At 44.5% G+C, this 144,179-nt stretch overlaps 7 protein-coding genes and 1 pseudogene across 16 annotated transcripts; 5 read left to right on the top strand and 3 right to left on the bottom strand.

Annotated features, from left to right (window-relative positions):
- On the bottom strand, positions 24,798-28,269 carry LOC110436245. Of its 3 annotated transcripts, none has more exons than XM_021462758.1 (3): positions 28,174-28,269; positions 27,951-28,092; positions 24,798-27,683 (listed from the first exon to the last, which is right to left on the bottom strand). In XM_021462758.1, exon 3 carries the CDS (start codon positions 26,385-26,387, stop codon positions 25,185-25,187), a length of 1,203 nt encoding a protein of 400 aa, XP_021318433.1. In that variant the 5' UTR covers positions 26,388-27,683; positions 27,951-28,092; positions 28,174-28,269; the 3' UTR covers positions 24,798-25,184. The 3 variants fall into 3 exon arrangements, with proteins under 3 accessions (XP_021318433.1, XP_021318434.1, XP_021318431.1); XM_021462759.1 differs by having other exon boundaries at positions 24,798-26,414; XM_021462756.1 differs by having other exon boundaries at positions 24,798-28,092.
- Positions 56,141-57,666, top strand: LOC8075228 (protein PYRICULARIA ORYZAE RESISTANCE 21). Of its 2 annotated transcripts, XM_021464135.1 has the most exons (3): positions 56,141-56,260; positions 56,430-56,519; positions 56,814-57,666. In XM_021464135.1, the coding sequence occupies exons 2-3, from the start codon at positions 56,432-56,434 to the stop codon at positions 57,353-57,355; spliced, it is 630 nt and encodes a 209-aa protein (XP_021319810.1). In that variant the 5' UTR covers positions 56,141-56,260; positions 56,430-56,431; the 3' UTR covers positions 57,356-57,666. The 2 variants fall into 2 exon arrangements, with proteins under 2 accessions (XP_021319810.1, XP_021319811.1); XM_021464136.1 differs by lacking the exon at positions 56,141-56,260 and having other exon boundaries at positions 56,343-56,519.
- Positions 63,859-65,910, top strand: LOC110436138 (protein PYRICULARIA ORYZAE RESISTANCE 21-like). Its single transcript, XM_021462393.1, has 3 exons — positions 63,859-64,204; positions 64,445-64,526; positions 65,002-65,910. The coding sequence occupies exons 2-3, from the start codon at positions 64,445-64,447 to the stop codon at positions 65,619-65,621; spliced, it is 702 nt and encodes a 233-aa protein (XP_021318068.1). The 5' UTR covers positions 63,859-64,204; the 3' UTR covers positions 65,622-65,910.
- On the bottom strand, positions 66,044-68,941 carry LOC110436462 (annotated as a pseudogene).
- Positions 74,869-76,493, top strand: LOC8072045 (protein PYRICULARIA ORYZAE RESISTANCE 21). Of its 2 annotated transcripts, none has more exons than XM_002447696.2 (3): positions 74,869-75,027; positions 75,361-75,442; positions 75,571-76,493. In XM_002447696.2, exons 2-3 carry the CDS (start codon positions 75,361-75,363, stop codon positions 76,194-76,196), a joined length of 708 nt encoding a protein of 235 aa, XP_002447741.1. In that variant the 5' UTR covers positions 74,869-75,027; the 3' UTR covers positions 76,197-76,493. The 2 variants fall into 2 exon arrangements, with proteins under 2 accessions (XP_002447741.1, XP_021318067.1); XM_021462392.1 differs by having other exon boundaries at positions 75,016-75,176.
- Positions 83,892-89,756, bottom strand: LOC8075227. Of its 3 annotated transcripts, none has more exons than XM_021462452.1 (12): positions 89,379-89,756; positions 87,547-87,962; positions 87,378-87,458; positions 87,168-87,284; positions 86,821-87,065; positions 86,529-86,735; positions 86,336-86,428; positions 86,155-86,256; positions 85,649-86,053; positions 84,780-84,878; positions 84,415-84,693; positions 83,892-84,147 (listed from the first exon to the last, which is right to left on the bottom strand). In XM_021462452.1, exons 2-9 carry the CDS (start codon positions 87,569-87,571, stop codon positions 85,805-85,807), a joined length of 1,119 nt encoding a protein of 372 aa, XP_021318127.1. In that variant the 5' UTR covers positions 87,572-87,962; positions 89,379-89,756; the 3' UTR covers positions 83,892-84,147; positions 84,415-84,693; positions 84,780-84,878; positions 85,649-85,804. The 3 variants fall into 3 exon arrangements, with proteins under 3 accessions (XP_021318127.1, XP_021318128.1, XP_021318129.1); XM_021462453.1 differs by having other exon boundaries at positions 84,419-84,693; XM_021462454.1 differs by having other exon boundaries at positions 87,547-87,957.
- On the top strand, positions 108,440-110,001 carry LOC8072044 (protein PYRICULARIA ORYZAE RESISTANCE 21). 4 transcript variants are annotated; one of them, XM_021462728.1, is made up of 3 exons: positions 108,440-108,775; positions 108,844-109,034; positions 109,161-110,001. In XM_021462728.1, exons 1-3 carry the CDS (start codon positions 108,651-108,653, stop codon positions 109,637-109,639), a joined length of 795 nt encoding a protein of 264 aa, XP_021318403.1. In that variant the 5' UTR covers positions 108,440-108,650; the 3' UTR covers positions 109,640-110,001. The 4 variants fall into 4 exon arrangements, with proteins under 4 accessions (XP_021318403.1, XP_021318402.1, XP_021318404.1 ...); XM_021462727.1 differs by having other exon boundaries at positions 108,474-108,775; positions 109,158-110,001; XM_021462729.1 differs by having other exon boundaries at positions 108,515-108,775; positions 108,940-109,034.
- On the top strand, positions 113,987-116,331 carry LOC110436461. Its single transcript, XM_021463563.1, has 3 exons — positions 113,987-114,199; positions 115,196-115,386; positions 115,476-116,331. Exons 1-3 carry the CDS (start codon positions 113,987-113,989, stop codon positions 116,329-116,331), a joined length of 1,260 nt encoding a protein of 419 aa, XP_021319238.1.

The raw sequence follows: 144,179 nt of genomic DNA, 5'->3' as shown, positions 1-144,179 counted from the left end.
ACATAAATCTTTTCTTCTTTTAATCTGCTCAAGTTGAAAGTATCATTATCTATTATCTAGGTTTGCTCCTGTGCTATTACAAGCAAGTATGAGACTATGATAGTACCTCATCACAGCAGTCATAAACCCGTTTCATTATAACCCGAGTGTTCCATAGTCCTTACTACGAGGACAGGGCTCATGTCAAGTGCTCACTATCCAGGAGCGATGGCGATTCGAATCGATTTCTAACCAGCTGGCGAGGTATTCCCCACACAAACCGCACTCACTGATCAAGTGAGCTACAGATCACCGTATTACACTATCCAGGACCAATTCGCGGGTTCGGCAGGCACTGCCAGTACCCGAGGACCGTTCCGGCGACCGAGGTATCCAAGGTATACCAAGGTTGCGCGCCGCGTCCTCGTCGTTCTCCTCAACCACCACCAATACAGCGCATGGCGGCTCGATTCCCGGCCCGGATAGTGTTCAGGCTTCGCGGTCGGAACGACTTATCCTTCCAGCTAAGTGTGGGGCATGCGTTCAACATGACAAGAGGGCCGTCAACGATCGGTCCTTAATCGACACAGGCAGGGGCACCATGGTCAACCCACCATAAGACCCTGCCCGGTCTCCAATTACATTCCACACTTGGTTATTTCTTTCCCCAGCAACCACTGCTTAATCAAGCAGGTATCCACCTATATCTCGCAGGTGACAGGACATCACCCGACTTCTACCGGACTAAGCAAGCTAAGCATAGACTCCGCGCCTATCTACATAGGACAAGGTAGATAACGAGTAGGGATAACAAGGAGTACATATGCAGCAACGGTATCAGGCAACTCCTATCACTTAATATGCAATACAGTAGAATAAGTATAGCACTTTATATAAGTTAGCGAGAATAGGGAGACTTAGAATGCTCCGGGGCTTGTCTTTCTCAAACGTGCTGGGTCTGTGATCCGGACACTCCTGCAGTTCCTCTCCGGGCTCTTGTGCTTCCGGAGGTTCCTGCTCCTGAAGCTCCTCGGGTTCCTCGGTTCCCACCTCGTTCTCCTGCGAGCCTGTATGATGCATATATGCTCATGAGTGGAGTGCGGGATGCCCGAGTGGATGCTTATATGAGAGAGTACCAAAGGAGTCATGTTATGATGCATAGGTAATGCACTTGGTCATGCTTATTACAAGGTAGTCAACATCATCCAAGAATAAACAATTGAATCAAGCACCTATTACATTCTCTTCTATAATTATTTTTCAAATGACATCAGCAACCTACATGATGCTTCAAAGATACACCCAACCCAACTTAGTCCATTCAACCCACATACACAACCATTCAAAATTTTCTTTATTCATTTCTAAGCTCATTAAAAATCACATGCAATTCTGTTCATCAATAAATTCCAGAAAAATTACAGGAGACTACTAGTTAATCACAAAGTCCACTGTAAATTTTTCATAATTTTTGGTTACTTATTTTGAACCACAAAAATCACAAGATTAAGTAATGAAGTAAGTATAATCACCCTACTGAGGTATAAGTGTCAAACAACAGATTTCATATTTTTACAATTTGTCTAATATCATAAGAAACATCCACAAAATTTTCCAGATTTATTGCATGACTCAATTAATTATTAAAAATCATAAAGTACTGCCATGCAAGCATTTAAATTACCATAAATTCATTTATACACCAAATAATATGTAACAATATTTTCTCAGTGAGTAAACACACATGCAGAGCCAGCAAAACAAGTTTCACATTTTTCTGAGCCATATTTCATTTACTATGCATTTTCCAAGTTTAACAAAAACATGGATTAATTATACTTACACAGAAAAGTTATTCAAACATGACATGCAATCATACTAGGATATAGATCTGGAAATAAGGAACACACCAAAATTTATTTCACCATTTTTGGAGCTATATTCATCAAGATATGGATTTTTGAACATTTAAATCATTTTCTGGAAAAACTTTTAAAACGGAAAACCACCTAAAACACTAAACGCACCCGGATCCATTCCCTCGGAGTCACTGACAGGCGGGACACGCGAGTCAGAGGACCCCACCTGTCATCCACCCCGTGACCCCGCGGCCAAAGATCGGCCGGAATCTCGCCGCCGGTGAGGTTTCCGGCGACACCGTGAGCACCTACGGCTTCGCGCGAACGAGACGAGTCCAGCCGTACCCTCTTTGGCACCGGACGAGCACCGGAACTACCTCGCCGTCGTGAATGGCGGACGCGGCGGCGCTGCTCGCCGTGGTCCGGCCGTTTCACGGCAGTAGAGCGTGAGCCACTAACGGGAAAAGGTGCGCGAGGTTAAGGCGGACCCAAAGCACCTACGAGTGCAAGCAGAGACAGAGAGAAGAGGGAGAACCGCGCGAGCTGAGAGGTCGCCGGAGCTCCGACTTACTCCGGTGAGCTCTAGCGGACACGCAGGGCTTACCAAGCGCGGAAGAGCGCAAGCACGCGACGCGGAAGGACGAGGCGGAGCCGGTGGTGGTCGCGAAGGGGAAGGAGAGGGCCGGAGCTGGCCGGGAGAGGAGCTCCGAGCCGTCGGCGGCTATGGCGTGCGGCGGAGCGGCGAGCGCTGCGCGAGAGCGAGAGAGCGAGAGAGAGAGAGCTGAGGGGCGCAAATGGAAGCGGGGGCGGAGGCGAGCGCGACCGGGGGCACCTGGTGGCCGACCAGGGCGTCTCCACGCCGTCGCATGCCCGCCACGCGGCGGCCGAGTCCTGCCGGCGCGCCACGGCGTCGCGGCGAGGCCGTCCGCGCGCGGACGCGGGCGTGAGCGCGGGGAAGGGGGAGGGGAGAGCGCGGGCGGGCCGAGCCGGCTTCGGCCAGTGGGCCAGAAGCGAGGCCGCGGCCTGCTAGCGCCCCCTTTTCCCTTTTCCATTTTTTTTTTGAATTTCTTTTCTCAAATCCTCTTCCAAAAGCATTTTGACCAATTTCAAATCATTTTCACCATTTTCACCCAAAAGCAAAGTTGTTCCAAAACAAAAACGCTACCACTTTGCTTTAACAAGTAAGACCAAATTCCAAACAGAATTTGAATTACAAGTTAAAACTCAGTTCTAGGTTTTAATTAAATCCTTTTTGGATATTTTTGTAAAAATTTCATTTCTCAAATTCCATAGCTCCAAAAATTGTACAAAAATATTCTAAATTCTTCTCACACATAAATCAACCTAATTTGAATTTTTCACAATTTTAGAAGCAAGTATCATATTTTTAACATATTTAAAACACATGAAATGAAGCACATAAAATCATAATTTGAAAAGAGTGTCATGCTCATGATGCTTATGCTTGATGGAAATGCTTATGCATGACTTTGGTGAGACTAAGTGCATGCTTAACACCTAGGGTGTTACAATTTTCCTTTACCTTTCATAGATGAGATGCTAGAGCGATTAGCGAACCATTCGTTCTTCTGTTTCTTAGATGGATATTCAGGGTATCACCAGATCCCAATCCATCCTGATGATCAAAGCAAAACCACTTTTACATGCCTATACGGAACTTATGCTTATCGTAGAATGTCTTTTGGGTTATGTAACGCACCAGCTTCTTTTCAAAGATGCATGATGTCTATATTTTCTGATATGATTGAAGAGATTATGGAAGTTTTCATGGATGATTTCTCTGTATATGGAAAAACTTTTGATAGTTGTCTTGAAAACTTAGACAAGGTTTTGCAAAGATGTGAAGAAAAACACTTAGTCTTTAATTGGAAAAATGTCATTTTATGGTTAGGGAAGGAATAGTGCTGGGACACCTAGTGTCTGAAAGAGGTATTGAGGTAGACAAAGCTAAAATTGAAGTAATTAAACAACTACCTCCACCTGTGAATATAAAAGGAATTCGAAGCTTTCTTGGCCATGCTGGTTTTTATCGCAGATTTATAAAATATTTTTCATTTATTGCTAGACCACTTACTCTTTTGCTAGCCAAGGATGCTCCTTTCGAATTTGATGATGCATGCTTAACATCTTTCAATTTATTGAAGAATGCACTCATCTCTGCACCAATCATTCAACCCCCTGATTGGTCGTTGCCTTTTGAAATTATGTGTGATGCTAGTGATTATGCTGTGGGGGCAGTTTTGGGACAAACTACAAATAGGAAGCATCATGCAATTGCTTATGCCACTAAAACTTTGACAGGAGCTCAACTTAATTATGCAACCACTGAAAAAGAGCTTCTGGCTGTTGTCTTTGCCATTGATAAATTTAGATCTTATTTAGTTGGAGCTAAAATAATTGTTTACACTGATCATGCTGCACTAAAATATCTGCTCACTAAAAAAAGATGCTAAACCTTGCCTGATTAGATGGATCTTATTACTTCAAGAATTTGACTTGGAAATAAAAGATAAAAAGGGAGTAGAAAATTTTGTCGCTGATCACTTGTCTAGAATGTATTTTAAGAATCCACAGGAAACCCCCATCAATGATTCACTCTGGGACGACATGCTCTACGGGATTAACAGGTCTGACCCCAGGTATGCAGATATTGTTAATTTTATGGTTTCAGGGTATGTACCACCAGGAGCGAACAAAAAGAAGCTTATTCAAGAAAGTCGTTCACATATATGGGATGAGCCATACCTCTTCCGAGTATGCTCTGATGGCTTACTCAGGAGGTGTGTGACCACTGAGGAAGGATGGAAGATCATCGACAGATGTCATTCATCACCATATGGAGGTCATTATGGAGCATTCCGTACACATTCAAAGATCTGGCAGTGTGGATTCTACTGGCCTACAATGTATGAAGACACGAAGCAATATATCAGAAGTTGTGGGCCATGTCAAAGGCACGGAAACATAAACACAAGAGATGCCATGCCACTCACTAACAACCTTCAGATTGAGCTCTTTGATGTCTGGGGAATAGATTACATGGGACCATTTCCCCCATCAAAGAAGTGTGAGTTCATCTTGGTGGCAGTTGACTATGTCTCCAAGTGGGTAGAGGCACTACCTTGCAAACATGCCGACAACATCAGTTCAAAGAGGATGTTTGAAGAAGTTATATTTCCAAGATTTGGAGTTCCCAGAGTAGTGATAAGTGATGGAGGAGCACACTTCATCGACAAACGCTTCAAGCAATATCTATCAAAACATGGAATCCGTCACAACGTCGCTACCCCCTACCATCCTCAGACAAGTGGCCAAGCAGAGACTTCCAACAAACAAATCAAGAATATTCTTCAGAAAACAGTCAATGAGATGGGAACAACATGGAAGGACAAGTTACCTGATGCACTCTGGGCATACCGGACAACATACAAGACCCCAATTGGAATGTCCCCATACCAATTGGTGTACGGGAAGACTTGCCACCTACCTGTTGAACTATAATTCAAAGCACACTGGGCCATAAGGAGATGGAATATGAACCTAGATGTTGCTAGAGATCATAGAAGAATGCAACTATCAGAATTGGAAGAATGGCGAGAGAAAGCATATCATATCTCGAAGATCTACAAAGAAAGAGTCAAAAGGTGGCATGACAAGAGAATCAAGAAGAAGGAGTTCACACACGGAGATAAGGTATTACTTTTTAATTCCAGGGCGAAGCTTTTCGAGCATGGAAAACTCCAGAGTAAATGGGAAGGACCATTCAAGGTAATCAATTCATCATCCCACGGAGCTATCACACTTCGAAATGACGAAGGTACGTTATTCAAGGTAAATGGTCAACGTCTTAAATTATTTTTAGAGCCCAATATAGAATTAGAAGAAATAGACGTGATCCATTTTTACCTTCCCATGGAGAATTAGAGCCCAACCTTTTTAATCTGACGTTTTTGGGCCATGTATATATTTTTCGAATAAGTTTTGCATCTAGAAGCACGCTCAAGGAAGCGGGCCCATAGAGGGGCCAGGCACAGGGCGGGCGCCCAGCCCCGATCCCCTCTCAGTCCTGATTTCCTCCGTCGCGGTGAACACATTTATGGTAAACTAAATAATCATACAGATGGAAAGTTTCGCACGCACGGCGGCGGGAGTAGGCCCAGCAAACCCTAGAGGCACTTTTTGACCCCTATATAAATAGACCCCTGACGTCAGTTTTCAAACACCAATTCATACAAGCCTTCTCTCTTTCTTCAACTAGAGCTTGTTGAGTCCCTCGCTGCTCCAATGGCCGAAGAGTTCCACGATGATTGGGAAGTCGTCCCGTTCGACCTCAACAAGAAGCCCAAGGAAGACCCCGACGCCTGCGCTCTTGTCCCAACCAACACAGAGCGACACCTAGAAGCCATGCCATTACGTCAGCACAGCTCTGCCCAATCCTACCATGCTCAACCAGTTCTCACCACACCGCCACAGCCCCTACTTCTCAAGGGACCGTCAGCCAAGAAGGAGGCCACCGTCAAGGTGCCAGCCGGCACGAGGATCCTGCCACCCAGACCCAATGAGAGGGTCGTTGGAGTCAAGACCAACCAGAGCGGTGAGATCAGCAGCATCCGCTACGCTACGGAGGAGGAGAGGCCTTACTTTGAGGGGATTAGAGCAGCCAAAGTCCGTTTCATCCCTCCAAAGGCAGCCCCAAAGCACGCTCTCAATGCTCTTGAGACACCTCCTAAGCGTCGCAAGACTATGTTAGATATTGATGAGGACGTTCGTCGGCTAGACAGGGTCATCATAGAGCTCCATTCCTCGGTTAACTCTATCACTAGGCAGCTCTCTAACCAGAACACCGTTATACTAGGTCTTAGGCACGATCTTGCTAGTGCCAATAAGAAGATCAGGGAGTTAGAGCGCCGCTAAGTTATCAAGATTAGATCTTGAGGCAGTGCATCTTAGTTATTTATCTTTAAATTCGGTTTAGATCTATTATTAGCTTCAGTTTATTACTAGTCATTTATAATAAATGCCTCAAGATTAATAAAGATTACTATTACTATTATTATGTCTTTGTGTCTCTACTTAATTTTTTTATGCAAGAAAGCAGAAAACAAGTATGGGGGAGATCCCTCGACATGCCAAACACACTTCGACTACACCACTCCACGATTCAGGTACATACTCTGCACACTTTACACATACACATATATCTTGGTTCATATAGAATATTGTCTCCGACATGATAAATTAAAAAGATTAAAATGTTTCTGATCATGATTAATCTCACTCTGTGATATTTCCTTGCAATTATTATAAAATTATTTAAAACCCTGTGTTACTTAAGTCACTGTGGAATGTAAGATGGTAGAGTATGAGTACCTTATTCTTGATATCAATGTTGCTTGAAGAATTTATTTCAAAATCTTCAAAAATTCTAGCTACCATCCTCAGTGTTTTATATGCGTGATAAACCTGAAAATATTAATATGATAATTATAAAAGCTATCTACTCTGTATTGAGTTTGCTCAAAACAAGTTAGATCCTTGTTGAGAGATTTATCATGCTCCTAAGATCAAGACATTTATTCAGAAAGATTCACTCTTCCGAAGTATTATTGCATTAGAGGCATGGGCTATGCAAAAATATAAATATTTCGAGGAAATAAAAAGGAGCAAGTGCTCGACAACCTCGCAGAAAAAATGGACAAGTGTCCGGCAGTAGAATTAAGGATACCTCGGTATCCACTTAAAAAAAGAGAGAGAAAGAAAAAAATGATAGCCCATGGTCCCTATAATAAGTAGTATGCCAGTAAGAGTTGACAAGTTTTTAATTTTCAAAGTCTTTGATCTAAGAGTATGGCATTCTTCTCCTCGGATCCCGTTTTGATCAGGCAATAAATACAAGATAAGTATGCTCAAGAATTTCTGCAAATTAAAACAGCCTCAGTGAGATATATAAAAGATAATGAGTGACCTGAGAACCTATGAGGATAAAGGTATGCTAAATTTCTTTTCAAAAATATACAAAAACTCCAAGCAACAGGATTGAGAAGAAAGGACCTCTACTCTTGACCATATATTTCCCTTACTACGGTACACAGTGGATTTTTACAACACCCTACAGGTATGTAGAAAATGTTTTACAATGTTTTAACCCCAGATATTTTTCTTAACCATCATTTTCTCGAGGATGAGTAAAAGCCTAAGTATGGGGGTGTTTGTTGACGGTTCTTAAGTATCAATTTTAATTATCAAATAAACAAGGGAAAGGACTAATATACAAACAACACCTAGAATTAGGGTTTGATCTGACAGAATTCCACGAGTATTGTTGTTTATCTGTTTCTGTAGGAGGTTATCAGGGAATAAGGAAGAAAGGCCCACATGTCGGGATTACATACAGATATTAACGTACCGCGTAATTTTCTACCATCTAGAAGACTCCAGAAGCCACGGAAACGAACGGGAAGGCGATCGGGCCCGGGGGCAGGGCGCCTGCCCTCCCCCCTAGGGCGCCTGCCCTGGTGTTTCGACCAATCACGGTGAATCTCACGGATTACGGTCCACTGACCTAAAGGATCAAGGATAACCGTTCAATCAATGTCGGTTTGATCCGACGGCCCACGTTTACCTGAGGGGACTATATAAGCAGACTCCTGGCCCCTGGAGAAAGGGAAGTTCATCATAGAGTTGAGAGGTGCCCTCGAAGGATAACCTTTCCTCTACATAGACTTAGGGCTTAGCATCCAATGTGAGAGTAGACTAGTTCTACTAGATTGAGAGAGATAGAGTCGAGGTGTAGATCGGAGGAAGCCCGGCCTGTCGGTGTCTACTGCGAGGTTGTACCTGCGGGATCAAGTCTTCTAACCCGAGGCTTGCTATTAGGATTCTTCAGTATTTCGACTTCTAAATTCTAGTAAGTTCTTGTTTTATTATTCTTTGGTTTATGAGTTTACTTTGATCTCTTCGCGTAGAGTTTAGAGTAATCATCTCTAGCGTAAACGTGGTGTTTAGGCTAGGATACTCATAGATATCCCCTGACTAGCTGGACCGTGGTAGTAGCGAGGAACGTTACATTTCCTATTTACCTTTGCAGCCCATATCCCGTTAGTAGGATCGATAGGGTTTATAGGTGCGGGTCGAACATCCTCTGTGGTGTCTAGATTCCGTGAGCTTCCCCAACAGAACAGTAGATCATCCTTACCAAGGTTAGAACGAGATTACGGTTGTAGTCTTCTCTATACATCACTCACATCAAGTCACATTCTTTGTAGCCTAAAGGTTAGTAGTAATAGACCGGGTTAGTCAAATGCACTCTTTCTCCTAGTGGTAAAAATATAAATACGATACTCTGGATAACATCCCGGGTGAAGTGCTCACCGATATCTGTGCGCTTGCGGATCATTTTCCTGATTGCGTTACGAAATATCAACAGTGAGCAATACGTTGGTGAGCAAGACCAAGCTTTTGACCAGCAGGCTAAGGAGAGCTTTGATCGAGGCAAGTATGAAAGCCCAAGTTTGGTTTTGGTAATTAATGACACCAAGTTGCTAATGCCTTGTGTTTAAGTGTTTGAGTTAGGCATAGCAACACATGTGATGAAGGTGCATGGTGGCATGAAAAGGTGGCCACTTAATCACAAAGGGATGAAGCATAAAGTGAAGATCGTGGTGATAGACGAGGAGCAAAGTTATCAAGGCAAAGGTATAAACATAGGGTTTTACTTTTGCCGGTCTAAGATGAGTAGAGAAGTGATTGACCGGGTTTAGGATGGATAGCCGACTATCAAGAGGGGAAATCACGGTCATCTCTCGAATCAAGTGCTACAAGGTCTATATCTTGAGCATATGCATTAGGATCTAGTAAAGTGCTAACTTAACTCCTTTGGGAAAATGTTTGTGAAAAGCTAACACACATGCACTTTGATGGTGGACACTTATTGGTGTTAGCACATTTGCAAAGGTGGAGTTCCTAGGGTTGAGAGGGGTTTGGATTCCTCTCTCCCTCCCGCTGAGCTTGCTCGGCGGGATTCGGCGCTTTTGAGAAAAATAGGTGTATGTTTTCTATTGCACCGGTGGGAAATTTGGAGAAGTCGCGGGAGTGTTTTCTCACTGAGAAACACTCACCGGACGCTGGCCTCAGAGTCCGGCGTGCTTGACCCTGCTAGGGTTGAGCACCGGACGCACTCTGAGAGCGTCTGATGGTGTGCGTCCGGTGTGAAGAGGTTTTGCAAACCTCTCTGCGCATGAATCCGGTGAGCACCAGACGCTACCGATGCTTAGCGTCCGGTGACCCGCAGGTTTGCGGAACTCTCTGCGCATGAGTCCGGTGTGCACCGGACGCGTCCGGTGTGGACCTGCAGAGCGTCTGGTGATCCGCAGGTGACCATTAGGATCTGACACGTGAGATTCAGGATGGACACGTGGCCAACTCCAGTGCACCGAACGCAGGGAGTCGAGCGTCCGGTGCTCACTTAGTAGCGTCCGGTGCCCCCGTTTTCAGCCCAGTGAAAATAGCCAACGACTAGTTTCTTTGAGGGGGCTTATAAATAGTTGGTGGCTGGCTTTGGGAGGCTCTCTCTTGCACATTTGATTACTTGAGACATACATTGAGCTAGAGAACACTCCCTCCACTCATCTCCTTGCTTGATTGCTCATCCTAGTGAGATTGAGTGAGATTCAAGTGCTTTCCTTTGAGAGTTGCATTTAGTGGCACTTGATTCTTGAGTTTGCTACGGATTTCTTGTTTTTCTTGGGTGTTTCCCGACGCCCTAGACGGCTTGGAGCAGCGGTGGTGTTGAGCTCGTGATTGGAGATTGTTTCGAGCCTCACCAAGTGATTTGTGAGGGGTTCTTGAGCCTTCCCCGCGGGAGATCGCAATTGGCTACTCTAGTGGATTGCACGTGGCTTGAAGGATCCCCATCTTGTGAGTGGATGTGCGGCACCCACTGAGGGTTTGGCTTTGGATTGCCAATTAGCTCGTGATCCATCAAGTGGGTGTATCGCCACAACGAGGAGTAGCTTGCCGGGAAGCAAGTGAACCTTGATAAAAAATCTTGTGTCATCTCTTGCCGAGGTTTATATATTGTGATTGTGAGTGATTGGTTGGATATATCTCGACTCTACAACGTTGGTATACCAATCACTCTCCACTCCTTTACTTACTTGTTTACCTTGCTAGTTGTTTAGCTTGTTTAGTTTAATCTTGTTGTTTAGGAGTGTAGCTAACCTTCTCTTGTTGTTGTGCTTTAGTGTTTAGCCTTGTACTAGTTTGTATAGGTGGCTTGCATAGCTTAGTTGAGCTAGTACTAGAATTGCTCCGCCTTTTGTTTTACTAACTCACTTGCTTAGTGAAGTTTGTAGAAAGTTCAAATAGGCTATTCACCCCCCTCTAGCCATTTGGACCTTACAAGTGGTATCAGAGCCGAGGCACCGTTTATTTGAGGCTTAACAACCTACGGTGAAGAAATGGCTCTTAGTTTGCATATCAACAACACTAAGAAGGCACCTTACTTTGATGGCACAAATTATGCTTATTGGAAGGTCAAGATGACCGCCCATCTCAAGTCTATCAACAGAGAAGTTTGGAAGGTGGCCGAAACAAAGTTTGAGGTTGCAAATGAGAATGCACCAACACTAGTTGAAGAAAAGAAGCTTCAATGTAATGACATCGCAATTAGTGCTCTTCATGAAGCTCTTGATGACAAGACCTTTGAGCAAATCAAGAACATTGAGGTTGCTCATGATGCATGGGCAAAATTAGAAGAAACATTTGAAGGCACCAAAGGTACTAAGACCGCCAAAGCTTACATCCTCCAAGAGAAGTTCTCAAGCTTCGAGATGCAAGAAGATGAAAGTGTGCCAGAGATGTTTCACCGGTTGCAAGTCATTGTGAATGAGCTAAAGACACTTGGGGAAGAAGTGAAGGATAGTCAATTCTGTATGAAGTTCTTGAGAAGCTTGCCCAAGAGATTTGACACATTGATCACTGTGCTAGTCAAGACAACTCTTAGTGAATCAACTCCCCAACAAGTCTTTCAAGAGGTGATGACCGATGATGCCTATAGAGAATATGATGAAAAAGATGAATTGATCAAGAAGAAGAAGGATGGTGAGAAGAAAGATGAAGAAAAGAAGAAAAGTGTGGCATTCAAGGCTTCCACATCCAAGGGCAAAGCCAAGCAAGAATCATCAAGTGAAGAAGAAGCAAGCTCTTGTGATAGTGATGAAGATGAGGAGATGGCTCTTCTTGTCAAGAGATTTGGCAAGTTTATGAAGAAGAAAGGCTATCGGGCAAGAAGGAAGAAGAGTTCCTCAAAGAAAAATGACCATTCCATGAGGTGTTTTAGATGCCATAGCAAGGACCATCTCATTGCCAAATGTCCTTATGATAGTGATGATGAAGATGCTATCAAGAAGGAAAGAAAGAAGCAAAATAAGAAGCAAGAAAAGAAGGAAGACTCAAACAAGAAGAAGGGTGATGCCCATGTTGCAACTTGGGATAGTGATGACTCCTCAAGTGATGATGAGAGCAACAAGAAGAAGGGACATGCTAGCATTGCAATTCAAGGAAAGAGCTCTGTCTTTGACACTCCATCATGCTTCATGGCTAAGGCCAGTAAGGTATCATTCGATGATGAGAGTGACCATGATAGTGATAGTGATGATGATGAACCAACTAAAGATGAACTAATCACTATGCTAGAAGATTGCACTCATCACTATAAAGAAACTAGAAAGGAGTGCAAGGCCTTGCTTAAGGATAAGAAAACCCTTGAGCAAGAACTTGATGAGCTTAGAGCATCTTATGAGAGTCTAAAGGAAGACCATAAGAAGCTTAGAAAGGCTCACACTAAGCTTGAAGAAGCTCATTCCTCTCTAGTTAACAAATGTGAAAGTGAGCCAACTAAAATGGAGAAAGCTAAAACTTGCAACATAGGCCTAACATGTGATATCTTAAGTAAGCCTATTGTTATTGCTTCTACTAACCCTTCATGTAGCACATCTACATCATCCTCATCTAGTAGTGATGGTTTCACTTGTGACACCACACTAAAAGTTGAGAATGAAATTCTCAAGAAGGAGGTAAAAGAGCTCAATCACACCTTAGCCAAGGCTTATGGTGGTGAAGACCGCTTGCTTATGTGATTGGGTAGCCAACGAGCTTCTCTCTATAAAGAGGGATTAGGCTATAATCCCAAGAAAGGCAAGGCCGCTTTTGCTCCTCACAAGACTAGTTTTGTAAAGAACAATGGCCGGTATTGCAAAGCTTGCAAGCAAGTTGGTCACTTAGAGCAACAATGCATGAACAAGAAACCCAAAGCTCATGTATCCTCAATTAAGCTTAATTCTTTCTATGTGCTTACCAAGGACACAAAAGGTGTTCATGCTAAGTTCATTGGTGCACCATGGATGGGCTCAAAGAAGAAAGCCATTTGGGTACCAAAAAGCTTAGTTTCTAACCTTGGAGGACCCAATCAAGTTTGGGTACCTAAAAAGAATTGATCTTGTCTTGTAGGTCAATTCCAAAGCCGGAGGAAGGCATTGGGTGATTGATAGTGGGTGCACTCAACATATGTCCAGAGAGTCTTGTATGTTCAAATCAATTGATACAAGTCAAAATGGTGGTTTTGATTCTATCACTTTCGGCAACAACAAGAAAGGCAAGGTCAAAGGGTTTGGTAAAATTGCTATCTCAAATGACATGAGCATATCAAATGTGTTGCTAGTTGAGAGCCTTGATTTCAATCTCTTGTCAATTGCACAACTTTGTGACCTTGGTTTCAAGTGCATCTTTGGTAGTGATAATGTTGAAGTGGTTAGCGTTGATGGATCAAACTTAATATTCAAAGGATTTAGGCATGGTAGCTTATACTTGGTTGATTTCAATGATAGTGACACTCAATTGACATCTTGCCTAATGAGCAAATCAAGTTTGGGTTGGTTGTGGCATAGAAGGCTTGGTCATGTTGGAATGAAACAATTGAACAAACTATTGAGGCATAACTTAGTTAGAGGTTTGAAGGATGTCACCTTTGAGAAAGATAAACCATGTAGTGCTTGTCAAGCCAGAAAGCAAGTTGGAAATGCACATCCTAAGAAAAGTGAAATGAGCACATCAAAGGCATTTGAGCTATTGCACATGGATTTATTTGGGCCAACAACATACACTAGCATTGGTGGCAACAAGTATGGCTTTGTGATAGTTGATGACTACACTAGATAAACTTGGGTGTTCTTCCTCTATGACAAGAGTGATGTTTGTGATCTATTCAAGTCTTTTGTCAAGAGGGTGCAAAATGAGTTTGAAACCACTATCAAGAAGATTAGAATTGACAATGGTAGTGAATTCAAGAACACAAGAATTGAGGAATTGTGTGATGATCTTGGCATTGGACATCAATTCTCTCCATCATACACTCCTCAATCCAATGGTGTAGTTGAAAGAAAGAATAGAACTTTGATTGATATGGCTAGATCAATTCTTAGTGAATACAATGTTAGCCATTCATTTTGGAGTGAAGCTATCAACACGGCTTGCTATTGTAGCAACCGTCTCTATTGCCATAGGAAGCTTGGGAAGACACCATATGAGCTATTGAATGGAAGAAAGCCCAACATTGCATACTTTAGAGTGTTTGGTTGCAAATGCTACATTCTCAAGAAAGGCACTAGATTGAGCAAGTTTGAGAGTAAATGTGATAAAGGGTTCTTACTTGGTTATTCCACCACAAGCAAGGCATATAGAGTTTGGAACTTGACAAATGGCACATTGGAAGAAGTCCATGATGTTGAGTTTGATGAAACCGAAGGATCTCAAAATGAAGCTCAAAATCTTGATGATGTGAGAGGAGATCAATTGGAAAATGCAATGAAGAACATAGATGTAGGTGACATAAGGCCAAGGCAAGTTGATGATGATAATGACATTCACATGATCAATCAAGAAGTGCAAATTGATACAAATCAAGCTAGTACTAGTGGCTCTCATGATGATGATCAAAATCAAAGTCATGCAAGTGGAAGGAATCAACTCCCAATACTCCAACCTACAAGCATAGCAAGGGATCATCCATTGGATCAAGTCATTGGTGGTATTCAAAGTGGTGTGCAAACAAGATCAAGGCTAGCATCCTTTTGTGAGCACTACTCATTTGTCTCATTTGAGGAACCAAAGAAGATAGAAGATGCATTAAAGGATTCCGATTGGGTAAATGCCATGCATGAAGAATTGAACAACTTCACAAGAAATCAAGTGTGGGAGCTTGTTGAGAGGCCAAAGAACCACAATGTCATTGGAACCAAGTGGGTCTTTAGAAACAAGCAAGATCAAGATGGTGTAGTTGTGAGAAACAAAGCAAGATTAGTAGCACAAGGCTACACTCAAGTTGAAGGTCTTGACTTTGGAGAAACATATGCACCGGTTGCAAGATTAGAGGCAATTAGAATATTATTAGCCTATGCTTGTGCCCACAACATCAAGCTCTATCAAATGGATGTGAAGAGTGCATTTCTCGATGGATACATCAATGAGTTGGTATATGTTGAACAACCTCCCGGTTTTGAAGATGACAAGAAACCCAACCATGTTTACAAGCTCAAGAAGGCATTGTATGGTTTGAAGCAAGCACCTAGAGCATGGTATGAGAGATTGAGAGATTTCCTTCTCTCTAAAGGGTTCAAGATGGGAAAGGTTGACACTACCCTCTTCACCAAGAAGCTAGGCAAGGACTTGTTTGTGTTGCAAATCTATGTTGATGATATCATCTTTGGATCAACCAATCAAGACTTTTGTGAAGAGTTTGGAAGAATGATGGCAAATGAGTTTGAGATGTCCATGATTGGAGAGCTTAGTTACTTCCTTGGTCTTCAAATCAAGCAAATGAAGGAGGGCACTTTTGTGAGTCAAGGAAAGTACATCAAGGACATGATCAAGAAGTTTGGGTTGCAACAAGCTAAACCAATGAGCACACCTATGGGCACAAATGATCAACTAGGTAGTGATGCATGTGGCAACATGGTAGATCAAAAGCTATATCGGTCCATGATTGGAAGTTTGCTCTATGTTACTGCATCAAGGACGGATGTGATGTTTAGTGTGTGCAAATGTGCAAGATATCAAGCTTCACCAAGGGAGAGTCACTTGAAGGCAACCAAAAGAATATTGAGGTATCTTAAGGGCACTCATGATGTTGGATTATGGTATCCCAAGGGGTCTAACTTTGAATTGATTGGATATTCGGACTCCGACTATGGTGGATGCAAGATTGACAGAATGAGCACAAGTGGCACTTGTCAATTGCTAGGAAGGTCTCTAGTTTCATGGTCATCAAAGAAACAAAATAGTGTTGCACTATCAACCGCCGAGGCCGAATACATTAGTGCCGGTAGTTGTTGTGCACAATTTCTTTGGATGAAAGCTACCTTGAATGACTTTGGAATCAAATTCAAAAATGTGCCTTTGCTATGTGACAATGAGAGTGCAATCAAGATGACACAAAATCCGGTTCAACATTTAAGAACCAAGCACATTGACATAAGGCACCATTTCATAAGAGACCATCAACAAAAGGGTGATATTAGCATTGAAAGCATTGACACCGAACATCAACTAGCCGACATCTTCACAAAGCCACTTGATGAGAAGAGATTTTGCAAGTTGAGGAATGAATTGAACATACTTGACTTATCCAACTTGAGGTGAGTGCACCCCCACATTTCTATATGACATGCCTCTCCTCCAACAAAGCAAGGTAAAGTTGGTTGACATAGCATTCATACTTGCTAAGGACATGATTAGAACATATAGACATGTTTGCATGACAATAGGCTCATTCATGAAAATCAAAAGATTTTGATGTATGTATGGTACCACTATTGCTTCTATGTTTGACTGATCTAGTAATAGCATATGACATGTTTGTGAGCTTGTGAGCCTAGTGTTGAATCTAGAATATGAGCTTATGTTGCGTAATTCAACATGGTCAAGATAACCCTTATACTTTATGAGGTGTGAAAAAGCTTGTCCTTGGATCAAACCGAATTACATATTCTAGGCAAGTGATCTAGATTGAACCATAATTTGACCCTCACATTGATTGATTTAATTCTCACTAAAATTTGAACCTTTGTGGTCATTGATGACTAAGGGGAAGAGAAACAAAGATAAAGTCAAAAAGGGGGGAAGAAACAAAGATAGGGCGAGAAAAGAAGAGAAAACTTTTTAAACTTGAGCACACAAATAGGGGGAGCAAACTCATGAACCATTTGTTGCATTTGAATGTGCACTAACATAATGTGGTGTTGCATTGCAAGTTTAAGTTCACCACTCTTGTTTGGTTGGTGCTTGCTAGAAATAGAATTTGAATTCTAGCATAGAGTTTTATTTTCATGTGGTATCTAGACATATAATGTGATCTCACGAGGTATCTTGAGTTTTTGATGTATGTCTAGCTAAATTGGTGCTAAGGATGGTATATTGGCAACTCCGATTGGTATCACGCTTCAAAGGTCCATTCTATATACCTTAGCATCATTTTGGTAGTAATAAATCTCCCAAAATTCCAATTCATGCATATGTGCAAACTTGAACCAAACTCATGGAAGCACATATGTAGGGGGAGCTAGTACTACCAAAACCGAAATTGAAATGTTTGTCCAATCTTGTCTCATGATTAAAATGCTTTGGACAAGCAATTCAAGTTCATTATGATTTCATTTCATATCATTGTGTTGGTTGTCATCAATTACCAAAAAGGGGGAGATTGAAAGCCTAAGTTTGGTTTTGGTAATTAATGACACCAAGTTGCTAATGCCTTGTGTTTAAGTGTTTGAGTTAGGCATAGCAACACATGTGATGAAGGTGCATGGTGGCATGGAAAGGTAGCCACTTAATCACAAAGGGATGAAGCATGAAGTGAAGATCATGGTGATAGACGAGGAGCAAAGTTATCAAGGCAAAGGTATAAACATAGGGTTTCACTTTTGCCAGTCTAAGATGAGTAGAGAAGTGATTGATCGGGTTTAGGATAGATAGCCGACTATAAAGAGGAGAAATCACGGTCGTCTCTCGAATCAAGTGCTACTAGGTCTATATCTTGAGCATATGCATTAGGATCTAGTAAAGTGCTAACTTAACTCCTTTGGGAAAATGTTTGTGAAAAGCATTTGAGAAAAATAAGTGTATGTTTTCTATTGCGCTGGTGGGAAATTTGGAGAAGTCGCGGGAGTGTTTTCTCACTGAGAAACACTCACCGGACGCTGAGTGCGGAGGCACCGGACGCTGGCCTCAGAGTCCGGTGTGCTAGACCCTGCTAGGGTTGAGCACCGGACGCACTCTGAGAGCATCCAGTGGTGTGCGTCCGGTGTGAAGAGGTTTTTCAAACCTCTCTGCGCATGAATCCGGTGAGCACCGGACGCTACCGGTGCTTAGCGTCCGGTGACCCGCTGGTTTGCGAAACTCTCTGCGCATGAGTCCGGTGTGGACCTGCATAGCGTCCGGTGGTCCGCAGGTGACCGTTATGATCTGACACGCGAGATTCAGGACGGACATGTGGCCAACTCTAGTGCACCGGACGTAGGGAGTCGAGCGTCCGGTGCTCACTTAGTAGCGTCCGGTGCCCCTGTTTTTAGCCCAGTGAAAACAACCAACGGATAGTTTCTTTGAGGGGGCTTATAAATAGTTGGTGGCCGGCTTTGGGAGGCTCTCTCTTGCACATTTGATTACTTGAGACATACATTGAGCTAGAGAACACTCCCTCCACTCATCTCCTTGCTTGATTGCTCATCCTAGTGAGATTGAGTGAGATTCAAGTGCTTTGCTTTGAGAGTTGCATTTAGTGGCACTTGATTCTTGAGTTTGCTGCGGATTTCTTGTTACTCTTGGGTGTTTCCCGATGCCCTAGACGGCTTGGAGCAGCGGTGGTGTTGAGCTCGTGATTGGAGATTGTTTTGAGCCTCACCAAGTGATTTGTGAGGGGTTCTTGAGCCTTCCTCGCGGGAGATCGCAATTGGCTACTCTAGTGGATTGCACGTGGCTTGGAGGATCCCCATCTTGTGAGTGGATGTGCGGCACCCGCTGAGGGTTTGGCTTTGGATTGTCAATTAGCTCGTGATCCATCAAGTGGGTGTATCGCCACAACGAGGAGTAGCTTGCCGGGAAGCAAGTGAACCTCGGTAAAAAATCTTGTGTCATCTCTTGCCGAGGTTTATCTATTGTGATTGTGAGTGATTGGTTGGATATATCTCTACTCTACAACGTTGGTATAACAATCACTCTCCACTCCTTTACTTACTTGTTTACCTTGCTAGTTGTTTAGCTTGTTTAGTTTAATCTTGTTGTTTAGGAGTGTAGCTAACCTTCTCTTGTTGTTGTGCTTTAGTGTTTAGCCTTGTACTAGTTTGTATAGGTGGCTTGCATAGCTTAGTTGAGCTAGTGCTAGAATTGCTTCGCCTTTTGTTTTACTAACTCACTTGCTTAGTGAAGTTTGTAGAAAGTTTAAATAGGCTATTCACCCCCCTCTAGCCATTTGGACCATACAAAGTATAACTTGGAATTATCCTTGTTACCTACACACAATTAATACAATAATTATCATATGCATGTGTCCACCTTGATGACCTTAGTAAAATCATAGTTGATTGTTACCTTGAATTTCTTGATACCTATTTGGATATGCATTTGGATAGTTCTTGCTAGTGCTTGATTATAATCCATGATCTTGTAACATGAATATTTGAATATGCAATAAACAATAAAATAAGCTTTCTAGCTACTTGAACTTAAAGGGTGGAAAGAACTCTGGCTTTTGCTAGATTGATCTTGACCCTCCATAAGGACTTATCCCTTGGCAAAAGCTGGGACAACTCATACAACCATGAGGGCTACATGGCTCTGGTTTTAGCTCAGTATGAGGATCTTTTTCTAGCTTGTTAGTGGTTACCTTAAATGGCGTAAGAATGGCTAGACACGTTGGGTATAGTGCGGCCTCAGTCCATGTGTATAGGTTGCGTGTTATGTGCCATGGAAGGGGGGCTCTATATCTGCCTGCCGAGTGAATCTAATGGCCCTAACTTGTTAGACGAAACCTTTGAAAGGCTTCATAGTGATCCCTGCCGACCTCCTTTGGAAGGGGGTTTAGAGACTCATGACCTCGGGCAAAAGGATAAATCACGACTCATGGGTAAAGACGTACAACCTCTGCAGAGTGTTAAATCTGGTATACTAGCCGTGCCCACGGATACGGACGGCCCGAAAAACTGACGAAATAGATGGACACTGATGAACATGATTAATGATGATAAATGATGGTTTATTATGTTGTTTATATGTGTTATTCTTAATTCTTGTATACATTGATCATGTGGTTATGGGATTTAATTATGCTACCTTGATATTTGCTATCTAAATATAAACATGCTATCTACCTATAAAAGCTAAATACAGTTAAACCAGTGTCAGCTATTTGAGCCTCATGAACCTCTGGTTATACTTGTTGTGTACGATATGTGCTCACTCTTGCAATTTCCCAACACCCCAGGTTATGCAAATGATGATGTTCGGAATGAGGACTATTGTTATGAGTACTAGGCTTGGAGTCAACCAGTCAACAGTGTCCCTGTGTGGTGGTTTTGTCGAGAGCGTTGTTTATTTCTATTATCATTATTGTATAAGACTATGTGATTTATTATCGTTTCGCTATGTAATAAACACTGCAATGGTACATTTGAGATTTGTCTACTTATATGTGCGACTGTTCCTGGAGCACATATGAGTCTTTTATGCATCCTATTTTGTTCTTAAAATATGGGTGTGACAATTATGAGCGACACATAGTGAGAATACGTGTCACTAATAAGGAGGTATGAGCGACACATACTGACAGTAAACACGTCACTGATAATTAGATATCAGTGACTCATATCAACCTACCATGTCATTGGTAGCATCTAACAAGTGACACATTTACTTTTTAAGGTCACTCATATTTTTTTATCAGAGCCACATAACACAATGTTCACAACACATATATGAGAATCCATCAATATATCACTACACAATCACAACTGAAGCTCTTCAAATAGATATCAAGTTCAACAAATTCACATTTATATCAAATTCATTGATAGATTCACAACAGGTTCATAACTTGTTCGAAATCCATCACAACATTGGACTTAACTTATATATTCAGTCACATAATACATCACTAGACCCATATAATGGCAATCACACATCACTGGCAGTTAACTGGGATGATAGAACTCTCCCTTCTTGTTGATGACCTGTGCCACTAAGAACATGGCCAACTTTTCTCTAATCGAGTATGCATCGATGGGGGTTGTCAACACTTCAAATGCCCGTGTCAAGACAGAACTTTGGTTAAAACCACATAATACATCACTAGACCCATATAATGGCAATCACACATCACTGGCAGTTAACTGGGATGATAGAACTCTCCCTTCTTGTTGATGACCTGTGCCACTAAGAACATGGCCAACTTTTCTCTAATCGAGTATGCATCGATGGGGGTTGTCAACACTTCAAATGTCCGTGTCAAGACAGAACTTTGGTTAAAAAACATGGCACAGTACAATGTACTGTACAATATAGAAGATCAATGTAAAGATGAAATTTCAGTCATGTGAATATTAGATGATAAAACTCCTATAGAATGATGTTAGTGACAATTAATTCAATTGCCTCCTAAAAAATGGTGATAATAGTTCAGGAAGATCTATTCAAGTAATTCAGTGCTGATTGGAAAAATAGAAATCCTATTAGCTAGATCAGTAGGAAATGAATCCGGAAGCTCTCCATCTACCAATGCCACGAAAAGGAAAAAACAAATGAATGTTCAAAGTGCTTGTAGAAATCAGAGGCGCGTAGGGAAGCACCAACGCCCAAAACTCAGGCGAGCGGTGACTGCATTTTAATCTATTTTTAGTACATTGAAACAACCTCAATCGGGGTGTACAATATATAGAAGGGAGTCCCACAAATTAGGAACTCTAGCCTTGACCGTATCAAACCCGTATCACAACTAACCTCACGTACACCCCTTATATGACTACAATTGACATCTTCTAACACTCCCCTCAATCATAACTTTATCAAGTTAAGATTGTTCTTGAAATTCTTGAACAGTCTCACAGACAAAGCTTTGGTGAGACCATCTGCCACTTGATCTCCTGACGAGATAAACTCAATGTCTAACAGCCCTTGTGCAACTCGCTCTCTGACAAAATGATAGTCAACTTCAATATGTTTAGTTCTAGCATGAAATACTGGATTGGCTGATAAATACTTAACACCCATATTATCACACCACAACTTTGCTGCTCTTGGGCTATTGACATTTAACTCTCGAAGTAGAGTCTGTAGCCACATGACCTCAGCAGTCGCATCAGCTATTGCTTTGTATTCTGATTCTGTGCTAGACCTGTACATAGTGCTCTGCTTTCTTGCATTCCAGGATACAAGATTGGACCCCAAAAATACAGCAAAACCACTAGTAGACTTGCGGTCATCACTACTACCTGCCCAGTCTGCATCTGAAAAAGCACTTACTAGAGTAGAGGATGATTTTTGAATTTTCAAACCCAGTGAAGTACACAACTTTATATATCTTAATATCCTTTTTACTGCTGACCAGTGAGCTATTGTTGGTGCATGAAGAAACTGACATACCTTATTGACATACCTTATTAACAGAATATGAAATGTCAGGTCTGGTCAAAGTCAAATATTGTAGTGCACCAACAACACTCCTGTAATGTGTGGTATCCTTTGGACCCAAGGGCGTACCTTCATTTAGTGTAAGCTTCTCACTTGCACTGAGTGGAGCCGAGACTGGCTTACAACTTGACATTCCTACGCTCTTCAAAAGATCCGATGCATATTTATCTTGCGACAGTACAATACCGCACAATACCATCACGTACCTTGGAGACCTCAATACCAAGAAAATAATGTAAGTCACCGAGATCCTTTAGTGCAAATTATTTCTGCAAATTTTTGAGGAGCAAATCTGTAGCTTGCTTGACCGAGCTGACCACAATGATATCATCTACATACACAAGAACAAACATAACTAAGTCCTTTTGATTGAGAAAGAACAATGATGTATCTGCCGTAGACGCCTGAAACCCAAGGCTGATCAACTTAGAACTGAGCCTTGCATGCCAGGCCCTGGGTGCCTGTTTAAGACCATAAAGTGCCTTATCAAGTTTGCAAACATATCCTGGTTTAGTAAGATCTTCATACCTTGGCGGTTGTTGCATATATACCTCTTCCTTTAAATAACCATGAAGAAAAGCATTTTGTACATCAAGTTGTCGCAGATTCCATCCCTTAGATATTGCTAATGACAAAATAATGTGAATGGTAGAATGTTTCACAACAGGACTAAAGGTATCTTCATAATCAATACCATACCTTTGCTTAAATCCCTTTGCTACCAATCTCGCTTTATATCTGTCAAGTGTTCCATCCTGTTTTTCTTTTGATCTTATACACCCATTTACAGCCTATAACGTTCCTACCTTTCTGAGGTGGAACTAGGCGCCAAGTCTTGTTTCCTATCAAAGCTTCATACTCTACGTCCATTGCCTTTTTCCAATTTTCATCAGACAAATGCCTCTTCTGTATTCCAAGGTTCACCAGAAGTTGTAAGGAAGGAATATCTAACTGTGCCGTCAGTATATACCTTCTCTTTGCGGATGCCGCTTTGAAAACGTGTACCGTGTTGGTACTGTGGAACTGCTGCTGCTTGAACCACGGTAGTGCTTGGTACAGAGGATTCGGCCATCTCCTGTTGTTCGGATTCTTTGTGTCCCGTACTCTCAGCTGAAGTGCTAGTGCGAGGAACACCTATTACAGAAGATCCCGTAGCTGCTGTCGGGGCCGATGGAGCCTGTTGCTGTGTTGCTGTCCGCTGCTGCTGCACAGACGACATCACCTCCTCTCCCCCGTTGGCTCCTGACAGCCCAATGATTGGGGCTAATCCCGAGGAAGATTGGCCGCCAGACTGTGCAGGAGAGGACGGAGGATCTTCCTTGTGTTCCATGTCGCTTGAGCTGGTTATTTCATGCACTGGTGCAACATCCTCGTCATCATTTTGAACAGAATTTGTGTCATCTGCTGAACCTGAGACATCATCACCACTTAAACAGGGAATATTAGTAGCATTAGTATGTTGATCATGTACTGTTTCTCCCCCTAGATTTAACAAAGTTGGATGAAGGAGGTTGATTTCTGAACGAAGACGTGCACCTGCGTTCGGATGAAGTTCAGAAAAGGGAAACACATTCTCATCAAAGATGACATCTCGAGAAATATAAACGCGACCTGTGGATATGTCTAGACATTTGTAACCCTTATGAAGGGGACTATAGCCAAGAAAGGCACACCGTTTTGACCGGAATTCAAGCTTATGAGCATTATACGGGCGTAAATTGGGCCAACATGCACAACCAAACACACGAAGAAAATTATAGTCAGGCTCACGACCAAACAAGTATTTGAGAGGTGTAGAGCGATCAAGAACCCGACTAGGGTGCGATTGATAAGATACACCGCAGAGAAGAAAGCTTCATCCCAAAACTTCAAGGGCATGGAAGCATGGGATAGAAGAGAAAGACCCACTTCTACTATGTGGCGGTGCTTGCGCTCGGCAGGACCGTTCTGTTGATGTGCATGAGGACAGGATACAAGATGGGAGATGCTGACTGTAGCAAAAAAGAATTGAGTTTTTGATACTCTCCTCCCCAATTAGTTTGGACAGCTAGTATTTTTCTGTCAAACAATCGTTCCACTAAAGCTTGAAATTCTTGGAATTTTTGGAAGACGTCAGATATATACCTCAGAAGATAAATCCAAGTAAATTTGCTAAAGTCATCAATGAAACTAACATAATACCTCTTTCTACCAACAGATTCAGGAGCAGGGCCCCAGACATCAGAAAAAACATGCTCCAATGGAGCAGTAGAAATACTATCTGAATTTTTATAAGGCAATTGATGACTCTTGGCCTGTTGACAGGCATCACACACAGACTCTTTTGAGGACTCAACGGAAACATGAAGCTTATTATGACTAATGACATGTTTGACAATACTAGTTGACGGGTGTCCTAGACGACTATGCTACCTGGACATTGGAACTCGAGACACACCATGAGCTTGCTTTATTGGTGGAGCAGGAAGAGGATAAAGACCCTTGTGGCATCATCCCTCTAGAATTGTTTTCTTCATTGCCTGATCCTTGATGGCAAAAAATCAGGGTGAAATTCTAGAAAGGCTGAATTATCACAAGCTAATTTATGGACAGACACTAAATTTTTTGGGATTGTGGAACATGTAAGACATTGTTTAGATGAATATCACGATATGGGGTATGAAAAGTAGCATGACCAACATGACTAATGTTCATACCTGTACTGTTAGCGGTATGGATCTGATCTCCTCCATGATACTTGTTTCTGAAGGCCAACTTGTCTAGATCACTCGTGATGTGGTCAGTGGCGACCGTGTCAGCGTACCAATTGGTGTCAACACTGTAGGATTTTGTTGCAGCGGCTACATGCTTGGGATCTGGCACGTAATCTTCGTCATACCTGTGCCAGCACCTATCTGCAGTGTGTCCAAGTTTGAAGCAAACTTGGCATAGGGGGCGATCATCTTCTTCACTTGGAGAAGTACGGCTCCTATTGTAGGAGCCACGTCCACCGCCTCTGGGAAAATTGGAGTTGCCGCGACCGCGTGATGAAGATCCACCACGGCCACGACCTTGCTGCCCTCCTTGACTACCTTGGGTGCGGCCACCTCCCCTTGAGAAGCCGCCACGTCCTCTGTTGACGGCATTTGCTGAACCAGCGCTACCTCCATAGGTAAGATCCATACGATTCTCAAAATTGAGGAGTTGAGAGTATAACTCCCCAACTAAGATCTTTTCAACCCTAGCAGTAAGGGCTGTGACCAGGGAGGTGTAGTCTTCACCAAGGCCTGTGAGTATATACTCAACCAGTTCTTCATCATCAAGATTGCGGCCAGCTGCAATCATCTCATCACCAAGCGCTTTCATCTTATTGAAGTAATCGGTGATGTTGGAATTTCCTTTCTTTGTATTGGCCAGCGCGATGCGCAGATGGACCGTGCGTGCACGGGTTTGGGAGGCGAACATCTCTTCAATCGCCGCCCAGACATCTCCTGCTGTTTCTCGTGTGGCGACTTGGGTTGCCACATCTTTGGAGATTGAGGACAACAAGAAATTCAGAACCTGCTGATCACGAACTTCCCACTCTTCAAAGGCTGGATTGGGGCTTCTCTTTTTGCCTTCCTTCTCCTTGCCTTCTTCGGTGGTGATGATCTCTTTGTTGGGTGCCTTGGCATCACCGGAGAGATGACCCTGGAGACGAGCGCCACGTATAGCAGATCGGACGAACGCCTTCCATAGAGGGTAGTTGCTTTTCCCAAGCTTTTTTGGGACCTTGAGGCCAGAGTGGGGATTTGATGATGATGAGCTCGAGCTCGACATGGCGATGGGGATAGATTGATTTAGGCTCTGGATACCATGTAGAAATCAGAGGCGCGTAGGGAAGCACCAACGCCCAAACTCAGGCGAGCGGTGACTGCATGTTAATCTATTTTTAGTAGATTGAAACAACCTCAATCGGGGTGTACAATATATAGAAGGGAGAGTCCCACAAATTAGGAACTCTAGCCTTGACCGTATCAAACTCGTATCACAACTAACCTCACGTACGCCCCTTATATGACTACAATTGACATTTCTAACAGTGCTATCAGAGAATGTTACAGGCCTGCATTACTCCATACCTAAGGACGATATCACTAGAAGGGTTTGTCAGTAAGATACATGGTAAGGTTCTAATGATATTTACTATTGTATAAAGCTGCAAACTATGACAGGTGGTGGGTAGCAGCAATCCTGATCTTCCTTCAGGCCATAGATACAGCGAGAAGTTGCACCGGTTGCTATTTCTGAGCTAGTAATTTACTGGAGATTCACTAATAAATTTCACTTTTGTAGATAGGTTTCACATGTGAGCGTGTTTGCTTTTGTACTAGGGACAAACTTGATGTAAGGATTTGATTTCTTGGCAGATCAACTACACAAAAGATTACAACTGGATAACCAGGGAATAGGTCTTGACATTTAAAAGGCCACTAGGAAGTAGGAACTATTACCACCTACCAAAATCCCAGCTTGGGCCTGGGGGTCAGATTTATAATAAAATTTCCTGAAAGATATGTCACCATACAGAGCAGTGAGTGACCTACTAACATTAGTGGAATGGGTTTTTGACGAAACACTTTTAGTATTTGTACATTTTCCTCTTACAGTCTAATCACTTCAAATCAACACACATGGGTCCTCAATGATTTATTTACATGTAAGTGTTTTCTTATGCAATATATGTATTGTTGGTAATATATTTCATACAAAATAGATGGTGATAACTAAACATAGGCCAAGGTAAAACCTGCAGTTTTTCATCTAGCTCTTGGCAAGAAAGTTACAGATAGTTCTAGACATATGTCAGATTGACATATTAAAAAATATTTTAAGTTACAGATAGTTCTAGACATTGTGCTGATCAGGAAATACTTTTAGAAATTATATTCCAAGATACAACTACTGTAGGCCTAGCAATTGAAGTAGGTCAGTAGGCATCGCACTAAATTAAAATGTAGATCAGATTGGTACTCCAACAAATTGAGGTCAAAATGGGGACAAAGAATTGGAGCAACTATGGCTAAGTACTACCTAGCTACTGAAAAGCCTCTGCAACCACCATAGTTTATTGGCCTGTCCATATTCATGCTGCGTGAGTTCAGCTACCATCCAAACTTGAACAAATTAATTACATAACTATATTCTATAGCAGATGAGGAGCAGTCGTGGATCTAGGAATAGTCTAATAGCATCAATTTACAAAAGGTACACAATAGTAATTAGACTTTACTAGATCAAATAGGGCAAGGAATCAAAAATGCATCATCAAGGTAAACCAGTAGGCCTTTATCTCACAATTTACTGATGTATATGTACATATTATGATGAGCAGAGACATACCGATCTTAGAGCACTACTCCAGTAGCCCAGAGATGAGGACGTTGGAGCGGAAGAGGTGCCTCATGGTCTCGAAGAGGACTCGCCCAGTGTCCCAACTCTGCCCACCGCCGATGAAGCCCCTGCGTCTGCCCTCCGCCTCCTCCTACAACCAGTGCCAAAACGAAGTATTCCAACCCAACCCTATGTTGGGCAAAACGAATCAGTGCAAAGGAGCATCTCTTACCTACGTCTTGCTCGCGAATGGCTACACTGGCTGCTGGAGAGTCAAGGTCGGGAGAGACTGCGGCGCATGCGATAGGGCTGCGGGAGAGAGGCAGCTGCCGAGAGACTTAGGGTTACAGACAGGAGAGGGAGGAGGGATGCGGGTACATGTTAATTTGGGCCGGCCTGCAGGTTTCTGGCCCAGTTTCCTTTGGTCTGGGTACTACAACCCCGTTTCAGAGGATATGTTGCCTACACGACTCTTGTAAATAGGTCCTAATAAGCACTATCATTGAGTAGCAACATCAGTCTTGGTTGTCGTCAAGGAGGAGCAGGAGTGCAATCTTCAATTCCATCAGAGAAAGTACACGAAAACTGTTGATGAGTTTTTTTTTGTCAATTTGCCAAAAAAATCAAGAATGGAGAGGAGAGATATAGTAAACTGTTGGAGTTGCTTGATATATATTGCCCACCACTTTGGAGACTGTCAGGTAGTCAGTGACGGGGCTCAACAAGAGTCACTGATATGTATAAATAGCAGTGACGTGTCTGGACAATACACATCACTTTTAATACTAGTGACGCGTTTTGTTCGTACGAGTCACTAATATCTCTCCATATCAGTGACGTGTCTACGTAAAATGCGTCACGCTTATTAATAGTGACACGTTTTGTTGGGAAGAGTCACTAATATGTATCTATAACAGTGACGTGCCAAATTAAAACACGTCAATTCTATTATCAGTGACGCGTTTTCTTAGAACGAGTCACTAATAACATGCCATTAGTGACGTGTCTTGTTCATGGGGCATGGTCAACAACTTAGCAGCGACACGTGTTGTTTACCCGCGTCACTAATGTGCTTATTAGTGACGAATTTCAGTTCCGAGTCACTAGTTGAGGTGTCTCCTTTGTGCTGTTTTGGCATAGCGAAAGCACACTACTCTTTTTGTAATGTTTACTAATTTCAGGGCCTATTGCCTGGTGGTGTTCAAGTAGCAGTCAAACGACTTGAAGCATATGGATGCTACTCTGAATCATATAAATGACATATTGTAATACCCGATTTTAAGGACAAAACCAGATATGCATCATATGCGAGTTTTAAAAGGCAAATCTCACATATAGCTACAAATAAGGGGTAATATCAAAAGACAATGCATAAATATATAACGTACTTAGTATAAAAGAGATAACCTTCAGTATCAAACAACGGATAGACAACTCCAAACTTCGGGTATTAACTCCTCTCCACAGGATCAAACTGACTGGTTGCTCACAAGCCTAAACTTCTCCTGAGGTTTGGGGAAAATTGCAAGAGTGAGCACATATCGTACTCAACAAGTATAACCAGGGGTTCATGAGGCTCAAAAAGCTGACACTGGTTTGACAGCATTTAGCTTTTAATAGTGAATAGCTTGTTTAATCATTGGATAGCAAATATCAAGGTAGCATATTAAATCCCATAACCACATGATCAATTTATACAAGAATTAAGAATAACACATATAAACAACATAATAAACCATCATTTATCATCATTAATCATGTTCATCAGTGTCCATCTATTCCGTCAGTTTTTCGGTCCGCCCGTATCCGTGGGCACGGCTAGTATACCAGATTTAACACTCTGCAGAGGTTGTACATCTTTACCCATGAGTCATGATTTACCCTTTCGCCCGAGGTAGCTAGTCTCTTAACCCCCTTCCTAGGGAGGTCGGCAGGGATCACTATGAAGTCTTTCAAAGGTTCGTCTAACAAGTTAGGGCCGCTTGGTTTCATTAGTCAGTCCATGTGATTCACCCGCAGAAATCCACGGTCTGCTATTCCCCAATTGCGCCACACGGGTAACCGCTAACGAGCTAGAAAAATTACTCATAGTTGACTAAAGCCAGAGCCATATAGCCCTCATGGTTGTACGAGTTGTCCTAGCTTTTGCCAAGGGATAAGTCCTTATGGAGGGTCAAGATCAATCTAGCAAAAGCCAGAGTTCTTTCCACCCTTTATATTCAAGTTGCTAGAAAGCTTATTTTATTATTTATTGTATATCCAAACATTCATGTTACAAGATCATGTATTATATTCAAGCACTAGCAAGAACTACCCAATTTGGTAACAAGGAATTCAGGATAATAAATATCTATGATTTTGCTAAGGTCATCAAGGTGGACACATGCATATGATATCTGTATTAAAAGCATGTAGGTAGCAAGGATGATCCCAAGTTATACTTGCCTTGATCAAAGCTCTCGTGAAACTGCTGCTGCTGGTCAAAAGATTGGTCTTGATCACCAACGTATCGCTCACCGTCTATACCCGATCATCAATCAACAACACGCAATCCAATGTAGACAATCATACACGAATCAAACAAGCTATAATTAGAACAATACACCAACAGTGAGAAATCAAAGATAAAAGTTTATGAAAATATTCTACGCAGCGCTACAATCACATAAACGTAAAGTTCACGAAAATCAGAATTAAAACGTAGAAGATATGAATTTTCTAAGATTTCCTATAGTTAAATAATTAATTAAATGTTACTACAAAAATAAAAAGTTTCAAAATAGAGAAATAATACTTCTAACATGTAGAGCTCGCGAATACGGATCTAACGAAATTTGAATGGACAAAAACGGAGTTAAAATGAGCATTTTATGGCCAAAAGAAAATTAGTGGCAAACTTGTAAATACTGAAAAACGTATTTTAATTCAAACTGTGGCGGTTTATGTTTTCAAAACAGCAAAACGTAATTTCTCAAAGGCGCCAGGGACCGCGGGTTTATTTCGAGAAAACACAGGGCTCTTTAAGATAAAAACCAGTGAAGGGGTACGTTCTGTTTTCATCCGTTGGATCCTGATCCGAGGGTTCAGAACGCATCCAGGGGATGGGTGGGTTTCGGCCGGCGGCGCCCAGGAGCTTCATGGCGGCTCCATGGCCGGAAGTTCGCCGACGCTCGTCATCTATCGTTTCAGCGCATGATTCAACAATCTAAAAGCATGGAAAGACGTAGAAGCTCGCCGCGAACTCACCTAGGGTACCGATCGGAGGCTAGAAGGGCTTGGAGAGGTGCACCACGAAGAAAGGCGGACAGCTTCTCCCTGTGCATGTTCGGCGAAGTTTTAGGAGCGATAGATCGCGCTAGAGAGTAAAATGAAGGGCTCGGCGTATTCGTCACCTCAACCCGAAGCTCGGCGCAGCGTTGATTTTCGTTGACACGGTCTTAGGTAGGAAATTCCACGGCGGCGGCGCTCTCTGCTTCTCGGCGAGATCCGAAAGCAAGGTTGGCAACGGTTTGGGGCTCACGGCTCTTCTGGATGAGGAAAAGGAAAACGCAGGAGAGGTCGTGGAGTTTTGTAGAGGCTCGGTTTCGCAACTTGGCAAGGAAATCCCGGGAAATCGGGTGGATTCCATTGGAGCAGAGTCCAAGCCGGTCACGGCTTGAGGTTGAAGAAGCCGGCTGACAGGTGGGCCCAAAGTGTCGGCGAGATAGGGAGTGGGGGGCTGTCTGTGAGAGAGAAAAGGGGGAGGAATGGGCCGCGGCGCTGCTGAGCTGGGCCGCTGCGGGAGCTTGGGCCGAGGCCGAGAGAGGAGGGGAGGGGAAAGTTGTTTTCCTTTTTCTTTTGTTTGTTTTTTTCTTTTATTTCCAAACCATTTTCAAATCAGTTTGAACAGTTTTGAACTTTGGTCAAAGTCACACAGTATAAAAATATAAATGCTCCAGCATGAGTGCACATACATGTTACTAAATTCTATGATAAGTTTTATTTTAATGACAAATATTATTTTCCTATGTTTCATGAGCACAACCATACAAAAATTAAATTAATTTAGCTTTATTTCCTAAAGGCAAATTTTAGGGTGTTACAAATCTACCCCTTAAAATGAATCTCGTCCTCGAGATTCGGAAGAGGCACGGATTCCGAAAGAGAAACAGGAAAAAGATCTTGATAACTATTTCAACTTCACAATTTGCATTCCAAAAGCAAACACTCATGTCTCGAGATTACAACTTGTGAACAAAACTTCCATAAAATGTCTATTATTCGTAATTGTTCAAGGTCCACCTTGACTAATAACTTTTTGACTTATACAACTCGAGGACATGATAACTTAGCATGGATATGCCTCCTCCGGTAGAAGTGGACCACCTTGATACTCAATTATTTTCCCTGATGGTGCGGTTAAGAAAATTTTCCAATGGGTAGCATAGATCACTGCCTTGTGTGCACATAACCATCCATTGCCAAGAACTAAAGGAATGTTGAGTGACTCTAGCACAATGAGGTTTGCTGTGAAGTTCTCCTTGCTTATGACCAGATTAATATTTGAGCAAACCTGGTCTGCCTGTATTACTCCCTTTGGAGTTTGAACTAACAAAGGCTTCCTGGTTGGACACTTCACCTGCTCAATTGTCTTTACCAAGTTGGCAGAAATGAAAGAATGGGAAGCACTTCGGTCAAACAGAGCAAAAACTAACACTGAGTCCACTTGAATATATCCACCCACCACTTTGGTGGCTCCTTGAATGTTATTCATATCCACATTGTTCAGTCTTCCATTGATAAAATTTTGTTGTACTTTATTTCCATGAGCAGGCTTCTTACGGGCTTTCCTTTTACGCTTCCGTCGTTGTGGATTCTGATTTGATTCAATGTCAACTTGCTCTTCCGTATTATTATTTTGATAACACTCAACTTTGTCATACTCATAGCATCTTTCTTCAAAGGCAAGATGATTATATTCTTCCCACCTATCCATGAGAGGCGTCATATTGTGCTCCGGATTCATGGGACACTACACTCCCTGTCATCAAGTGACCAACGTCAATAACACGGCAAGGATAGAAGATCATATCCATAGAATATCTCTGAAGACAATTATCACTCCAAGATAGTTTTAAAATGCATAAGCTCGTGACTTCAAGGTACTACCCTCCTTAAGAAAAGTCAACTAGGGGACACAAGAAAGGTAGCTTGCATGTTTTCCAAACAAGTTAACTAACATTGAGAACTTCTGACATCTCAAAGATCTTATGTGCAAGAGAATAAACAGGTATCCTGAAATTTTCTCGTGATATGAAAACACCAGCGTAGTAGAATAGACATAACTCTTATTCTATTAATCTAATAGAGTTGTATCTTATACCGTTAGAATACTTATGAAATTCCCTATAACTTCCATATAGAAGCCTTTCTTAGATTCTGTCTTTAAGCTTAGTTAAAACAACCAAACATATTATATTATTATCCATCCTGACAATGTCTCAGCAAGGTGCAGTAAATTCCAAAAGTTATATCCCGAGCTTCTTAACTCATCTGGAGACAATCCTTACATATTTGAAAAGCTTAGAAAATCCTCTACAACTTTGGTATACAACTTTTTCCCAGATTCTGAAGTTAATTTAGCTGAAACTGGGAATTACCAAGTCTGTCCAGATTTTGAAACAGAACACATCCAAGTGTAAATATCATATCTCAGGTTCTACTCATCCAAATCAGTTCCAGCTTATACTGTTAGAAATCTTAGAAAATTGTCTACAACTTTTCTATAGATCACTTTTCCAAATTCTATAGTATATTTGTCTCAAACAGTAAGCAACCAAAACTGGTCCAGGTTCTTGACAGCACAGTTGTATCATCTTGTGATTTTTGTAACTTCCAAACCATAACAGCTATGAGAGTAATCCTTATGGTCAGAGAAAGATCATGAAGTCTAGTTGTTCCCAGAAAAATTTGATAAACTTTGCACGATCAGATCTTGAGATACACCAGAACTATTGCAGACTGCTCCAGAAAACAACAAAGGATAGAAACAAGAGATAGCCAAACCCAACTACTTATTTCATTAATCCTTATACCTTATATCTATAAACTAAATGAAATTGTGAAGAAACTCACAAAATCATTACACTCATTACAAAGTCCAAATCAAACATAAACATAATAACAAGCAATTAAGCATTAAAGGTTCACAAGGCACACAAACTCAACTTTCGCTACTAGCATTTTTTTATTACACAAGGGGACACAACTCCTAAATTTTAGGCTCGGTGAGGCTACTTTCATGATGCATTGGTTGCTTCTTTTGTGGACAAGAGCTTATATAATGTCCTTGTTGACAGTGAAAACATCTTCTCTTAGCTGGATCCTTTGTGATGTTACTTTCCACTGAAGTGTTGCTCGGTGTGTTATCAACTTGCAGACTCTGATGGTTTATCTTTGCCTGGTTAGATTTCTTTCTACATTGCTTGATCCTCCGAGGTTGAAATTCTCTATAAGTAATTGTCCATCCATCTATGCATACCTCATGAGCAGTGGGGTTAGCCTGAGAAGTTTCTTTATCTCCAAGGTTTGAATTTTCCCGATAAGAATTTGAAGCTACATGTGACACCTTAGGATTTGGGTGTTGATCACTTCCCAATCTCGGCTCTAGTGCTTTTGCCTTCCTCTTCTTATCCTCATTAGTCACACAAGTTGGTTTTGTCTTAACTTCCTTTTTAGATGACATATTCCGAAGACAAGGAAGACCATAATGCTCACAACAGTGGCATTGATCCTGATATCCTGATGTATTACTCCCAACACTTTCATGATTTCTCATATTTTCCAAGCTTCTGCTACTTGTCTCCTCACGGGTCCTGAGATGCGTTGTTGAGAGTTCTTATTCTGAGTTATTCCTTCCACTACTTGTGTTTGCATGGCTAGAAGCTTCTCCTTGTCGAATGCTTTTACAGTTGGCATATCTGGGTGCTTTTGTTCCTTATTGCCAAAGGTCTCCTCGTTATGATCCATCTAAAGAGACAAAGAGGGAGGATTTAGAATAGAGACAAGATTTTATAAAAGAACTGGGCAAGAAGTAAGCATAACTTTTAGCAACTATCAAGGTCAAGGTGAAACACTCCAAATAAGGGAGACACAATTAGTTTCTGCTTAGAAGAAATTCTGAAGATCTCCTAGACTGTTTCAAGCTTCCCATGTCAAGAGTAGCATATAATGAGTTCCTCCAGCTGCAAAATAAACTTGACCTCATGACTCCCATCAGACAGGAAGGCAAGGACAAATGGGTTTTCATTTGGGGTCAGCAGGAATATGCTTCCAGTAGGTATTACCAGTACAGTTTCAAATATATACGGCCTCACCGAACTATTCTTTGGATCTGGAAAACAAAGTGTGTGCCGAAGATAAAAGTGTTTGCTTGGCTGCTCCTGAATGATAGGCTAAATACAAGAAATATTCTGAGAAGGAGGAAAAAGTTTCTGCAATCTGGATATAATTGTGTTCTCTGCCAGAATGGTGTTGAAGAAACCTCTGAGCATCTATTCTTTGACTGCCCCTCAGCATCTAGCAGATGGTTTTCACTTGGCATTACTTGGGAAGAAAATGCTAACATCCACCAGAAATTGCATATTGCTAAGCAAGCTTTTAGTGGGCCTTTCTTCATGGAGATCTTCCTGATAGGAGCGTGGTGTCTTTGGAATGAGAGAAATAATCTTATTTTCAACAGTAAGATTCCAAGCCTGGGAACTTGGAAGAGAAACTTCAAAGATGAAGTCATGGAGCATCTTATCAGAATTAAACCAAGCCTGCATCAATCCATTTTGTCATGGCTATACGCCCTGTAATTTTGTTTCTTCTCCTCTTTAGTTTTTGTTTTCTGTCCTGTCTTTTTCTAGCTCCTAGTTTAGTTTTTTTTTTCTCTAACCTCTGGTTAGATTTTAGCTCTCTCTCTCTCTCTTTTCTCTGTAAACAGTTTGTTTGTGTTTATTATTCCCTGTTGTCGGGGGGCTTTGCCCCACGGTTCTTGCTCAAAAAAGGTCAAGGTGAAAGCAAGAGGTAAACAAAGATAGAAGCATGCTAAAACGTCCAGTTCTAACTAGGCTTGCGTCCTACAGTCAGCATTGCTCTGATACCACTTTGGAATACCCGATTTTAAGGACAAAACCAGATATGCACCATATGCGAGTTTTAAAAGGCAAATCTCACATATAGCTACAAATAAGGGGTAATATCAAAAGACAATGCATAAATATATAACGTACTTAGTATAAAAGAGATAACCTTCAGTATCAAACAACGGATAGACAACTCCAAACTTCGGGTATTAACTCCTCTCCACAGGATCAAACTGACTGGTTGCTCACAAGCCTAAACTTCTCCTAAGGTTTGGGGAAAATTGCAAGAGTGAGCACATATCGTACTCAACAAGTATAACCAGGGGTTCATGAGGCTCAAAAAGCTGACACTGGTTTGACAGCATTTAGCTTTTAATAGTGAATAGCTTGTTTAATCATTGGATAGCAAATATCAAGGTAGCATATTAAATCCCATAACCACATGATCAATTTATACAAGAATTAAGAATAACACATATAAACAACATAATAAACCATCATTTATCATCATTAATCATGTTCATCAGTGTCCATCTATTCCGTCAGTTTTTCGGTCCGCCCGTATCCGTGGGCACGGCTAGTATACCAGATTTAACACTCTGCAGAGGTTGTACATCTTTACCCATGAGTCATGATTTACCCTTTCGCCCGAGGTAGCTAGTCTCTTAACCCCCTTCCTAGGGAGGTCGGCAGGGATCACTATGAAGTCTTTCAAAGGTTCGTCTAACAAGTTAGGGCCGCTTGGTTTCATTAGTCAGTCCATGTGATTCACCCGCAGAAATCCACGGTCTGCTATTCCCCAATTGCGCCACACGGGTAACCGCTAACGAGCTAGAAAAATTACTCATACTTGACTAAAGCCAGAGCCATATAGCCCTCATGGTTGTACGAGTTGTCCTAGCTTTTGCCAAGGGATAAGTCCTTATGGAGGGTCAAGATCAATCTAGCAAAAGCCAGAGTTCTTTCCACCCTTTATATTCAAGTTGCTAGAAAGCTTATTTTATTATTTATTGTATATCCAAACATTCATGTTACAAGATCATGTATTATATTCAAGCACTAGCAAGAACTACCCAATTTGGTAACAAGGAATTCAGGATAACAAATATCTATGATTTTGCTAAGGTCATCAAGGTGGACACATGCATATGATATCTGTATTAAAAGCATGTAGGTAGCAAGGATGATCCCAAGTTATACTTGCCTTGATCAAAGCTCTCGTGAAACTGCTGCTGCTGGTCAAAAGATTGGTCTTGATCACCAACGTATCGCTCACCGTCTATACCCGATCATCAATCAACAACACGCAATCCAATGTAGACAATCATACACGAATCAAACAAGCTATAATTAGAACAATACACCAACAGTGAGAAATCAAAGATAAAATTTTATGAAAATATTCTACGCAGCGCTACGATCACATAAACGTAAAGTTCACGAAAATCAGAATTAAAACGTAGAAGATATGAATTTTCTAAGATTTCCTATAGTTAAATAATTAATTAAATGTTACTACAAAAATAAAAAGTTTCAAAATAGAGAAATAATACTTCTAACATGTAGAGCTCGCGAATACGGATCTAACGAAATTTGAATGGACAAAAACGGAGTTAAAATGAGCATTTTATGGCCAAAAGAAAATTAGTGGCAAACTTGTAAATACTGAAAACGTATTTTAATTCAAACTGTGGCGGTTTATGTTTTCAAAACAGCAAAACGTAATTTCTCAAAGGCGCCAGGGACCGCGGGTTTATTTCGAGAAAACACAGGGCTCTTTAAGATAAAAACCAGTGAAGGGGTACGTTCTGTTTTCATCCTGATCCGAGGGTTCAGAACGCATCCAGGGGATGGGTGGGTTTCGGCCAGCGGCGCCCAGGAGCTTCATGGCGGCTCCATGGCCGGAAGTTCGCCGACACTCGTCATCTATCGTTTCAGCGCATGATTCAACAATCTAAAAGCATGGAAAGACGTAGAAGCTCGCCGCGAACTCACCTAGGGTACCGATCGGAGGCTAGAAGGGCTTGGAGAGGTGCACCACGAAGAAAGGCGGACAGCTTCTCCCTGTGCATGTTCGGCGAAGTTTTAGGAGCGATAGATCGCGCTAGAGAGTAAAATGAAGGGCTCGGCGTATTCGTCACCTCAACCCGAAGCTCGGCGCAGCGTTGATTTTCGTTGACACGGTCTTAGGTAGGAAATTCCACGGCGGCGGCGCTCTCTGCTTCTCGGCGAGATCCGAAAGCAAGGTTGGCAACGGTTTGGGGCTCACGGCTCTTCTGGATGAGGAAAAGGAAAACGCAGGAGAGGTCGTGGAGTTTTGTAGAGGCTCGGTTTCGCAACTTGGCAAGGAAATCCCAGGAAATCGGGTGGATTCCATTGGAGCAGAGTCCAAGCCGGTCACGGCTTGAGGTTGAAGAAGCCGGCTGACAGGTGGGCCCAAAGTGTCGGCGAGATAGGGAGTGGGGGGCTGTCTGTGAGAGAGAAAAGGGGGAGGAATGGGCCGCGGCGCTGCTGAGCTGGGCCGCTGCGGGAGCTTGGGCCGAGGCCGAGAGAGGAGGGGAGGGGAAAGTTGTTTTCCTTTTTCTTTTGTTTGTTTTTTCTTTTATTTCCAAACCATTTTCAAATCAGTTTGAACAGTTTTGAACTTTGGTCAAAGTCACACAGTATAAAAATATAAATGCTCCAGCATGAGTGCACATACATGTTACTAAATTCTATGATAAGTTTTATTTTAATGACAAATATTATTTTCCTATGTTTCATGAGCACAACCATACAAAAATTAAATTAATTTAGCTTTATTTCCAAAAGGCAAATTTTAAGGTGTTACATATTCACATCTCACAAAAGAAAGCGCTCTATCTGTAAAAAGCAACGGACAACAAAGACAGAGAACTACGATGTTAATTTAGTATAATTTTGCCAAATCGCCAATCAAAACCAGCTAGTGGGAGATAATAAAGTGTATCCTGATGGCAGCATGTAATCGCACGAGGAACCATCATAAGAATAAATAGTCATAAATAAGGACTTCACTTGTGCAAGTTCGACACTCAAATCTAAGTGGATAAGATCAATCAAGGGCTGTACAATATTCACATCTGACAAAAAAAAGTGTCCTGCATCAAAATGGGAGGTACAGCTTGGATGAAATTGTGGTCATGTCCATGTACCGTGTTGATATCCAGTAACTCGTGGGCTGTAGTACTCTAAGGCCCCAATTAAAATAGTTATGGTTATATTACATTATCTTACATGCATTCAACAAATAACTGGCTCATCCAATTTTGTGATGAATACGTTCTGCTAAACTCACTTGTAAAAGATAGTAGATTGTTTATAAGGAACAAGTAACTGAAGCCTAACAAATTCTTGAGCCAGCAGGGTAACACTCAGAGACCATTGCATGCAATTTGGCACAATGCAAACAGCTTTCGAAGGTGATTTTTTTTTTTTTTGGAAAAAATAACGTTGTAACCTTTGCCACTTGCGCCATGGTCTCGATTCAACGTGCAGGTGCAGTAACTGAAAGGGGAAAAAAATAAAACTCTACTTACGGCGGAGCAGTACTAAGAATGCAGATCACTAGAAGACAATGCTAAAACTGTGGGTTCATCTTCTTCAGATCTTAAGGGAAGCGAGCTTGTGGAGAGAGATGACTTTTCCTCTTGTTCTCCCGTCTCTTTTCTTCTCCCATATAAACAACCTTCAACAATATTTTCAGCTCAAACTGGAGTAGGATAGATCGACGCCCACTTCTAACCCCCACAAACTAATCATCATCACCACCACCATCCTACTACTTGGACTCTCAACTAGAACTAGAGATCCAAGAACCCTAGAGGAGGGACAGAGGACGAGGACGAAGGGGAGAGCGAGGGGATCATTGTATCGACGAGAAGGACGAAGGGGAAGGGTGCTACCCCGTAGTTGCCCCACGCCGCTCCATGGTCGCCCCGCGCTGCCCTGCGCTGCCTCTTCTTGCCTCTGCTGCTCGAGTCGTCCGCCTCTTCTTGCCTTTGCTGCTCGAGTTGTCCGCCTCTTTTTGCCTTGGCTGCTCGGCGTGTTCTAGGAGCCGGAATCAATACGGAGGGTAAGAGGTCCGGTTCCATTCCGTGCCGTGGATAGAGTAAAAAAGCAAAGCCGGTTTTTTGTTTCGGTCCAATTTTAATTCCACGTTAGGCCAAAATGAACGCATATTTCCAGTTACATCCAGATTAGAAACGGGCCGCAACATTCCACCTGAAATAGGCCCGGGAACAGGCCAATCCGCCAGAAACGAACAAGGCCTTAGTTGGAACCAGACTTTTCCATCCGCTTGCCTTGTTCCGCTGGCCAGCTGTTCCATCCTTTGTAGCTCCTGGAGTCTGACCATTGGAGCCTGGGGATCTGGAGCATCACCGTCATATGTCGCAGGCCGAGAAAGACCGCAGATGCCCTGACGGGATGCGCCCCAATAGCCATCACGGGCTGGACCTCGACGTTGCTGTTCACTCTAGTTGTGAGCACTATCGGTCGGATCAATGTCGTTGCAACCTGCTTCTATACGCCACCGCGCCGCACAGCATGCCCCGGGGCGGCCCCAGCAGGTTGTTTAGCGGCCGTGTGCATCTAGAGATGCTCGTGGTCAAATTGCAGCAGCACCTCTCTATGCCGATGAAAGGATGGAGGGTGACTGCTAGCAGAGTGGTGTACATGGGAGGAGGAGCACAGAAATTCTCTACCAGAATGGGGCACGAGCGCAGAAGAGAAGCACGGAAGAAGATTGGGGGCATGCCGTTAGTCTAAACATATGAGGGGCGCGGGCTCAATTTTTAAGAGCGAGCAAATCTTGGGGAAAGATTTGGAGAGCTGTTGGATCCACTGGTTTTTCTCCTTTAGTTTTGGAAGTATTATTAGCCTTCTCTTGGAGATGCTCTAATAACTCTACTTTTTCATACCATTGGTTGGAGGTGCATCGTGGTTCCATGCTCAACTCATATATGTATCCCCGATTTCACAATGCATTCAACCACCAATTATGTTATTGTTATTTTCGAATACGTATTGTTTGCTGGTAGTTTATAGAACGCACACCTATATAATTTATATAATTTAAAGAATTACATATAAATATACCATAAAACACTATATATATAAATAATTATATCTATAGGTCTATAATAAAATATTTACACATATGCTTCACGGACAAAGTATTTACAACACAATTTTTCTCCACCACTCAAGCATCGTACAAATGATCATCGTTATTTGGTTTCATCTGCTCCTGAGGGTTGAAGTAGCACTCGCCGCCAGAATCCAGGACTTGGTCATTAAGAAATCCTGCGATTGTCTCCTTAATTCCTTTTAGGCGCACCGCATCCAACACCTGCTCCTTCAGCCACATCTCCTTTAATAGACATTAAAGAAAAAAGTTAGAGGTATGAATAGGATTTATTAAATAGCAACAAATAAATGAAATATACTTATTATATATACATGTTACATACTTTTAGGTGCTCAAGATTAGTTCTTTTGGCATACACCGTCATAAACTCGCACACATAGTAGCCACACAAATTGTTGCCCGGTGTCTGCCGTAGAACCCACTGAAGTAAGATGGGCTTTGAAAGTGCTGCATTCAACTCTGGACGGTGTTTCTGCACGAACCCAGCCCAAACCCTAGCAATAAAACGATCATTATTAATTATCCATTACCAAGTTAAAAGAGCAGAATTTAATATATAGAGATCGGAGTTACCCTGGATAATATCTATCATTTCTTGGTAATCATCCTGTGGTTTTCTCAATGAGTCATAGATTACCAATTGACATTGCGAGAGATCAATGACAATTAGTATCCAATGAAAGCTGCATTTGTGTGCATATGTAGGCAAAATTAGTATATATCTTCATATTGATCTGATTAATTAGTTAAATAGAATGTACACACGATAACCACACTTACTTAAAGTTGTAGAGAAAGAGTATATATCTTTTATCTTTTTGGTTGATCAAGAACCTCCGTAGATTTCTCTCTATTTGAGTTCTCCATAAAACATACGGGGTCTTGTGGTCTTTGAATACAATATTTGGATCCACAAATCCAATCTCCTTGTCATTTCTAACTCTGAGGTCCCTCATCATGTTTCTGCATATGTATAGCGGGTTTCTGTAATTAGTTATATATATACATGATAAGTTACAGAGACATTATTGAAAGGAAGAATCACTTACAGACAGAAGCAACTCATTAGAGATTCGTCAAGAGCGTCCATATGGCATAGTTGGTGTAGCTCATTAAATTGAACATAAATAATATCATCACCACGGAAGTAATGATAGTTTCTAATTCGGACACAAATATAGTCATCTGCTTTTCTGACACACGCTTCCATGTACCATTTGTTTAGCATGTACATTTGCGTTCCAAGCTTGTTGAGGGCTGCAGGGTTGTATAAACTCTTGCCATATGTATATTCCTTCTGCCAATGATCAATTTGTGGAGCACTTTCAATTGGTGCCCCCGCTATCATTTGGGCTAAGCTAAGACCAGTTTCCGCAAAAAAAATTTCAAGCTCTTCAAATTTTAAATCTGCCGGTATCTGCTGGTCTAGCACGTCAATGTTTGAACCATATTCATTTCCAATGACTAGCGGGGGCACTGGTTGCTTTGATTGTTCCCCGAGCTGTGCTACACCCTTGCGTGCTCTTTTCTCTTTCTTCTTCTCTTCTTCTATGGATTTTCTTAAAGTGCGATCATAGTCCGATAAAGACGATGATTCTTTATGAGCTTCACGCCTCTTTTTTTGTTCAGCCTCAACCCTTTGTCGTAGATCTTCTGGCCGTAGTAAGAGGTACGGCTTCTCAGGGTTTCGCTTGGCTTCTCTTTCAGTCTTAAGTTTCTTGAAGAAACTATCCACATCTGATTTTACTGAAGCATTTATTTCTGCATCAGTCATCTCATAGGACAGCTTCTTAGGAATGATAGCTTGTTTCTTTTCGGAGGCTTTCTTTTTTGGCGGCGGGGCGGCCGACACATTTGATTTTGTGGCCGGCCTCTTCTTTCGTGCTGGAGCCACGTGTGGAGGCGATGGGGCGGCCGGTGGCGGTGTTGGAGCCCGAGGAGGCGGCATTGGAGCCCTAGGTGGCGGTGTTGGAGCCTGAGGTGGCGGTGTTGGAGCCCTAGGTGGCGGTGTTGGAGCCCTAGGTGGTGGCATTGGAGACCGAGGCGATGCAGCCGTGTCTTGCACTCCCTCGTCATCACCCGCAGCACTATGACATGTCGGTGACCACCTGTGAAAATAAAAGGTATATGAGTAAACCGCTAACTAAGAGAATGCAAAATAAATTTAGTGAACAAATGTATAGTCAATTTTCATCCGCACCTAGGATTAGATTCATGACGAGGATGTGGTGGTAGACTACTAGGTGATGCCCCAGGAATAATGATGTAGCGCCTGCGCCAACAAATAAAAGTCTTCTCTGCTTCTCCTAGAGTCTTCTCTCCATCACCTCCTTCTATCTCAAGCTGCACATTACTGAAGCCTTTGACAACTCTATCCACCGAGACACTAGCATATCCAGGTGGAATTATCGCCCCATGGATTCTTGGTGTCCTTGTAGGGTCGACAGGAGTTACAACAGCGACAGCAACCATGACTGTGGCAGTCCCCTGTGGAATGTGCAGCTCACATGTTGTCAGAGGCTCAGTGATGTCATCCACCGGAAATTGCAGCCCCACGTCGTCTTGAATAGTTGGCATCTCTGTGGAAGCGCAACTACTTTTCAACTGACCGGGGGGGGGCTAATGTTGACTCTAGGCTGTGATGCAGTTTGCCCTTGTATAGAACTTACTGCAATCTGCACTTGTCTTTTGATCTCCTCGTTCATTCTCTCTTCAAGCGCTTTCTCTCGTGCTATCGCTTCACGAGCCGCTTCGCGTTACTCAATCACCATTGCCTCCAACCTATGCAACCGCTCTGCTTCCTCTTCCTTCTTTCGTTGGCGGCTTCTATAAGTCGGTCTATCTTTAGGGAAGCCATGCTCCCATGATATCTCCCCATAGCCTCTGGTTCGCCCACCGTGTTCAGCAGTCTCCAGGGCGTATGTCAGCTCATCCTTTTCTCTATTTGGCTGCCAGGTGCCGCTTTCAACTAATCCTCTAGCATAGGCCATTCTCTGTCCTACTCTCTCGAGCTTTTCGCCGTACACTATCTTTCCGGTCTCTAGGTCTATGGTTCCCCCATGACCAAAGAACCAATACTTGGCGCGCTCGGGCCAGTGCATTGATTCTGGTTCGATCCCTCTCCCAAGAATCTCCTGTTCCAGCTTTTGCCACTTAGGAATAGCAGTCCTGTAGCCACCTGAACCCAAGTGATGGTGGTATTGCTTTTGTTTAGCATTTTCTTGATTCTTGATCATCCGTGCCTGACCCTCTTCTGAGTTCTTAAACTCTACGAACTCATCCCAAAAAGGCCTCAACTTGACGTAGGCCTTGTTGGTGAAATCTGGTGTCCGGCCTTGTGCAACAAAAGTCTTGTATAATGTCTTCTTCCAAGCCTGAAATTGTTTGGCCATCTTCTGCATAGCCCAGATTTTAACCTTCTCCTTCAAAGCTTCATCCTGTGTATCGAGCGTGAAATGTTGAAGGATATCTTGCCAAATCAATTCCTTGTCACGATCTGAGACAAAACTAATATTAGGGTTATCTTTCCGTTGCCTCCATTCACGAGCACTGACCGGGAGCCTGTCCCTTACAAGGTAGCCACAGTGCACAATAAATTTTTTAGAATTAGCTCCAAGTACTTGTCCTGTACCCTCATCGAATTCCGATAGAATGTACCGACCCTCCAACGGCTTCTTCGGGCCGCGCACTTTTCTACTCTTCTCAGAAGTTGTCGCCGATTTAGAGGGCTACACAAACAAGTATAAATATATTAGTATAAATGTCATTGATTTTAATTTCATATATATATATACATATATACTAGATTGTAGATAGACCTGATCAGGATTGTCTCCCACAAGTTCTTCATAATCAACAAAGTACTGACTCCCATCATCTTCGCCTTGGGGATTTGGATTGGCCCCGCTGTTGATTAGGTCCATCATTGCATCATCCATGTTGTCATTCGGATTGGCCATTTCTGCAAATTTAATCAAGTGTTAAAAGTTTTTGACGCGATCAACAAAAATTATTTGGATAGGCTAAACTTAGACAATATTCGATACAACAACTAAGATAAATTATATCATATAAATTATATAATACAAAAGATAAATTATAAAATACAAATTATACATCTCATCTCAATATCTATCCCCACTAACTAATTACAACACATGATAAATTATATCATATAAATTATATAATACAAAATATAAACTATAAAATAGAAATTATACATCTCATCTCAATATCTATCCCCACTAACTAATTACAACACATGATAAATTATATCATATAAATTATATAATACAAAAGATAAACTATAAAATAGAAATTATACAACATCTCAATATCTATCCCCACAAACTAATTACAACACATGATAAATTATATCATATAAATTATATAATACAAAAGATAAACTATAAAATAGAAATTATACAACATCTCAATATCTATCCCCACAAACTAATTACAACGCATGATAAATTATATCATATAAATTATATAATACAAAAGATAAATTATAAAATACAAATTATACATCTCATCTCAATATCTATCCCCACTAACTAATTACAACACATGATAAATTATATCATATAAATTATATAATACAAAAGATAAACTATAAAATAGAAATTATACATCTCATCTCAATATCTATCCCCACAAACTAATTACAACACATGATAAATTATATCATATAAATTATATAATACAAAAGATAAACTATAAAATAGAAATTATACATCTCATCTCAATATCTATCCCCACAAACTAATTACAACACATGATAAATTATATCATATAAATTATATAATACAAAAGATAAATTATAAAATAGAAATTATACATCTCATCTCAATATCTATCCCTACTAACTAATTACAACACATGATAAATTATATCATATAAATTATATAATACAAAAGATAAATTAGAAAATAGAAATTATACATCTCATCTCAATATCTATCCCTACAAACTAATTACAACACATGATAAATTATATCATATAAATTATATAATACAAATGATAAATTATAAAATAGAAATTATACATCTCTTCGTCCATTTTATTATTTTTGGCAAAAGACTTTATGTATATCAATTTTGGGAATATATTATAAATATATAATATAATATACTCTCTTCGTCCATAAAAGAATGCAATTATGTGATTTGTGTCGATGAAACTAATTCAAATTTAACCAAGTTAATAGTATTTTGGAAACGAAAGTGCCTTTATCATAACAATTTGTAACTTCGCTTAACAATATTTATCAAACAAACGAAAGTGCGACGATTGTGCCTTTAAATTGGGACTAAGGTCTTGTTTACTTCCCCAAATATTTTGGAAAATATTTCAAATTCCATATCACATCGAATCTTGCGGCACATGCATAAAGTATTAAATATAGGTAAAAAAATAACTAATTACACAGTTTGTATATATGTAATTCGCGAGACGAAAAAATAAACATGTCACACTGTTCACATTTTGCATGTAGAAAAAAACAAACAATTTGTATATAGGTAAAAAATAACTAATCACACTTTTCATATTTTGTATAATTTTTTGCAAGTAAACATGGCTAGGAACGACAATAACTGCTAGCTCGGTGCTGGCCGGAGAAGATCGAAGCTCGGCGCGGCGCAAGGAGGTCCTCGGCTCGGCCTGCAGGGACGAGGGTCGGTGCAGGAGCTCGGCGGCGGCGGCGCTCCGTACGTCCTGGGCTCGGGCCGAGGACGAGGGTCGTCGGTGCCGCGCGCGCGTAGAAGAAGAAGGGTCGTCGGAGCTCGACGCGTCGCTCCGTACGGTCCTCGGCTCGGGCCGGGGACGAGAGGTGGCGGCGTTAGCGGCGGCGGCGATCCTTGGCTCGAGATGACGGCGGCACTCGGCCGCGGACAAGGGGGCGACGGCGGGGAGCGGCGCGAGGCGACGGCGGGGAGCGGCGCGCGGCGGAGGAAGAAATTAGGGCAACATCGAACTGAATCGAGGAGGAAGACGACTGTTCGGTTAAATACACGCGGGACCTTTAGTCCCGGTGCGTAGCACCAACCGGGACTAAAGACCCTTTAGTCCCGGTTGGTGCTACGCACCGGGACAAAAGGTCCACCCTTTAGTCCCGGTTCCTAGCTAGAATCGGGACTAAAGGTTGCCTTTAGTCCTGATTCTAGCCAGGAACCGGGACTAATTGTATTTTTCAGTTTCTTATTTATTTATGCATACAATAATTAGATTAATGTTGTTAACTGCATAATAAATAGAATAATAGGTATTAATTTGTTAAAAAATAATAGTTCCATTTCTTTTTGTCTAATTGGTTACATAATAAATTTGGAAACATAGAATCTTTTCATCACTTATATTGACAAACTTAAATATGAAAAATAATTAGTATTTTGTTAATGCAAAAATGTATTATTTAATTTTAATATCTTAAAGCAGATGTTTTTGATAGAAAAATTTGTTTGTGCAATATTTAAACGTAAATTTTGTTTATTTATCATCATTTATCTCCAAAATCATGATATACGTGATATTCACCATTACATCGAATTATTTTTTAAAAACTTTTCTCTATTTCTTATTTATTTATGCTTACAACAATATTCACCATTACATCAGATTATCTCTAACAACTTTGTATTCAAATTTTTTTCATTTCAAGTCATCAAATGGGTCATTTGACCAAGTTTGACCAAAGTCAAAGCATTGGTTTTTAGAAACACACACTTTGACCGAACTCTATATGGTCCCAAATGGAAAAGTAATGAATACAAAGTTTGTTGCACTCATCAAGTTCTACATTTTGTCTAATGGTCAACTTTTCTTTTGGAAAAGTTTGAACCACTCAATTTTGAATTTTGATAGAATTCATAGCCACGCATCGGTTTTCGGAACCCTAGATGGTCTCGAACGGAAAAGTCATGAATACCAATATTGTTCCACTCATCAAAATCTACATTTAATATATAGACCATTTTTGCATTTGACAAAGTGTTGCGAAGGTGTAGTTCAAAATCCACAATTGACACATGTAGCTTCATATAGTTTGTGTGAGATTCAAGAATTGGTGGGTATTGTGAACTTAAACTTTCTCAAATAGAAAAGTTGTCTATATAAAAGTTTAGATCTTGATGATATCTAACAAATTGGTATTTAAAATTTTTTCATTTTAAGTAATTTAGTTTGTCATTTGACCAAGTTTAACCAATACCCGTCTTAGATTTTGAACAAATGTGCTTAGGATTGGCTCAAATTTATCCAAATGGAAAAATGGACAATATATCAAATGTAGATCTTGATTATCTCTAACAACTTTGTATTCAAATTTTTTCATTTCAAGTCATCAAATGGGTCATTTGACCAAGTTTGACCAAAGTCAAAGCATTGGTTTTTAGAAACACACACTTTGACCGAACCCTATATGGTCCCAAATGGAAAAGTAATGACTACAAAGTTTGTTGCACTCATCAAGTTCTACATTTTGTCTAATGGTCAACTTTTCTTTTGGAAAAGTTTGAACCACTCAATTTTGAATTTTGATAGAATTCATAGCCACGCATCGGTTTTCGGAACCCTAGATGGTCTCGAACGGAAAAGTCATGAATACCAATATTGTTCCACTCATCAAAATCTACATTTAATATATAGACCATTTTTGCATTTGACAAAGTGTTGCGAAGGTGTAGTTCAAAATCCACAATTGACACATGTAGTTTCATATAGTTTATGTGAGATTCAAGAATTGGTGGGTATTATGAACTTAAACTTTCTCAAATAGAAAAGTTGTCTATATAAAAAGTTTAGATCTTGATGATATCTAACAAACTGGTATTCAAAATCATTTTAAGTAATTTAGTTTGTCATTTGACCAAGTTTGACTATTTTTGCATTTGACAAATAATTGACACATCTCTTATAATAGCAAACTTAAATGTCATTTCATTATTTGAAATGATATAAAATAAGAAAAATTAATATAAACATCTTAAGTTACAATTGTCACATACACATACTATATTGCAATCTATTTATTAGGCGGGCACAATAGTGATCTTCTTTTTGACGTATGTTCCTTGGTCATGATCTTGACGTAACCATGGACTGTCCTCAGCATTTATCAGTATGCTCGGATCTTTGGTCACATTGAAAGGCGTGATTCGGTCATCCCTTTCATAATCTTCTGAAATATCTGACTTGTCCTCAATTCCCACAATGTTTCTTTTCCCTGAGAGAACTATATGGCGTTTTGGCTCGTTTGTTGATTTGTTGTCATTTTTCCCTCTCTTCTGTTTTGTAGACATGTCTTTCACATAGAACACCTGATTCACATCAGCAGCAAGGACGAATGGTTCATCTTTGTAACCAACATTGTTGAGGTCCACTGTTGTCATTCCATAGTCTTTGTCAACTGTCACCCCGCCTCCGGTAACCTTCACCCATTGGCACCGGAACAAAGGGATTTTAAAATTAGGTGCGTAGTCTAGTTCCCAAATCTCCTCTATACGACCATAATATGTTTGTCTATTTCCATTCGGGTCTATGGTGTCTACGCGAACTCCACTATTTTGGTTCGTGCTTCTTTTATCTTGCCCTAAGGTGTAAAATGTATTTCCATTTATCTCGTACCCTTTGTACGTGAGGATGTGCCATGATGGTTGCCTAGCCAACAAATACGGTTGCTCATCAATCTGGTCATTACCCTGTCATTCTTTTCGTAACCAATCACTGAAAGTGTCTATGTGCTGACGCATAAGCCAACCTTCATTCTTCTCTGGGAATTGCGATCGTAGGAAGTCCTTGTGTTTCGTGACATACGGCTCCACCACGGATGAGTTTTGAAGAACTGTGTAGTGTGCTTTATTGAAAGAATCGTCCCCCGTACCGATGTATGTTTTCTTTCCTAGTGTTCCCTTTCCACTCAGTCTCCCCTCGTGGCGCGATTCAGGAACACCAATTGGGTCAAGTTCAGGAATGAATTCAACACAGAACTCAATGACCTCCTCTGTCCCATAGCCCTCGGCGATGCTTCCTTCTGACCGAGCACATTGGTGAACATATTTCTTCAGAACTCCCATAAACCTCTCAAAGGGAAACATATTATGTAGGAACACAGGACCCAGAATATTGATCTCCTTGACCAAATGAACTAGGAGGTGTGTCATGATATCAAAGAAGGATGGTGGGAACACTAACTCAAAGCTGACAAGACATTGAACCACATCATTCTGTAGAGCAGCTAGTTCTAGTGGATTGATTTCCTTCTGAGAAATTGCATTGAGGAATGCACATAGCTTTACGGTGGCTAGACGTACATGTGGAGGTAGAATTCCTCTTAATGTAACTAGAAGCAATTGCATCATAAGCACATGGTAGTCATGCGACTTTAAGTTCAGAAATTTCTTCTCAGGCACATTAATTATACCTTTTATATTAGAGGAGAATCCAGATGGGACCTTGATGCTGCTTAAGCATTCAAACATGATTTCTTTCTCTTCATTGCTAAGAGTGTAGCTAGCAGGTCTTAAATATTGGCGTCCATCATCTGTCTTCTCTGGATGCAGGTTGTCTCGTTCTTCCATGCGTTGCAAGTCTTGTCGTGCTTCAAGTGAATCCTTAGGCTTACTATATACACCCATGAATCCTAGAAGGTTCACACAAAGATTCTTTGTTAGGTGCATGACGTCAATCGCATTCCGGACCTCTAGGACTTGCCAATAGGGTAGCTCCCAAAATATTGACTTCTTCTTCCACATGGGTGCATGACCCGCTGCATCTTTTGGAACTGGTTGGCTGCCTTGTCCCTTACCAAAAACTACTTTCACATCCTTAACCATCTCAAATACATCTTCTCCAGTTCTATTGCGAGGCTTGCATCGGTGGTCTGCCTTACCTTTAAAATGCTTTCCTTTCTTTCTAACTGGGTGATTCATAGAAAGAAATCGACGATACCCAAGGTACACGACCTTTCTGCATTTTTTCAAATATATACTATCAAGGTCATCAAAATAATGTGTGCATGCATTATATCCCTTGTTTGTCTGCCCTGAAAGATTACTTAGAGCAGGCCAATCATTGATTGTCACAAACAACAGTGCTCGTAGGTCGAAGTGTTCCTGTTTGTACTCATCCCACACACGAACATCTGTTTCACTCCATAAAAGGAGTTCTTCAATTAATGGCCTTAGATAGCATCAATGTCATTGCCCGGTTGCTTCGGGCCTTGGATGAGCACCGACATCATAATGAATTTTCGCTTCATGCATAACCATGGAGGAAGGTTGTAGATACATAGTGTAACAGGCCAAGTGCTATGACTACTGTTTTGCTCACCAAAAGGATTCATACCGTCCGTACTTAAAGCGAACCTTAAGTTTCTTGCGTCTTTTGCAAACTCTGGAAATTCCCTGTCTATTGCTCTCCACTGGTACCCATCAGCAGGGTGTCTCAACATGTTGTCTACTTTACGGTCTTCTTTGTGCCACCGCAACAATTTTGCATGGTTCTTATTTCTAAAAAGACGTTTCAGACGTGGTATTATAGGAGCATACCACATAACCTTTGCAGGGATTTTTTTCTGGGACGTTCTTCCCCCTCAACATCGCCAGGGTCATCTCGCCTGATCTTATACCGTGATGCTTTACATACGGGGCGTTCATCTAAATTCTCGTAGTCCTTGCCACGGTATAGGATGCAGTCGTTAGGACATGCATGTATCTTCTTGATTTCTAATCCCAAAGGACAGACGATCTGTTTTGCTTCGTACGTAGTAGTGGGCAGTTCATTAGGCTTTGGCAGCATTTTTTTTTGGATCTTCAGTAATTGCCCAAATGCCTTATCGGATACACCATTCTGTGCCTTCCATTTTAACAGTTCTAGTGTTGTACCCAGTTTTTTTTGCCCATCCTGGGCAGATGGGTATAATAATTTCTTGTGATCTTCTAACATGTGGTCAAACTTTGTCTTCTCTTTTTCACTTTCGCAATCTTTTTGTGCCTCACGAATGACATCACCAAGAGCATCATCTTCAACAGGTGCGCCTTCTGCATCTGCCTCATCTTCAGCTTCTTCCATTGCTGTATCACCGAAGTCACCGTATTGAGCAATAATGCCGTCAGGCTCCAACTGTTCTCCTTCACCTTCTTCCATTATTATCCCGTTTTCTCCATGCTTGGTCCAACAAATATAGTTTGGCATAAAACCCGACTTCAACAAATGTGAGTGAATATTCCTTCAAATTCTGACACAAGGCACATGGGCAACATATGAATCCATCACGCTTGTTTTCCTCGGCCACTCTTAAGAAATAATGCACACCATCAATGAATTCTTTGGAGCGGCGATCGGCATTGTACATCCAATGACGTGTCATTGTCTGCATTGCAATGTAAAGTATTATAAGTTTTTAATTTTTTATAAAGAAATTAAAGTAACAAATAACCTAAAATTCTCTATTTCTGGTTTTTCTAACTAATCATGAAATGTGGCATGCATACTAGTTATAATTAACTAATTAACCATGTCATAAAGTGCAAATTAAAGTATTATAAGTTTCTAATTTTTAATAGAGAAATTAAAGTAACAAAAAACCTAAAATTCTCTATTTCTAATTTTTCTAAACAAGCTAAATTAAAAAAGCACAAAAATTCTCTAGTTTCCTAAATAATCATGAAATGTGGTATGTATACTAGTTATAATTAACTAACTAAATCGGTCAAAAATTGCAAATTAAAGTATTATATGTTTTTATTTTTAATAGAGAAATTAAAGTAAAAAAAACCTAAAATTCTATATTTCTAATTTTTCTAAACAAGCTAAATTAAAAAAGCACAAAAATTCTCTTTTTTCTTAAATAATCATGAAATGTGGTATGTATACTAGTTATAATTAACTAACTAAATCGGTCAAAAATTGCAAATTAAAGTATTATATGTTTTTATTTTTTTCTAAACTAATTAAAATAAAAAACATATTACCACTATTTCTCTAAAAAAACACGTCGCTTTTGAAATGGCGATGAAGCTTATAACCTCTTAAAAAACCATAAAATAAAAAATAATATACATAACACTAGGAAATGACATACGCCGCTTCTAAATGTTGAGAAGATGAAACTAATGACCTCTTAACAAGTCGATGACGGTGTAGAAACGATGAAATGAATCAATAGCCGGAGATGAGAGCAAGCTAGAACAAGCAACTCCAAATGAAGAACACAGCAAAAGAGTGAAGATCGATGGGCTCGGCCACGGGAAGAAGAGTTCAAATATGGGGAGGGACATTTAGTCTCGGTTCCTTTTAAAAATCTGGACTAAATTCCAACACTAGTCCCGGCCGGTGGGACGGACCGGGACAAAAGATTTTAATCTCAGTTGGTGGTACCAACCGGGACTAAAGGCTAAGCTTTTGTCCCGGTTGGTGAGACCAACCGTGACTAAAAGTCCTCTCTGCCGATGTCTGACATAATAGCCGTTGGGCAGGGGACTTTTAGTCCCGGTTAGACTCACCAACCGGGACTAAATATGTTTTTGTCCTGGACTCTGCTTTGGCCGAGATTATTGTTCATTTTGGACAAGTGACCAAAGGCCTCTTATGTAGTAGTGTTTGTGGTACTTAGAGGGTCTAGAGCTGCCCGGTCTTCCTCACGCCACCAGGTTGCTGCAACTCCCGCCTGGTCTGCGTACGCCTGCGCAAGGGCACTCCACGAGTGACGCGCCCGTGTGCGCGAGGCCGGCCAGCTTCCATGACCATGAGCAAGCGTGCTGCGTGTCATCCACCAAATGTTTGCCGGCCTAGCTTCTTTAGTTTGCACCATCGCCTGTGGCTGCGTGCCGCAGGAACGCCAGAGCCACGGATATACACGAGGTGGAGCCGTGGAGGCTGGAGACGAGAGGAGGACATGACATGAGATGCACGATGAACACAAGGATATATACTTATTACGGGTATGCCCTCAATAACAAAAATGAAATTTTATAAATAATCCCTTCATCATTAATGAAAATAAAAAAATAAAAGTACCTGGAAGTATACTAACTGTACTTTTCCATCTATTGTAAAAGAGATCAAATAAGAGACCACTTGCACACGCATATAGACGGACATTATATATGCCACTGTGCCATAGGAGGGGCTTAGCGATTTTCTTGCTGATCGAGATCTTCTACCAACCTAAAGTGTCACAGTCCTAAATACTAGTACTAGGAAGCGTGGAGCCACTTTATGTCCTTAGGTTAAATTAACATATAACACTCTGTGGACAGGGCACCTAGCTTACAGTACCAAACAGTGACACTATCTAGTCTAGTCCTAAATAAAGCAATAATAACCCAGAAAAATGACCAAGGCAGTGTAAAGTGATCCTTACTTCTCAAGGATAAGCAAACAAAGTTCGAATGATGAGCTGCCTTTTGGTGCAAGTTGAAGTGCCTCGCTCTCGCACTAGCTGTGAGTTTATAATTCGCAGGACCTATACCACTACCGTACCAGCAGCTAGCTAGCAGCAAGTTCTCCTTGCCCTCGCTCGCGCTAATAATGCATGCACGAGACAAATATGTGGCGGCTACTGACTTGACATGATTAATGAACCTGCTGGACTGTGAATCATTGTTCTCGTACGTGGCCGTCAACAAAAATCACGAACAAAGCTAGATATACATATATATTTGCCTTCCTCTCGCGCCTTTGGCTTTCAGTTAGCCGACTCTGAGTTTATATTGATCGCTGCGCCAAATGCAACGCATGCACTGTCGACAGATTTTACGTGGTCAAATCTATTAGGTTTTTTAAGATGCAATCTAGGAGACAGTTGTAGCATAAATAATCCTAAAGCACAATCAAACGTATACAAATCTGACTGATGATTTAGTAAAAAAAAAATCTACCAACAAATAAATAGCAAAAAATCTATGTGTATATATCCATCATCGGATCTTGGCGTACACCTTTATTATTTTACATTTTTTATTGTAGTCCACAAACCAAACAACCTTGCAGCTTGATGCTGTTGATGTTAATTAGCGGGAAGAAGGGTGGTTTCCAACTGGGCGGCGCTAGCTATTGCATGCCGAAACATATGGAATCATCCAAACCTATATCTGAGAGACTGACTCACAGAGAGTCGACAGTCGACACTCATCCATACACTACTGGAATCGTCTTGACAGAATGCACTTGGCAAACCCGTGGACACTCTGGCATTTAAGGAGATTCCGGTAGTGATTCCACCGGCACGCTAAAATCATGGACCGATTTGTTCCCTCAGAAACGTTGGACGGATACATCTCTGATCCCATCAGGAGATGGATGTGTTGATGACGGATAGGATCAATCCCTAAACCAAACAGCCCATTAATTTGCAGCTTAATGCTGGTGATGTTAGCTGGAAGAAGGGGTGGTTTCCAACTCGACGGCCCTAGCTATTGCTTGCCCATTGGAAATGTTAATTATACCTGCGTTTCAGATGGACTTTCTTTGTGAAAGCAGATCGAGCAGAACAAAATGATTGCCAGCTTATTGATGAGCCCACCATCCAAGGGACAAGAGAGGAGGATCATGAGGGTGCAACATAAAGAGATGACGTCGGGATGATGTGGGTTGGATTGTGCATGCTGTGCACAAGAATGACGACTCAATCCACCATATATATTTGCACACAATTTTACAAGAGCAAACGTGGTGTGTAGTCTCCATCAAGAGTCAGTGAAAAATACCAATGCCCTTGCTGCTCTAGCTAGGCAGGGCCCGGCCCTTTTAGCCTGCAACTTGATTGAGTGCCTGTTTCACCCGAATGCATTGCATATATACATCTTTCCAGCCTGGAGAAGGCTACCAATCGTCGTCTAAATCTTGGGCGTGCCGCCGCCTATATATATTAGCACACACACGGTCACATGGCCATCAAACGAACACAACACACCTCTGTGCTCCATCTATTTGTCTGATGATGAGATCATCACCCCGTTTTTATTTGCTTTAGTGGTCATGAGCTCCATTTATTAGTGCTCAACAACCTGCATTTCTTGAATATTTCCTTGAGAAAACGGTGAGCACGCATTAGATTTAGTTTCGACCCTTTTTTTCACACAGTTGGTTCTCTACCTAGCACGAATAACACAAATATAATAAGCTAGCAAGGCATAGCAGGTTATATATCTTTGTTCATGAATCTGTCATACAGAGATCATATGTATAGAGATCAATCAATCTTGCAGAGATGCCGACGTCGACGGTGGCCATTACGTTGAACCTGGGATGCAGCCGCTGCAGAACCAAGATCCAGAAGATCCTCTGCTGCCTCCAAGGTGCGTGTAGTAACTGACGTTGACGTCGATCGATCCTTGCTAAGGGCCCGTTCGTTTAGCCTGATTTCCAGCCCGAACTTTTCCTTATGATCTTTGGCTATGTAAAATACAACACCGATCCTGGCCGGATCGGTTTCGGTACTAGGTTCCGTTGGAACCGCGGTACTAGGTTCCGTTGGAACCGAACGTGCCCTAACTGATCACATGCATGCATACATGTACGTCATATATATGTTCTTCCCACGAGATAATTTTTGATCATAGACATGCAAATGTGTGTACTCATGCATGCAGAACGATGCGGGTTCGTCTTTGACAAGGTGGAGTACGACAAGGACAAGGTGCTCATTTCCGGGACCTTCGACGCCATAGACCTCTGCTGCAAGCTCCGGTGCAAGGCCGGATGTTTCGCAACCAAAATTGAGATTGTGCCCCCGCCAAAGAAGGAGAAAACACCACCACCACCGCCTCCGCCTCCGCCTCCGCCCACCGAGCCAGAACTGTGCAAAAAGCTAATCCCATACCCATGTCCATACCCATACCCATGTCCATACCCATATCCTTGTCCGTGCCCGTCCCCATGCCCAAACCCGCAGCCAACGTGTCCACCCAGTTGCGCCACGCCGCGCTCCTGCCGGTGCCACTCCTGCAGGCCGCCGCCACCGCCGCCATGTCCGACACCACCACCACGGCCGCCATGTCCGGCACCACCACGGCCATGTACGCCTCCGGTGTGCAACAAGTGCCCGACATGGACGCCGTGCCAGTGCCGCGGCTACCCGTGGGTCGTCTGCTGCGAGGAGAATCTACCACCCGACCCCTGCGTTATCATGTAATTGCAAACTGCGCTGCCGCTGCATGCAGGCGGGCGGCAACTGCAACCTCATCACCCTGCCATTCCTACGCAATTGTGAAGCATGTGCCGGTGCATAAAAGATCAGTGAAAAGGCCTCTCAAAGAAATAAAAGAAAGTCAGTGATGAAAGTGTTCCGTAAGATTGACATATGGGTTGATTTCTTTGTACCAAGAATCACGGCTGCTTCTGCAGTCATCATTCATCTATCAGCTGCAAACTTGACTCGAGTATGTGTGTGTCTTCGTTATTGTTGTACATGAAAAAGAATAAATTTATGCTTCTTATTTGTCACTAGGTCCTGCCAAGTTCTAATTCAGTTCTTATCATAATATAATTAAAGCCCAACAAAAAACCATCCATAATCCAAGTTGGTGCTGATTTGTTGGGTTTTCTGTCTTTCGATCGAATGTTGTACATTTATCAACAACAACATAGAAAAAAAAGGAAGTTATATATCATTTTGAAGCTACCTACACTTTGCATACTCCCTCCACATTCTTAAATACTAGGGTGAAACCCCGTTGCTGTAGGATTTATAAAATGCATTTTATTTATGTGGGTGATTAAATAAAAGGAACATATCATAGGTTCAAACTGTGTAGCTATTTCTTCCTAAAAAACTCTGTAGCTTTAAACGGAACTATTTGAGTGCTCATGATCTCATACTATTAAGGTGCCCACTATTTGAGTGCTCATGCTCTCATGATAATATTTGCACTGGCAGTAGTGTTGGGATCAAAGCATCCTAAAACAATGAGATTACGGAGAACATAGGGTTGCTAAAATAGCATAAGACTGCTCAATCAAGTTAAGTAATACCCACCAGTAACCTGTTTGGATCTCTCCTATTTTTACCTGGATGGAATCCAAACAAGCCAGTTTTTGCCAGATTCTTAAAAACCAAGAAGCTGTTAATACCTAGCTTTTGTTGTTAGTTCTCTGTGATCGTCTAGAGTGTAGATCTAGCGGGTACTTTACTTCTATTCGGGATAAACAACTTGGAATCTCATAGATCCAGGGAGGAAGAGAGTGAATTATACCTTCGTGGTTGTCACACCAGCTCGTGGTCGAGGCGGTGGCGGCGGGGAACACCAGCCAGTAGAAGGCTGAACGTCCTCGATCAGGATGGGTCAAAGGGTCCGGCCCAGTCTTTGGACTTGGGCCGGTGGAGATCAATCTAACATTTGTCAGTTTCTTGTGATCCAGTGAGCAATAAATAAAATCATATTTTTAGAAACTAGGAGGATCCAAACACCCTACCAGTTTTTGCTTAGAATCCAGATTTTAGAAACTAGAGGTAAAAACTAGTTTTTGAGAATCCAAAACTTATCCAAATGATCCCTAAGGAGCTCATCCCAACAGAAACTAAAAGCAAAGCCAACCAAAAAGAATTATTTCTTCATACCCATAGGCTCTATCGCTTTGCAACATCTTCATTGCTGCTCTTACTGTATGTCTTGGATCCTCAATAATGATAGAAGAACTAGCACTCAGATCCCAAATGAAGCGAGAACAATGGCAACATGCATCGGTCCTTGAAAGAACAGCCGGATGACACATGCCACTTCTTCATTTTATATGTGCAAGCTGATGAGGTATGTGAGTGTTCATTTCATGGCGGTGGAGCAGTTTTCACTTGTGAAATAATTTTAATCGAACTTTGCGGAACAGTTACTGAAGGGCTAGTGCTAGAGGAAGGAAGAGTAGTAGATAGGCACTCGCTCAGCCTGTTCGGCTACCGGCGCAGCGATGTATGGACGGTTAGATCGAGGAATTAAGTGGCGATCCAATGGCTGTAGTATTTTGACGACGTGGCTCACCATGGATTCAACTTTATAGCAATAATGTACATGTGCGGATATATAGAGGGGCTAGTGCTAGATGGAAGGGAGAGTAACACACTAGTAGAAAAAAACTCTTTGCTGGCGGTAGATTTTTTTACAGGCGGATTCAATTAAAAAACACCTATAAAAAGAAATTGGTGGGCCTGACTCAAGAACCGCCGGTACAAAACCATTTTCACTGGAAAACCGCTAGAAGAAATGATGCATTTTCACAGGCGGTTCTTTTAAGAAAACAGCCGGTGAAAATCCATTTTTACTGGCGGTTTTCCAAATAGAACCGTACATGCGGTTTTCTTAAGGAACCGCCACTAAAAATAGGATTTCTAGTGGCGGTTTGTTAAGAAAACCAAATGTAGAAATAATTTGAAATTGATTTTTGAGTTTTTCAAATGACCTTACATAAAAAAACCGCTAAAATAAAAGTTGTAGATCTCGAAAAGTTATGAAACTTTGTAGTTGATTTTTTTTTCATTTGAAATCATCTTGTCATCGAAAACTATGTTCGAATTTGTCAAATTTGAAATTCAAATTTTATAAATTACCTTGGATGGAGAAACTACCAATATAAAAGTTGTAGATCTTGAAAAGTTATATAACTTTATAGTTGACAACTTTTTCATTTGAATCCGTTTAGGGTCTCAAACAATCAATGTTTGCTCGGTTTAGGATAATACGTGGGGAACCAAACTTTAATATAGAAACAATTAAGTAATGGGTGGAGTGGTAGAGGAGGCTACACATGAGGCAGAGGTTGCGTCTTTGAATCCTATTGGCTAATGGGTCATCCCTATGATTAAAATCTTTGTTCAAAACCACCAGTAGAAATCGATTTCTACAGACGATTCTCAATTAACCACCAGTGGAACGCTGACGGGTCTAAGAAACGCTTGTAGAAATAGGTTTGGAACCTCTTGTATAGAGGTTCATTGTACTAGTGATATCCCGGTTTGGAACCGCTTGTATAGAGATTCATTATACTAGTGACATCCCGGGTTTTTTAGTAAACCAAATTTACGAGTTTTTTAAATTTTTTTCTGTAATTATGTGAAACATATGTAGATCCTAGGTCTTACCCGCTAATAAAATGTTGCATACATATAGAAATATTTATAGGTGAGTGCTTATGTTTGTGAGTCGGTTTTGAGTTTCATTGGGAATGCACAAATTCACAGCAACATCCTCTCATCTCTCCTTGAATTATTCTAAATCTTGAGTATGTCTCAAAGTCTCCTTTGAATTCTCCTCATATCAGGCCTTGTTTAGTTGGGGAAAATTTTTAGCTTTGGCTACTGTAGCACTTTCGTTTATATTTGATGATTATTGTCCAATCATTGACTAACTAGGCTCAAAAAATTCATGTCGTAAATTACACACAAACTGTGCAATTAGTTACTCCCTTCGTCCAAGAAAAACCAAATTCTAGAGTTGTCCTAAGTCAAAATTTTTAAACTTTAACCAAATTTGTAGAAAAAATGCTAAAATTTATGGTATCAAATTAGTATCATTAGATTTATCATAGAATATATTTTCATATGATACGCATTTTATATTATAGATGTTGTTACTCTTTTCTATAAAGTTAATCAAACTTAAAAAAGTTTGACTTGCACGGATTCTAAGAATTGATTATTTCGTAGACGGAAGGAGTATTTCTTTTATTTATATTTAATGGTTTATACATGCGTTTAAAGATTCGATATGATAGAGAATCTTGAAATTTATTAGAAACTAAACAAGGCCTTAATTAACAAGATGGAGAATCCTTCTCCATTCTCTTCGGCTAAACCCTTCTCCACCTCTCTCTCTCTTCTTTCCGCTAGCCTAGAACTATGGATGAAAACGGATCGGATGTGGACGGATATCACTGATATTACATATTTCTAATTGGATTTGGATTCGAATATGGATAATGTCAAATGTCAGATAAGTACGATTAGATGTCGATATCATAAATATACGATTTAAGTATTCGAATATGGATACTGTATCAGATGTTGAATATTCGAACTCAGATATAGACAGATTTAAACATCTTTAAATGAATTCGATCTCAAATACAATTAAAAAAATATGCCTACAGTTTTGATCCGTCATCCGTCGAGCATCGAGCCATGTGGCCTCCTCCCTCCTTCCCTCACGTGGCCCCCACGCGACCAACCGACCTAGAAAAGCCCCTAGCGCAGCATGGACTCGCTACCGTCGCACCCCGAGCAGTCCCAACGCGCGGTCGAAGCCCAGCAGGACTAGCCTAGCCCGCCTTGCACTGCCAAAGGCCCGAGTCGCCACCTCCCCGGCCCCTCGCGGTCCCAGCAGCCAACTGCGTAGGCCCCGGCCGCTTGCCCTACCCCTTTGCCTAGCGTAGCCCATCCCGTGCCGATCGAAGGCCCAAGACGCGGCCCTAGCTAGCTGGTCCAAGCCGCGGCTGCACGTACCTGCACTGCACCGGAACCCCGGAACCAATTTCATGTAATGTAAATCTCACCCCTCTTTGAATCCCTTGGTCAGCAAGGCTGATGTAGGCGTGCATACCTAATCAGTTGGTAAGGTGCACGCAAGTATAGGCAACCACATCTCTGTGTGAACAGGAGAATAATGCAGCCACGTACGTACGTACGTACCATGCAATGCATGCAAAAGGCTTGATGTATACGTGTGCATGTACTTATGCACTGTCAATTACGTGAGCCCCCTGAGTTCTCCACAGCCGAAGCCTGCTGACAGCATACTAACTAAGCCATACCCTCTGTTAGCCTTACCTCACGTACGTGTGCAGCGGATCCACGACGGGTGGGCCTTGCAATGGTTGCCAGCGTCGGATATGATCCAGCGAGGGGGCCAAGAGAGCTCCACACGGTAGCGGGTCCAGCCTTTGCAAACAACGACGACATGGGGTGGTGGTGGGCTCTACTACGGCGAGCAACGTGGTGGCGGCTCCTTTGACGGTTCGTTCCGACTTATGGTGTTTCCTTAATCGAATAATCGAGTAGAGTAGGACAACCGCCGCCTCATGATTAACCGTGACATGTTAACTAAGCAGTTGCAAAAAACCGTTTCGATCGGTTAAGGCGCAACAATTAAGATTTTTGTACTAGTGCCACTCACCCTCGCTACCATGTCTCTACTGTACTACATGAAAATTGTTGTTTTGTGCTACGAAATTAAAATGTTGTTTAGGAGACATTGACACATTCGTACACACCATTTATATCTATTTGAGAAATAATGATGAATGAGTAGGTGACACATCCACACCAGAAATAGATGCTATGTGTGGATGTGGCCATGGTTGCTTGCCGAGAATTTTTTTTTTCCTTCCTATTATTTTCTTGTATGTATATGTTGATTATTACAAGGCGTAAAGTATCATACTATCATCTGTGTTTTCCTGTTTCCTGCAAATTCAGTAATTCCTATATATATTACCCGGAGAGAGTACGTAATATTAAGCAGCTATATATTTGACTATGATTGTGCACCCATCTACAAAGCCTTGATGAAAGATACCGTTCCACGCATATAATTTGAAAAGAAGGTATCATGATAGTATAAGTTGAGAAATGCGAGCAAATAGACGGGAGAGAGAGTAGGAGTAGCTAACTAGACATGTTGTTGAGGAGTAGAAGTCTACGCAGCTCTGGCGGTCCTTTCCCCATCTCGTCAATCGTCATGCATGTACAGTAGAACAGTAGATATATCCATCCGCGCACCCCTACTCACTCTGAAAATAGTGCCCCTCTCCAAACAACACCAGAAATAGATGCTATGCGGTTTGTTCCCGCTAATTTTTCTTCCTATTCTTGCATGTAGTATGTATATTACAGTCTGAAAAGTACCACACACCAACGTACGAGAGAGTGTGTTCCGCAGCAGGATTAGGGCATATCTGTGTTTTCCTGCCCCAGCAAATTCAGTAATTCCTATGTAGTAATAAGCAGCTATATATGACCCGATCATCTCTACAAACTCTTGATGAAAGATACCGTTCCATGTTTGAAAGATATCATGTCGAGTTTGGGTGCGAAAAAGCGAGCAGATGACGGGAGAGATCGAGTAGCTAGCTAGCTACCCCATCTCGTCATGTACAGCAGATAATCCGGCCCCCTACTCACTCTTCTGAAGTGTAGTGCTGCACCAACAAGAGTATTATCGAGATGTGATCCAACGGATGGATTGCTGTGCCAAGTTGCAAAATCATCACTAATGGAACATCTACAGTACATAACCTTTTATTTAATAGATATTTAATTGTAACACTTATCTAAAACTGGAAACCAAGCCGAGAGTGTTTTTTCTCGTCTAAGTAAAACTCTCTCTTTTTCTTTTCCAGTTCTTCTTCAACACGTGGGTTGTCATGTTATTTAAAAAAGATGCTACGTATCTGCGATCGAGGTCGGTCAACGGAAGAGAGAATCATGCCACGCCGTCGTGGTCAGAGCTCGCCGTCCTCCTCGCCGTCGTCGTCAGAGCTCGCTGTCCTCCTCAGGACCATGCGGACCTTGGGCCTGGCCACTACGTCGGCGTTGCTTCCATTGGTGGAACTCCTCGAGGAGGGGGAGAGAGAGACGGCCATTTGTATCGTACCCCCACTACAAACTCTTGAAAGATATACCGTTCCATATTCGAAGCTTCGTTAAAAAATGACGGGAGAGGGAGGGAGAGTAGCTAGCCACTTAGCCAGACATGTCGTTGAGGACAACCAGCCAGCCAAACTATACTGTACATCAGCTTCAGTCCTCTCGCCATCTCGTCAGGGATCGGAGTGGATACAGGATACCGGAAGATACAATCTCCCTACTCATTATGCTCAAGTGCTGTACGTAGGAGCACCAATTATCAAGATATGATCGAACAGGCATCACACAAGACAAGACGACTTGACTCTGCCTCGCTCGTCATATTGTATATATAACCGTCCCCCATCCCTGGCAGAGGCACTCACTCACTCATCTCTTGCATGCTCATCGGCAACTCCCGTAGTTGAAAGGGTGAGCTCAGAATCCTTCAGCTTTCCTTCCTGCTGCTGCTGCTCTATAGTTTGATGCGTACAACGTATACTGTAGCACCCGTGTTTGTTAGTTACCCAGAAAAAGAAGCATTTCGTTTCAGATCGTTACCAAAGCATAGATTTTCACTTGAAAGGATGGCAGGAGCTGTGCTGATGCTCTGCTACTTTCTGTTCGGCAATTCGCCAATACTATTTGTTTCACATGCATGTTTGTTTGCAGATGGGTATACTGGTGATTACGGTGGACCTAGACTGCTGTCGCTGTAGAGCCAAGATCACCAAAGTCCTCGACTGTCTCAAAGGTACATTTTTGTTACTATCTATATAAAGATGGGAATACTTCCATGATGCAATTGTAGACAGATACAATACAGCCATTCATATGGACCTAGAATGAAAGCAGAGTACGACCACGAACAATCCTTGCTCCAAGAAACTGATATCATTCAAGCTGTAGTGCAACGTATTTTCACAAAATAAAGAAAGAAACAAATAAAGGTAAGACGTTGGGGCTTCCCAGTTTTGCAGAGGAAAGTATGAACAATCTTGCTTTGCAAGATTCTTCTGAAACCAAATGATCAATCTGAATCTGAAAACGTTTTAGCACACACAGTCTAGGCATAATATGAAACGTGAAGATTACCGAACAATCCTGCGTTTAATTAAATAACCATAATTAAGACTGTAACTACTAGCTTACGAGGCAGAATTCTGATCTGTGCTTGCAACAACAAATCGGGCAGTCAAATTATCTTTTGTTTTCCAATTGATGTGCAGAGGAATTCTGCATCGAGAAGGTGGAGTTCGAGGACAAGAAGGAGAAGAAGGTGGTGGTGGTGCGCGGGAAATTCGACGCCGAGAAGCTCTGCAAGAAGGTCTGGTGCAAGGCCGGGAGTAAGGTCGTGAAGGAGATCATCATCGTGGACGTCTGGCCGATTCCACCCAAGCCACCCAAGCCATGCGATCCTTGCAATCCCAAGCCTGAGAAATGCTGTGTCTGTGACCACTGCAAGCCCAAGCCTGAGAAATGCTGTGTCTGTGATCACTGCAAGCCCAAGCCTAAGCAGGAGCAAAAGCCTAAGCCTGAGGAAAAGCCTAAGGCGGCGACGCCCAAAACGGAGTACAAGTTCGTGCCGTACCCGTACCTGGTGCCGAACCCTGGGATGTGCCAGAGCTGGCCGTGGCAGTGCCCTCCTCACCAGCAGTGCCAGTGCTGCCAGAAGCCTCCTTCGCCGCCGCCGGCACCGCCGCAGCGGCCACCGTGCACCTGTTCGAGCCACGGTAGCTGTGGCTGCGGCCAGACACTGCCGGTCTGGCCACCGCAGCCGCCGGTCTGGCCTCCACCGTGGGCAGGCTGCAATGTTGTCGCCGACGAGAACTCGTGCTCTGTCATGTGATCCATGGCTACCTGCTTAACGTCACCTGTCGCTGTTGCTGTGCTGTGATGGGTACTGGACCTCCGATATCTGAATAATCCGACACTATGTTCTGTATAGTGAAGTTACTGTGCGTGTGCAGATGTGTTTGCGTCCTGCAGTGTGTTATACGAACGTGTTATGCCAGAATGCCCTTGTTTTATAGTACTGGTGTACTACCTTCCAAAACTAAACTGTAATTTGCACTTTGTAATGTGATATTCATGTCTTTGTACGAGTATTTCGTAATTATGCCTGCAATAATCCTTTACTTCTCCTTGCGCTCAATCTGCAACTGTAACCGGTGCCGCCATGAAAGTCCTAGAGCAGCGAGCGAGACAAAGGGAGGAGGAAGAAGAGCCACCAATCGGTTATACGCTAGTCCAGTAGTTCGTGGGCCAAGTGTCATGACTGACATGTTGAGCCTATGGCGGAGTGTCAGTTTGTCAGAAGAGGATGATAGTGTACTTGGAAATTAGAGAAGTCAGGAAAGTTTTTCACTAGAAGCCTGTACGGATATATCACCTTTAGTGGAGTGGTTGATGTTAGAATGATGGAGATCTGGAAATCCAAAATCCTTCTGAAGGTTCAAACATTTTTTATGGAGGCTTAGCATGATAGAATCCGAACTGCTTGACAACAGAAGAGAAGGAACTGGGATGGAACAACAGTATGTAAGTTTTGTGGGAAGGAGTCGTCTGTGGATCACTTGTTTCGGTGTCCCATTTGTTGGGGATACTGTAATTTTTTATTTGCTCTACCGGGGGGTGTACTACAAAAAAAAAATAGTGTCCCATAACAAAAAAAAAATATTTCAGTACCCTACAGCCAATTTCACATAAGTGGAGTGTCCCACAACAAAATTTTTCTTGTTTATTTGGGTATGGGACATCTGATGGCTATTCACTTCTAAATGGAATCAACAAGGTCAACACCACCAGATGATCTCTGACAAATTTTGAGATTTGTTGATTCAGGTGGGATTCAGAGAGAGAGAGAGAGAGAGAGAGAGGAGAGACCGAGAGTGGGATGATACTTGATGGGCACCACTCAACCAAGGCAGTGCCATGTACGAGGTGTAGAGGGAGGGATTGATCTGGCAGGATATTTTTTGAGCCAGCGGATCATCTAATGTTCTTAGCCTCCCAACTTTTTTCAACAGTTAGTAGCCTCTCTACCCTCAATATAAGAATTACACTAGCTTATTAGGGTTGTTCTTTGACCCATTGTACCCAACAATTGAAGAGAGGTTAGTGAAGCATTTGGAGAGCTACCCAAATTAAGAAGTGAGATTCAAGTGTTTGACTAGAGTAGGCCTGCTAATGGGGCAGTTTTTTATTTAAAATTATCTAGACGGGTACAAATGGGTTCTTCAAGCTCATGGAGTGGGGGTGAGTTGGGTGTAGAACAAGGATAAATAGGTTGGGTGGCACGTGTTGTCCCGCATTTACCTAACACATGTGTAACACGACTGTCCGCCACAAAAACAAAAAATGAAACATGTCCGTCGGGTGACGCCCTCACTGAGATCTGACTCAATGGCCTTGCAACCAAGGTCGAGGAAGATTCTACTAGCTCCTCAGCCCATCTCTCCTCCCATCATCACCGTTAATTAAGGTGTGGTCAGGATCTAACACCTGTAGGAGCCCATCCATGGCATCTCCTATCGACGAAGATGGCGGAGGCCATAGCCAATACATATCCCTCTCCGCTAAACTCACAGTGTGGGGCCATCCCATTGTGCCACCATCAGTCTTGGACCCCTATTTGGCTTTCCTCTCAGAAATCTTTGTTACCACATGGGATCTTGATCTCCTCCGCGCCTTCCTTCTGTTCACTAACTCCAGCAACAACATGGTCGCCCTCATCACTACATGGGTCAAGAGTCCTACAATACAATCTTTGAGCTAGAGGATCTGACATGGACGAGTGCTACTACCTCTCTAGTGGTCTGGCCACAACCATGCATGAGACTGGGTCAATGTCAGGGTTTGGTTCGCCCTCTAGAATCAAGTGTGCAGAGGCTGGGAGAAGCTTTCCGATTGTCCGCTGGCATCCACCCCACCAATAGATAAAGATTGACTCCACAGGCTATTGCATTTTCCCCACGCCCGTGGAGGCAATCCTTGTCCGTTGGTAGGATTGTCTGGTTCACCGACGAGCTACTGCACCTTACCCACACCTTCAACCTCACCGGAATCAAGGAGGACCTCCCCAAGAACCTTCTTCAACCTTAAGCCATAGAGCAAGCCCGAAGCCGATCTCCCTCCACAAAGCGTCTCTGACCAAACCGTTCTAGATGGATATTCCCCAAGACATGGTGACACTTTCCTCGAAGCCCATCTTCATCATCCCCTCCCACCGAATCACCATTACCCATGAGCTTCACCTCTCATCCATTGTAGGGTTATCAATTTCATTATCTTGAATGAACCAACATGCAACCTTGCGGTCTCTTTCAACATCATCTATGGTTTACTCGCCACCCAAGTTTGCATCCACAAGGCTTCGAATGCCTCCATTGAGAAGCTTGTCCATGACTTGCACATGAAAACAGTTAGCATGGTCATCATCAGCAAATGCTTCCTTACCCAAGTTCCTCCTTCATGATGTGATCTCCATCAAAACCATCCCGTAGCTCTAGACATCAACTTCCGATGTAATAGTTGTTCCACTAATACATAGGAGCAATGCACCCAATAGTTCCTCATCGTTGTAGTTAGAACACAACTAAAACTTAGTCATTCCAAAATCTGCTATTTTTGGAATAAAATATGCATCAAGAAGTATGTTTTGTGGTTTGATTTCACAATGTATTATGCAGTCTTAACAGCTGTGATGCAAGTATGCTATCTCTCTAGCAACACCAAGAGCTATCAGATATCTAATGTTCCAACCCAAAATGGTACCATGGCTCTGGAACAGATGGACGTTAAGGGAACGGTTTGTCGTGTGCACATACACATGTAGCCTCCTATCACCTTCACAACAAAACCCGACAAGTTTAACCAAAGTAGCATGCTAAATGATGGCTATCGAGCTCACCTCAGACCTGAACTGCTTCTCTTCCTGGTGGGCAACCGACTCACTTAGGCACCACTTAAATACAGAACCCAAACCACCTGGACCTAACTTCTCTGAGAAATTGTTACTTGCACGTTTTATATCAACATACCTTATTGCTTCTCCAGATCACAATTAGGAAGATGAACGCTAAGGTGATGACAGTGCTTACACCCACAACTACACTAACACTGATGATCATCCCATGTTTATGGTCTTTCCCACTTTGCACCTTCCATTGACTTGATGTTAGTTAGCTAAACTTGTGCATGATATCTTGTAATCTTTATTTCAGTTGAATCAGTCAGGTTAGGGGCAGACGTGATCTTAGGCATTCAAGATCACGGTTAGCCCGGGTCGGTATAGGACTCTCGCCATGGTATGCCGAGTGCACGCGACACACATCGAGTTGTAACGATGCGGGCACTTTGTACGACATGGCGTGGGGGGCTTGGATTCTGCAAGCCTGTGTCTGCTATAAAAGCAAGGAATAAACGACCAAATGCACTGTGGCTGTGGCAGCAACTAAATCTGATCGTCATCTCATTAAGTTGTCTTCGTGTTCGTTCTCACCGTGGTGACCACACACTTGTCGGCGTTCATTCCTAGCGCGTTGGAGACACCTTATTCCAACACAGGGTATCAGAGCCATGGAAAGCTGGGGAAGGTGGTGTTTGGTGGCGGAGAGAACTTGAATAGAAGGCCAGGTGATCTAGATCACCGGGATCGAGAAGGAGGAGGCGTGAACATCTACAATCGTCGTCATGTGAAGCAACAGTGACATGGAGAAGATGGAGCGGGCATGAAACCAGGTCGCAGGCAATCTGATCTAGCCGACCCTGTCCCAGTCGAACTATCAAGAGTGGTCTTCTCATGTTCAGTGCAATCTCAAAGCCATGTACCTATGGGATGCGATCGAATCTGACAAGGTGGAGCGAAGACATGATCGGCTCGCCTTGGGAGCCATCTTGCATGGCGTACCCCCCGATATGCACTCTATGCTACTAAACAAGAAGTCAGCGAAGGAGGCATGTGAGGCTATCAAATCGATGCGTTTGGGTGTGGAGAGGGTGAAAGAGGTAAACGCACAAAAGCTGCTTTCTGAGTTTGAGTCAATTTCGTTCAAACCTGGTGAAACTATCGATGAGTTTGTGGTGAGGATATCCAAGTTGGCAACACACTTGCGCAGTCTCGGTGAGAAATCAGTCGATGATGCACGAGTTGTCAAGAAGTTCCTCAGGGTGGTGCCATCCAAATATGATCAAGTGGCGGTGTAAATGGAGATGTTTCATGACCTAAAGGAATTATCACTTGAAAATCTAGTAGGTTGTCTTCGGGTGGCTGAAGATCGGTTTGAATCTACTGGTGAAAGGGTCACCGATAAGGCTGGTCGTTTGTTGCCCACGGAAGAAGAGTGAGCGTCGAGAAACAAGAGCCGCATGGTGTCAGCCGAGTCATTTGGCTCGAGAAATAGGAAGGGAGGATAGTATGTCAAGAAAGAGCGATCTAGTGTGCGTGGTGGTGCTGGCAAGACTGAGCGTGATAGACGTGATCATGGCGATGGTCATGGCTCAACAAGACTACCACGTCGTAAAGGGAAGTGCAGGAAGTGTGGTGTATATGGGCATTGGGGCAAGGAGTGCCCAAACAAGAAGAAGGCGAAGGAATATCAGGGGGAGGTAGCTAATACTAAAACTGATGCTGTGTCGGCGCTTCTTGTGGCTTAGGTCTGCAATATTGTTCGCACAACGAATGTAGAAGCACCTCGGCTGTTCCTAAACCAGGAACATGTGTTTCCCTTCAAGTACGAGCAAGGTGCTTGGGTACTCGACACGGGCGCCACGAATCATATTATAGGCTGTGACTCACTGGCAAGTCTAGACGAGTCCGTGCGAGGAGAAGTGAGATTCGGGGATGGCTCTACGGTGGAAATCTGCAGGATTGGTGCTGTAACAATCTTAGGGAGGAATGTTGAACACCGGGTACTGACAGAGGTTTATTGTATTCCATCTCTCAGATGCAACATTGTGAGTATAGGGCAACTGGAAGAAGGAGGTTGTCGTGTTGAAATCGATAAAGGTGTAATAGAGGTGTTCGATCGAGAGCAGGCGGGAGTGCGGAGGACTATGCTGATATGGGCAGAGCGCAAGAATCGTCTGTATGTCATGAAGGTGAAGTTGACTTCACCTGTGTGTCTATTAACAAAGATGGACGGGGTAGCTTGGCGCTGGCACGCGTGTTTCAGACATCTCAACTTCAGGTCACTGCGAGAGCTTGGGGTAAAGGGGATGGTGGAAGGTATACCGATCATTAAAAAGTCAGAGCAGGTGTGTAATGGATCGTGTTGGGTAAACAACATCAGACACCGTTTCCATAGGTCTCGGCCTACCGTGCATCAGCAGGACTTGAGCTGGTTCACACTGATTTGTGTGGGCAGATTACACCGACCACACCAGGAGGGAAGTCATATTTCCTCCTTATTGTCGATGACTACAGCCATTATATGTGGCTTGAACTTTTGGCAACAAAGGACGAAGCTCTAGGCTACCTGAAGAAGTTCAAAGCAGTGGCGGAGTTGGAATCTGGCCATCGTCTGAGGGCAGTCAGGACAGACCGAGGTGGGGAGTTCAACTCAGGAGCCTTTATGGTTTTCTGCAGTGAGCATGGGATAAGACACAACACCACTACTCCATATTCTCCACAACAAAATGGCATCGTAGAAAGGAGGAATCAAACGGTGGTGGAAATGGTGAGGTGTCTACTCAAGAGCATGGATGTGTCGTCGCTGTTCTGGGGTGAAGCAGTCAAAACTGTGGTTTATATACTAAACAGATCCCCAACCAAGAGTCTGAGTGGGAAGACTCCTTTTGAGGCCTAGTTTGGTAAGAGACTAGGGGTTAAGCACCTTCAAACTTTCGACTGTACAACATATGCGAAGCATGTTGGACCCGGGGTGAGCAAGTTGACTAACAGGGCGATTCTAGGTGTCTTTCTTGGGTATGAGCCTAGGACAAAAGGGTATCGTATTTATGATCCTGTGAACAAGCAACTGATGGTTTCACATGATGTTATCTTCGATGAAGAGAGACCATGGAATTGGGGAGGAAAAGCAGGCAGCACAAATGAGGGAACAAAGGTAGCAGCAGTGCCTAATACGTTTACAGTTTAGGGGTATGCTGAAGATGCTACTATTCATGGTCCGGCAATAGGACTTGACGTTGATGATGAGCCTGTTTTGCCTGCTGTTACAATTCCAGTGGTGGGGGTGATGCTCGAGGGTCACCACACACCCCGATCTCAAGTCATGGAGGACCGATGATTCAATGGGCGACCCCACCTACAGACGGATCAGTTCACTCTGATGGCGCGCCACTAAGGAACCAAACGATTCCTAATCTACTTGACAGCACAGAAGAAATACAGGAGTTCGAGTACAGCGGGATTTGTCTAGGTACGGTAGAAGAACCGAGGATAGTCGGGGAGGCTATGTCGGAAGAATGTTGGCGGCAAGCAATGCGGTCAGAGATGCAGGCTATAAAGGCAAATCGCACTTGGGATGTCAGTGTGTTGCCACCGAAGCACAAAGCAATTGGCCTGAAATGGGTTTTCAAGGTTAAGAAAGATCCAAGCGGTAAAGTTGTCAAGCATAAAGCACATCTGGTAGCGAAAGGTTATGCACAACGACATGGAGTGGATTTTGATGAAGTTTTTGTGCCGGTAGCCAGGTTAGAGACTGTAAGAGTGTTGTTGCCATTAGCAGCTCAAGGTGGTTGGGAAGTTCACCATATGGATGTGAAATCGACTTTCGTGAATGGTGATCTCATTGAGACTGTGTACGTGCAACAGCCTCCAGGTTTCATAGTGGGTGATGGTACAAAAGTTCTCAAGCTCAGAAAAGCACTCTATGGGTTAAAGCAAGCACCGAGGGTGTGGAATTCAAAACTTGACAGTGAACTGGTTGCTCTGGGTTTTGTCAGAAGCAAGTTGGATCATGTTGTTTATAGACAAAATAGCAAGAGCTCTTTTCTACTTGTGGGAGTGTACGTGGATGATTTGATCATCTCGGGGCATAGGGTGAGTGATATCAGAAGTTTCAAGTTAGAGATGAAGAAGAATTTTAGTATGAGTGACTTGAGCCTGTTAACTTACTATCTAGGTATTGAGGTAACACAAGGAGAGGGTGGAGTCACTCTCTGTCAGAGCTCATATGCCGCTAGGATCCTTGGAGTAGCAGGTATGAGTGGTTGTAATCCATGTGAGACACCTATGGAGTGTTGGGTGAAGCTCAACAAGCAAAAGGAGGGAGAAGCCGTGGATGCAACGGCGTATAGAAGCCTGATTGGGAGTTTGAGGTATTTGGTAAACACCCGGCCAGATTTGGCATATGCAGTGGGTGTGGTTAGTCGATACATGGAGGCTCCCGGTAAGCAACATTGGGCGGTAGTCAAGCATATCCTAAGGTACTTGAAGGGGACTTTGGGGTATGGCTGCAAGTACGAGAGAGGAACTGAGCTGAAGCCTGTTCTAGTGGGCTATAGCGACAGTGACTTCGCAGGTGATGTGGTGGACAGGAAGAGCACTTCGGGTGTTGGCTACTTTCTAGGTGAGAGCTTGGTCACCTAGACTTCACAGAAGCAGAAGATCGTGGCGCTATCCTCCTGTGAAGTCGAGTACGTGACAGGAGCAGCAGCAGCGTGCCAAGGGATATAGTTATGCCGATTGATCTCAGATATACTGGGAACAAAGGAGACGATGGTGAAGCTACTCATGGATAATATGTCTGCAATCGCGCTTAGCAGGAATCCGGTGCATCACGATCGCAGCAAGCACATTGATAAGAGGTATCACTTCTTGCGTGAATGCATTGAGGATGGAAAGGTGGAAGTTGATCACGTCCGGACTGCGGAGCAGCTGGCCGACATCTTGACGAAGGCGCTGGGGCGGGTCAAGTTTGTAGAACTCAGGAGTGCTCTAGGGGTCGTAGATGTGCATCAAGTTTAGGGAGTGATTTGTTAGTTAGCTAAACTTGTGCACGATATCTTGAAATCTTTGTTTCAGTTGAGTCAGTCAGGTTAGGGGCAGACATGATCTTAGGCGTGCAAGATCACGGTCAGCCCGGGTCGGTATAGGACTCTCGCCATGGCGTACCGAGCGCACGTGGCACGCATCGGAGTTGTAACGATGCATGGCACTTTGTACGACATGGTGTGGGGGGCTTGGATTGTGCAAGCCTGTGTCTGCTATAAAAGCAAGGAATAAACGACCAAATGCGCTGCGGTTGTGGCAGCAACTAAGTCTGATCGTCATCTCGTTAAGTTGTCTTCGTGTTCGTTCTCGCCGCGGTGACCACGCACTCGCCGGCGTTCGTTCCTGGCGCGTTGGAGACACCTTGTTCCAACACCAGAGACATCTAACACAACCTGAAATATTGTGCTCTCGTTCACCAAGGTGTAGGAGAAGTAGAACTCTTGGTCATTGTTAACAAACATATAATTGCAGTAAGCGGGATCCGACATCTCGATCGGGTATTGCAATGAACGAAGTATCTCCCATTCCACTCTCCAGAATACCAATACTCTGTAGATGATTTCCATGACAGCCTCATGGTCTCATCAAGGCCAGGAGCTAGGCCAGTGGAATAAACACCAGGAGCTTGGGGTCATTCAAATTCCTCCTTGAAATAAACAAAACGGCGGTTCAGACCGGTGACCTTTGTTTCCGCCCAATTTTGCACCAGGTAGCAGAGTGTCAGTTGGGTACGTAGTCGATCAAAGCTCTGCCAAAATACGTCCGAGGAGTTGGTTCAAGTGTTTAGCCTGGACTGTCTCGTGGCCGCGCGCGCCGTCGTCAGAGGCAGAGCTCGCCGACCTCCTCGACTGCTTGCGGACCTTGGCCACGGTGACCCCTGTCACTGCGCGCGTCGGTGGAATTCGAGGAGGGAGCAGCACCGCAGCACTTGAGCCTTGCACGAGAGTTGCAGCGGGATTGTATTGTACATTTGTACCCCCACTCCAAAGTCTTGAAAGAGACCGTTCCATATTCGAAGTTTCGCTAGAAAATGACGGGAGAGAGGGAGAGTAGCTAGACACATTTCGTGAAGGACCAGTCCCAGCCAAACAGCAGGTCCAGGAGCCCTTTCCCCGTCTCATCAGCATTATCAAGATGTGATCCAATCCAACATGCGTCACACAAGGCTTAGCTCTGCCTCTGCTTCAGTATATTGTATAAAATATATATATATATATATATATAACCGTCCCCCAAACCCATCCACCTTAAGAAGTACTCCTCTCTTGCTCATCGGGCAACTCCCATAGCTCAAAAGGTAAGCTCAAATCTTTCAACTGTCCTTTCACTGCTGCATTCGCCGCATATTACTGGATTGGACGTATGTTGTAGCACTCGTGTTTGTTACCCAGGAAAAGAAGCATAATTTCGTTTCAGCTAGCTCCTTACCAAACTACTCAGAGTAAAGTAAGGATGACTAAGAGCAAGAGATTCATGGCACATGTTTTTTTTTTTGGGGTTCTTTTTCACTTGAATGGATTGCAGGAGATGTGCCGATGCTCTGCTACTTCTTTTGAATTTCATGCTCTGCTACTTTCTGTTCGGCAATTCGCCAATACTATTTGTTTCACATGCATATGTTTGTTTGCAGATGGGTATACTGGTGATTACGGTGGACCTAGACTGCTGTCGCTGCAGAGCCAAGATCACCAAGGTCCTGGACAGCCTCAAAGGTACATTTTAGCATGTATATTAACAAGACTACAAGTACAACTACTAGCTTACGAGTCTGAATTCTGATCTGTGCTTGCAACAACAAATCGGCCAGTCAATTATCTTTTGTTTTCCAATTGATATGCAGAGGAGTTCTGCATCGAGAAGGTGGAGTTCGAGGACAAGAAGGAGAAGAAGGTGGTGGTGGTGCGCGGGAAATTCGACCCCGAGAAGCTCTGCAAGAAGGTCTGGTGCAAGGCCGGGAATAAGGTCGTGAAGGAGATCATCATCGTGGACGTCTGGCCGATTCCACCCAAGCCACCCAAGCCTGAGGATCCCAAGCCTGAGAAATGTTGCTGCTGTGAGCACTGCAAGCCCAAGCCTGACAAATGCTGTGACTGCGAGCACTGCAAGCCCAAGCCTAAGCCTGAGGAACCAAAGCCTAAGCCGCCTGAGGATAAGCCTAAGCCGCCGCCGGCGCCGAAAACACAGTACAAGTTTGTGCCGTACCCGTACCCGCTGCCGCCGAACGCCGGGATGTGCCAGAGCTGGCCATGGCAGTGCCCGCCTCAGCTGCAGTGCCAGTGCTGCGAGAAGCCGCAGCCTCCGCCACCGCCACCACCACCACCACCGTGCACCTGTTGGAGCCACGGCAGCCACTGTGGCGGCTGTGGCCAGACACCGCCGTTCTGGCCACCGCAGCCGCCTGTCTGGCCGCCTCCGTGGGCCGGCTGCAATGTCGTCGCCGATGAGAACTCGTGCTCTGTCATGTGATCCATGGCAGGCTATACATGCATGATTATCATCTGTTCGCCATGCATTGGCCTGTTGCTGCTGTGCTGCGATTAGTGCTGGACCTCGCAGACCTGAATAATAATCTGACACTAAGTTCGGTCGTCGGTGCCATTCGTGTGCAGATGTGCTTGCTTCCTGCAGTGTGTGTTATACGAATTAAACATTTTGTCATGCCTTGTTTTGTACACGTAGTCATTGTGTGCTAGCTTCCAACTACGTACAATTAATTTGCCCTTTGTAATGTGATATTCATGTCTTCGTACGAGTTTTTCGTAATTGTGCCTGCAAGAATCCTTTACATCTCCTTGCGCTCAATCTGTAAGACTGTAACTGTAACCGGGCCGCCATGAAAGTCCTAGAGCGCAACGAGGGAGACATCAAACGGACGAGGAAGAAGATCGACTAGCTAATGGTGGGTTAATGGGTTATACGCTAGTCCAGTAGTTCGTGGTCCAGTATCATGACTGACATGTCGAGCCTATCTCACCATGATGTTGAGCACAACGAGACTCCGTCGGTGGACATGAACGGGAGGACAGGGAATCGCCACACGGCCGACAGATGCAAGCAAAGAAAGCAACGGCGCATCCATAATTTTGGACTTGGGTATTTTCGGACCTAGCTTTGGAGCCTTTGGTCCTCAACGATGTAGCCTGTATCGTCGCTGCTTGCCGGCCGGATTGGGATTGCTGCACGCTTGGTCACCTGTGGGCAGTGTGGGTTGCCCTTCTTGCCTTGCGCTGGTGTGCCTGTCCCCATTGACCGTGGGCCAGCTGCACGGCGTAGCTGGTGGCATATTGCAAAGAGTTTCAATTTGAGGGAGAAAAGATTGGAGCTTTTTTGAATTATTGGGTGGGATTGAGATATAGATAAAGTGAGAGGAGAGAGAGAGAGAGACCGAAACAGGGGTGATACTACAATGGGCACCGCACGGCCAAGGGAGTGCCAACTACTAAGTGTAGAGTGAGGGATTGATCTGGCAGGCTTTTTTTTTAAGCCGGAGAATCATCTGGTGTTCTCTGTGTTCGCAAACTTTTTTTCAACGATTAGCAGTTTCTTCACCCTCTACATAGTGTTACCTTAGCTTATTTAGAGCTGTTCGACACCGTTATACCTAGCACTTGAAGAGAGGTTAGTGAAGCATTTGGAGAGCTACCCAAACTAAGAAATGAGATTATATTTAAGTGTTTGACTAGAGTAAGCTTGCTAATTGGGCGGGTTGAAGAAGTGTTTATGGGGTGGGTTTTGATTTTGAATTCATTCTGTTCGCTTGAACTTATGTGTTAAATCTGTCAATTATTCAGCAATATTTTTCTCTCACAATAAATCAGCGAACAGTACTTTCAACCATGACTTTTTCAGACAAGCAAAGTCTTAAAACTCACGGGATGGAGCAAGTTAGGTGTAGAGAAACAACAGGTTGGGCCGTGGGAGGGGGCGGGGGTTGGGTTAACACTGCAGATCATGTCCCTTGTCTCCCTAACACATGCGTGTTGTCACTCCACCATAAAAAAAAGGGAAAAAAGAAACACGCACCAAAAACATTTTTAGTACACAACTAGTTTTATTAACGGAGAAGGTCACATAATTTAGATGACTCATAAAATACCTGATGATTTTGAGAGGCGGTCATCTTATCTACAGATGCACCCCAAAATTGTTCATCTCTGAAATTTGAGTTACGGTGGCGGTCATTCTATTTATGGAGACACCAAAAATACCCGTCTCTCAAAATCGATTTACGACAATGAGCCTCTTAAGAAGTCAGCCTCTAAATAAGCCGACAGCCTAGACCGACCCATTGCTATAGTCCCATATATAAGCCAGACTTAGTGTTTCTTCTCGTCTCTCAATTCTCTCTCTCACCTACACAATGTAAGTCGACGACGCGCTCTCCTCTACTATCTCTCTCCCTCTCCCTGCCTCCCTCTCTCTACTGTCTCCCTTCAATGTGCGGTCGGCAGTTGTCGACAAAAGCTAGTCGGCAGTCCACCTTGGGGTATACCCACGGTAGTAGTTTATCGGTAGACGGTGCGCAAGCTACGAACTTGATGGTGACGCAAGACACAGACAAGGTTTTTATCCAGGTTCGGCCGCCGTGTGGGCGTAATACCTACGTCCTACGTCTGATTGTATTGGATTGTGTTGAGATGAATTGATCTAGGGGGTCCCTTGCCTCTCCTTATATAGTCCGGAGGGCAGGGTTACAGATCTAGAAACTAATCCTAGTCGGTTACAATTGCCATAGATAACACGATATCAATTCCTACTCTAACCGACTAGAATCCTCTTCGATCTCCACATCTTGTTTCCTTTCGTGAGACTCCGAGCAGTTGGATCAAGCCCCGAGTCTGCCTCATGATGGACCAAGTTTCCTGGCCCAAGTCTAGCCGTAAGGGTATAGGGGTTTATCCCTCCACAGCTAGTCCCCGAGCACCATGTATTGTGATGTAACACGCCATCTTGAACTTCTTCGAGCAGCAAGTCTTGACATCTTCGATCAACATGAAAGTCGCCCAAACAGTTGCATCGGTATTTTGACCAACTCGAAAGACAGTTGATCAACATCAACATCGAAGAAGCAGGTTGTTTAAAGAATGCATGGTGCTCTTAATCAAAAAAGATTTCTTTCCTGATGAAGTGTGCCCACTTTACTTTTCTTGAAAAGTATAGTCTTTCCGAAAGCAAGCATATTCACCGCAAGGTGAAGTGTGCCCACTTAGTCCCCGAGCCTGGTAGTAGGTGACATAGTCACGTGGTGCCAGGGTCTAAAGAGAATTATCTTAAAATTTTTGATACTATCATGCATCGCTAGATGCATCGTACCGATGTAGTCCCCGAGCTTGCTGGAAGGGGAAGTATGAGCCTTGTAGCAAGGTCTAAAAAATTAAAATTAACGAGCTGAAGTTATACGATTGAATTTACCAGTCCTCGAGCATATCATGCTCATATATGGTAAAGCAACCTGGTCGACCAGTCCCCAGCATATCCGATGAGCGGACTAGTCGACCAGTCCTCGAGCGTGTCATGCTCGGTGGTCGGTAGGTAATCGAAATGTCGAATGAACAGACTGGTCGACCAGTCCCCGAGCATGTCGTACGCGGTGGTCGGTGCAGTCAATCAAAATGGCGAAAGAACAGACTGGTCGACCAGTCCCCGAGCAGAGCATGCTCGGTGGTCGGTGCAGTCAACAAGTATGTCATGTTCGTTCCTCCAGCAGCCCCACTCCTTTTTGAAAAAGCATATCTTCGCATTAATGCGCGATGTGACAGAACATCCTGGCACATTGTCAGTCTGTTGCGTAAAAAGGTGTGCCTGGTAACTGTGCAGCCGCTCTTTGCGCGGTCCAAGAAAAGGAAACCGTCAATTATGCAGAAAAGCCACCATATTAACTGCGATAATTATGAAGAACCGAAGCGCCACGGCCGCCGCAGGATCCGCCCACTTCCCCAGAATGCGGGAAGTGGAAGAGGCGGGGCTGTTGTTATAAAAGCCTAAGATCGTTTCCTTGTTTTTTACCCCGCAGTCGCATTCTATTGCCCAGCCTTCATCTTTCTCAGCACCTTCAAGCCTCAAAACCAAGCACGAGATTTTCCAAGAGTTGAAATGGCGAAGAGCGATGCCAAGAAGAGGGCTGAGATGATGGCCAAGGAGTGGAAGAAATCCAGTAGAAACACGAGGTCCCTCAACGACCTCGTCGAAAAGGGACTCCTGCACAGTCAGGAGCTCGGAGGATGGAGGGCACCGGAGGGGGAGAGCTACCCCGACCCCCACGCCGGTGAGATTGTAGTCTTCAAAGATTTCTTTAAAAGGGGTTTTGGGATTCCTATCCATCCTTTTCTCCAGGGTCTTCTTCTCTACTATGAGATCAGGATTTGCAATCTGCACCCGAACTCTATTCTTCTGATCTCCACATTCATCCATCTATGCGAGGCCTATGTTGGAATAGAGCCGCACTTCGATCTCTTTCGCTATCTTTTTTGTTTGAGGAAGAAAGGAGCAGTTGGAGGCTCCAAGATTGCAGGTGGAGTATACCTCAATCTGCGCGACGGGATGAAGAACCGGTACCTCAGCTGCCCCTGGAACACTTCTCTCACCGAATGGTACAAGAAGTGGTTCTACATCAGGGAAGAGCCGGGCAGCACCACGTTCTGCGACGTGGGCTACATTCCCGAGAAGAGGGTCAGCTGGACAGACCGTCCAGAACACACTGGGCAAGTGTCAGATCTGATGAGCCTGATCGACTGGTCCCGCTTAGACGGGCCAGGAGTGGTCGGGAACTTTCTTGTGCGTCGGGTGATGCCATGCCAGAGGAGGGTACACTCGGCGTATGAGTACGCGAGGAGCCAAGACTCAACCAGGATGTGCCCAGATGGTCTGGAGAAGGCAGAGGTCCAGCAGCTGATGAACGAGTTATTCAACTTATCTAATGATAATTTCGTTCGAAGTGATGATCGAATGCACGCCTTCAAGTTGGGACGACCAGCTCCTAAGGTAAACGAGTACCTTCATTAATTTGTATTGCTATGTGAATACTGTAGTTTCATGGTTGATGACTTGTCGTTTGTTCTATTGCAGATTGGAGACATTGATCGGTGCTCGGTGTATGTATCACTGGCACCCGGAATGGACCAGCCTGCTGGGATGGACCCAGCAGTGGACGATGCTGCTCGGTATACCAGCAGCGAGGAAGACCAACACCGACCGACGCCGACCACCGAGGACAGGATCGCAGGGAAGAGGCCAATGGCCGCGGAACCATCCCCTACGAAGGCATTGCCAGCGGAGACCAGCCAGGCACCAAAGCATCGCCGGCTCGTGAGGATCACCGACGATGACGACGAAGAGGAGGAAGCTGCGCCCTCTTTGGTCTGGAGACCGCGCAGTCGGCCTGACGTTGCGGCGATCACCGCTGGTCAGGTGACCGGCGACCCTCCTGCCCCGCACACCGAGCCAACGCGGCTTGGGGGGGCAGAGGCAGCAGTGGCGACTGGTAGGACCAGGAGGAGGTTCTTCGCAGCGACACACAGGCGCTCTGATCTGTAAGATCTTTCAATTTGTTTTCTACACTTCCTTCCTTCTTGTTGTTTCCTGTATTTTTACGTCAAAATGATGTCCTCTGCTAGTGCGGCATCAGACGTTGATCCGGGCAACGTCGCCGGCCAGAGAACGGCCGATCCGACGGTTGTCGTTGAAATCGCCACCGAGCAGACCACCTAGGAACCAACCGAGGAGCAACCCGCGGTTGTGACTGCAGCGGAGACAGCCAGGGAGGACCCGGCTCAGGCGAGGGCCGGGGCGAGAACCCCGACAAGGGATGATGAGGCTGCAAGGACGCCTCCCCCGAGTAGTGTCATAGAGGAGGTAGACAGAGCCCCAACTCCCCCGCCTGCTGAAGAAAGGAGGGCCCCAACTCCACCCCGGGAGGAGGCTTCTTTGCCAAAGGGCTCCCCTGGTCGGGGCAAGGGTCCCGTGATGCCTGTTACCACGGTTGGGGGTAACGCGGAGGGCGAGGAGGCCCAGGCGACCTCCGACGACGAGGTTGAGGAGATCCAAGGGTGCCCCCAAGATGGTCGCCAACACGTTTTCGTGTGGCGCCAGCGTGGGGACCACTTCATCGGTCACGAAGAGCTCGCCGAAACCGAGGAGGCGGCCAGAGTAGAGCGCGCTGCCAAGCGGCTCGTCGAAGAAGTCATGGTAAGTGTTCTTGTGTTCTGTAAAAATGTGTATGTATTGTTGTTTGTTTGCTTCACAATACGTATAATTCTTGCAGGGCGCAATGAAGACGGCGAAGTACCGAAAAAGGTGCTTCGACCAAATTGAGGGTATCGTTGCCGAGAACAAGGCCCTGACCGCAGAGGTAGACCGCCTTCGGTCAAAGGCCGAGGAGAAGGCAGTCGAGACATCGGCTCAAGAAGAGCGCCTGCTCGATCTGAATCGGCGACTAGCCGATAAGGATCAGGAGAAGAAAGGTGAGTCATGGGCTCCGAGCAGCTGTAGTTAACTGCGTGGTCGGTTTTGTTAACCAAATATTATTTCTGCAGCTCTGGAGGAGGAGATTGAGCGCCTCCGAGAAGAAAGGGAGCGACTCGACCAGGAGCGTACCGGTGCACTGGAGGCCGGGCGCCAGGCTGGCGAGGAGCTGAGGAACAAGAGTCAAGAATTGGCTGGTACGAGCCTTGCGCCCTTTTTGACTACGCAATGTTCCTCTTGTCGTGTTTATACTGACATCTTGCTTGGTTTTCTTTGGGATTTTTATCATAGTGCTTAAAGTTAACACCAAGAAGCACCTCGACGAGCTGGTCAAGGATCGGGACTCATGGAAGGCCAATTGTATCAAGATCTAGAAAGGAGTGGCCCCGGTGCTCGACTTGATCAGCCCCGAGCTCCCCGAAGACCAACCCCGCGCACCGAGGCTAACCCCTGTTGAGAAGGCGCAGCAGGCGTGGAGTTGGCTGCAGCAGTTCGTCAAGGACGCCGGGGAGTTTGCCGGGGCGCACGTCCTCAGCATGATGCGTGCCCACTACCCCCTGGTCAACTTGTCCCGGCTGGAGAGGGGGTATCCCAAGGAGGTTGGTCCGCAGGAGGCCGATGACCTTCGTGTCGGCCTGCTCGACAAGTCGTCGACAGTGATCGGCGACATAAACCTTTGTGGGACATCAACTCCCCTCAACCAACCCAGATCAAACAGGTCAGCCAGGGAGTTGTTGGGGGCGTCCATTGTAGGAGATGGGCGGTCGACGCCTGCGGTCTCGACCAGCCAGACGCCGGTGGCCCCGACCCCTTCCACTACAAGGTTTCCCCCATGATGCAATGGCCTAAAAGTGTTGCAATAGGCCAAAAAGTGTTGCAATAGACAAAATTGCAACACAAAAAATGGTTGGGAGGTGTTGCCACTGTTACGGTAGCAATAGGATTGTGCAACACATTATTTTGGTGTTGCCATAGACTTTTCTCTATTGCAACACAAGAGAGTGTTCTTGCAACACCATGAAGTGTTGTGAGCCATAATACAGACAACCACCATGGGTGTTGCAATAGTAACTATTGCAACACACTAGGTGTTGCCAAAGATATTTGTTGCCACATATGGAAAGAGTAGCAATAGGTACACTAGCAACGATGATGAGTGTTGCCACAGACCCTATTGCTACACATCAATAGCATTGCGATAGATGGACCTCCTATTGCTTCACTATCTCTGTGGTTGCTATAGGTAGACTCTCTATTGCCACAATAGATATTTGGTTGCTACAGGTGGTCTCCCTATTGCAACACTTATATATGTGGTTGCTATAGGGAGAACCATCTATTGCCACGAGAAATGTTTTGGTTGCTAAAGGTGGCTTCTTTATTGCCACACTTGTCTATGTGGTTGCTATAGTTGAAACCCTCTATTGCCACGACAAATGTTTTGGTTGCTAGAGGTGGTCTCTATATTGCCACACAAAGTATTGTGGTTGCTATAGGTAGAACCATCTATTGCGACAATTGTTTTGGTTGCTATCGGTGTAACTCTATTACCACACCCACTATTTTATTGGTATGAGGTTTTTGCCACACCATTTGTTTTGTTGCTATAGCATATATTGCATCATCAAATTATTATGCCAATAGCCCATATTGTAATGCTTTGTTTAGTAGCTACAAACAGTAATTGCACGCCGAACAATATAAGATGTATGAAATATTTAGATATCCATTAAACCTGGTCTGTTCATACAAATAATTAATGAAACCAAACCATCCAATGTCAAACTTAGTAGATAACACATGCACACATAAAACACATAATGTATCCAACACAAATCACTATCTAGTTTGATCACATCAAAATGTAATGAGCTATGGAGCACTGCAGCAATGGTATGGTTGCCTTGATGTTGATCATCCCATCAATCGTGCGCTCCATTCAAACTCCATCTTGCTCCTAAAATGAATCATTAACAATTAGTATATGTATCAGGTAAACTAAAATTGTATTATTTTGCAACAACAGTTTGGAGTTGACAAAGCAAGCAATTCATAATCTTAAACTAAAGACTAGCAGGTTTGCAGGATTATTCAAAAGTAAAGTGTCCCTTGTAAAGGCTATATGTCAAACCTAAAAGTCAATTAGGTATATACAAAAAAAATACTCAGTGACACAAATCTGATCCAAGAATATTCCTAGGTAGTGGAGTGACAAAAAAATCACCTACACATTGCCTGCTTGTTCTTTCCTTTTTCCAAATGCTCGTTTCTTAGCTGCATCATCCTTCAATGCTTTTGTAGTAGTATAAGAAACTGCTAGATTCCCTCCTTTGTTTTGGGCTGTTTTTGACTTATTCACAGCACTCCTAGTTGTGCGAGTATTAGCAGTAGTTGCAGGTGTTGTAGATGCAAGTTGTGTTTCCAGCGTGCTGCTAGTACGACCAGTAGTTATCCCTGTAGCACCTGCGAGTTGTGTTTGCAGCGGGCTGCTATGTGGGTTATCCTGCGAATCAATAGATGGAGGGAAAATTAGCCCCATACTGTGGACTATAACATACAACATTAAACTCTCATCAATCCTTGAACTACCCGTTGATGTGATATTTCTTCATTTTCTCTTGTTGTTACATTTCCTTCAAATATGTTTGTTTCTGCACCAACCTCGGCAATTTCTCCCTCTTTGTCACCCTACATTTAAAGTTTGATCAGAAAAATCATGTTTGAGTTTGGAAGTACAAAAATGATGTTTACACATTTAAATTTCAGATATGCATATTGTCTACACCAAAACAACACCTTTAGTAAGAACTTAACTACTATAAGCAAGGTTTGTAGCCAGCTATCTTAGAAAGATTTTTAAGTTAGCTACAACTTTATCATTATCATCTAAATAGGATTCCATAGCTAAAGGGATTAAACAACACAAACAAGGCATCCCTGTCCAGATTTGGAGAGAATCTGCCACCCAAATTGGAACAGCTATAACTATAGTTCTAGACCACCAAAAGTAGTGATCCAAAACAATTTAGAAAGCTTATGAAAAACCTTATAATTATTATACTATCACTGAAGCATGATTCCATGTTTAAATAAGGCAAACAAGATAATTATTCAGGTCCGTCCAGAGGGCATGCAAAACCTGATAGCAAATTTGTAAAATCTGCAACTCCTAAACCATCAGTCCTATGGTCATGAAATTTTAGCACAATCAAGATAATGAAGTTGTCTACAAGTTTTGTATTTACCACGATCACTGAAAACATCATTTACAGCACTAAAATAATTGCATAACAAAAACTGTAGATGCAGCCATTCAGCATAAACATCTAGAGTTCTTCACTAATTTAGTTAACCGGGAGCACACACATAGGCTATATTCAAAGATTAATCACTCTTAAAGTAAGCAAGGAGCATCACATGACTTGGTATGGCACGTTAAGATTTTACACTAATATTACCTGTGGTAATGATGTTTGTCCTTGTATTGCTTGCATCATCGACATAAGCTCTTGCTTAAGTGCTTCTCTATCAGCCTCCCTTGCCTTCTCCATTTCTTCCATCTGACGCCTATGTTCTTCCCTTTCGGCTTGCCTTTCAGCCTCTTGAGTTTCAATTCATTCTTGTAGCTTTGCAAACGCCTCCATCAGTGTCGCATCTTGACGGACACGGAACTGGTATTCCTCAGACAGTAGTTGCCTTCTAGTTGGGTACTTTGCCATGTATCCATTAGCATGGATCTTAGTTGATTTGCAGTTTGTTGTTTCCTTGTAGGCTACCTGGAAAATATGGTTTTGCTCCACGTCTGAGATGATAATTATATCTCCATTTGTTTCCCTCTCTGAAAGTTTGTTGCTTGCATTATCCTAACAAAGAGATGATAATAAAAGTAGTTAATTGAAAAAGAAATTGTAGGAATTCACTTTGTATCACTTAATAAGGATTGTACAAACTGTTATATACTCACATAGACATCCCTAGATTCTTGGCTTGTCCCGTCCCCATTCTTAGTGTGTGTCATCATAAAAAGGTCCAAATCATTTGGCTCATCACCAGTTAGTGGATCCCTCTAGTGTGGAAAGAATGTAACAAATTAGTGACATTTCATCATGTAAGGAAGCATGTACATGTGCTTTTGAAGTTATTACCTTCTCATAGCTTAACTGAGAAAAAGACTTTGATCCGGTCACATGGTTTATCTTTCTATTGTGCCGATTACGAGAATTCTTGTTGCTAATCCTCTACACACGGAGTTATTTTTAAAAATATAGTGAATTGGTCAAAACATATCCTTTATTTTAGCAGGTACAATTGGCAAGAATAAAATAAATGTCATCAAACCTGAAATTCTTCGCTACCAAAATACATCACCAGATAGTGCCATTCAACAATGTCCAACTCTTCTGGCTTGTGTCTCATTCTCTCATCATCGGTGGTGTATGCCCTGTACGTAGCACTTAATGTTGATCGCCATCCTTTGTAACGCTCATTTGCGATGGTCCATATTTTTTTCCTGTTTTCCTCATTATTCTCAAGGTCCCACTTATTCTCTTGAACAAAAAATATAAATACTAGGCCACTTCTTAAATAATTTGGTAAATGTGTATGCAACCGAAAACAAATCAGAACTTACCATAATATTAGATGCTATTGACTTTTTAACATCTTCGTGGATATCTCTCCATGTTCTCACTCCAATGAGTGGTGCTTTTTTCCTTGTAAACAATACTATTTCATCAATAAATGTGCGTGTGTTCTCACCTGCAACTCCTCCAATTCTAGAGAATTCGACTTTAAGCTTCTGACTGCCCTGCTTGGATCTCTTGTGGGAGGCTGCCAATCCTTTTAGGGTACCTCGTGCCTTCCTCTTTTGGGAGTCTTGTCAATGGAAACAATATACAATGCAAGAGGTTAAACAAAATCATTTACTAGGGACAACTGAACTAATCTCAAAATAAAATCACAATAAGCATTACTTACTATTTCCCTGTGTTTTCTCACGTTGAGCATGAGAGGGTAGGTTCAAAGGTGGTGTTGGATTGCTATCTTGACTTGAATTTAGTAAATCAATCTGATTCCTATGGTTGTCATATGCACCTGCAAACAATAGGTCACATGTCTAAGATATAAATGGATTGCAAAGGACTGATTATAGTTTGGTTGACAGTTTAGGAAAATTTGTTATATTACTAATATCATCAAGTTGTCCTTGCACTCTTAACCATTCTTTGTAAGTCTTGACTGTGTCTTCCCTGTATACATCTTGAAATTCTGCAAAAAACCATGTCGATATTAGTGATGTGGCCATTGCAATATATTATAATATAACCATTTAGAATAGGCCAGCAACATAACTTACCCATGTATTTTCTGTCTTTATGCATATTGTTAAGTCAGACCTTGTAATCATCAATTGACTCATCTGTGGAATCTTCACTAATTGATACCATTCTTGGCAATTTAATTGGTGTTATCTCCACATTTCGCTCTATTATTTGATCCCTGGACAATACTAATCTGACCTCCCTCTCCTCCCCATTACTTGATAACATTGCATTTGCATCTTCATCATATTCGATCTCATTTAGTGTTGCTACAGCGTTACCACATCTCCTCTTATAGTACAAGTAGTCCCTGGCACCATACCCTAGATTTGATTTCATTGTTATTAAGTTACCAAACGTGATCGAATCCTTGTCTATTGTATACTGAGCAAAATCTTGTCCCCCCAGTGCCCCCTTGCAAGTGAAAGACATAGTCCATGTTTGTTCTGAGCTGTCACAGAATATAATGAGAAACACATAAGCATAGGTGATAAAATAATATTTTAAGAAGGAACAACTTGAGAATGGCAAACGATAATGTGTCCTTCATTATGTGCCATAAGCGCATCCACACATATTAAGGTAGTCAGATGCGTCCTTCATTGCTAATGTAATGACGATTTTATGATGATCATGAATAGCCAATTTTCAAGTTGCCTTCACTATATTGATTAACCTGTCGAATTCTAACTGATTGTGATGTAGCATATAGCAAGACATTGTTTCATTGCAAGTATCATCACCCAAAAAAGTCCTCAAAAACAAAAGTATCTGAACCTACCACTATGTTCAAACAGATATGACCAATTAGGCTAGAAAGAATTAATCGATGGCAGCTGCAGCAGTAATATAAATCATGCTAGTAGTAGGACAGGCACATAGGGACCAATGCCACCCGAACATGGGACAAATAAGAATGAAACTAAATATATCATTTACTTTCTCGGTGGCTGTAGCTTGCCAAGATACAGCACTACAAGCGCTAAAATGTAGTAATGGTTTTGTTCCATGCTTTAAAATGCTCAAAGAACATTAAGATCAACATTTTCAACTAGAAAATCTAGGAAAACATTATACACCACTCATCTGTTGTGGGGTCAATCTATCATACAGCTTCTTATTCCTTGAAAAGCCTTAAAAAATAATTTCGTGTTTAATGGATGCAAACTTATGCAGCTAAAGTAGATTTTGAAATTTATATATGTAAGCTGCAATCGGTTCCCATATTTCATTACTTACATTCTGATTATTTAAACTGTTGTTCCTATTTGTTCAACTACTAGATTTGGCATTGCTGGTAAAATCTGAAGAGCACAATAGAAATACCATTGGGTAGTTCTGGAGTACCTCTTCATCCTAAAGTTGTGATTCCTACTCTGGTTTTTACATTATGAGAGACCACATCAAATAGCTTTTCTAGCTTCTCTGTAAAGACTAAAGAGCAACTACTCTGCTATTGTACTAGTTCTCATTTGAATGGTACTCTTCTATTAACTTTAAACATTTGTGTACTCAGTTTGCTCTAAATAATTTATGCACTCAGTATGGGATCTAGGTTGATCGAAGCATGGGTTTAATATACTACTAAACGATGCAATCAGATATGGATAGCAAATGAAGTGACCAAATATACATCTCTACCTCACCCTGCCTATTAGCAATGATACGCCGGCCAACACAATGAACGGGACCAAATATACACCTGTACCTCACCCTGTCGTATCAATGATACACCGACCAACACCATGAACGGTGCGGCAAAGCCATGCAATGTTTCTAGTCTCTTTCTAAAATAAATTCAGAATGATATGATCTACCAGCAGGTGTGCTTGGGGAGGGAAGGGGAGGGGATATTTTGTGCTCTTACCTGTCGTCAGTCTGAGAGGAACGCCGGCGGCTTTCTGTTCCTCGCCTGGAGTCACCTCCATCTTCATCGCCAGATGGTGTCTCCGTCCTGGACGAAGGTGTCCGAAAAAGCGACATGGTCGCCTTGGGTCTGGACATTGTGGAGGCAGGTGCCCGCAACGATGCAGGTGTGGGCGTGTTGCACGCAGGTGCCGTCGCTGCTGTAGTTGTGGGCGTCGACGACGATGAAGGTGTCCCTGTTGCCGCTCTCGCCGGTCCCTCCGGAGGGGTCGCCATCTTCTCCCTGTTGGTCGACTCGAAGCCCTAACTGGCGCCTGGCGGCTGCGACTTTCTGCTCTCCTACACGATTAGTAGATAGAATTACGGTGGGAGATGAATAGTCAAGTAACGTGGGGAGGGAAAAACGTGGGACCAGTTGTTGGCGTGGGGGTTTTGGTGCTAGATATTTTGCTGCAAAGAACGCCGCCTCTGAGTTTCATTTGGAAATTTTGGTGGGATCTGTAACAACGGTGCGGGTTTCTGAAATTTGAATTAGTATTCATCAGGAACATGGTCAATGAACGATTTGATGATATTTGAATAAGTTTTACTAAAATTCCAACAAACAAAATGTTAGCTCGATTCTCAAAAAAATTGCAGCAAGAGCCCTATGACATATTTTTTTATGCCGCTATCAGCCGTGGATGAATTTTAAAAAAACTTGACAATTTTTTTAAAAAACTTGATAATCTTAAATAAACTTGGTAATTTAAAATATCACATTTTAAATTCTAGAACCTTAGAGCATCTCGAACAGACTAAGTAAATTGTTTTGTAAATGTAAATATACATCGATAAAAGGTTCGATAGGGCTAACCCAAGGCGGCCCCGTCCCACGCACTTTTCGCTTCTTCTCACCCAATAGCAACCCCACCGCACACACCCAACGACGTGTGCATGGGCATCGGCGGCGAAAGTGGCGTCGGGCATGGAGAACATTCATGCGACGCTAGTGGCGGCCGGATTGGGCCACATCAAGGTGGCGATGTCGATGGCGCGGACCATCTTAGGCATGTATAGCCTGAAGGTGGCAGCGTAGTGATGCCACTAATTGCCAATATCTACTCGTACCTGGCCTATGCCTCTACAATCCGAGCACCATGGACATGACCTACACGCTCTTCACCTCACAGGCACCGTCGTTGGCTACCTAGTAGTAGTTGTGGTCACCATAGTTATTAGGACCAGACCTAACTGGCTATTCGACCAGTAAAAAACTGAACTAGAGAGTATAGCGGTCCGGTACATTTTAAAAAATAAAATGTTTAGTCCTCCCTCCAGGGTTAGTAGTACTCCCTCCAGTGATATATCTATATTTTTGTAAAAGTATTTTTTTCAGACAAATCTATTCATTTGCTTTTAATATTTTCAAACTCAACAAATTTGAAGTAATTTATGATTTATATTCTAAATGTTTGACCGAAACCTTTTCCAAAACGACTTCTTTTACCAATCTTGAGGGAGTAGCAAGCAGTAGTAGTTGTCATCCATCGTAATTATAATTTCCATATTGATGCTAAAATAACTTAAAAACAATGTAGATATGAGTGATAGATATCCAAAGTTAAAATAGCATAATAAATATAGAGTGATACATGTTTAATGTGTGTGGAGATAGTTCCATGGTAAATAAAACAGTAAGAAAACAAAAAAAAGTAGAGTGATATCTGTTTAATGTGTGTGGAGATAGTTCGATTTTAAATAAAACAGTAAGAAAACACACAAAAAAATTGTCAAAGTAGCAATAATAAAGCAATAATGTCAGAAAGGCTTTTGGGTAGTTAGAAAAAAAAAATAAAAAAATGCTCCATGGGGGGATCGTACTAACGAGCTAGAGTTCAAGCTAAGCCTCATTTACCACCACACTATTGTAGATTTTTCTACAACTATTGGCCTTTTCGTCACTTTTATAGGACTGGAGCTGATTATCTTTGAGCCCATTCAACAGCTTTATGCTAATGCTCATCTATTCTGCATCTGTTAGGCGCAGAGGCCACCGTGATCCAAGGTATTGAGGAGCAGGACTCCACACTGGAGTCGAGGAAACCGGCCCTACGGATGGCACCAAGGACTACGACCACGACACACGCGGTTCCACCCTCTCAGATTCACAACCTCCACCGGCGCCCTTCCCTCTGCCACCAACGTCGCCTCGTTCTAGAGCGGTCATCGGCCGGCAGTGGCATCAGTCATCCCCATCGGCCGTCGCCCATTGTCCAGCAAGGGCCTAAACCCACCTGACTCCCTGCAACCTCAACATGCATCACTTCGTCTGTACGTCAGGTAAGGATTTTAACTGACTGACTGCTTTTATCCTGATTCAGTGATTTGTTTGGGGTTTTTTAGTTTATGGATTGGTAATTTAATTTTACCATTTATTAATTCTACAGCTAGAGAGGTAGAGGAAGCAAGAATTTGATGTGGATCGTTTGCTAATTTGTTTGGGGTTTTTAGTTTGTCGATTGCTCCAGAATTCCACAAAGTCATTGCTAATTGCTTTGCAGAGGTAACACTTCCATTTTCTATAATTCGTTTATTATATGTTGCAGTCAGTTGAGATATGTGAGAAGACCAATTGAAAAACAGAACAAAAGCAGAGGTACTGAAGGCAACAATAATTTGCTCAAGTGTGGACAACTGTGCATGAATGAGCTTCACATGACATTTGGAAGAAACATCAGCCTGTTGTAAACTTATGTTGATGGATACATTTGCACATGTTGTAAAGAACCCAAATAGACTGACATACGATTTTCTTATACTACTTGAGACAATAGTTTTTGTTCTGATCTGTAAGAGTTGATCATAGATATGTTATAAAATGTTGTATGCACATTCTAATTTTTTATCTGAAACTTGTATACAAGGTTATTTGGGATGAAGATGATAACACTAGTTGTTTTGCTTTGGTTCTGTTTGAGGCCTATCTAAGCCTATCTTCATCCTGGTTTGCTGTGGTACTGCATCCTAGGCTGTAAATTGTATTTTGTCTGAAAGCTCTCTTTTCAGTCTTAATTGAAAGACAAAGCTCCAGGTGTTTTGCTTCAAAAAATAAAACTCAGTGAGAAATTTGAGAAGAGTATAAGAAAGGAATTGAAGTTAGGAATTTAGATTGAGATATGTCTGGATGGAGCAAAATAATAGATATGCTGCCGTCTGAATAGTACTGCACTACTGCTTATGCCAGCAAGCAATCAGACAGCAACCAATCAGCCTACAGTTACTTGAAAGCTTCAAACGCACACCTCTAAATAGTGCATTGTATTTTATTTTAGTTCTGTGCTCTGAAGATCAACAATCAGCGAGGATACAGAGAGGATCAACTACAGTACGCGTCACAGTTGAACAAAAAAAGTATTTAAACAAAGAAATCGTCTTCTAGGCTTTCTACCACAACTGGAGCAACAACTCCATCATCAATGTAGGTGTCATCTTCGTCGTCATCATCCTCATCAAGTAAGACCGCATCATTTGGTTCAGGAACTGCTTTGCCACGCACCTGATTAATAATGGAGGAATCACCAGTTGTGCCTTCCTTGTCTACTCTTGTCCAATTTGATAAATCCTCATTTGGGCTTACTAAATTGATGTCTTCGATTCCCACATCAATTAGATGAACTTCGATGTCACCCTCATTTTCTGCCTCTGGCATGGCAAACAAATTTCTTGGTCTCACCGCGACAACACTTGACCATCTTGGCTTTTTCACGAGGTTGACAAAAAACACTGGTTCAGCCTATGTCGCAAGAATGTAAGGTTCACTTGAATATCGGAACCTGGAAGTATCGATATCAATAACACCATATTTATCCCTACTGTATCCTCTACTTCTGCTAGTACTGGCAGCCGGCACATCATACCAATCACACTGAAATAATACAACTTCTTTCTCCATAGGGAATTCGAGTGAGATAATTCTTCTAATCACTCCATACCAGGTCATGTTGCCAGTAGTACCATCACCCCTCACAAGCACACTGCTGTTTTGTGTGACGAGATTTCTCTCAATGGCTGTCGTTCGAAATAGCCAGTTATTGATGTAGCACCTATTGAACACATGAGGTCGAGGGTATGGTCCTTGAGAAAGGGCATACATCAGTTCACTTACTTCCCCTTTCTCATATAGTTTGGTGATCTGAAAGCTCAGATTGAAAACAAATGTCTCTGTTAATTAGTATATTGTACTAACCATCGCATGGAATAAAAAATAAATAAATAGAACCAACCTTGTCCTCGAACCACCTTACAAAGTGCTCTTCATGTCGTTTATTAAGATTCCTTATACTATTTATTTTGAGTTCTTCCATGTGCTTCCTACATCGAAATAGCCAATTAATTAGTTGATGCCACAAATAAATTATACAATAATTAATGATGGTATATTGCAACTTACTCGACCCATGGTCTAGCTTCATCGCAGTTACTAATTATGTAGTGCCTCATTTTCCGAACCTCATCTCCACCAAAAGTCTCAATAGTCTTTCCTCTCCTCTTGTAGTTTATTTCACCAAATATGCTCACACTAGACAACGGCTCATTCACAGTTGTGCTTTCACGACGATCAGCGTGATTTAGCTTGTTGTCGACATCCAAGAATCTAGAGCAAAATGTAAGGCACTCATCGGCTATGTATGCCTCAGCTATTGAACCTTCTGGGTGTGCCTTGTTCCTCACATAGTCTTTAATAGTACGTAGATACGTCTCAACTGGATACATCCATCTATAACACACGGGCCCTCCAAATTTAGCCTCCTCAGCTAGATGAACCGGCAAATGAATCATGATATCAAAAAACGCAGGTGGGAATACCATCTCAAGCCGACAAAGAGTCTCTTTAATTGAAGTACTAAGTTTTTCAAGATCATCTTCCATCAGCTGCTTCGAACAAAGTTTAGTGAAGAACCTACTGAGCTGAATCAATGGTGTGACAACATCTTCTGGTAAAATCTTTCTGATGACTAAGGGCAACAATTTCTGTAGAATAATATGGCAGTCATGAGTTTTGAGTCCAGATAACTTGCATGCATTTACATCAACACATCTCCTTATATTGGAGCTAAACCCATCAGGCATCTTTGCTCCTTGTAGAAATTGACATAAAATTTTCTTATCATCCTTATCTAAAAAGTACAAGGCTGGTGGCAAGGTATATCTGTCATTGTCAATCACAGGGTGCTGATCTTGCCTTATCCCTAGTTGTTCCATGTCAAGCCGGGCATTCTCACTGTCCTTACATTTACCTTCAATTTCAAGCAAAGTACCCAATATGCTCTCACATATGTTTTTCTCGATGTGCATCACGTCCAAATTATGCCTTATGAGCAAAGAAGACCAGTAAGGAAGCTCAAAAAAAATACTCTTCTTTCTCCAGTTGTGCCATCTTTTATCTTCATCACGCTTCCTCTTTTTTGATGTTGTCTTTCCAAAATTCACTTGATCAAAAGTTTCATACTGCTCCAATACCTGTTGACCAGACAATGGCACTGGAGCCTCCCTAGTTTCCACCTCATTGTTAAAGCTGATCGTGTTCATGCGCCATGGATGGTCTGCGGGCAAAAAACGACGATGCCCCATGTAGCAGTGCTTGTTCCCAAATTTCAACCACAAATAATCTGTATCCTTGTGGCAGTATGGACATGCAAATTTGCCTTTTGTGCTCCAGCCAGAAAGCATCGCATATGCAGGAAAGTCATTGTCCAAAGCAGAATAGCATGTAGTTTAAAATTCTTCTTTACTTTATCATCCCATGTATCAATACCCTTTTCCCAAAGCTCCTTGAGCTCATCAATGAGGGGCCTCAAATATACATCAATGTTCACTCCAGAAGATTTTTTATCAGGTATCAACATCGACATCATCCAATAAGGTTCTTTCTCAAACAACCAAGGAGGCAAATTGTAAGGTATTGAGATAACAGGCCATGTGGTGTATGTAACATTTTGCATACCAAAGGGGTTGAAGCCATCAGAAGCAAGACCCAGTCTAATATTACGAGCGTCCTTTGCAAACCAATCATACTGTGCATCCACGTGCTTCCACGCCTTTGAGTCAGCTGGGTGACGCATTTTGCCATCATTGATTAATTCTTCCTTATGCCATCACATTTGTGAAGATGTGCTCTCTGTCGTATATAATCTTTGCAGCCGAGGAGTAAGAGGAAAATACCGTAGGATTTTACGTGGGACACGCTTCTTATTTGTTCTATCAGCACCACCATCTGCATCGCCCCTCTGATCATAAGCACCGCCGTCAGACGTTTTCCACCTAGATTCACCACATTTGGGACATGTATCTAGATTTGTATTTTCCTTCCAAAATAATACACAGTCCTTCTCACAAGCGTCTATCTTTACATAGTCCAAGCCTAGATCTCGAACCACCCTTTGCACTTTCTCCATTGTGTCTGGGACACAATGGCCTTTTGGTAGAAACCTTGAGAAAAGATTAAGTACTGCCTCCAATGCACGGTTACTCATACCAGTCGAGCACTTAACCTGAAAAAGTTCCACAATAAAAGAGACCTTAGTAGCATCCGTGCAACCTGGATACAACTGCTTTTCTGCCTCCTGTAATAATTTCAAAAAGATCTTGACATGTTCATTTGGCTGTTCATTGTTATCAGTATCTATGATCTCTCCATGTATAGCACCTCTTATCAGGGATCTAACCAAATGAGTGGCACCATGGTCCTCACTCGGTGTGCTTTCTTTATTATTGTCATCTCCAACTTCTTCTGCTATCGCTTTGTTGTCTGCTTCTACATTAGTTGGTAGTGGTGCGTCATTGTGTACTTCTACATCAGCTGGATGTACATCTTGGTTGTATAATCCCACATCTGAGCCTTCCCCTTCCTTGATAAAGCTTTCAGCAAACCCTCTAGCAAGCACATGAAGCTGAACCTCAGACTGTGGTCTATATGACATGCATACACATCTAGGACATGGACACGGAGCAGTTCCACCTCTCGATGTGCCACCAAATGTGATGTCCAGAAATTGTCGGAGTTTCTGCTGCCAGTCAGTTGAAGAACGAGGCAAGCGCATCCAACTCCTATCTTCATGTGACATTATATATTCTGCATGACGATGACCACATCAAACAAAAACAAATTATAGTTCTATTAAATATGTTAAAAAATAAAAGTACATATAAACAGTCAGCTAGCATATATATATATGCAGAGGTATAAAAAGTTTGTAAATTACCTAGTTCACAACTTGAGATAATTATTATCCACTAAATAGTCTTAGCCCTTACATCACAATGCCCGGACTGCACGTATGCAGTTTGAAAAACCATGTGACACATAGGGGATTACCAAATTCGACCTCTAAAGAATAAACATCACTGCACCAGTTTGAACCGTGCGACGTAGGGGATTACCAAATTTGACCTCTACAGAATAAACATCGGAGATAAATAAATACATAATTGGAGATAAAGTAAACATTGTTTATTTTTGAAGATCAGCAAAGGGAATTTGGAGCAATTGGGCAAATAAACGGTATCACACTCAGCGCCGGTCCTGAGTTTTTGTAGGCCTAGGTAGAGAACTAATATAGAGGCCTATAGTACACTTTCAAAAAATAATACCAATTTAAATAATATCCCATACACTAAAAAAAACTTATATATACTATCTCAAAGTTCATCAAATAGACATTGCGTGATGACGGAATACTGATGAGGCCATGGACAGATCACTGGTCACTGATGATTGATAGGATCAGATCGAATAGAATAATCAGGGAGCCGAAGATTACCTCCTTTTTAGTCCCGACTAGGCGTTGCGTCCAGCGGCCGCGGCGCCGTGCGTTTGCGGAATAGGGCAACACCAGTTGAGTCGAATCCTAGAGACCTGAACCTGAGACCTACGCTACTTCTGTATTGGGTATTTACCAATACTAATGTAGCGGCGATAGGATCACGGCAATGGAGAAACTCGGAGAGAACAATCAAGACTTCCGATGGAGAGCCGCGGCCGCTGGAACTCAGAAGCCAAACCTCTCGACATGTTTCATCTGTTCGTTCTCATTCGTTGGGCCTTTTCTTTTTTATTAGCATTGAGAAAACAGGGCAGCCACAACAGGCCTCCACGTAACTAGGCCCCCTCCAATATACGTGTGTATTACTAGTACTATTAGAAACTATATTATTAGAATTAGTACTGGAGTATATTATTTTGGCCCAAAAAACAAATTCGCTAGAGTCGAAAAGGCAAATAAGGTGAGCCCAAAAGCAAATACGCTATGCATGCACGTCTTCCATCAACAATATTGACAACGACTTTTCACTATGTCAGAACCGAAGATTTAAGACGCGCGTTCAGAGTTTGTCAGTCGCGTTTGCGCGTGTCTGTACGAACGCTTCTGTAATTACGAAACTGTTACAGACGCGCTTAAGCTCGTCTGTGATGACAATATATACAGACGCGTGTTGGTATAAATCGTCTGTACAGACAACCTACTTTGGTAAAGTTTAAGGTGGACAAGGTAGTCATTATACAGTAAGGGTGTCATATCAACGCCTACCACTTAATGTAACAATATATAACCATAGTCATTTGATAGCTAACATGATTCAGTGTCATATCAACGCCTACCCGTGTTTTCAGACGCGTGTTTCGTAGTAAGCGTCTGTAACAGTTACAGGAATTTTTTTATTATTTTATCTGAATTCTGGATTCAGTGTGACTGAATTTTATATATATATATATATATATATATATATATATATATATATATATATATATATATATATATATATACACACACACACACGACAACGCTATTCTACACTCTAGGTGTAGAATATTATTCTACACCGCAAGTCAAAATTGAACAGAAAAAATACTGAGCAATATTGAACAACGTAATACTGAATAATACTGAAACACGGGTACTGAACAATACTGAATTTTGTTCAGTACAATACTTTGGTGTAGAATATATTCTACACCTAGGTTGTAGAATAACACTTATATATATATATATATATCCATCAAGTATTATTTTTTATCATGTTTATAAAGGGCCCTGAGTTTATAGCAACACAAAAAAATCATGGCAATAGTAACATGATATTGCGTCTATTTAGGATTAGAGTCGCAATATATATCTAACAATTGCAACGCCACACAAGATTATTACAACCCTAAAAAACCATAGCAATAGGAACATGCTATTGCACCCATTCAGGATTCTTGTTGCAATAACCACCTAGCAATTGCAACACTGCCGAAGAATATTGCTTCCCAAAACAATCGTGGCAATAATTACAAGCAAAAGCAACCACATCTAATATAGTTGCAATAACACCAACTAATTGCAATGAAAATCAATACTAATGCAACTCAAAAGCTCCATGGCAATAATAACAACTAATTGCAACACAATTCTTAAATAGTTGTAGTACCACATGTCTGTTACAACGACAAACCATACATATTGCAACATATTTAGTCCGTTGCATTATAGGCACAAATTGCAACCATTTTATGGAAAGGTTGCAACACGACCCCCTAATGGCAACCAAACCAGTGGTGTTGCAGTCGTGTGGGGTAGCATTAGGGGACAATCCTTGTAGTGTTCGACTGGACAGCAGAGCCGTGCAGGTGATCAGCCCGAGCAGTAGGCCTGTAAAATAGTCTGTAGGAGTAGACTAGAGACCGCCCAGAGGGGTGATTATTGTAAACTTTGTGTATAAAGTTTGTAATAAAGCTTAGTTTATCATGACCATGGTTTTGAGCGCTGTAATATTGTTTGAGTGATGTATCACTGAGTCAAAATGACGGCCTCTCAGGACCTTTGTCCTTGAAAGTAATTGTAGCACTTGTCGAATATTCTGCGTATGAAAAATTATATAGCAAGAAAGACAAATTTTATTATTACTCATCATAAAAGATTTACAAATGAAATGTACTGGAACTTAGGGATAGAAACGGCGCAGTTTGTCTATGTGCCAGGAGTTGGGCAAGCGTGTTTCATCTGGGTACGCCAGTCTGTAAGATGTAGGGCGTGTGACTTCGGCGACCACAAAGGGTCCTTCCCAAGGTGTAGACCACTTGTGCATTCCTTCCTGGCTTGTTTTCCACTTGAGTACCAGATCACCGACCACGAAGGAGCGGTCTTTGACGTTCCTGTTGTGGTAGCGCCTAATGGCTTTGAGATACTTCGCTGTTCGGAGGCATGAATTTAGGCGCTTTTCCTCTGTGCAGTTGATTTCGAGCTCTCTAGCGAGGTCGGCTAAAGACTGGTCAAAATGTTCGACTCTTGGAGATCCGAAGACCACGTCTGAAGGAAGCACGGCTTCGGCGCCGTAAACCATGAAATAGGGCGATACACCCGTGTTGCGACTAGTCTGTGTTCGGAGACCCCAGACCACGGCCGACAACTCTTTTATCCATCGACCCGGTGCTCTGTCATTTTCCGTGTACAGCCTTTTCTTTAGAGCATCGATAATCATTCCATTTGCTCGCTCCACCTGACCGTAGGCCCGTGGGTGCGCTACCGATACGTACTTTATGACTATGCCTCTGTCATCGTAGAAGTCCCAGAATGTAGTACCGGTGAACTGAGTGCCAAGGTCAGTGATTATGCTGTTGGGAACCCCGAATCTATGTATGATTTGATTGAGGAACTCCACAGCCTTCTCGGAAGTCGCCTTGACGAGTGGCATGTACTCGATCCACTTCGAGAATTTGTCGATTAGCACGAGCACGAACTTGAAGTTATCGGGGGCCGGCTTGAATGGCCCGATCATGTCGAGGCCCCAACAGGCGAACGGCCAGGATGACGGCATCGTCTGGATCTCGTGAGCGGGTACGTGGGTCCGCTTGGCGAAGAACTGGCATCCTTCACAATGTCGGACCAGCTTCTCGGCGTCGGCGACTGCGGTTGGCCAGTAAAAACCTGCCCGGAAAGCCTTCCCGACCAGTGTTCTGGAAGCGGCGTGGTTGCCACAGGACCCAGCGTGTATGTCATCCAGAAGCTTGACGCCATCATCTTGGGATATACATTTCAGCAGGACTTCTGAACTTGCGTTCTTACGCATAAGTTTGCCATCGACCAGTATGTAATTTCTAGATCACAGGATATGGCGCTCGTTCTCCGTTTTATCTTGAAACCCGAACCAACCGAGAAATACTTGATGAAAGGAGTGCGCCAGTCGTTGCTGCTGGTTGCCGGGGTGGTATCGTCGATGAGCATTGCTTCGTTGGGTGGCTTGTCGACTAGGTCTGTGCCGACGCTTGGCGTGTGAATGTCCTGGACGAAAACGCCTTGTGGAATCTGGGCCCGAGATGATCCTATCTTTGACAACGCATCCGCTGCTTGGTTCCTATCCCGAACCACGTGGATGTATTCTATGCCATAAAAATTGGATTCCCACTTCCGGATTTCCTTGCAGTAGAGGTCCATCTTCTCGTGAGTCGTGTCCCACTCCTTGTTTAGCTGATTGATGACTAGGGCAGAGTCACCGATGACGTAAAGGCGTTTGACTCCTAGTTCAACAGCCAATCGGATGCCATGCAAACATGCTTCGTATTCAGCGACGTTGTTGGATGCCGGAAAGAGGATCCTAAGGACGTAATGGAGTTTGTCCTTGTTGGGTGACACGAAAAGTATTCCAGCACCGGCTCCATTGATGTTCAATGACCCGTCAACGTCAAAGAACATTGACCAGTGGTCGGAGACATCTAGGGAGGGAGGCTCGTTTAGATCCGTCCATTCTGCGATGAAATCGACCAGGGCCTGAGATTTGTCGGTGGTGTGACTCTGAAAGTCTAAGGAAAATAGGCATAGCTCCATTGCCCACTTTACAATTCTTCCATTGGCGTCCTTGTTGCGCAGGATGTCCCCCAGTGGAAAACTGGTCGTAACTAGCACCCGATGTCCGTCAAAGTAGTGCTTCAGCTTTCTTGAGGTGATTAAGATGGCGTAGATTAGCTTTTGTATCTGAGGGTACCTGGTCTTGGATTCGTTTAAGACTTCGCTTATGAAGTATACGGGCCTCTGGACTTTGTAGACGTGGCCTGGTTCATCTCGCTCGACCACGAGCACGGTGGAGACGACCCGATCAGTCGCTGCTATATAAAGGAGCAGGTCCTCGTTGGGCTGAGGTGCAGTGAGAACAGGTGGTGAGGTGAGGAAGGTTTTGAGCTGGGTGAACGTAGCGTTAGCTTCCTCTGACCTGGAGAATTTTTCCGACGCTTTCAGAAGCTTGAAAAAGGGGAGGCCTTTTTCCCCCAGCCTAGAGATGAACCGGCTGAGAGCGGCCATGCATCCGGTGAGCTTTTGAATGTCTTTGACGTTCTTGGGTGGTCGCATATCGAGCACTGCCTTAATTTTTGAGGGGTTCGGTCGTATGCCGTCGCGACTGACGATGTTTCCGAGCAATAGGCCAGAGGGGACCCTGAAGATGCACTTTTTGGGATTAAGCTTCCACTTGTATTTATTTAGTGCTTTAAAAGTGCGGTCCAAGTTATCGATCAGGGTGCTCGCGTCTCTGGTTTTGACGACAACGTCGTCAACATAGGCCTCGATGAGGTCGTCCTGTATCTCGTCGCGGAGGCACTGTTGAATAGTGCGTTGGTAGGTGGCCCCAGCATTTTTCAGTCCAAAGGACATGGTGGTGTAACAATATGCACCAAAAGGAGTGATAAAGGAAGTTTTAATCTGGTCGTCTTCCCTTAGAGAAATCTTTTGATAACCAGAGTAGCAGTCGAGAAAAGACAGGAGTTCGCATCCGGCCGTTGAGTTGAGACCGAAAGGATCTTTAGGACAGTGTTTATTGAGATCAGTGTAATCAACGCACATTCTCCATTCATTATTCTTTTTTCTTACAAGGACTGGATTGGCAAGCCAATCAGGATGATACATTTCTTTAATAAATTCGGCTGCTAGTAGCTGTGTTATTTGTCCTAATAGCCTCCTTTTTGTCACGAGCGAACCGTCGTAATTTTTGCTTGATGGGTCTTGCGGTCTTCGAGATGTTTAAGGAGTGCTCGATTAGGTTTCGTGGGACGCAAGGCATGTCTGCGGGTTTCCATGCGAAAACGCTTACATTGTCCCTTAGAAACCTAACGAGCGCGTCTTCCTATTTGGGGTCCAGATTGGCCCCGCTGAGAGCGGTCTTGTCGGGGCTGCCGTTGACCAGCTGTACTTCTTTATGCTCTTTGGACTTAGAGCTTTTCTTGGGAGCTTCCTGCTCGGGTATTTGGAGCTGGTCGAGGGGAATTTGTGTGGCTTGAGCTGTAGTTTCTGCTATGCGAATTGAGAGGTCGATCGCCTCAGTGATCTTGAAGCTTTCCTCCTCGCAAGTGTATGCGGTGTAGACGTTGCCTCTGACGGTTAAAACACCCTTCTCGGTTGGCATCTTGAGGACCAGGTATGAGTAGTGTGGGACTGCCATGAACTTGGTCAACGATAGGCGGCCTAGAATGGCATGGTAGGTACCGTCGAAGTCGGCGACCACAAAGTTGACAAACTCTGTGCGGAAGTGGTCTGGTGTTCCGAACTGGACGGGCAGTGTTATCTTCCCAAGGGGTACTGAACTTTGACCTGGCAGGACGCCCCAGAACTGAGCGTCATTCGGCTTCAGCTGTGCTGGGGTTAGCTTGAGGGCAGGTAAGTTGTTGCGGAAAAGAATATCGATGGAGCTGCCCCCATCGACAACCACGCGCTCGAATCTGACGCTGTTGATGCAAGGGTCCAGGATTAGAGGAAAACGCCCTGGCTCTAGGATTGCGGCCCACTGGTCCTTCCTGTTGAAAGAGATCTCTCTGTGTGACCAGGGAGGGAATTTTGGGTCAGCGATCAGGCCGTCTGCGCTATCCACATTGAGGTAGGCTCTCTTCAGGAGCTTTCTTTCTCGTTTAGACTTTATGGAAACTTCGCCTCCGAAGATGGAGTGCACCATATCGGTGGGACTGACATACTTGTGTCGTGGGTCCCTATCCTGGTCGTCGTCTTCGTCTTCGTGACCATGTCTGTCTTGTTTCCCGTTTTTGTTGACGGAATCCCCCCGAGCAGCCCGCTGTGTGCAGATGCTTTTGAGGACACGGCATTCTTCCATCGTGTGATTGGACTTGGGATGGAGTTGGCATGGTCCTTTTAGCGTCTTGTTGTAGTCCTCTTGGCAGTCTCGCCGTCCATTGGGGCGCTTGACTGTGTTCACCTCGTGGTCATTGTCACGAGGTCGCTTGCCTCTGAAATCATCGTGGTTGTCGTGTCGCCTGTCCCAACCTTCTCGGTGGTCGCGGTTGTAACTGCGACAGGGGTTCCGGTTGTCGAAGCGTCCACGACTGTCATCTCGTCGTGGAGGCTGGTCGGCGTCTCTCGCATCTTCTCGGATGAGTTTTTCTGCGTCGTTGGCATCAGCGTAGTTTTTGGCCGTGGCGAGGAGTTCGGCGACCGTGGCTGGTCTTTTGCGCAGTAGCTTGTTTCGCAGTGCTTCATGAAAGCGTAGACCCTTGATGAAGGCCGATATAGCCTCGTCATGAGAAATCTTCAGAATCTTGAGGCGCATATCCAAGAAACATCGGATGTAATCACGCAAAGGTTCATTCTTCCTGTCTCTTATCCTCTCGAGATCGTATTTGTTTCCGGGCTGCTCGCAGGTAGCAATGAAATTGTCAATTAACGCCTGGCGCAACTCCTCCCAAGAATCGAAGGAGTCCTCGGGTAGGCCGAGGAGCCATTGATGACCAGCCTGGTCGAGGACTACTGGGAAGTAGTTTGCCATGACGTGCTCGTCTCCCGCTACAGATCGGACCGCGATCTTGTAAAGAGTGATCCAATTTTCAGGGTTTTCCTTGCCATCATATTTTTTAAGCTTCTCGAGCTTAAAGTTGCGGGGCCATACAACTTGGCGAAGGCGTGAAGAAAACTGCCTTAAGCCGGGAGGGCCATGTGCTGCATCGTACTCAATGCGTCATAGGTTTTCGTGTACCGCTCTTTCCGTAGCACGCCTGTTGATGAGATCGCGGGAGTCCTTAGGAGGGATGTTGTATTGTAGATCCCTGTCCTGGTTTACTTCCTGACCACGCCCGCGCCTCTGCTCGCGGTAACCGCCGGTGTCCTGACCACGGTTGTCGCGTCCTACGTCCTTCCTGCGGCCGTTGGGGGAGCGGCTATGATGGCGCCCACTGGGTCGTGGTGAAGTCCGGCTGCGATGAGTCTAGTCGGAGGAGACCTCTGTGTAGGAAACGGCTCGGACTCTTTTGAGCAAAGTGGCCGTCTGCCCCATTGCGGCGATCAGGTGTGCTCGTATGCTGGATCGGATACCCTAGTATTCCAGGGTGTCGGGGAACCGGTCCAGGTTTGCCATGGCGACAGCCACGTTAACGCTTGGCGTCTTGTAGACTGTCTGGTTCCCGACCATGTTGAAAGCATCGCTGAGGTTTTGTGGCGCAAGTTGCCGTTCCTCGTCCGCTCGACGCTGAGCACGATCGGCATTGCGCTGCTCGCGAAGTTGCTTTTGCTCGTCGGTTTCGCCATCGACAACTGGTTCGTCAATGCTGACGTTAAAAATCAGATCTCCTCTTCGAGGCGAGAAGACTGGAAAACGAAAAAAACCCGGAGGGTATGGTGGTAGATCCAGGTCGTAGTCTTCGTCCTTGGAGTGTAGAACCTCGGTAGGGACGGACCCTGTGCTGGAGTTCGTACTGGTAGCCTTATTGTCTGGCAAGACGCGGATGGATAACATGTTGACGTAATGGCGAGCTGCTCGGCTGCTCGGGCGTGATGAAAAACCCGCCTTGCTGAACAGAGATCGTGTATGCCGCGAATACTGGTCGGCCGTGTTGTTCAGACCATAAGGCCAATTTTGGTCTGGGGAAGCTGTCTTGAGCTTGACAGATCGTCCCATGGGGGACGACGTTATTGTTAGGGACGTCTCCAGCTGTTCGTGCGTGGTGACACGAGTTGGCCAGCAGGAGTCGAAAAAATTTGTTGACGCCGCCTGATCAGATTCGCGCGAGATGAAATCCACCAGGTTGGAGGCTTCGAGAAGCCTGAGGTCGGCGCGATCAAGGGCTTGGAGAAGATCCGAGTTGTCGACCCTCTTTACCCTGTAATGAGGGAGTGGAGGTCGGGTGCTCGGAGTTGGCGTGATCGGAGTCGACGCCTCTGCTGCCGTAGATTGGATCTGGGCTTCTTCCGAAGTCGTGGTCGTGAGGCCGCCGCCATGAGTTGTCCACGTGATCTGGCCGATGGTGAACGTGAGGCCTTCAGCCACGGCTGCGGAAGCTGGAATGATGACCATCTTGTTCGTCGGAAGAGCTGTACGCACATCCCCTACGTGGCGCGCCACTGTTGACGAAAGCTAGTCGGCAGTCTACCTTGGGGTATACCCACGGTAGAAATTTATCGGTAGACGGTGCGCAAGCTACGAACTTGATGGTGACGCAAGACACAGACAAGGTTTTTATCCAGGTTCGGCCGCCATGTGGGCGTAATACCTACGTCCTGCGTCTGATTGTATTGGATTGTGTTGAGATGAATTGATCTAGGAGGTTCCCTTGCCTCTCCTTATATAGTCCGAAGGGCAGGGTTACAAATCTGGAAACTAATTCTAGTCAGTTACAATTGCCATAGATAACACGATATCAATTCCTACTCTAACCGACTAGAATCCTCTTCGATCTCCACATCTTGTTTCCTTTCGTGAGACTCCGAGCAGTTGGATCAAACCCGAGTCTGCCTCATGATGGACCAAGTTTTCTGGCCCAAGTCTAGCCGTATGGGTATAGGGGTTTATTCCCGTAGCAGTGGAGCTCTCATGGCCCGCATCGCGTGCCCGGCGGCAGAGCTTGTCCTTGCAATAGCAGATCTTGTGGATCCCTGTAGTGGAGCTCACATGATATCCTTGCGGCTTCAGATCTCCCAATCCCTAGCGTGTCATGTGGATCCACGATGGCAGAGCGTCAACGACACTATATATCCACAATAGAGCATCGACTGTTGAGGTCCTATTGATGGTGTCGGATCCGGCCAGCACATGCTTCCACGTAGCAACAACAAATCCACCACCACTGCCTCCCCATCAATAATGGGCTATGACGATAACAACCAAGTGGACTGCTGAGACAGGCTCTTTAGCGGGCTCCACGGGCTCAATTCGCTCAACGGGCTCGCTAGCAGTTTTTAATTTTTGTTTTCTGAGTTCTGTATATGGAGGCAAGCAATTGTGCAATCTGTGAAAATCTAGATTAAGGGAGGTGGGCAATTGTGCCAATTAAGTAAATCTCAATTAACAGAGGTGATAGCTCGGAGGAGAATGAGCTGCCTGCCTTCGAAAATCAATTTTGGCCATCTCTTAAAAAGGTGGAGCCGCTCTCACTTAGACCTGACTGTGCGACTGCCACATCCTCATGAGTCTACAGCCTTGCCCACAAGGTTGAGGAAGATGCTAGCTCCTTGGCCCATGTCTCCTCCTTCATCCCCATATCAATCAAGGTGTGGTCAAGATCTGACACCTGTAGGAGGTCATCCATGGTGTCTCCTGTCAGCGAAGATGGTGGAGGGCATAGCCCTATCCCTCACTACTGAACTCATTATGGCACGGTTATGTGGCACCACCCTCGGCCTCACGTCCCTATTGATTGTCTGTTCTGGAATCTCTGTTGCGCGGGATCCTGATCTCATCCGTGCCTTCCTTCTATTTGTTGGCTCTAGTCAAGAACACCCTAGAGCTTTTTGGGTCCAGCAGTTCCGTGATATTGGCTTTGTCCTATTTAAATTTTACTATGTTACACTTATTTTTAGTGGCTGCTTGAGTGTTACACCTATTTTCAGAAATCTTTTTTAGCTGCGTCTGAAATAAGAAGGGCCAAAAGGCGCATCTAAAAATTATTTTTTTTTGTAGTGAGGACTAAGTGTTGACACGCTAAACATTCAAAGATATGCAAGAGACTAGCTTATCATTAAGAGCCAACTCTTCCATTCTCTCCTCGTATATATATGAAAGACTGATGACATGGAATCTAATCACTCCATATCTTAGATTATAAGATGTTTTGACTTTTCTAAATATTTCGATTTTACTATGTATAGTAAATATATTTAAGTACGTAGAAAAAAGCTATATGTACGTATCACGAAAATCAAAAGTGTCTTATGGCTTAGATAGAGCGAGTATGAGCTAACATACATGATACGTTTTGTTTTGCGAAGAATTCATGGCTCTTTTGGAGATGCCTTATAAACAATTTTTGTGCGTTTATATGATATCATCACAATTGTATTTGCAAAAGAACTAACAGTTAAACATATATTCTTTGCTTCTAGGAGTATGTAAGTACAAATCATTCTACAGGGTATGATCTCATTGTGCACATGGGGGTCGTCCTCGTAGCAGGAGGCACGCATTAAGTACAACCACCGAGCGGCAACTAATCCGACGACTTACCTATTGCAAACTCGTACTCCAACCTTGCTATTTGCTCGCGCACTTCCACCAACATTCATGTACTTAGTCTCTTCTTGACAATTTCCTTCTCCTTCGAAGAAAAGCAAAGATATACTCCCTCTATATCATGAAGGTAGATGTTTAAGACATGATTGTGATAACCAAGGAGTGATTAATTAGAGATTAACTTTCCATCTTTACCCTTATTAAATAGCAGTGTGCGTGCTATCTAAACAACAAACTACACTAGCTCAGTTGACTTGCATCGCGCAACTTGATGCCAGTGTATCCCCAGTTCGAACCCCCTTGGCTGCATAATTTTTTGCATGCATCGCGTGGAGGAGGTTGCGCGCGTGCTTAGCTTTGAAGCGGGGCAACGACTGGTGAGTGCATGCATGCGCATTAATGCTGTGCAGCTGAGGGCAGCTAAAGAGCCAGGGGCAAATAAGTCCGGTTTTCGCCTAAGCACTCAGAACGTCAGCTAATGTGAAATCAACACCAATGCCTAAAACATCTACCTTCATGATATGGAGGGAGTATAGGACGAGATCACGAGATAAGGGAAAAGGATGTCAAGGGCACCAAATTCGATCGAGCGGCCGGGCACTGCGCCCGTGAATGGACGGGGCTGCCGTTCTCAGCCCTGGGATCGGTCGATCACGCAGCATCCAAACAAAACAATGGGAATCGCAGCCGTCGACACGGTCTGTGGCTTTCGCCATCCTTGGTTCCAAACGGCATTCAAAGTCCCCAACCATCCGGATGTGATCCCCCCACCAAATGCTTCCTAGGCGCACCTGTGCTTGTGCTATAATAACGCGCACGGATGCACCTCGCTGATCGATCACTCATCACCGGCGGCGGCCGGGATCCACCCACCTGCTCTGCTCATCGATCGGAAATCTCACCTGCATTTTTCTTCAGAGTCGTCGGCCGGCTTGCAAAGCAAAGGTGAGCTCAAATAATAAATCTCTAGGCCTTACTACGTACACTTGATCTGAGGTGGTCCTCTGAAACAGCTTACAGCAGAGAATCAGAGATGCTCTGCTCGTCGGAAGAAATCACCTGCATTGTTGCCTGGTTCATTGCATATTTTTTTTGTTGATATACTGCAGAGATATAATCATGGCGACGCTCATCATCACCGTCAACCTAGAGTGCTGCCGCTGCAGCAGCAAGATCCAGAAGATCCTCTGCTGCATCCAACAAGGCATGCACACCATCTTTCAATAATTCACATCATATATACTATCACTATGTCTGTAGCTCAGTCTATCTGCTCGATCGACTCATCATCACGGTTAATACATATGATCACTTTTTCATGGCATAGAAGGAGAGTTCGTCATCGAGAAGATCGTGTACGAGAAGGACAAGGTTTTCGTCACAGGCCCATTCGACGCCAACAAGCTGTCCAGCAAGCTGTGGTGCAAGGCTGGAAGAATCATCAAGAACATCGAGGTCGCCAAGCCGACACCAAAAAAGTCACCTGAACCACCCAAACCGCCCAAGCCAGAGCCACTTTCATGCAAGCTGATATACCCTTATTACCCTTACCCGTTCCCGTGCCCACAGCCCGGTGCATGGCCGTGCAGCTGCCCAATGCCTCACTGTGGGTGCCAGCCGAAGCCGCCGGCGCCGGAACCGCCGGCGCCACCACCTCCGCCGTCGAAACCGCCGGCGTGCCAGTGCCCCACGTGGCCATCGTGCTACTGCGGCGGCTACCCGCCGTACCAGCCGCTGCCGACGACCATGCCGTACCCGATGATCGTCTGCGATGACAGCCCGCCCTATGGCGCCTGCACCGTAATGTAATGTTACTGAATACTGCATGCCTCTGCTGCTACTGTTTCCGGCCAGGTTCCAGCCTTAAAAGAAACAGGTCATACTCTAGGTAATAGAGTATATGCTTACGTATGTGGTATGTATTCATGCCTAGCTACTTATGGAAGTGGCTTTCTATATTACCTAAAAAATGCTAGGGCATTTCATTATCAGTGAGTAGTTACCTGTGTACCAAAACTCACGAGTCACGGCAGTCATCAAATATATGATATTATGCAGAATATTATCTTTGTAGGAAGGTCCTCCCAATTTTCATCTATGCCGATGTATATATGTGTCAAATACATGTTTCGGAGCATCATCATACTGCAATATATAGATGTAACTGTCAATGCTATGGCTGCAAAATCTTTATTTTTCTATTACTGGCACTAGCTCCTTTTAAACATAATACAGGCTCCTAATTAGACATTGATTATCATGCTTCTAAATCGCTGTCATCAACACTACGGAAAGAAAAGTTTCAAATTTGCGCTTCCAATCGCTTCGCGTCGCCACCGCTAAATATCATTGTTTTCTTGATTTAATTCGTGAAAGGGTAATAACGTCATTGTACAAGGTCCTATCAAACCTCAACTCCTATCCCGCCACTGCCCCCTCCATGTGCTCGGTTGGGGAGCTGAGGGTTGGTAAGGAGGGGTCAGGCCCGGATCTCGCCAAAGATGATGCCGGAGCGGCGCAGTGCGTTGAGGTCCTCCCACGGACAAACAACGATGCCGAAGACGATCCAAGAACGGCGGCAGATACGCATAATGAACTCAATGAACCCTAACAAGAAAATATACATTTAACCATACTACTTGAATTATACACCCTAACCATACCAACCAAAATATTTTCATAATTATGGATTTATCCGTTTACCCTTTATTAAATAAAAGAACTAGAAAAAAGAATTACCACTATTGTATTTGGAGGTTGTGGGGGTATAAACCACTATACCCTTACGGCTAGACTTGGACCAGGAGATTTGGCCCATTACGAAGCAGTTTGAGGCTTGATCCAACAGCTCGGAGTTACACGCAAGGAAACAAGACGTACAGATTAAGCAGGATTCTAGTCGGTTAGCATAGGAATTGATATCGCATTATCTATGGCAATTGTAACTGACTAGGATTAGTATACAAATCTGTAACCCTGCCCTCTGGACTATATAAAGAGAGGCAAGGGAACCCCCTTAAACAATTCAACTCAACACACAGCAATACAATCAGACGCAGACGCAGGACGTAGGTATTATGCCCACACGGCGGCCGAACCTGGATAAAAACCTTGTCTGTGTCTTGCGTCACCATCGAGTTCGTAGCTTGCGAACCTATATGCCGATAAACTACTACGGTGGGTATACCCCAAGGTAGACTGCCGACTAGCTTTCGTCGACAGTGGTGCGCCAGGTAGGGGGTGTGCGTATAGTTCTCCAGACGAACAAGATGGTCATCATCCCCGCCTCCGCTGCCGTGGCTGAAGGCCTCACATTCACCGTCGGCCAGATCACCTAGATGACTCACGTCGGCGGCTTTACAACCACGACCTTGGAAGAGAATCAGATCCGATCTGAAACGGCGGAGGTGGTGGTCCTGATCACGCCGACCACGACCACTACGACTCCGACAACCCGACCTCCGCTTCCTCGTTACAAGGGGAAACAAATCGATAATTCCGATCTACTTGAAGCCATCGATCACGCCAATCACAGGCTTCTTGAAGTCTCCGATCTGGTGGATTCAATCTCATGCCAGACTGCTCGAGCACCGACTCTCGTCGACCAACTTGTGCCACCACGCACGAACGGCTAGGGACGTCCTTGATGACAACAGTAACTCCTGAAAGGCGAACTATCCAGTTCAAGACAACCTCTCCAAACGGGAGTCTTCCTCATGGTCTGAGTAACGCGGCCGACCAGGTCTCGTGCCATACTCGTTCCCTATTCAGAAAGATGGACCTGTCTTCACGACAACCCGTGCCCCCAGCACGTCACTTCGTCAATATGGTTTCTGTCCGTACTTTGCCAGAAGACAACACCGCCAGCACAAACTCAAGTACATGATCTGTCCCTACCGAGATTTTACGCCCCGAGGACGAAGTTTACGACTTGGATCTACCGCCTTACCCCCCGTGTTTTCCCCGCTTCTCGGTTTTTCCACCTCGATGAGGAGATTTGGTTTTCAATGTCAGCAACGATGAACCAGTCATCGACGGAGAAACTGACGAGCAAAGGCAGCAGCGTGAGCAGCGCAACGCTGACCGCGCTCAGCGATAAGCAGACGAAGAGCAGCGACAGCTGGTCCCCAATAACCTTGACGACGCCATCGATATGGTTGGGAACCAGCAAGTATTCAAGACACCAAGCGCCAATGTGGCTGTCGCCATAGCAAACCTCGACCGACTCCTAGATACCCTAGAATACTTGGGTGTTCGGACCAACATACGGGCGCACTTAATTGCTACAATGGGACAAACTTTAGATCTCCTCAGAAGGGTCCAAGCCATCTCCTACACGGAGGTCACCTCCGACCAGACCCATCGCAGTAGGGCCTCACCACGACCCGGCAGGCATCGTCGTAGTCATTCGCCCATCAATGACCGCAGAAAGGAAGCCCATCGCGACGATCGTGGTCGGGACGCCGGCCGCAACCGCGAGCAAAGACGCGGACACGACCAGGGACGAAACCGTGATCTACGGCAGAACCTCTCTCACAAGGATGCCCGTGAGCGCATCAATAGACGCATCAATGATAGAGCTGCACACGAAAACGTGTGCTGCATCGAGTATGATGCAGCTCACGCCCCCCTGGCCTAAAACAGTTCTCCTCACATCTCTGGCAAGTTCTTTGACCGCGCAATTTCAAGCTCGAGAAGCTCAAAAAATATGACGGCAAGGAAAACACCGAGAACTGGATCACCCTTTATGAGATCGCGGTCCGGTCAGCAATAGGGGACGAGCATGTCATGGCAAATTATTTCCCAGTCGTCCTCGACCAAGCTGGTCACCAATGGCTCCTCGGCTTGCCTGAAGACTCATTTGACTCATGGGAACAACTGTGGCAGGCATTCATCGACAACTTCATCGCTACCTGCGAGCAGCTGGGAAACAAGTACGATCTTGAGAGTATAAGCGACCGGAAAAACGAGCCCCTGTGTGATTACATCCGACGCTTCTCGGATATGCGCCTCAAGATCCCAATGATTTCCCACGACGAGGCTATTTCGGCTTTCATCAAAGGTCTCTGCTTCCACGAAGCTTTGAGAAGCAAGCTACTACGCAAGAGGCCGACCATGGTCGCCGAACTCCTCGCCACGGCCAAAAATTTCGCCGACACCGACGATGCAGAAAAGCTCATCAGAGAGGACGTCCGAGGAACCGAGCACCCTCCCCGACGGGACGACAACCGTGGACGTTTCGACAACCGAAACCCTCGGCGTGGTGATAACCGTGACCTTCGAGAAGGGTGGGATAGGCACCGCGACAACCGCGATGACTTCAGAGGCAAGCGACCTCATGACAATGATCACGAGGTGAACACAGTGAAGCATTCCAATGGATGACGAGACTATCAGAAAGATTACAACAAGACCTTGAAAGGACCGTGCCAACTTGATCCCAAGTCTAACCACACGATGGAAGAATGTCGTGTCCTCAAGAGCATTTACATGCAGCGGGCCACTCAGGGAGACGTCACCAAAACTGCTGGGAAACATGACAGGCGCAACTAAGAGGACGAAGACGATGACCAGGATAGGGACCCACGGCATCAATACGTCAATCCAATCGACGTAGTTCACTCCATCTTTGGAGGGAAGGTTTTGATCGAGTCAAAGCAGGAAAGGAAACTTCTCAAGAGGGCCTTCCTAAATCTGGATAGCTCTGACGAATTGATCACCGATCCAAAGTTCCCACCCTGGTCGCATCGAGAGATCTCCTTCAGCAGACAAGACCATTGGGCTACCATCCTAGAACCATGACGTTTCTCGTTAATCCTGGACCCGTGCATCAACAGTGTTAGATTCAAGCGCGTGCTCGTAGACGGTGGCAGCTCCATCGACATCCTGTTTCGCAATAGCTAGCCTGCTCTCAAGCTAACCCCAGCGTAGCTGAAACCATTTGAAGCCCAGTTCTGGGGTGTTCTACCAGGCCAAAGCTCAATACCTCTTGGCCAAATAACGTTGCCCGTCCAGTTTGGAACGCCAGACCACTTTCGCATAGAATTTGTAAACTTCGTGGTCGCCGATTTCGATGGAACTTATCACGCCATTCTAGGCCATCCTTCTCTCACCAAGTTCATGGCAGTTCCACACTATTCATACTTAGTCCACAAGATGCCAACCGAGAAGGGCGTCCTGACCGTCAGAGGCAACGTTTACATGGCATACACCTGCGAGGATGAAAGCTTCAAGATCACCGAAGCCATTGACCTCTCAATTCGGATGGTAGAAATGGTGTCCCAAGCAGCAGAAGTCTCATCCGATCAGCTCAAGCTACCCGAGCAGCAGACCCCAAGAAAGAACACCAAGTCCCAAGAGCACAAGGAGGTCCACCTGGTCGACGGCGATCCAGAGAAAACGGCTCTCATCAGATCCAATTTGGACACCAAATAGGAAGACGTGCTTGTCAGGTTTCTAAGGGATAACGTAAGCGTTTTTGCATGGACACCCGCAGACATGCCCGGTGTCCCACAAAGCTTGATCGAGCACTCCTTAAACGTCTCGAAGACCGCAAGATCAATCAAGCAGAAGCTACGACAGTTCGCTCGCGACAAAAAGGAGGCTATTCGGACAGAGATTACATGGCTTTTAGCAGCCGGGTTTATTAAGGAAGTGTATCACCCCGATTGGCTCGCCAATCCGGTCCTTGTAAGAAAAAAGAATAATGAATGGAGAATGTGCGTCGATTACACCGATCTCAATAAACACTGTCCTAAAGATCCTTTTGGTCTCCCCCGCATAGACGAGGTGGTCGATTCAAGGGCCGGATGCGAATTGCTCTCTTTTCTTGACTGCTACTCTAGTTATCACCACATCTCGTTAAAAGAGGACGACTAGATTAAAACCTCTTTCATCACTCCCTTTGGAGCATACTGCTACACAACCATGTCCTTTGGACTAAAAAATGTCAGAGCCATTTACCAACGCGCTATCCAACAATGTCTCCACGACGAGATACGCGACGACCTTGTCGAAGCCTACGTCGATGACGTTGTCGTCAAAACCAGAGACGCCATCACTCTGATCGACAACCTAGACTGCACCTTTAAAGCGCTAAATAGATACAAGTGAAAGCTTAACCCCAAAAAGTGCATCTTTGGTTTCCCTTCCGGCATACTGCTCGGTAACGTCGTCAGCCGCGATGGCATACGACCGAACCCCTCAAAAGTCAGGGCGGTGCTCGATATGCGACCACCCAGAAATGTAAAAGACGTCCAGAAACTCATAGGATGCATGGCTTCTCTTAGCTGGTTCATTTCTAGACTGGGAGAGAAAGGGCTCCCCTTCTTCAAACTACTAAAAGCATCCGAAAAATTCTCCTAGACAGAGGAAGCCGACGCTGCATTCACGCAGCTCAAGATTTTCCTCACTTCAGCTCCTGTCCTCACTGCGCCTCAACCTAACGAGGACCTACTCCTCTACATCGCGGCAACCGACCGAGTCGTCTCCACGGTGCTTGTAGTGGAGTGGGACGAACCGGGCCACGTCTACAAAGTCCAGCGACACAGCGACCAGTATACTTCATAAGTGAAGTTTTACATGAGTCCAAGACTAGGTACCCCCAGATACAAAAGTTAATCTATGCTATTCTAATCACTTCTAGGAAGTTGAAACATTATTTCGATGGCCATCGCATCATAGTAACTGCAAGCTTTCCGCTCGGGGACATCTTGCGCAATAAGGACACCAATGGTAGAATTGTAAAATGGGCTATGGAGCTATGCCCCTTTTCGTTGGATTTCCAGAGTCGTACAATCGTCAAGTCTCAAGCACTGGTCTACTTCATCACAGAATGGACAAATCTCAATGCACCGCCTGCTCCAGATATCTCCGACCACTGGTTAATGTTTTTTGACGGGTCCTTAAAGATCAACGGCGCTGGCGCCGGGATCCTTTTTGTTTCACCAAACAAGGACAAACTACGTTACGTCCTTAGAATCCTCTTCCCGCCGTCTAACAATGTCGCCGAGTATGAAGCATGCTTACATGGCATACGATTGGCCGTGGAATTAGGAGTCAAGCGCCTTTACGTCCACGGCGACTCTACCCTGGTCATTAACCAGCTAAATAAGGAGTGGGACACGACTCATGAGAAAATGGATTTGTACTGCAAGGAGATCCACAAATGGGAAGCAAACTTTTATGGAATAGAGTACATACACATAGTTCGGGACAAGATTCAAGCAGCGAATGCGCTGTCAAAGATAGGATCATCCCAGGCTCAGATTCCACAAGGCGTTTTCGTCCAAGACATTGAGAAACCGAGCATCGGACACGACCAGGTCGATAAGCCAAATAACGAGGCACTGCTCGTCCAGGATGTCACTTCGACAACCAGCAGTGACGACTGGCGCACGCCTTTCATCAAGTATCTCTCGGACGGTTCCGGCTTTCAAGACAAGACTGAGAACGAACGCCTCATTCGACGATCCATAAACTACATACTGGTCGATGGTTGACTTATGCGTAAGAACGCCAATTCAGAAGTCATGTTAAAGTGCATCACCCAAGATGATGGCATCACGCTGCTAGACGATATACACGCTGGACCCTATGGCAATCACGCAGCCTCTCAAACGCTGGTCAGAAAAGCTTTCTGAGCAGGATTTTACTGGCCGTCCGCTGTGGCCGACGCCGAGAAGCTGGTCCAGCGATGTGAGGGCTGTCAATTCTTCACCAAGAGTACTCATATACCCGCTCACAAAATCCAGACGATACCATCATCTTGGCCATTCGCCTACTGGGGCCTAGGCATGATCGGGCCATTCAAACCCACGCCCGGCAATTTCAAGTTCGTATTCGTGCTGGTCGACAAGTTCTCCAAGTGGATCGAGTACATGCCATTGGTCAAAGCAACTTCAGAAAAAGCTATAGAATTCCTCAATCAAATCATACACCGATTCAGGGTTCCTAATAGCATAATCGCCGACTTGGGTACTCAGTTCACTAGCACTACATTCTGGGACTTCTGTGATGACAGAGGCATAGTCATAAAGTACGTGTTGGTAGCTCATCCCCGAGCCAATGGACAAGTCGAGCGAGCAAATGGGATGATTGTAGACGCCTTAAAAAAGAGGCTGTACAAGGAAAATGACAAAGCACCGGGAAGGTGGATGAAAGAATTGCCAGCTGTGGTCTGGTGTCTCTGAACGCAGCCTAGTTGGAACACTGGTGTATCCCCCTATTTCATGGTATACGGGGCTGAGGCGCTGCTCCCCTCCGATATAGTGTTCGGATCCCCAAGAGTCGAACATTTCGGCCTGTCTTCAGCAGACCATGCTAGAGAAGTTGAAATCAATTGCACATAGGAGAAACGGTTAGATTCTTGCCTCTGAATAGCAAAGTTCCTCGAAGCTATACGACGATATTACAACAAAAATGTCAAAGAGCGCTCCTTCGTGGTCGGCGATCTGGTGCTCAAATGGAAAACAAGCCAGGACGGAATGCACAAGCTATCCACGCCCCAGGAGGGACCTTTCATGGTCGCCAAAGTCACGCGTCCCACCTCTTACAGGCTGGCTTACCCAGACGGCACAAGTCTGCCCAATTCGTGGTACATAGACAAACTACGGTGGTTTTACCCCTAGAAGCAGTACATCTTACTTGTATCTTTTTCCTTATGAATAATAGTTTCATTTTTTGCTCTATACCTCTTTACATGTAGACTATTCACCAAGAACGCCATTGTTTGTTCTCGACACGCCACACAATGAAATCAAATAAGGATATCCGATAATCTTCATTCCAGTGATACATCACTCTCACAAATTATTTACAACGCTCAAAACCATGGTTTATAAATTTAGACTTTATTACAAACTTTTCAAACAAAGTTTACAATAAAAGCCCCTCTAGGCGGTTCCTAGTCTACGCCTACAGACTAAACCGGGGCCTGCTGCTCGGGCTGCTCACACGTGCGGGCTTCTGGTGCCGTTGATGAGGTCGGGGCCACCGGCACTTGGTTGGTCGGGACCGCAGGTGCTGATCGCCCATCTCCCTCAACGGATGCCTCCGACCACTCCCTGGTCGACCTATCTGACCTTGGTTGACTAAGGGGAGTAGATGTCCCACAAAGGTTGATGTCGCCGATCACTGTCGACGACAAGTCCAGTAGGCTGACACGAAGGTCATCAGTCTCCTTCGGATTGACCTCCTTGGGGTACCCCTCCTCCAGGCGGGACAGGTCGACTAGGGGGTAGTGAGCATGTACCATGCTAAGGACATGGGCTCCGGTGAACTCCCTGGCGTCCTTCATGAACTGCTAGAGCCAGCCCCATGCTTCCTGTGCTTTCTCAACCGGAGTCTGCCTTTGAGCACAGGGCTGGTCCTCGGGGAGTTTCGGACTGATCAGATCTAGCACTGGGGCGACTCCCTTTCAGATCTTGATGCAGTTGGCCTTCCATGAGTCCCGGTCTTTGACTAGATCCTCGACATGCTTCTTAGTATTAGCCTTGAGCACTATGACAAGTTTTAAAAAAAAAGGACAGTTAATCTCATGCTACTACAAAAAAAGATTTCACATTCGGCGTGTCAAAACCGATCTTACCAGTCAGCTCCCAGTTCCTGGTCTTTAGTTCTTCTCCGACCTTTCACTCGCTCTCCAGCGCGCGAGCACGCTCCTGTGAAAGGTCCAAATGGCTAGAGGGGGGGTGAATAGCCTATTTAAATTTTCTACAACCTTCAACTAGACAAGTTGATTACTAAGACAAAAGGCGAAGCTATTCTAGCACTAGCACAACTAAGCTATGCAAGCCACCTACACAAGTCTAGCAAGAAAGCTAAACACTAGATACAACAAGAAAGCACAACTAGAAGCTAGCTACACTCCTAAACAAGATAGCTAAACTAAACAAGCTACACCACTAGCAAGGTATGCACAAAAGTAAAGGTGAGGGGAGTGATTGTTATACCAACGTTGTAGAGTAGAATTATAGCCAATCAATCAATCACAATTACAAGAGAATCCTCGGCAAGAGATGACACAGGATTTTTTTACCGAGGTTCACTTGCTTCCCGGCAAGCTAGTCCTCGTTGTGGTGATACACCCACTTGATGGATCACGAGCTAATTGGCAATCTAAAGCCAAATCCTCAGCGGGTGCCGCACATCCACTCACAAGATGGGGATCCTCCAAGCCACGAGCAATCCACTAGAGTAGCCAATGGCGATCTCCTGCGGGGAAGGCTCAAGAACCCCTCACAAATCACTTGGTGAGGCTCGAAACAATCTCCAATCACGAGCTCAACACCACCGCTGCTCCAAGCCGTCTAGGGCGTCGGGAAACACCCAAGAGTAACAAGAAATCCACAACAAACTCAAGAATCAAGTGCCACTAAATGCAACTCTCAAAGCAATGCACATGAATCTCACTCAATCTCAATAGAATTAGCAATCAAGCAAGGAGATGAGTGGAGGGAGTGTTCTCTAGCTCAATGTATGTCTTAAGTAATCAAAAGTTCAAGAGAGAGCCTCCTAAAGCCGACCACCCTCAATTTATAAGCCCCTCAAAGAAACTAGCCGTTGGCCACTTCCACTGGACTGAAATCGGGGGCAACGGACGCTACCAAGTGATCACCGGATGCTCGACTCCCAGCGTCCGGTGCTTAGGGGTTGGCCACATGTCCTTTTGAATCTCGCGTGTCAGATTCTAACGGTTACCTGCAACACACCGGACGCTCTGCAGGTCCACACCGGACGCGTCCGGTTCACACCGGACTCATGCGTAGAGAGTTCCGCAAACCATAGGGTCACCGGACGCTAAGCACTGGTAGCGTCCGGTGCTCACCAGACCCATGCGCAGAGAGGGTCGCAAAACGCCCGCACACCGGACGCACAGAGAGCGTCCGGTGCTCTCAAAAAGACACCCTCTGCCTAAGTCAGGCCACACCGGACGCATGAACAGGGAACACCCAGCGTCCGGTGCAGTGCGTCCGGTGCTCAACCCTAATAGGGCCAAGCACTGACAACACACCGGACTCTGAGGCCAGCTTCGGTGCCTCCGCACTCAGAGTCCAGTGAGTGTTTCTCAGTGAGAAAACACTCCCGCGACTTCTCCAAATTTCCCATCAGCGCAATAGAAAATATACACTTGTTTTTCTCAAAAGCGCATGTGTGCTAACACCACAAAGTGTCCACCACACCCTTCTCATCCCTAGGAACTCCACCTCCTTTGCAAATGTGCTAACACCACAAAGTGTCTACCACCAAAGTGCATGTGTGTTAGCTTTTCACAAACATTTTTGCCAAAGGAGTTAAGTTAGCACTTTACTAGATCCTAATGCATATGCTCAAGATGTAGACCTAGTAGCACTTGATTCGAGAGATGACCGTGATTTCCCCTCTTGATAGTCGGCTATCTATCCTAAACCCGGTCAATCACTTCTCTACTCATCTTTGACCGGTAAAAGTAAAACCCTATGTTTGTACCTTTACCTTGATAACTTTGCTCCTCGTCTATCACCATGATCTTCACTTCATGCTTCATCCCTTTGTGATCATGTAGCCACCTTTCCATGCCACCATGCACCTTCATCACATGTGTTGCTTTGCCTAACTCAAATCACTTAAACGCAAGGCTTTAGCAACTTGGTGTCATTAATTACCAAAACCAAACTTGGGCTTTCAATCTCCCCCTTTTTGGTAATTGATGACAACCATCACAAAGATATGAAATGAAATCATAATGAACTTGAATTGCTTGTCCAAAGCATTTTTATCAAGAGAGAAGGTTGGACAAACATTTCAATTTCGGTTTTGGTAGTACTACCTCCCCCTACATATGTGCTTCCATGAGTTTGGTTCAAGTTTGCACATATGCATGAATTATAGTTTTGGGAGATTTATTACTACCAAAATGATGCTAAGGATATAGAATGGACCTTTGAAGCGTGATACCAATCGAAGTTGCCAATATACCATCCTTAGCACCAGTGTAGCTAGACATACATCAAAAACTCAAGATACCTCGTGAGATCACATTATATGTCTAGATACCACATGAAAATAAAACTCTATGCTAGATCTCAAAGCATCATTCAATGTTCTATCTCTAGCAAGCACCAATCAAACAAGAGTAGTGAATTTAAACTTGCAATGCAACACATCATTATGTTAGTGTACATACAAATGCAACAAATGGTTCATGAGCTTGCTCCCCCTATTTGTGTGCTCAAGTTTAAAAGGTTTTCTCTCTTTTTTGTTTCTCTCCCTCTTTTTGACTTTATCTTTGTTTCTCTCCCCCTTTGTCATCAATGACCACAAAGGTTCAAATTTTATTGAGAATTAAGTCAATCAATGTGAGGGTCAAATTATGGTTCAATCTAGATTACTTGCCTAGAACATGTAATTCGGTTTGATCCAAGGACAAGCTTTTTCACACCTCATAAAGTATAAAGGTTATCTTGACCATGTTGAATTACACATCATAAGCTCATATTCTAGATTCAACACTAGGCTTGCAAGCTCACTGACATGTCATATGCTACCACTAGATTAACCAAACAAAGAAGCAATAGTGGTACCATACATACATCAAAATCTTTTGATTTTCATGAATGAGCCTATTTGTCATGCAAACATGTCTATATGTTCTAATCATGTCCTTAGCAAAGTATAAATGCTATGTCAACCAACTTTACCTTGCTTTGTTGGAGGAGAGGCATGTCATATATAAATGTGGGGGTGCACTCATCTCAAGTTGGAGAAGTCAAGTATGTTCAATTCATTCCTCAACTTGCAAAATCTCTTCTCATCAAGTGGCTTTGTGAAGATGTCGGCTAGTTGATCTTCGGTGCCAATGCTTTCAATGCTAATGTCACCCTTTTGTTGATGGTCTCTTATGAAATGGTGCCTTATGTCAATGTGCTTGGTTCTTGAATGTTGAACCGGATTTTGTGTCATCTTAATTGCACTCTCATTGTCACATAGCAAAGGCACATTCTTGAATTTGATTCCAAAGTCATTCAAGGTAGCTTTCATCTAAAGCAATTGTGCACAACAACTACCGGCACTAATGTATTCGGCCTCGGCGGTTGATAGTGCAACACTATTTTGTTTCTTTGATGACCATGAAACTAGAGATCTTCCTAGCAATTGACAAGTGCCACTTGTGCTCATTCTATCAATCTTGCATCCACCATAGTCGGAGTCCGAATATCCAATTAACTCAAAGTTAGACCCCTTGGGATACCATAGTCCAACATCATGAGTGCCCTTTAGATACCTTAATATTCTTTTGGTTGCTTTTAAGTGACTTTCTCTAGGTGAAGCTTGGTATCTTGCACATTTGCACACACTAAACATTACATCCGGCCTTGAAGCAGTGACATAGAGCAAACTTCAAATCATGGACCGGTATAGCTTTTGATCTACCATGTTGCCACTTGCATCACTACCCAATTGATCATTTGTGCCCATAGGTGTGCTCATTGGTTTATCTTCTTGCAACCCAAACTTCTTGATCATGTCCTTGATGTACTTTCCTTGACTCACAAAAGTGCCATCTTTCATTTGCTTGATTTGAAGACCAAGGAAGTAACTAAGTTCTCCAATCATGGACATCTCAAACTCATTTTCCATCATTCTTCCAAACTCTTCACAAAAGTCTTGATTGGTTGATCCAAAGATGATATCATCAACATAGATTTGCAACACAAACAAGTCATTGCCTAGCTTCTTGGTGAAGAGGGTAGTGTCAACCTTTCCCATCTTGAACCCTTTAGATAGAAGGAAATCTCTCAATCTCTCATACCATGCTCTAGGTGCTTGCTTCAAACCATACAATGCCTTCTTGAGCTTGTACACATGGTTGGGTTTCTTGTCATCTTCAAAACCGGGAGGTTGTTCAACATAAACCAACTCATTGATGTATCCATTGAGAAATGCACTCTTCACATCCATTTGATAGAGCTTGATGTTGTGGGCACAAGCATAGGCTAATAGTATTCTAATTGCCTCCAATCTTGCAACCGGTGTAAATGTTTCTCCAAAGTCAAGACCTTCAACTTGAGTGTAGCCTTGTGCTACTAGTCTTGATTTGTTTCTCAAAACTACACCATCTTGATCTTGCTTGTTTTTAAAGACCCACTTGGTACCAATCACATTGTAGTTCTTTGGCCTCTCAACAAGCTCCCACACTTGATTTCTTGTGAAGTTATTCAATTCTTCATGCATGGCATTTACCCAATCGGAATCTTTCAATGCTTCTTCTATTCTCTTTGGTTCTTCAAATGAGACAAATGAATAGTGCTCACAAAAGGATGCTAGCCTTGATCTTGTTTGCACACCACTTTGAATACCTCCAATGACTTGATCCAATGGATGATCCCTTGCTATGCTAGTAGGTTGCAGTATTGGGAGTTGATTGCTTCCACTAGCTTGATTTTGATCTTGATCATCATCATGAGAGCCACTAGTACTTGCTTGATTTGTATCAATTTGCACTTCTAGATTGATCATGTGAATGTCATTATCATCATCAATTTGCATCGGCCTTATGTCACCAACATCCATGTTCTTCATTCCATTTGCCAATTGATCTCCTCTCACATCATCAAGATTTTGAGCTTCACTTTGAGATCCTTCGGTTTCATCAAACTCAACATCATGGACTTCTACCAAGGTGCCACTTGTCAAGTTCCAAACTCTATATGCCTTTCTTGTGGTGGAATAACCAAGTAAGAACCCTTCATCACATTTCTTCTCAAACTTGCTCAATCTAGTGCCTTTCTTGAGAATGTAGCATTTGCAACCAAACACTCTAAAGTATGCAATGTTGGGCTTTCTTCCATTCAATAGCTCATATGGTGTCTTCCCAAGCTTCCCATGGCAATAGAGATGGTTGCTACAATAGCAAGCCGTGTTGATAGCTTCACTCCAAAATGAATGGCTAACATTGTATTCACTAAGCATTGATCTAGCCATATCAATCAAGGTTCTATTCTTCCTTTCAACTACACCATTGGATTGAGGAGTGTATGTTGGAGAGAATTGATGTCCAATGCCAAGATCATCACACAATTCCTCAATTCTTGTGTTCTTGAATTCACTACCATTGTCACTTCTAATCTTCTTGATAGTGGTTTCAAACTCATTTTACACCCTCTTGACAAAAGACTTGAATAGATCACAAACATTACTCTTGTCATAGAGGAAGAACACCCAAGTGTATCTAGTGTAGTCATCTACTATCACAAATCCATACTTGTTGCCACCAATGCTAGTATATGTTGTTGGCCCAAATAAATCCATATGCAATAGCTCAAATGCCTTTGATGTGCTCATTTCACTTTTCTTAGGATGTGCATTTCCAACTTGCTTTCCGGCTTGACAAGCACTACATGGTTTATCCTTCTCAAAGGTGACATCCTTCAAGCCTCTAACTAAGTCATGTATCAATAGTTTGTTCAATTGTTTCATTCCAACATGACCAAGCCTTCTATGCCATAACCAACCCAAACTTGATTTGCTAATTAGGCAAGATGTCAATTGAGTATCACTATCATTGAAATCAACCAAGTATAAGCTACCATGCCTAAATCGTTTGAATATCAAGTTTGATCCATCAACACTAACAACCTCAACATCATCACTTCCAAAGATGCACTTGAAACCAAGGTCACAAAGTTGTGCAATTGACAAGAGGCTGAAATCAAGGCTCTCAACTAGCAACACATTTGATATGCTCATGTCATTTGAGATAGCAATTTTACCAAGCCCCTTGACCTTGCCTTTCTTGTTGTTGCCGAAGGTGATTGAATCAAAGCCACCATTTTGACTAGTATCAATTGATTTGAACATACAAGACTCTCCGGTCATATGTTGAGTGCACCCACTATCAAGCACCCAATGCCTTCCTCCGGCTTTGTAATTGACCTACAAGACAAGATCAATACTTTTTAGGTACCCAAACTTGATTGGGTCCTCCAAGGTTAGCAACCAAGCTCTTTGGTACCCAAATGGCTTTCTTCTTTGAGCCCATCCATGGTGCACCAATGAACTTAGCATGAACACCTTTTGTATCCTTGGTAAGCACATAGAAAGAATTAAGCTTAATTGAGGATACATTAGCTTTGGGTTTCTTGTTCATGCATTGTTGCTCTAAGTGACCAACTTGCTTGCAAGCTTTGCAATACCGGCCATTGTTGTTTACAAAACTAGTCTTGTGAGGAGCAAAGGCGGCTTTGCCTTTCTTGGGGTTATAGCCCAATCCCTCTTTCTAGAGAGAAGCTCTTTGGCTACCCAAGCACATAAGCAAGCGGTCCTCACCACCATAAGCCTTGGCTAAGGTGTGATTGAGCTCTTTCACCTCCTTCTTGAGAATTTCATTCTCAACTTTTAGTGTGGTGTCACAAGTGAAACCATCACCACTAGATGAGGATGATGTAGATGAGCTACATGAAGGGTTAGTAGAAGCAACAACAATAGGCTTACTTAAGATATCACATGTTAGGCCTATGTTGCAAGTTTTAGCTTTCACCATTTTAGTAGGCTCATTTTCACACTTGTTAACTAGAGAGGAGTGAGCTTCTTCAAGCTTAGTGTGAGCCTTTTGAACCTTCTTATGGTCTTCCTTTAGACTCTCATAAGATGCTCTAAGCTCATCAAGTTCTTGCTCAAGAGTTTTCTTATCCTTAAGCAAGGCCTTGCACTCCTTCCTAGTTTCTTTATAGTGATGAGTGCAATCTTCTAGCATAGTGATTAGTTCATCTTTAGTTGGTTCATCATCATCACTATCACTATCACTATCATGATCACTCTCATCATCGGATGATACCTTAGTGGCCTTAGCCATGAAGCATGATGGAGTGTCGAAGATGGAGCTTTTTCCTTGAATTGCAATGCTAGCATGCGCCTTCTTCTCTGTGCTCTCATCATCACTTGAGGAGTCATCACTATCCCAAGTTGCAACATGGGCACCACCCTTCTTCTTGTTTGAGCCTTCCTTCTTTTCTTGCTTCTTCTTTTGCTTCTTTCTTTCCTTCTTGATAACATCTTCATCATCACTATCATAAGGACACTTGGCAATGAGATGATCCTTGCTATGGCATCTAAAGCACCTCATGGAATGGTCATTCTTCTTGGAGGAGATTTTCTTTCTTCTTGCCCGATAGCCCTTCTTCTTCATAAACTTGCCAAATCTTTTGACAAGAAGAGCCATCTCCTCATCTTCATCACTATCACAAGAGCTTGCTTCTTCTTCACTTGATGATTCTTGCTTAGCTTTGCCCTTGGATGTGGAGGCCTTGAATGCCACACTCTTCTCCATCTCATCATCTTTCTTCTCACCATCCTTCTTCTTCTTCTTGATCAACTCATCTTTCTGATCATCTTCTCTATAAGCATCATTGGTTATCACTTCTTGGAACACTTGTTGGGGAGTTGATTCACTAAGTTTTGTCGTGACAAGCACGGTGATCAAAGTGTCAAATCTCTTGGGCAAGCTTCTCAAGAACTTCATAGAGAATTGACTATCTTTTACTTCTTCCCCAAGTGCCTTGAGTTCATTCACAATGACTTGCAACCGGTGAAACATCTCCAGCACACTTTCATCTTCTTGCATCTTGAAGCTTGAGAACTTCTCTTGGAGGATGTATGCCTTGGCGGTCTTGGTACCTTTGGTGCCTTCAAATGTTTCTTCTAATTTTGCCCATGCATCATGAGCAACCTCAATGTTCTTGATTTGCTCAAAAGTCTTGTCATCAAGAGCTTCATGAAGAGCACTAATTGCAATGTCATTGCATTGAAGCTTCTTTTCTTCAACCGGTGTTGGTGCATTCTCATTTGCAACCTCAAACTTTGTTTTGGTCACTTTCCAAACTTCTCTATTGATTGACTTGAGATGGGCGGTCATCTAGACCTTCCAATAAGCATAATTTGTGCCATCAAAGTAAGGTTCCTTCTTGGTGTTGTTGATATGCAAACTAAGAGCCATTTCTTCACCGTAGGTTGTTAAGCCTCAAATAAACGGTGTCTCGGCTCTGATACCACTTGAAAGGTCCAAATGGCTAGAGGGGGGGTGAATAGCCTATTTAAATTTTCTACAAACTTCAACTACACAAGTTGATTAGTAAGACAAAAGGCGACATAACTAAGCTATGCAAGCCACCTACACAAGTCTAGCAAGAAAGCTAAACACTAGATACAACAAGAAAGCACAACTAGAAGCTAGCTACACTCCTAAACAAGATAGCTAAACTAAACAAGCTACACCACTAGCAAGGTATGCACAAAAGTAAAGGTGAGGGGAGTGATTGTTATACCAATGTTGTAGAGTAGAATTATAGCCAATCAATCAATCACAATTACAAGAGAATCCTCGGCAAGAGATGACACAAGATTTTTTACCGATGTTTACTTGCTTCCCGGCAAGCTAGTCCTCGTTGTGGTGATACACCCACTTGATGGATCACGAGCTAATTCGCAATCCAAAGCCAAACCCTCAGTGGGTGCCGTACATCCACTCTCAATATGGGGATCCGCCAAGCCACGAGCAATCCACTAGAGTAGCCAATTGCGATCTCCCACGGGGAAGGCTCAAGAACCCCTCACAAATCACTTGGTGAGGCTCGAAACAATCTCCAATCACGAGCTCAACACCACCGCTGCTCCAAGCTGTCTAGGGCATCGGGAAACACCCAAGAGTAACAAGAAATCCGTAGCAAACTCAAGAATCAAGTGCCACTAAATGCAACTCTCAAAGCAATGCACTTGAATCTCACTCAATCTCACTAGAATTAGCAATCAAGCAAGGAGATGAGTGGAGGTAGTGTTCTCTAGCTCAATGTTTGTCTTAAGTAATCAAAAGTGCAAGAGAGAGCCTCCTAAAGCCGGCCACCCTCAATTTATAAGCCCCTCAAAGAAACTAGCTGTTGGCCACTTTCACTAGGCTAAAATCGGGGGCACCAGACGCTACCAAGTGATCACCAGACGCTCGACTCCTAGCGTCCGGTGCTCACGGGTTGGCCACGTGTCCTTTTGAATCTCGCGTGTCAGATTCTAACGGTTACATGCAACCATCGGACGCTCTGCAGGTCCACACCGGACTCATGCGCAGAGAGTTCGGCAAACCGCAGGGTCTCCGGACGCTAAGCACCGGTAGCGTCCGGTGCTCACCGGACCCATGCGCAGAGAAGGTCGCAAAACGCCCGCACACCGAACGCACACCACCGGACGCACAGAGAGCGTCCGGTGCTGTCAAAAAGACACCCTCTGCCTAAGTCAGGCCACACCGGACGCATGAACAGGGAACACCCAGCGTCCTGTGCAGTGCGTCCGGTGCTCAACCCTAACAGGGCCAAGCACTGACAGCACACCGGACTCTGAGGCCAGCGTCCGGTGCCTCCGCACTCAGCGTCCGGTGAGTGTTTCTCAGTGAGAAAACACTCCCGCGACTTCTCCAAATTTCCCATCGGCGCAATAGAAAATATACACTTGTTTTTCTCAAAAGCGCATGTGTGCTAACACCACAAAGTGTCCACCACACCCTTCTCATCCCTAGGAACTCCACCTCCTTTGCAAATGTGCTAACACCACAAAGTGTCCACCACCAAAGTGCATGTGTGTTAGCTTTTCACAAACATTTTCGCCAAAGGAGTTAAGTTGGCACTTAGATCCTAATGCATATGCTCAAGATGTAGACCTAGTAGCACTTGATTCGAGAGATGACCGTGATTTCCCCTCTTGATAGTCGGCTATCTATCCTAAACCCGGTCAATCACTTCTCTACTCACCTTTGACCGGCAAAAGTAAAACCCTATGTTTGTACCTTTGCCTTGATAACTTTGCTCCTCGTCTATCATCATGATCTTCACTTCATGCTTCATCCCTTTGTGATCATGTAGCCACCTTTCCATGCCACCATGCACCTTCATCACATGTGTTGCTATGCCTAACTCAAATCACTTAAACGCAAGGCATTAGCAACTTGGTGTCATTAATTACCAAAACCAAACTTGGGCTTTCATCCTGGTCAAGCTGGTCCTTCTCTTTCTAGAGGCATTCTATTTCCTCCTCCAGACCTACAGCAGTGACTATTCGTCAAGGAAACTGAACACATTCTCAACCACAAATGGCGCCAATAACTAGACTTACCCTTTTTCTCACGGTCCTTGTCGGCTAGCCGCCGAGTCAAGTCCATCATCCGCTCTTCCTGAGCAGCCTTCTCCTTGGTCTCCTTCTCGGCTTCCAACCGAAGGCGGTCCACCTCAGAGGTTAGGGCCTTATTTTCGGCCACAATATCTTCAATGTGGTCAAAGCATCTTTTACGGTACTTTGCTGTTTTCATCGCATCCTGTGGATTTCAAGTATATAAACAGGTGAACATTCCAAGACTTATGTGTTTTAATGGACTACGAGATCACTTACCTTAACCTTATTGACAAGACGCTTGGCGGCCCGCTCCACCCTCTCCGCCTCCTCGACCTCGGCGATCTCTTCATGGCCAGCCTTGTGGTCTCCACGCTGGCGCCATATATAGAAATGCTAGCATCCGTCATGGGGGCGCCCTTGGATCAACTCCACCTCGTTGTCGGAGTTCGCCTGGGCCCCCTCGCCCTCTGCGCTTCTCCCCGCCTGTAACATCCCCGATGTTACGGTTACTAAAATTTGGATCATGTCATCATCAGCATTGCACAGCATATTTGTCAAGCACACCCTGATGCATTAACTTAAAACAAGTTTAATTTGGTTGAATGTGCTTAGGGAATTAAAGTGTGTTTATATTGTGTATGGATACTTGTGTTGGTTGCTAAAACCCTAGGGTGAAAGATTTCCGAAAGGTTAGGGGGGAAAACCCTGATTTTTGAACCCTAGAATTGCCCCCTTTTGCACAATTTAAAAACCAAGCAAAATTTGAGGTTGAGATCAAAAGAAAAGTTGTAGATCTTGTCAAGATGTACAACTTTGGTGTTTTGAGTTTTTGAAGTTTCAATACAAAATTCAAAGTAATTTTGAAAATACAGATTTCCAGAAAGTGTCCACTTTTCTAATTTGAATCCCCAATTCAAAATTTATTTGGAATTTTGAAAAGTGACCAAAATGAAAGTTGTAGAGATCCAAAAGTTGAACAACTTTCATGTTGGGAATTTTTCAAGTTGTTTTAGAAAATCAAAAGTAATTTTGGAAATTCTGTTTTGCCCCAATTCAAAAATTTGAATTTCCCTGAATTGGGATTTGAATTGCAAACTGTTTTGACAAATTCACTAATTTCCACTCAGAATTAGTTTTGGCCACCAACACATGTTTTGTAGCTTATAAAATTTTGCACAACTTTCATTTTGGTGGAATTTTGTCTTCAGTTCAAATTTTGGGCAAAATTTGCAAAACCACAAAACTGGGTTCCAGTGGATATGGCTTGCTACAGTGTTGAGCAGGGGGGATGCTCTACCGCCGGCGCAGAGCTGCTGCGTGCAGCGCCGCGCGCGCACCTTGCCGCCACGCAGCTGCTTGCCGACCGCGTCACAGCGCGACGTGGATGCCCCGGGCTCGCTTCCTCCTCCCCTTGAGCACCAGCGTGGACGACGCCGTGCGTTTTCTCTGTCCACGACCAAAGAACACCGACGGCTCCCTCACTCAAATTCACCGCACCCAACCCCTCTCGAGCCAATTTGAGCAGTCCACTACGCTCGCCACACCCTTGCGAACCCAGTGGACCCCCGAGCTCAATCCCTAACTCACCCAATCGACGGCACTCCTCCTTCTCCCCCAACTCTGGCAGAAACCTCCGCCGTGCAACCCCCCTCCGTGGCCGCGCTGTTCCAGTGAGTGGCACACCTTGCTCGCGGTTGTTTCCGGTTCCTTTTCCACTCCTACAACTTATGCGCTCGCTCTTTCTCTTTGAACACGAGCAGGATCGCCGGAACGACCTCGTCGGAGCCGGAGCACCCGCCTGACCGCACGGCCACCGTCGCCAAGCTCTTCTACTGCTTCTCCCGTTGTGGTGATGTGAGCACCATGCTCCCCGCTTCTTCTTGAACCTCCCGGACTTGCTGGTTTACGCTCTACCGAGCCCTAGTGGCCGGCCTGTGGTCGGCTATGGCGGCCGCCCGCCTTTCGCGTGGCCAAAGTGGAGGGAGATGGTAGAGCGCGATTAGGGGACAACAGTGATGTCGCGAAGGTGAGGCGGTGCTGGTGCGCACGCGCGCGTGGGCTGAGACCCTCGCCACCAGCGGCCGGAGTCGTAGCCGAGCCGCCGTGCGTGTTGAAGGAGAAGCTGACGGGTGGGACCTTCCCGTCAGCGTCTCGTAGAGAGGAGAGAAGGGGGAGCCTGACGAGCGGGACCCGCCCGTCAGTGACCACCTGAGGAAGGGGAAGGCGCGCGCAGCGCCCGCGTGGGCCGAGCGCGGACGGGCCGGCCTGCGGGCCGAATTCCTGGGCCACTCGCGGCAGCAGTGTTGTTTTTCTTTTTCTGTTTATGCAAAATTTGATGGATGTTTGAAATTGAATAGAAAATCATGCACTGATTCAAAAATTATGGGAATTTTACGCAGGTTCTATAAAATAAGTAGAATATAGGAAAAATACTAAAGTTCATTTTCTCATACTATGAACATAGATAAAATTTCTGTCTTTTATTTAATCAATAAACTTTCCATGAATTTTTATAATTTTTGGGCATATCTAAAAATCACCAAAATTTGTGGGTGGTCTCTGAATGTTATTCCCTGGCTCCACACAAAATTTGGTGGCATTTGGATAAGGTTTGAATAAAATATTATTAAACCCTTATTTAGTAATTAAATAATAATTCTTGAATAATTAGATAATAATTAGTTAAATTCTCAAATTAGTATTTGAGTTATTTTGGCATTGTGTGATGACCTGAGGTCATTAACCTTAATGACCTTTAGCATTTAATTATTGTTTGGCATTAATGCTTAATTACTGTCATTAATACTTAATTAAGAATTAATTAGTATAAAAAGGATTAATAATTAGTTAATTTAAGATAATTATGAATTAAGAGGAATCTTAGTTTACAGATGCAACCTCTTGGGTAAAGACACTAAGATGATAAACAACTTTAATTATTATTTAATCTGTGTTGCATCGAGGAAGGCCAATTGTACTTAACTTGGTCCTTCTCAAATATCTGTCTTTCGCATATCATGAGCATTCATCGTTTTGCGTATAGTGCCCGTGACCGAAGGAGTGACCGTTGAACCGAACCCCGAGGTCGGTGCTCCGTTCGAGGAAGTAGGATCCGAGACTTGGGAAGTCTCCGAGGGTCCCTATTAGCTCTGCAACTAAGGCAAGCCCCGGATGCATTAAACCCCTCCTTGAATGTTTTAAATCTTTTATCACTTATGAATTGAAAATGCTGCATTAGGTAGTTGAGAATTGGGTTAACCTACTTGCTGCATTTACTACCTTGATATTTGTTATCTTGTCCTTGGCATCCGTTTTGTTTTAATACTGCGTAGTGATGCTTAGCCCTGCTACTAGACAGGTTTTCAAACAAGAAAGTTTGAAGGGTTGTTGTGGAATGCACTTATGGTCAATGATGTTTCAACTTGAGACTGGTCGGTGGACTTGCTTTTAGAATGGAGTCTTAAAGTAGTGTCTCCAACTGTGTCGGTTAAGGACCGGTCCGTTGGTGGCCTGATGGGTTGAGAATTTATAGTACTAGCCACTTGCCCTCGGTAAGACCGGTCTTATGATCCCTCGATGCGAACAGCTACTCGCGCACTGGGCGTGGAGCGATGGCGAGAGTAGTGTGTACCCACCTTACGGATCTGAGATGACCGGGAAACATCTAGATCGGCTGTAGGATGGTGGGGTACTGTGCTCTCGGGTGCCGCGAACCTAGTCAAATTTGGGGAGAGCATGATTTGGGTTGACATATGCAAGATTTAGTTCTACATATGTCGGGTGGTTAGGAACTCCAGCTGGATTGCTAAGCGGTTCGAATCGTCGTTGCTCCCCGATTGGGAGACTCAATCCACTGAACCTCACCGTAGTTAAATATGCAACTAAGTGGTAAAATGAGGAAGGGGGAAATGTCTCATGAGGTTCGGATCCCAATTCCCGGACTCAGAGTGACATGAAGCTATGGCCGTTGGATAGATAATACTTTGATTTAGGACTAGGAACTCACAGACTTGTCTGTGGGAGGCAACTAGATAGACTGTCCTCAAACTCCTTGGCCTCTTAAGAAGAGGAATTCACGGATAAAACTTGAAAGTAAGGATGCACTATTAGTAAGCTTTTTGGCAAAACACTTTGGCTCGTTGCTCAGCCACTCCTTATCTACCCCAAACCTGCATTCCTATTTTCTCCTCTTTTCCCGCCAGGTAAGTCTTGTTGAGTACTCCCGTACTCAGGGTTTTATAACCCCTGTTGCAGGTGAAGCTCAGGAGCCGACATGTTTTGGACCCTGTTGTGTCTCCGTCGTCGAGGTTGACGACGAGGAAGAGTGAGCGTGACCCATGGGCAGGGTCTGTAAATTTGTACTCTGTGTACAAAAGTTTAAGTTGCTCCGCTGGACCTGGCTTGTAATAACACTCTACCATTTGGAAGAACTCCTTTTGTAAAATAAGTTATGTAATACTTCCGCTGTTTTACTCTGAAATATTATTTTGGTCTTATGTCATTTGGGATACTGCAATGTCTTCGCAACGAGTGATCCTGGTGTTAAGGTGGCCACTTGCTATCCTGTAAGGGCGAGGAGAAGAAATTTTCGTTAAATGACCATTGCTAGTGGTCAGGACGAGCTTGTTTGATACGCCCCAGGTAGCGTTGGAATGATCGTCCTGAGATGCTCATCGGACTTCTAGAGTGGGAGGATCCCCGACATCACCGTCAGAGGTCCTTGGGACAATGACAGGTGTCGGTGGGCCCAAACACTTAGGAGGTTCTGCCACAGCTGGTATCAGAGCATTCGTTGCTAAGATGACTGTTGTATCTTTTGAAAAACTTCAAAATCATTTGGATCTAATGCTATAAACTTGCCTATTTTGAGTCCAAGTGCTTTAGTCCTACCTTACCCCGGTCTGTAGGCCTTGTTAGAATTTTTGAAGTGGTATGGAGGAGCAACATAAAGTATTGCCCTATGTTGTAAAGTTTTAAGTAATATCATTATGAATTGTTGATAGGAATCGTAAGTACGTGCATGCATCATAATATATCACTTGGTTAAATTCCTTCCTCCTTGTTTTGGTTGGGTTGTATAGAATCAATCCCATTCTTGCTAACCTTTAGGGTCTCCCCTACTAATCTAAACTTACCCTCTACAGGATGGCTCGTTGGAAGCAGACCCCGCGCAAGAGGACTGGTCCAAGAGGGGTCCCCAGACACCAGTTGGCCCTGCAAAGCGATCAAGCAAGCAGTAACCGTTCACCGCCTCAGCAGGAGGTGGAAAGGTTGTCCGCCGAGCTGACCGAAGTGATGAGAGAAAGGATGTACAACGTCATGGAGATCGGTGAACTTAAAGCCCAACTAGCAAAGCAAACACAAGCCACCGAAAACTGCGAGGCCATGCTGTCTCGTATGGTGGAAGAAAGGAACGCCGCTATTGCCCGAGAAGAGGAGGCTAGGAGTGCACACAGGCACGAGCTGACCAGGATGAAGGCGAAGCTGGACAAGACCAAGTACCTTGAAGATCTGTACGTGAAGATGACGGCCACTGTCACCGCGCAGAGGGATGTCGCGTGGCAGCGGGAGGACCAGCTACAACTGGAGAAGCTTGAGCTGGCACATCATTTAGACACCGTCAACGACTTGGCAATGCAATATCGTGATATTGCATTCGACCTATATCATCAGCTCCATCCACCTCCAGGCGAAGGAGAGATGGATATGAATGGAGAGTTGGCGGACGATGGGGAACCCGACCAAGACCTCAGTGACGGGGAGGAATCTGACCCCGGTGATGATAACCCGGGGGGTAATCAGGACGACCCGGGCTACAGCTCTGGCCACACCGACTAGTTCGGTGAAGCCGCGGGCAACGTTGCTGTAGGATTCCTAGTTTACCGTAGTGGGGTCGGGTTTGTAGTATAGAGTTTTCTTTCAGTTTAAGAAGTTGTACTCGTTTGTTTCCAGTGTGTTGAACTGATGGTTGATAAATAAATGAAATTATGTAAGATATGTTTTAAGTTATGAATTTCATGTGGTTACAAGTACATATGACTCTTGTAGCAGATGTCGATGCGTACACGAGGATCTGATGGAGCCGGGACATCTCAGGGAGGGGAGGACATCCCCAACCCTCCACCTGCTCCACCTTCCCTGGCTGATGCCATTGCTGTTCTTTTGAGTGCCACTACCGACAACGCTCGCTTGTTGCGCGAGTTAGCACAACGTCAACCACACCCCGCCCCAAACTTCAGAGCACAACACAATGGGGACGGAGAAGCTCGGTACGTGGACTTTACCGAGACAAGGCCCTCGGTATTCACCAAGGCTGATGAGCCGTTAGAAGCGGATGACTGGCTCCGGACCATGGAGCACAAGTTAGTTTGATTCAATGTTTGGAAACTCAGAAGCCCCTATTCGCAGCTCAGCAGCTTCGGGGAGCTGCGGGTGCCTGGTGGGAGAATTTTCTAGCCATCCAAGCTCCGGGACACCAGGTCACCTGGACAGAGTTTAAGGACGCGTTCCGCGCCCATTACATCCCTGAAGGGCTCATGGCCATGAAGGCCGAAGAGTTTCTCGCCTTGCAGCAAGGAGATAAGAGTGTCATGGAATACGTGGCAAAATTTAATCATCTTTCTCAATATGCCACAGACCGTGTGAACACGGATAGAAAGAAAAAGGCATGTTTCATGCGTGGTCTTAATACCAAACTTCAGACAATGATGACCACGTGTCAAAATGCTACTTTCTACGAGGCGGTAAATATTGCCATCGCCTCAGAAGAAAAGAACAGAAAGCAGAAAGAAGCCAAGAAGAAGGCTGCTTCTTCCTCCTTCTCTGGTCGTGGTCAAAAGCGCCAGAGAATCATTTATCATCCACAAGGCCACGGACGCTTTCCAGCGCCGACACCTTATCGTGGTCCTTTTTCCCCTCCACAATATAGACCAGGGCAGCAGGTATATCCTCGACCTACTGCCATCGCCACTGCACCACGCCAGCCGAACGCCCCAGGTGTTCGCGCCACTGCTCCGCCCAACCACAATTATCCTTGTTTCAATTGTGGTAAGCCTGGGCATTTTTCCAAAGAGTGCCCCTACCCCCGCCAAACCAACCCCACTTTCCAAAGGCCACCCATGGGCCAACCCTAGCCGAGCCAATTCAGGACTGGGGCTTAGAAAGGACCAAATGTGCAAAGGGGTAAACCAGTGAAGAAAGTGGGACAAGTCTTCCATACAGAGGTGGAGACGATCCCGGAGGGAGAACCAGTAATGATGGGTACGTTTCCTGTTGCGAAACATCCTGCTTTAATGCTTTTCGATTCTGGTGCATCTCATACATTCATCAATCGCACCTTTGTGTTAAAGCATGGCATACCCATTGGGGAAACACAAGATCATTTTTATATACAATCGCTAGGAGGACGGCTGAGTTCTAAAGAAATGGTTCACCAGATACCCATCGAATTTGGTGGGCATAGTTTTCCCACTAGCATGATTGTTCTTAAAGACCAGGAGATTGATGTTATACTAGGCATGAACTGGATGGCACAACGAGGGGTTGTGCTAGATACCTTGCATCGAACCATTAAAATCCCATTGCCCAATGAGAATTCTTACCTCCTAATCCAGTTAGTTACTCCCAAACGGGCAATTGGGCAGGTTCATGCCACTAAGGTGCCTGCAGTTAAAAATATCCTGGTGGTTCGGGATTTTCCGGATGTATTTCCTGAAGACTTACCAGGTCTGCCACCGGACCGCGATCTCCAGTTCAGTATAAAATTAAAACCAGGGACAGCCCCAATATCTCGAAGGGCCTACAGAATGGCACCGAAAGAACTGGCTGAATTAAAAACCCAACTACAAGAGCTGTTGCAGAAAGGTTTTATTCAGCCCAGTTCCTCTCCATGGGGTTGCCCAGCCTTATTCGTGAAAAAGAAAGATCAAACGTTAAGGCTGTGTGTCGATTATCATCCCCTGAATGAGGTGACGATTAAAAATAAGTACCCATTGACCCGTATTGACTTACTATTTGACCAGTTAGCCTGGGCCAAAGTATTCTCAAAAATTGATTTCAGATCAGGGTACTGTCGACGAAAGCTAGTCGGCAGTCTACCTTGGGGTATACCCACGGTAGTAGTTTATCGGTAGACGGTGCGCAAACTACGAACTCGGTGGTGACGCAAGACACGGACAAGCTTTTTATCCAGGTTCGGCCGCCGAGTTGGCGTAATACCTACGTCCTGCGTCTGGTTGTATTGATTTGTGTTGAGAGAATATGATGTGTCCTAGGGGGGTCCCTTGCCCCTCCTTATATAGTCTGGAGGGCAGGGTTACAGATCTGGAAACTAATCCTAGTCGGTTACAATTGCCATGGATAATTCGATATCAATTCCTATTCTAACCGACCAGAATCCTGCTTGATCTCCACATCTTGTTTCCTTGCGCGGAACTCCAGGTTGTCGGATCAAGCTTTGGACTCGTCTCGTAATGGGCCAAGCCTCCTGGCCCAAGTCCAGCCGTAAGGGTATAGGGGTTTATACCCCCACAGCTAGTCCCCGAGCACCATGTATTATGGTGTAACACGCCGTCTTGAGCTTCTTCGATCAGTGAGGCTTGACGTCTTCAGGAAAGTTGCCCGAACAGTTGCAACGGTATTTTGACCAACTCAAAAGACAGTTGATCAACATTGACATCGAAGAAGCAGGTTCAAAGAAGCAGGTTGTTCGAAGAATGCATGGTGCTCTAAATTAAAAAAGATTTCTTTCCTGGTGAAGTGTGCCCACTTTACTTTTTTGAAAGGTATGAACATCAAAAAAGCAAGCAAATTCACCGCAAGGTGAAGTGTGCCCACTTAGTCCCCGAGCCTGGTAGTAGGTGACGCAGGCACGTGGTGCCAGGGTCAAAACAAAAGTCCTCAAAGAAATTCTGTAACTGAGATGCATCGCCAGATGCATCGTACCGATGTAGTCCCCGAGCTTGCTGGAAGGCGAAGTATGAGCCTTGTAGCAAGGTCTAAAAAGTGGAATTTACCAGTCTGACTGCAATTGAATAGATTAATCGACCAGTCACCAAGCACCAAGTGCTTTTTAGAATTCTGTGTCGCTGTACTGTACGACCAGTCCCCGAGCATCGAGTGCTCGGTGGTCGGTGCAGTTCTTTAAAGCGTCTAGCTGATAGACTGGGCGACCAGTCCCCGGGCGTCGAGTGCTCGGTGGTCGGTGCAGTCCTTTAAAGCTTCCAGCTGATAGACTGGACGACCAGTCCCCAACCGTCGAGTGCTCGGTGGTCGGCGCAGTCCTTGAAGTTCCGAGCTGATAGACTGGGCGACCAGTCCCCGAGCGTCGAATGCCCGATGGTCGGTGCAGTCCCCGGATTGTTGACTTTCTGGCGTATGTGTCTTCTTGTTTTTTGAAAAGATCTTCCCAGCTAAAGTTGACGTGACGAGGCCTCCTGACGGGGTGTCAGACGGATGCATGAAAAGTTGCGCCTGGCAACTGTGCAGCCGCCTTTGCATGGTTTGAGAAAAGGAAACCATCAATTGGTACGAAAAATCCGCCGCATTAATTGTCTATAATCATTGTAAACCGAAACGCCGCGTCCGCCGCATGGCCCGCCCACTTCCCGAGAATTCGGGAAGTGGGAGAGGTGGAGTTGCGGGTTATAAGAGCCTGATAGTTCCGCCTGTACTGCTTACCCTGCCATTGCTTTCAAACCTTCCGCTCTCATCTCCCCCAATCGCCTGCGTCTTCCTAACTCAAGCCCACATTCGCACCTCTAATGGCGAAGAGCGACTCCAGGAAGAGGGCCGAACTGATGGCCAAGGAGTGGAAGAAGTCTCGCAGCACCACGAAATCTCTTGGTGCCCTCGTCGATATGGGGCTCCTGCACGGCCCGGAGCTCGGCGGCTGGAGGGCACCGGAGGGGGAGAGCTACCCCGACCCTCGCGCCGGTGAGATCGTTGTATTTGAAGATTTCATTAAGAGGGGCTTTGGTGTTCCTGTTCATCCTTTTCTTCAAGGTCTTCTTTTGTACTATGAGATCGGGATTTGCAATCTGCACCCGAACTCAATTCTCCTCATTTCCACTTTTATCCACCTGTGCGAAGCCTATGTTGGCATAGAGCCGCACTTCGATCTTTTTCGGTATCTTTTCTGCTTGAGGAAGAAGGGAGCAGTTGGAGGCTCCAAGGTTGCAGGTGGAGTATACCTCAACCTTCGTGATGGAATGAAGAATCGCTACCTGCACTGTCCATGGAACACTTCCTTGACCGAATGGTACAGGAAGTGGTTCTACATCAGGGAGGAATCGGGCAGCTCCACATTCTGCGACGTGGGATACATTCCTGAGAAGAGGATGAGCTGGACCGACCGCCCGGAGTTCGACGGTCCAGTGGCGGATCTCATGAAGCTGATCGACTGGTCGCGCCTGGACGGGCTTGGCGTGGTCGGCAACTTCATTTGTCGTCGGGTGATGCCCTGCCAGAAGAGGGTGCACTCGGCGTACGAGTATGCCGGAAGCGTGGACCCGACCAGGATGCGGCCAGTGATCTTGGAGAAAGCGGAGGTACAACAGCTGTTGAACGAGCTGTTTAACTTCGCGGACGGAGGCTTCATCCGTGGCAGTGATCGGGTGCAAGCCTTCAAGTTAGGACGACCAGCACCAAAGGTATGTAGCAGATTATTTTGTTTTAGCATTCGTATATCGTCGGCAGCTGACTCCTCTCTGTTGCTTTTGCAGATCGGCGATGTCGACCGGTGCACAGTGTATGTATCACTGGCACCGGGGATGGAAAATCCTGCGGGAGAAGACCCGCCAGAGGAGGACGCTGCTCGGTGTACTCATTACACCAGCAGTGAAGAGGACCAAGCCCGCCCCGTCCCGACCTCCGAGGAGAGGGTAGCGGGGAAGAGGCCATTGCCGGCAGATCCTTTGCCGACACCGGAGCTGCCGGCAGATCTACCGGCGGAGAGCAGCCAAGCACCGAAGCGTCGTCGGCTCGTGCGGATCGTTGACGACGACGATGACGACGAGGAGGCTGCGCCGTCGTTGGTCCGACGGCCCCGGGGTCGCCCAGATAATGTGCCGGCCGCTACTGATCGAGTGGCCAGCGACGCCCCTGCACCGCCAGTTGTCGAGACGGGGGCGCAGGTGCCGACCGGCCGGGCGAGGAGGAGGTTCACCGCCACCCACCGTCGATCAGACCTGTAAGTGTTCGACTTACGTATTTTGGACTCCTCTTTGATTTTTTTTTTTTTTGAAATTACACTTTTGTTCCTGTAGTGCGGCGTCGGATGTCGACCCCGGCCAGGCTGCCAGCCAAGGGATGGGCGAGCTAGTCCATGCTGCTGAGGATACGGCCCCCCAGACCACAGAGCAGCCAACAGCTGCAGTCGCACCTGGGAGCACCGAGGGGCTCCCGTCCGCGGCACCGACTACGACAGGCAGCCCGACCAGGGCTGGAGAGGCTCCCCCAACTGGCTTCTCAGAGGAGGGAAGATCTCCGACCGCTCCTCCTGCCGGGGGGAGTGAAGTCCCCACGCCGCCCCGAGCAGGAGCCTCTTCGGCTGCGGGCTCCCCAGGTCTGGTCCGAGGACCAGTAATACCTGGGACCACCACCGGGGGTGACGCAGCACAGGAGGAGGAAACCCGGGCGGCCTCCGATGATGAGGTGGAAGAGATTGAGGGTCGTCCCCGTGATGGCCGCCAACACGTGTATGTGTGGCGCCAACGAGGGGATCACTTTATCGGGCATGAGGAGCTCGCCGAGACCGAAGAGGCCGCCAGGGTGGAGCGCGCGGCCAAACGCCTCGTCGACGAAGTCAAGGTAAGCGACTTTTTGTACTGCTGTACATTCTATGCCGTGTTTTGCATGGTCGTTATATACTCGCTTTGTAGGGCGCAATGAAAACGGCAAAGTACCGGAAACGGTGCTTTGACCAGATAGAAGGCATCATGGCCGAGAACAAGGCCCTTGCCGCGGAGGTAGACCGGCTGCGTTCGGAGGTCGGGGAGAAGGTGGCCGAGATGAGTGCCCAGGAGGAGCGTTGTCTCGACCTCACTCGTCGCTTGGCCGACCAGTACCGGCAGCGAGAAGGTTAGTCACACGCTCCGAGCAGCTTTGCGTACTTGTGTAGTTTGCTTTACTGACCAGTTTATGGTTCACACAGACTTGGAGGAGGAGGTGGCGCGCCTCCGACAAGAGAAGGAGCAGCTCAGCCAACAGCTCGCCGGTGCGCTGGAGTCCGGGCGGCGAGCAGGAGAGGAATTGGGCCGAAAGGACCGGGAATTATCTGGTAATGGGTGCCGCCTTGTCAGCTGCTGCTTGTCGCCCCTTTGTTTGTTTAGTATGCCGAAAATAACGCCTTGTTTCGTTTGCAGTGCTCAAGGTGAACGCCAAGAAGCACCTGGATGATCTGATCAAGGACCGGGACTCCTGGAAGGTCAACTGTTGCAGGATCTGGAAGGGAGTGTCCCCGGTCCTAGACCTGATCAGTCCCGAGCTCCCGGAGAGCCAGCCCCGCGCGCCGCAGTTGACCCCGGTCGAGAAGGCGCAACGGGCGTGGGACTGGCTCCAGCAGTTTGTGAAGGACGCTGGGGAGTTTGCCGGTGCGCACGTCCTCAGCATGGTGCGCGCCCACTACCCCCTGGTCGACTTGAGCAGGCTGGAGAAGGGGTACCCGAAGGAAGTCGGCCCTCAGGAAGCGGACGAACTTCGGGGTAGTCTGCTGGACTTGTCGTCGACGGTGATCGGCGACATCAATCTGTGCGGAACGGCCACTCCTCCAGACCAGCCGAGTTCAGATAGGTCGGCCAGGGAGTTGTCGGGCGCGTCCGTTGCGGGAGATGGGCGGTCGACGCCTGCGGTCTCGACCAGCCAGGCGCCGGTGGCCCCGACCCCTTCGTCCGGGCAGCAGGGCCAGGCGGGTGATCAGCCCGAGCAGCTAGGCCAATAAAGTAGTCTGTAGGAATAGACTAGTGTCTGCCCGTCAGGGTATTTATTGTAAACTTTGTGTGTAAAGTTTGTAATAAAGTTTGTTTTTTGTCATGACTGTTGTTTTGAGCGCTGTAAGAATATCTGAGTGACGTGTCACCGTATTCGTCTCGGTAGTCGCTAGGAGCATCCATTGCAGGAGTTTTGCCGAGTGCTGTGTGCGACAAGGTATAGGCAAAAAATAGAGAATTTCATTATCAAAAATTATAAGATACTTACAGAGGAAAGTTATCAAAACTTTATGGATAGAAACGTCGCAGTTTGTCGATGTGCCAAGAGTTAGGCACTCGTGTTCCGTCTGGGTATGCCAATCTGTAGGACGTGGGTCGTGTGACCTCGGTCACCACGAAAGGTCCTTCCCAGGGAGGGGATAGCTTGTGCATTCCCTCCTGGCTTGTTTTCCATCGAAGTACCAGATCGCCGACCACAAAGGAACGGTCTTTGACGTTCCTGTTGTAGTATCGCCTGACTGCCGCGAGATATTTTGCTGTTCGGAGGCAAGAATCTAAACGTTTTTCCTCCATGCAATTGATTTCGAGTTCTCTGGCGTTGTCGGCGGTCGCCTGGTCGAAGTGTTCGATTCTAGGGGATCCGAAGTGTATGTCGGACGGCAGGACCGCCTCTGCACCGTACACCATGAAGTAAGGAGACACCCCTGTGTTTCGACTGGTCTGAGTTCGGAGGCCCCAGATCGCTGCCGGCAATTCTTCCATCGACCGGGTGCTCTGTCGTTTTCGGTGTACAACCTTTTCTTTAGGGCGTCAACGATCATTCCGTTAGCACGTTCAACTTGACCGTTGGCACGTGGATGTGCCACTGACACGTATTTTATGACTATGCCTCTGTCATCGCAGAAGTCCCAAAAGGTGGTGCCAGTAAACTGAGTGCCCAGGTCGGTGATTATGCTGTTCGGGATGCCGAATCTGTGTATGATTTGATTGAGGAACTCCACAGCCTTCTCGGAGGTTGCCTTGACTATGGGCATGTATTCAATCCACATGGAGAACTTGTCGATTAACACGAAGACAAACTTGAAATTGCCCGGGGCTGGTTTAAATGGTCCGATCATGTCAAGCCCCCAGCAAGCAAAGGGCCAAGACGACGGGATGGTTTGAATTTCATGGGCAGGTACATGGGTCCTCTTAGCGAAAAACTGACATCCTTCGCAATGTCGAACCAGTTTTTCTGCGTCGCCGACCGCGGTTGGCCAATAAAAACCTGCTCGGAAAGCCTTTCCGACCAACGTTCTAGATGCGGCGTGATTGCCGCAGGATCCAGCATGTATGTCCTCTAAGAGCTTGATACCATCATCTTGGGGTATGCACTTGAGCAGTACTTCGAAGCTTGCGTTTTTCCGCATGAGTTTTCCGTCGACCAGGATGTAGTTCTTTGATCGTCGGATGAGGCGCTCGTTCTCTGTTTTGTCCTGAAAACCTGTCCCGTCTGATATGTATTTGATGAACGGGGTACGCCAGTCACGCCCACCGGTTGTCGGAGTGGCGTCGTCTATGAGCATTGCCTCGGTGGGTTGCTTGTCGACCAGGGAGGAGCCTACGCTCGGCTCATGGATGTCCTGGACGAAAATACCCCGCGGGATTTGGGCCCGAGATGAGCCTAACTTTGACAACGCATCTGCTGCTTGGTTCTTATCCCGGACCACGTGGATGTATTCTATGCCATAGAAGTTGGTTTCCCATTTGCGAATTTCTTTGCAGTAGAGATCCATCTTCTCGTGGGTTGCGTCCCACTCCTTGTTGAGCTGGTTGATGACCAAAGCGGAGTCGCCATAGACATAGAGGCGCTTGACCCCCAGTTCGGCTAGTCTTATGCCATGCAAGCACGCTTCGTATTCGGCGACGTTGTTTGACGTCGGAAAAAGGATCCGAAGGACGTAACGTAGTTTGTCCTTGTTGGGTGATACGAACAGTACCCCAGCGCCGGCACCGTTGATGTTTAAGGACCCATCAAAGAACATTGACCAGTGGTCTGAGACATCGGGAACGGGAGGCTCATTGAGATCCGTCCATTCGGCAATGAAATCGACCAGGGCCTGAGACTTGACCGTAGTTCGGCTCTGGAACTCCAGCGAGAATGGGCACAGTTCCATCGCCCATTTCATGATTCTGCCATTGGCGTCTTTATTGCGCAGGATGTCCCCGAGAGGGAAACTGGTTGTCACCAGGACTCGATGGCCGTCGAAGTAGTGCTTCAGCTTTCTTGATGTTATCAGAATGGCGTATATGAG

This window comes from Sorghum bicolor, chromosome 6, assembly GCF_000003195.3.
Source record: "Sorghum bicolor cultivar BTx623 chromosome 6, Sorghum_bicolor_NCBIv3, whole genome shotgun sequence".
NCBI classification, from domain to species: Eukaryota; Viridiplantae; Streptophyta; class Magnoliopsida; order Poales; family Poaceae; genus Sorghum; species Sorghum bicolor.
The sequence above is the reverse complement of the archived record's forward strand: the minus strand, read 5'-3'. Positions and strand labels throughout refer to the sequence as shown.

Excerpts from the sequence above, each read along its gene's own strand:
- LOC110436461 (XM_021463563.1), top strand. The coding sequence starts at position 113,987 with ATGCCAACCGAGAAGGGCGTCCTGACCGTCAGAGGCAACGTTTACATG. Across the intron at positions 114,200-115,195 it reads AGTCCCAAGAGCACAAGGAG|ACAGAGGAAGCCGACGCTGC; the intron begins GTCCACCTGGTC and ends AAATTCTCCTAG. Across the intron at positions 115,387-115,475 it reads GTCCAGCGACACAGCGACCA|GAAGTTGAAACATTATTTCG; the intron begins GTATACTTCATA and ends AATCACTTCTAG.
- LOC8075228 (XM_021464135.1), top strand. The coding sequence starts at position 56,432 with ATGCCGACGTCGACGGTGGCCATTACGTTGAACCTGGGATGCAGCCGC. Across the intron at positions 56,520-56,813 it reads GATCCTCTGCTGCCTCCAAG|AACGATGCGGGTTCGTCTTT; the intron begins GTGCGTGTAGTA and ends TCATGCATGCAG.
- LOC8072045 (XM_002447696.2), top strand. The coding sequence starts at position 75,361 with ATGGGTATACTGGTGATTACGGTGGACCTAGACTGCTGTCGCTGCAGA. Across the intron at positions 75,443-75,570 it reads GGTCCTGGACAGCCTCAAAG|AGGAGTTCTGCATCGAGAAG; the intron begins GTACATTTTAGC and ends ATTGATATGCAG.
- LOC8072044 (XM_021462727.1), top strand. The coding sequence starts at position 108,651 with ATGCACCTCGCTGATCGATCACTCATCACCGGCGGCGGCCGGGATCCA. Across the intron at positions 108,776-108,843 it reads GGCCGGCTTGCAAAGCAAAG|CTTACAGCAGAGAATCAGAG; the intron begins GTGAGCTCAAAT and ends CCTCTGAAACAG. Across the intron at positions 109,035-109,157 it reads CCTCTGCTGCATCCAACAAG|AAGGAGAGTTCGTCATCGAG; the intron begins GCATGCACACCA and ends TTCATGGCATAG.
- LOC8075227 (XM_021462452.1), bottom strand. The coding sequence starts at position 87,571 with ATGCATAAAGACAGAAAATACATGG. Across the intron at positions 87,066-87,167 it reads TGAGAAAACACAGGGAAATA|ACTCCCAAAAGAGGAAGGCA; the intron begins GTAAGTAATGCT and ends TCCATTGACAAG. Across the intron at positions 86,257-86,335 it reads CTCAGTTAAGCTATGAGAAG|AGGGATCCACTAACTGGTGA; the intron begins GTAATAACTTCA and ends TTTCCACACTAG.
- LOC110436138 (XM_021462393.1), top strand. The coding sequence starts at position 64,445 with ATGGGTATACTGGTGATTACGGTGGACCTAGACTGCTGTCGCTGTAGA. Across the intron at positions 64,527-65,001 it reads AGTCCTCGACTGTCTCAAAG|AGGAATTCTGCATCGAGAAG; the intron begins GTACATTTTTGT and ends ATTGATGTGCAG.
- LOC110436245 (XM_021462756.1), bottom strand. The coding sequence starts at position 26,387 with ATGTCGAGCTCGAGCTCATCATCATCAAATCCCCACTCTGGCCTCAAG.